We start from the raw sequence: 144,179 nt of genomic DNA, 5'->3' as shown, positions 1-144,179 counted from the left end.
GCTGAGGAAGAATTGTTTTTGTTTGTGAATGTGTCAGTGGTGGGGAGTGGGGTTATCGTCTCTGCTCGCCTTTCTGTAAAATTCATGCCACAGATAGATGGAGGGGGAGCCAGCATATGAAATTTCAGGGCTGAAATTTGTGAAAAAGTGCAAAGAAATTAATTTTGTACTTGAAGTATCACAAAGTCAAAATATTTGTTTTGTTTTCAGAAGAGATTTCCTCCTTTTACCAACTTTTAGCATCATTATTTGATAGATAGTTCATAGTCTCAGTGGCAAAAGTAAAAAAAAAAAAAACATTAAAAGTTACCAAAGATCCAGGATGCATGCCAAAGTGTCCTTGAGCAAGATACTAAAACTCAAATTCCCCCTAATGCATAGATCTAGGTATGAGTCCTTGATGGGGTAAAGACATTCAAGGATTAGAATAATGAGCTGTATTGATGTGCAAATTTGTGAATGGGTGAATTGGAGAAGTTCTTTCAGTGCTGGTATTATTTATCAAGTGTATTACTTTGAGGGTTTTTGGTCAGATTAAAGTGGAAATATGGATTTATGATATATTCTGAGTGATAACTGGGCTATAAATCAGTTTTTATTCTGTAATTGTTAGCTTTAACTTTGCTAATTAGGACCAAGCATGAAAACATCAAGTATATATGTGACTCACATTGTTTGTGCTGCTGTAACTTCACTGTATGGTTTCCATTGGTGGTATTTAACATCCAGAAGTGACGCATGTGAAAGAGCATGGAAATGTCTTTTACAAGGAATCTGTAGTTCCGAGTATGTTGTCCAGGAAAGAACTGGTTAAAATACGACGCTTCCTACTGATTTGAAATAAAGTCTGAGTATATCCTGTTCAGCAGACAATAAAAAAAAAAAAAAAGTCAACCAGTCTAATGTCCAACTTTTAAAGTCCAACTTTGGGTCTTTGTGCAATTCGATGGAGAAGTCTTCAATACAGATTTTTTTAAAAAGAGGATGGGACATGTATCTGATGAAAACAAGTCATATCATATAAGAACCAGGCTGACCCTCTCGCTGTGGGTTCTGTCTGTGTTAAAACACTTTTCTATTATCGTGATTTTAACAAGGTTTGAACTTGACAGTGCTTGTATTTTCTTTGCCAGACAACCTGCTGATTTTAGGGTTGGTGTGATTAGCTGGAGTGATGCTCAGGTGGTTGCTGGTTACTTCAATTGTCTAGATTTAAAACGTTCTGTCAACCACGCACTGCTGCTATCACCATTTTTGGCTAAAACAGAAGACATTTCATAAATGTCTGAGACAGACAAAGAGGACAGCTAAACAACCAAAGGAAAAATGAATTTTTCACATGGTACAGAAGGTTCTTTGCTATTTGCACACACAGGATATTAAAAAAGAATCAGAGAAGGGCCTCTGGAGTGTATGGGGAGATGAAATGTGTGTTTATGAGTGTGTGTGGTGTCAGGGCATGCTGTCTTACTGCTGTTGACATTAAGAACTTCCCCTTTATCTTCTCTTCCCTGGAGAAAAAGAGGCCCAGCAACAACCTGAGGCAGCATAACTACCAGTGCACAATAAAGAACAATATAGTCCCTGTTTACTCAGATATCAGCTGCTATTTCAAGCTCAACCCCTTCCCTATACAGCCCACTCCCACAAATACACATCCACCCTGTGAGACAATAGCTGCAACAAGATAATAGACAGGTATCTACTAACTACAAGAAGAAGAGAACGGCTTCGAGTAAGGTAGGGAGCAAGGTGAAGAATATATGTGCAAGTTTTTAGGCTTGGAAGGCAAAGTTCACATTAAGAAAGATAGTCTGATGCCATGTGGAGTCGAAGAGAGAAACTGAGTGATTCATCTGGGCCAGCTTTAATAGGCTGGTAGACACAGGTGAGCTTTATTGGCTGACAATCCTCCCATGTCAACCAATCAGTTGACAGTTGACAACCAAAGAGAATAGAATAGAAAGGAGGCCTGGGAATAGAAAAAGGTGGGAAATATGGAATACACTGGGTATACAATACTCATATTCAAATTAAGATTGAGAGGAGGAGGGAGGGAAAAGAGGCAAATTATAAAACTTCTTAAATCTGTTAAGTTCAGTTTTAAACAGCTTACATATTTGTACATGGGACAAGGCATAATACATACACTATATACTGTACTATACTGTACTATATACTGTATGTATAATAAGTTCAGTGTACTTGAAACTAAGGAAATAAGTTGCAAAATGTGATAGTGATGGCCCAGCCTGGGGGTGTAGCCACCAGGGCATCCCACACACTCCTCAGACATAGGGCCACGGACCATGACACTTTCAAGTAGGAATGTGGTCTGAAGATTGGGAGCCAGACATCAACTCACCCTCTGATTTTATAAATCTTAGCTCCTACTTTTCTTCTTAGTCTGAGTTTTTGAATTATGAAGTTCTCAGTACAGCAGTCCTGCAGTTGGGTCCCGCACTTCCTGCCACAAGGCCAGACCTGGCATAAATGATCATCTCCTCTTTGCCAAAGCTCCTGTGAGGCCTTGGAAACTGCCAAGCAACGACTCACAACCATGGCCAGTCGCTTGAAGAGGTACACCAGAGAGACAGAAGGCAGGAGAATAAACCAGGTAGATCCACAAGTGCGAGATCTACCAAGGAGATGCTCTGTCCCCACTGCTGTTCTACATAGGCCTGAACCCCCTCAGTGAGATCATTAACAGGACTGGCTACGGATACCGACTACGGAACGGAGCAGTTGTCAGCAACCTCCTGTACATGGATGACATCAAGCTATATGACAAGAGTGAACAAGACATCAATTCACTGATCCACACCACCAGGATATACAGCAATGACGTCGGAATGTCGTTCGGACTGGAGAAATTTATCGGATGATAACAAAACGAGGGAAGGTAGTCAGAACTGAGGGGATTGAACTACCAGAAGGCAACACTGCAGACATAGAGGACAGTTACAAGTACCTGGGGATCCCGCAAGCGAATGGGAACCATGAAGAGGCCGCTAGGAAAGCTGCAACCACCAAGTACCTGCAGAGGGTCAGGCAAGTCCTGAGGGGTCAGCTGAACGGTAAGAACAAGATCCGTGCTATCAACACCTATGCCCTGCCCATGATCAGGTACCCTGCTGGGATGATAAGCTGGCAAAAGGAGGAGATAGAAGCCACTGACATAAAGACAAGAAAGCTCCTGACCATGCATGGAGGGTTTCACCCCAAGTCCAGCACCCTGAGGCTGTACGCTAAGTGGACAGAAGGAGGCCAGGGACTGGTGAGTGTCAGCACCATGGTCCAATATGAGACAACGAACATCCACGGATACACCAAGAAGATGGCCCCAACTGACCATGTTCTCGGTGAAAACCCAAGAGTGAGGAGGAACCATCATGGAAGGACAGGCCCCCTACACGCCCCAAGATATATATATATATATATATATATATATATATATATATATATATACACAGACGAGACAAGGGAAGCAAAACTAGACACACAGACTTTCAAAGTAAAACAGGAAACATGACAGACACAGGCGTAACACTGAAATAAACCTACTCTAAACACGAGGGCACAAGAACAAAACCTAAGAACTAAACTCTTAACTAGAATTAAACTGAAACATAGGATAATAATAATCAAAACAGCACAACTAGAGAATTAGAACATAAACCATAATACAGAATAATATCAAAACACAAGAAACTGAAAATGGTGGGTCGAAATGACCGAGAACCGTGACAGGTCGGGAACGTCTTCTGTCTCCTGAACAAGAGACTGTAATCGTCAACAGAAATAATCTGAGAATGAAACGGGTCTACAGGGTGCCATTTGAACACAATTCAGAAAGAGTCAAAGAATTGCGATACAACTATGTGCAAGCAAGTCCCATACATACAATACAATTGATGCATACTCTAAACACTGTATAAACTGTATAAAAAAAAAAAAAACGAAGGCGAGGAAGGAATGCCAATGGCCAGCATGCCATTGTTGAAGTCCCTGGCCAGTGTGGTGGCCATCATATTGTGTGCAGCAATTTCCAACCATGGTGTCATCCATCACCATGCAACCCTTGGCCGCTGCTACACTGCCCATCTGATCACATTCCTGGACATCCTACATCCTACACATGGCCCAGAGCAGCTCAGGTTTGTTGTCATTTGGGACAACATAAGTTTCCACCGGGCTGCTCTGGTTCGTGACTGGCTCACTGCCCACCTTCGCTTCTATCTGTCTTATTAGATGTTCTTTTTAGGTTAATTTTACGCTCAGCAAAGCTGTTCTCCAATGTTGATGAAGGGGACTGGTCCTTATAATCCTTATGCACTCACTCCCAATCCCGTCCGTTTTGGGAGGTGTGGGGTGGGAGGTGTGTAAAAAAATTTCAGACTTGCACGTCGCCAAATGGACCTGGAGAGGTTCAAGTGAATTATTTTTCACGGTTTCTGATGTTGGGACAATAGTGGCGAGGGTCCGATTACAGATCCCTTTTTCCAGTCTATTCGTATGAGGTTGTTGTTATGGCCCTGGGCATAATGTGTTTTGGTGGCTGTTTCTTGTTCTGTGTATTTAAGTCTTTGCAGGTCCCTGATTGGATTAGCTGACGGCTGCTGATTGGTCCCCTATTCATGCGGTTGAATCCCTCACCAGCAGTTGTCCCTGGGCAGCAACTGACAGCAGCAGCAGACCTGACCCTGGCCTCAAACTCTGATATTTGTGATTCTTGTGACCTATTGAGCTTGTATATAGTGTGTAAATTAGCCTTCTCTTGTAAATAGCACCTTGTAAATAGTCACTGAAGCCAAAGGGGTGAGCTGCATTGTTGTTTTCTGTATTGTTTCCTCCTGTTTATTCAGTTAGGGAGTTAGGCGTAGCATTTGTCTATTGTTTGTTCTTTTCATCACGTAGGGTTTAGGTAGCACCTCCTTGACTGATTAAGCTGGTTTTGTTTGTTATTTTGGTCTTTGTTCGCCCCGGAGTCACGCTTCAGTTTAGACAATAAACCACTGTTCACTAAGAAATTTTTTTTCCCCTGTGTATGGTTTTGGGGACCAGGGCGGGGTCAATCTTTTCAACTCTTATGTTACGTTCCTGTACCCCTAGACTGGGGCGTAACATTGTGTTGATAATTCCTCTCCTGCAGGGGTGGATTGAGAGTCCCGCAGGGGAGGGTGCATCCCCCCATACTCCCTGGGCGATTCCTGTCCCTTCATTTAAACCCATGTTTGCTGACATCTTTGGTACACTGCAGACTTCTCCCACAACTCCACCCAGTACTTCCTGCAGAAGTTCTCTGACGACTCTGCAATAGTTGGCCTCATCACTGATGGGGACGACAAGGAGAGGACTGACCCAAGGCTTTGTGGACTGGTGCCAGCAGAACTACCTCCAGATCAACACTAGTAAAACCAAGGAGCTGGTGGTACACACACAGACTGCAGGCACAAACATCCTCCACTGCAAGGGCTGCAATAGAAAGCCACCAAGTGAATAATAAGAGAAGCACTTCAATTAAGAATCCGGAGGGTCTCATAAGAATGCGGAGGGGCACCTTTCGTGTTACTATGGCATGCCTCGTCCCTGAAAAATTGTCAGTATGCCAGTGTTGGGTATGAGAATGCTCTGTTCTTAAAGGTGGTAACCACCAGTCCCACTCTGCTGTCATGAGGTACTGCTCCTGACGCAACATTCTAGAGTGTTGTGTCAACCAGGTACCTATCAGCTGCCTCCGATGTCCCACAGGCTACCCAGGCCTGATAGGACTCCTGATGGTTCCCATCACCTCTGGTGTTCACCATTTGGTTCGGGTTTGCCACCATGACAGTCACCAACCACCTGCCGCCACAGCTCATTGTAGCAGCTTCAGTAATGGAGGTGCTGAACATGATGCATTCGGACTCCCCAGTCTCCCTCGGAATGCTGTTGAAGCTCCGCCGGAGGTGTGAGTTGAAGTGTCCCAGAGCACGCTCACTGTATGTATGAGGCCTGTCTGTCTGATCCAACTCACCACCAGGTGGTGATCAGTTGACAGTTCAGCACCTCTCTTCACCTGAGCATCCTGAATAAATGGCCGCAGGTCTGGTGATATGATTACAAAATCGATCACCAGAACTACAGCCCAGGGCGTCTTGGTGCCACGTGCACTTATGGACACCCTTATGTTCGAACATGGTGTTCGTTATGGACAAACTGTGGTTTGCACAGAAATCCAGTAACAGAACACTGATTGGGTTCAGCTCCGGGAGGCTAGTCCTCTGAATCACGCCCCTCTAGGGTGTGATTACATCTACTGAAATGCATCTACTGTGATGAAGTCTACTCCCCACTGCTGTGTAATAAATTATTGAAAAAGTAAATGTTATCAAGAAATGATCAAACAACACGTTTTCTATGCCATATGTTAGAAAAAGATAAAGAGCGGTGACTAAAGTGGTGGGTGGGTTCTTTAACACTTTGAGAGAAGCCAATTGAATCTAATACAGGATTAAATGCCATGTTGAGGCTGTCATTTTTAGCATCTACATGCATGTTTAAATCACCCACAATAATTATTTTATCTGAGCTGTGCACTAAATCAGATAAAAAGTCTAAGAAATCAGACAGAAACCAAGTGGCAAGGGACCACAGAAAACTTTGTTTTGGCAAAGCTACATACCAATTCAATATTAATTTTAGTTGCTTCCGATTGAGGTAACCGGGTGTCATTACTGCCGACATGGAATCATAATTTTACTGAATTTACGTTTACCCTTAGCCAGCAGTTTTAAATTTCCCTCAATGTCGCCTGCTCTGGCCCCTAAAAAACAAGTATGGTTGCTGGTGTCTCTAGCTTCACATGACTCAGAACAGAATCGCCAATTAAACAGAAACAGAATCCCTGGCGGGTGTGTCGCTGGGTGGGGAAAAAACGGTTAAAAACATGTTCTGGGGGTTTTAAGACTGTTTCCTCCTCATTTTCACCCAGCAATCCTGTTTTCCTGGCTGCTTGGGACAATCTGCTGGGAGACCTAATGGGGCCTACACTACCTTCGGCTACAGGGGCCTGGCTAGCTATGAATTTTTTAAGGGTGGGAAGCAGAGTATCCAATTCAGCGATAACATTTATTACAAGAATAAATATTATTGCTAAAGGTGGCCAGGTAGTAATTAAACATCCAACACAATGTGCAGGAAAGTGCAGGAGGGACTGTTGAAGAGTCCATGCTGCTAGCAAGTTGGCTATGAGGTAAGGTAAACTAGCAAATCTCTAAAGGCACAGTGAGTGAATACTATGAATTCACTAGATGGGACCACATTCTCGGTAGCAATGAGGGATGAGGAAGTATGAACTGGTGCTGTGGTTTGGGGAAGGTCTCAAAGGGCACTGGCGACGTCTCCCGGGCCAGGTGGATCCCCATGTACTAACGAGAAGTGAATGAAGGAAAAGGAAGAGAGGAGAACAGAGTGAAAATGGGGGGGCATGAAAATGAAAACAGCGGGTATTGGTGTAGGGGGCATTTATAGCCTGAGGCTGGGGGGGGTGTAAAGGAGGATTGGTCCCGCTCCTGAAATTTAGATGATATCACCACTTCACTAGCTGGGACCACAGCTAGCGGGATGAGGAAGTATGAACTAGTGCTGCTGTTTGGCGAAGGCCTCTAAGGGGACTGGCAATGGCTCCTGGGCTGGGCAGATCCCCAAAGAAGACATCCCCTACTGGAGTGAAGACTGGGCATTACGGAGGTCTTGGAGATTGTTGCAAATGTATAACTGGTAGGCTTGTGATGCGACATCGGCCCAGGAGCTTGATTAAGTGGTCGGGGATTTCTTTGTGGGAGGAAGAAGTTACGGCATTGATGCAAAAGGAATGGCCAGAGAAGAGATTGGGAGGAATCCTGGATGACAAGAGGACTTGGCAAAAGTGTGAGAGAAACCATGATCTGGTTGAGGCAGGGTCGGATTCGGTGATGAACAGCAGATCTGAAGGTAAGGCGTGCTGAGATTTTCTGAGGTGAAGGTAATGGGTTAGCGATTCGAAGGGACTTAAAGGTGAGTTTATTTTGAAGTAGTATATAGGTATGGGGCTGCCCGATTGGTTGGTTTTGCTTTGTTTGAGGGAGTCTTCAGGAACTGGGTGGATGTCACTAAAGCACGGGTGAAGATCCGGATGGAATTTCGAAGATGAAGAGGTGAATTCAGAACAGTGCAAAAAGCCGAAGAAAGCGAGCAGGAACATGGCTTCGAGTGTGTGTGCCAGGAAGCGTAAGATATGAAGCTGGAAATGGTTGCAATGTCGAATGATGGGATGGGAAGATTGAAGTTATTATGGAACAAACGGAACATGTTCCAAATGGTCCAATAGGAGGACAATGTGCTTGCTGCAAAACTATTTATAATCACTTCTTGGTAGATGCTGATGAGTTCTGTGATGCTAGGGTTTAGATCTCGAATGAAGGCTGGAATGTGTTCTGCTCTGATTAAGAACTGGTGGGTGACTGATAGCCACATGAGCTGCTGCATGAAGGGCATGATGGAAGGAGAATTGCTTCGGCCTTTGTTGATTATGTCAACTACGGTGAGGTTGTCGGAGCGAATGAGGATGGATCTTCTTGACCATTCGTGGCCCCACAGTAAGGCTGCGATGACTACTGGGTAGTCTGTGGCAAACAAGACCTTCATATTGAAGGAATCTTTTTCTTTCTCGTGTTCTGGATTTGCTCTTCGTGACTGAAACCTGGATTTCTCCCGGTGAGGTAAGCGCTTTCATTGAACTAGTACCGGCTGACTGTACCTTTTTTAATGTTCCGAGAGCTTCTGGTCGCGGAGGAGGGCTTGCTGCTGTTTTTAAGGCTCATTTGAAGCAGCTTTTCCCTTCATCTTGCTACACCAGTTTTGAACTCTGTTTGTGTGAACTGGGCCTCTCGCCTTCGTTGTTATGTGCGATTGTTTATCGGCCCCCGAAATATAACAAGGAGTTCTTATCCGAGTTCTCGGAATTCCTTGCTGATTGTGCATCACGATATGACCAGATTCTCCTGCTTGGTGATTTTAAAATACACGTTTGCTGTCCATGGAGACCCCTGGCCAAGGACTTCCTGGCCTTAGTGAACTCTTTTAATTTTGTCCAGTCTGTTAGTGGTGCCACTCAAGAGCATGGTCACACACTGGACTTAGTTTTATCTTATGGTTTATCTGTTTGCAATGTACGTGTTGAAGATGCAGTATTCTCTGATCATATGCCTATCTTATTTGATAGGCTAACACTTTTGCAAATCACGCTGTGCCTGTTCGATGTTATCGTGCCGTTGGCTCTGATACTGCCGAATGGTTTTCTATACTGTTTGACAAATTAATGTCTTATGCCCCTGAGTTGCTCACTCCTACTTTTCCTTGTGTTTTATACAATACTATAAATTCTGTACTTAACTTGGAGGGTTATGACCTTTTGCCGTCCTCTGAGGCTATGTGCAATAAGTATTACCTTTTTTGTGGACAAGATTGCTAGCCTGAGGCCTCCGATCCCATCTATTGTTGATCCGGCCATGCATGCTCCTTGCTCAAGCCTGTTCTCTGCCTTTGCACCAATTTCTCTGCTTGATTTAGAGTTGGTGCTACATGCTAAGCCCTGTGGTTCCCCAAACAATGTTGTTACTCCCCACTTCCTCCAAAAGGTATTTCCTACTATTGGACCTCATATCCTGAAAATTATCAATACTAGTCTGTTAACCGGTCAAGTTCCTGGTGGGCTTAAACATGCAGTCATACACCCCTTACTTAAGAAACCTGGCCTTGATAGTTCTGTTATGTCAAATTTTAGACCTGTCTCCAAGCTTCCCTTTTTAAGCAAGATCTTGGAGAGGATTGTACATACCCAGCTGTTGGATTGCTTGAATGACTCGCAACTGAAATTTTCGAATCTGGTTTTAAGCCCTTTCACAGTACGGAGACAGCTCTTGTTAAAGTTATGGATGACATTCTTGTTGCTACTGATCGTGGTAAATATGCTGTGCTTGTGTTATTGGACATGACAGCTGCATTTGACACAGTGGACCACAACCTGCTGATCTCCAACTTACACCACTGTGTGGGAATTTCTGATTTGTCATTGTCATGGATAAAATCATATCTTTCCGAAAGGAGTTTTTGTGTTAAGCTGGGGCTGGCCGCTTCCTCTGTGGCCCCTCTGCTTAGGTGTGTGCCCCAAGGATCTATCCTCAGGCCATTATTTTTCTCGCTGTATTTACTCCCTCTTGGTGCGATTTTTCGTAAACAGGGAGTGTCTGTCATGATCCTGGGTCTTTTGACCCAGCGTTTTAAGTTTGAGTTTATTTTGATATTCATGGTCTATTTTTAAGTTCATTAGATTATCTAAGTTCATTTGTTTATTTAGATTCCCCTTGTGTCTTCTACCCCTGTTTTTTAGTCTCCTTTTGCCCTTTATGTGTTTCATGCTGCGTGTCTTATGTCGTCAAGGTTATATTGTCTTGTCTGTGTCTCATGTTCCTGTTTTATTTTGAAGGTCTGTGTCCTATGTCAGCGTAGTCAACTTTGCTTCCTTTGTCTCATTGTGTCAGATTAGTGTCAGCTGTTTCCCCATGTGTTCCCACTTCCCCTAATCACCTCCTGTGTATTTAAGTCCTCTGTTTTCAGTGTGTCACTATCAGGTCGTCTGTGTTCACGCCACGTTCTCCACGACATGTTTCATGTCTAGGTTTTTCTTGTTGTTTATTTAGTTCTTCCAGTTTAGGTTGATGTTAATATACTTCAGTTTTCCTTGCCCTTTCTTTGTACCTTTTTTACCAGCCTTATTAAACGGCTCGCTTTTTGTTACCATTCAAGTTCTGTTCCCTGTTCCTTGGAGTCTGCATTTTGGGTCCTTTTTTCAATTCATAGTCTGCCCTCGCCAGACTGTGACAGTGTCATTTCATTTGTATGCCAATGACTGTCAGCTTTATTTACCTTTTAGTCATTTGGATACCTCCCCATGTCAATAACTGCTTGACTGTCTTAGCGTTATGCAGAGAACGTCTCTGTTTAACGAAAAAGCAAAAGCAAACTCGAGCGGAGTGAGCTCTTTTGCCCGAGAAGGGGCAGTACCACGTATGATGATGAACCGTTGTGGCAATCGATCTTCATGGGAAGAGCAGGCTGCATGAGAGGAGGAAGAATGAGATCAGCTAAATCTATGTATATTTACCAGCAATGATTTGATGGCCAAGGTTAGTGGATATGGGAGAAGGTTTTGGCTGAGGCCAACGAATACTGGGCAGTGTTAGCCTGAAAAAATGGGGCCTGGGCTAAAAGGCTTTGCCAGATGCTGCTCGAAGCTTCACCGATGAGAGGAGGAAAAACTGCTGGGTTAGAGGGATGTATGGTCAGAGGCGTGGTTGTAGGAATGCTAGCTGAAGTATTGTAGAAAGGAACAGAGGTGAAAGGAACTGGCATCCCAGTGCCGAGGTTAGCTGCAGAGTTTAGCAGAGGAGGAATAAGTAGCTGACAACCTGGCAACCCAGTGCCGAGGTTAGCTGCACACTTTGTCTGAGGAATGAGTGGCTGAGGACCTGGCTGTGCCAAGAGGGTGTGCTGAGGCACGTTGCGAAGGAGGGATCAGAGACCGCAAAAACTGGCAACCCTGGCCGAGTGCCACACCCAGTAGGAGGAGCAGCTGAGGAGGGAGCGTGTGGAGTGGTGGCGAGATGCGGCCGTTGCTGGCAGGGTGAGGCTGTAAGGAGTGAGGAAGCATTGTTAGTGGAGGCTCTGTTCAGTGAACGAGAGCGGGAGCGCTGAGATGTTAAGAAGAAATGGAATAATATAGCCTTGTTGTCAGATTGGAGAAAGCGAATGTCTCTCTCTTTCAAGACTCGTTGAAGACGAGCGACAGTCCAGTCTGAGATCTTCGATGGTAAATAGTCTTCGGGAGACCTCACTGGGGTGTGGGAATGGCGGCATGTCCTCGGAGTTGGACGCTGAGATGGCTCGGATTTCTGGGATGCTCCGCGGGGCTGGAGACGCATCTTGGAGCAGTCTGGAGTGGAGTTTAGCTGTGAACTTTTGCTGGAGACAGATCTTCCTCCGGTAGCGGTTCAGAGGTTGTAGTTTCGAGGGGGTGGGGAGTGACCGGAGCTGCTGTAATGCTGAATCAAGCGGAGAGATATGGCGGAACATTCGCAAGTCGTCTGAGGATGAGGGGTGTTTGCGTGAAAATGGGAACAACGGGTATTGGTAAAGGGGGCATTTAAAGCTTGAGGCCAGAGGGGAGGTGAAGGAGGAGTAGTCCCACTCCTGAAATTCAGATGACATCTCCACTATAATTAGTGAGTGAATCAACAGGATGAAGCGCATGAAGGTTACTCTATGAAAGTTATCTGCAAGTTTTGAATTAAATTGGCTAAACAGATAGGCTACACTAAAGCACCACTGTGTGTTGGAACAGGAAGTGATACTCTACCACAGAGAGTGAATACCAAGGGACAGCGCCACTCAAAGGAGAGGAGGAGAAGGTAAAGGAAGCTTGATAAAGGAAAGATGTGCTGGTCCATTTGCTTTGTTACAGGGCATTTGATTAAGGGCACAGAATAGTTCTTCTATCGATATTGATGCATCTAACATCCTAACTTGATGTTACATTAAATGAAGAAGGTCTGTAGAATTGAGGAACTTGTGAATATCTGCAATATTTAGGTTATGCAAGTTCATCTAAAACTTCCTATAGAATATAGAGAGGCTTCCAGACTGAGTCTTTAATGACTGCTGTTATTTATTTGTTTTCCTTAAGTAGATTTTCTGCAGATTTATCTGATTTATTATTGTACTCAAATTTGTCATGTCAGTGTAATATCTGAAATATCTACAGTATCAGTGGGTACCTGAACTGGAGTTGGAGGGGAAAGTGGAAAGTTGTCAGAAGTGGAAAAAACACTGACACATAATATCCATCCATCCATCCATCTTCATCCGCTTTATCCGAGGCCGGGTCGCGGGGGCAGCAGCCTAAGCAGAGAGGCCCAGACCTCCCTCTCCCCAGCCACCTCCTCCAGCTTATCCGGGGGAACACCAAGGTGTTCCCAGGCCAGCCGAGAGATATAATCTCTCCAGCGTGTCCTGGGTCTGCCCCGGGGCCTCCTCCCGGTGGGACATGCCTGGAACACCTCACCCAGGAGGCATCCTTGTCAGATGCCCGAACCACCTCAGCTGGCTCCTTTCAATGTGGAGCAGCAGCAGCTCTACTCTGAGCCCCTCCCGGATGGCCGAACTTCTCACCCTATCTCTAAGGGAGAGGCCAGCCACCCTTCGGAGGAAGCTCATTTCTGCCGCTTGTATCCGCGATCTCGTTCTTTCGGTCACTACCCACAGCTCGTGGCCATAGGTGAGGGTTGGGACGTAGATCGACCGGTAAATTGAGAGCTTCGCTTTTACACTCAGCTCCCTCTTCACCACGACGGACCGGTGCAGCGTCTGCATCACTGCAGCTGCAGCCCCAATCCGTCTGTCGATCTCCGGCTCCCTTCTCCCATCACTCGCGAACAAGACCCCGAGATACTTGAACTCCTCCACTTGGGGCAGGAACTCATCCGACCCGGAGTGGGCACTCCACCCTTTTCCGGCTGAGAACCATGGCCTCAGATTTGGAGGTGCTGATACTCGCAGCCGAGTGTGAAGCAGCGGGAATGAGGACACATAATATCATGTGCAAAATAACATACATGAAAATATAATAATGCTAATATACCTTTTTAATTTGCAACTGGCCACCAAATGATGAACAATCCCTTAAACAACAGAAAAAAAACATTTAATAATTTTTAGAAAATTCCACCCATGTGAACCCTTCACTGTTTTTTTGTCCTGTTCTGTTTTTAACAGATGCTTTAGCGTGAAACCACCTGTTAGTCATCTGTAGAGTGTCTTGCCGTAATGCAGGAAAATGGTGTGGTCTATTGTATGTAAAGTGTCGACATAGGCCTGTCTGCATGCCATACACAGTTACTAAGATAAGACTTTACTTATCCCATATTTGGGAAATAACTCCAGCCAGTAACAGTAATGTACATGTAAAATACAAAAACACAGGTTTTAATACACACTTTGCTCCCAACAAAGTGTTACAATGGAGGTTACATTTCCTTCTGTTTTTAGTAGCTGCTCCTTTTTGCATTTTTCTTGTGTGATCATGTGTGACTGGATAGAGACCTCATCATTAAAATGCTAAGGGACCTTTGTATTATTACTTGGAAGCAGATCAACAAGCACTGTCATACATAATTCCTGGAATGTGGAGAAAGTTATGTTTCCACACAGCAGTGTTGTTTATTAGCTCCTCAACAAGGTTAGCTGAGCGCTCCTAACAGACAAAAAGCTGTTCTGGAAGAACAGAGCCGTGAGAGAAGATGAACAGAGATGTCATCCCCAAACATTTCAAATTGTGACAGCTTAATGCTGGTGACTGCAGGCCCCGTGGCAATTTTAATAATGCCCCTCTATTCTATTTACATTTTTTTCCTGCTGCTGTTTTTTTTTTCACTTTACTTTCTTGCTCTCCCTCTATCCCTCCATCCTCTGCCTGTCAAATATGTCCATGGAGAGAGAAGCCAAGCGCCTGTCATGTTCACAGCATGACGCCTCCTTACTCATTATACACTGGTGACATCATTACAAAAGCAATCACAGGGCTGTGGTAAATAGCAAGCTAATTAAAAAAGACAGGCTCATGGACTAACAAATGTGTATGCTGAGCCCATAGCTGCATGAACATATGAATACTTAGTGGCAGCCTCAGCTGCTTCCTTCTAGTTTATGGTTTTGTAGCTAACATGAATGATTGCCTGAGTCACTTGTTAGAACTCGACTCTTCTGACCTTTCCTAGATTTATATTTATACTGTGAGCTTTAAGATACAGTATGCATTTAATATGTTTTTTTTTTTTTTGTATTTTCTTTATTGATTTACCTATTCCCAATTTAATGTTTCCTGTTCATTTGTTTGTTTGTTTGTTTGTTTGTTTGTTTTTTTCATTTTTAATGCATTTTAATTTTAATGTCTAATTTTATTTTGCTTTCCTTTATCTTCATAACTGTCATTGTTGTGATTTGGTGCTATATAAATTGAATCAAAGTAAACTTACACACACAACAGACATTTTATATTGTACAAGAGAGTAAGGCAAATCGTGAGGGGTCGGCTAAATGGCAAGAATAAGATCCTATCAACACCTACACCCTGCCGGTGTTCAGGTACCCTGCTGGGATAATAAGCTGACCAACGGAGGGGATGGAAGCCACTGACATCAAGACAAGGCTGCTCCTGACCATGCATGGAGGGTTTCACCACAAGTCCAGCACCTTGAGACTGAATGCTAAGCAGAAGGAAGGAGGCTGGGGACTGTTGTCTCATCCTGTACTGTGGTACTGACACTCACCAAACATCCATGAAAACATTAGGAAGATGGCTCCAGCTTACCAGGTGCTAAGTGAATACCTCAGGCAGCAGAAACCCAAGAAAGAGGAGGCACCGTCATAGAAGGATAGGCCCCTGCTCGGCATGTACCACTATGACCATGCCTAAAAATGTGTGTCAGAAGTGTTCTGAGCCACATGTTCGAAGTGCAGAGAAAAACAAAGAAAGAGGCAACGATTCGTTTTTTTCTACCGGGTAACTTAACGCACTTAATATTTTGTTAGATTTGAGAGACAATTATCAAAATCCATGCGAATCTTATCCCTGTTACTTTGAAGCCTGTCCTACTTGAAGGAAAAATGGACAACCAGGAGAGCAAACACAAAAATAATAGAAAAGCTCAAATTATAAAACAAAATTAAGAAAACAGTGGAAAAACAGCTCATGGTCTAGTTTCTATCCCACAGTGAATTACACAAAAACTATCATGACACAAGGACGAGCTCAGACTGTTCCCCAGGCTAATGACCTGTATTAAAAACCATTTTCAGGTTATTTAATAGACAAAAGTTACTTATTAACTTTTGTTTTATTTTGACAAATCATATATGTTGTTGGTCCAAAAACAGCTTTTAATAATGGAAATGGGACCCCCAAGATTACTGAGAAGAGTTTTGCCCTCAATAACAATCCCTACATCAGAAGGTTTAACGGACCTGTCTTGGTTTTGCAACAGGTCCTTCATCACGTCCTCAGCTAAAGCCTCTTGAACACATAGATCAATATGTTATGTCCTATAGACATAATAAAACTTGAATAACCTTACTTTTACTTTTTCACAAGACACACAAACTGTTGAAATCTAAATTTACATTTGAACACTGAAGTCTAAACTTTTTAAGTAAATGCATGTATTTCAGATTTTTAGTTTTTCTGCTGGGCAAATGGTCTCTCAGTGTGAAATATGGGAGGAGTGGTTGGTTTGGAAAAGGGGGCTTTCCGCAGTGATACGCATGATACAAAAAGTTATTTGATGTTTCCTTTATAACATGTTGAAAGAGGTGAATGAGCCTCCTTGTTGACCATTTTATATCTGTGTGATGTATTTAAATACATAACCAATAATGAAGTGCGTGTCTAAAGCAACATGGAGATCGGTAGAGCAATAACTCTTTGTCTTCTTGTCTATGGCTCAAGGTGTCTGAATTCTGGGATATTGTTTGGGGGCTCGGTGGAACTCTAATCCAATCTAATATTAATGTGTTGCACAGAAACTTGTGATCCCATTAGCCAAAATATTGAACTTTTAAAATGTCTGAAAGTGATTTACTGCACCAACCTTAAAGTGTTTGATTAAAGCATTTGCATCTTCTCCTAGATGGTCAACGAGACATCGTATGATCACCTCACTTGTATTCTCAATAGGAATTTCCCTCTCTACAACACAAAGTCTTAGCTGTTGGCAAAATATGTAACACTGCACAATCTTTTTGATTTTCTGTGCAAGCTTAAACATAATTATAGCAGTTGAATTAACAGTAGCTAAATTAAACACTTGGTAGAACGTGTATTTCTGGAGCAACAAAAAGTAAATTCCACAATCTGACACATGCCATAGAAGAATCTGTCCTTGATGTTTCTGATGCTCTTGGCTGATGACATCATGTCTTCTACGTGCCAAGGTTCTGCACATTGAATTCTTATTGGTTGGGCTGTTTTTCTTCTTACAATGATCAATAAGTTGTTGTCAGTCCAGATCTTGTTGTTCTTTACAGTCTTCTACATAACATAGTGTGGAAGAAATGGCATTTCTCCCTCTGTGTTTCCTTTATATTTGTTGCTGGTGCCCTGTCACCAGGCTGCTTGTTCTTCAGTGAGTTGTAAGTAACCTCTGAAACTCAAAGACTTCATAACTTCCCATCTTGTACTTAAGACTATACATCCATCCAATCCAGCCATTACCACTGCCTGACTTTGTCAGACATAGGTGCTTTTAGACTAAAGCCTCTGCCACTTCACCAATCTGAAGGCCTGTACATGTGCAGCTGTACATGTACTCAGCTAATTTTTCCATAATTTCTGACTTGAGATTCAAAATTCAAAGTGTTTATTGTCATATGTACAGAAGAAATAGCATTTCTCTGTGCAATGAAATTCTTCCTTTGCTGTCCATACACAAATGCCAATTTAGATAGGGTTGAAGAAACAAGAAAAATAAGGATAGAAATAAGACAAGATATTAAGATAAATAAATATAAAAGGATAAAAATAGTGAACGATAAATAAATAAGTACAAAAATAAGTAAGTGTAGACAAGTGAGGTATGCAGATGTCAATGTACAAATGAGCTGAATGTGCAAAATGAACTTAGTGTGCAAAGTGTCCTGATGTGCAAATCTCAGTTGAGGTAGGTCATCTGTTAAGGAGTCTGATAGCAGTGGGGAAGAAGGGGTTGTTGAGTCTGGATGTTCTGGATTTCACACTTCTGAACCTTCGTCCCGAGTAGTGATGGGATTTCCGGCTCTTTTTAGAGATCCGGCTCTTTCGGTTCGGCTCACTAAAAAGAGCCGGCTCTTTCGGTTCCGAACCGGCTCTTCAGGTTGTTTTGTTGCTTTAATTAATTAATTATTAACAATAATAATAAATTATGCACAAAAGGAATTACTAACGTAAAAAGAAAGTGGTTTTATTTATATATGTTTATATATAAATATATGCGGTGGCCCCTAGAGACAAAACACGTAAAAACTCCAAAACACATTTCTAGCGTTAACTGAACTTCAAAACAGAGCTACCTAGATCACTTAAATTACACAATTGAAAGCACGTGTGTATTGTTTGTGTATTATACACAGGCACTCATATATATTCAAATAATTTTTAAAAAGTTCATTTACCTGTTACTACCACACACCAAATCCGGTCGTTGGTACTTGCTGGCTTGTGTAGCCACTAGGTAACAAAAGCTCAACACTGCGCCCTAGCATCCTGGAGCACTTCTGTTGTCTTTTGTACGTGCTTCTGAGTTTTTATGTGCTTCTGAGTTTTTACGTGCTTCTGAGTTTTTACGTGTTTTTACGTGTTTTAGAGTTTGTACTTTGACGTGTTTGTCGTTCACGTCAAAGACCCGGCTCTAAGAGCCATTTCGTTCGCGAACGACCCATCACTAGTCCCGAGCGCAGAAGTTTGAATAGTCCGTGTTGAGGGTGTGTGGGGTCTTTGAGGATGGAGGCAGCTCTCCTCTGGACTCTGTGATGGTAGATGCTCTGATGATCTTCTCTGCAGTTGTTATCACTCTCTACAGGTGTTTGTGGTCCATAGCAGTAGTGCTGCCGTACCATGCAGTGATGCAGCTGGTCAATGTGCTCTCTGTAGAAGCTGCTGAGGATCTTGGCATAACAAATTTCCTCAGCTTCCTCAGGAAATACAGCCGCTGCTGAGCCCTCTTGACCAGCTGTGTGGTGTTCAGAGTCCAGGTGAGGTCCTCACTTATGTGAACGCCCAGGCACCTAAAGCTGCTCAGCCTCACCCACTAAACAGCGGCTGGTAAGGCTCTTTTTCTTTCTCATGTCCACTATCATCTCCTTTGTTTTATCAGTGTTGAGGGTGAGGTTGTTGTCCTCACACCATGCCACCTCTCTCCTATAAGCCGCCTTGTCCCCACCAGTGATAAGACCGATCACTGCAGTGTCGTCTGCGAACTTCAGTATGATGTTCTCTTTGTTGGCGTTGATACAGTCGTTGATGAACAGGGTGTAAAGGATGGGGCTGATATCATATCCTTTGTTTTATCAGTGTTATTAACCGGACAGGCTCATTCTCGAGAGGAAGAAATATGAAGAAAGTCTCAGCCCAGCCTGGCGCTCTTCCCCTTACTAAGCTTACCATAAAGAAAAACTTTGAGGGACATTGGGAAAAGAGCCTGGTGAACAGGTAAAAACCAGTGAACATTGCATCACAAACCTCCCACAGTATCCCAACTAATCATGAAAATGGCTCTGGATAAGGTGAAACAGCATCCCAAAACAAGGCTGAAGAAGCAGCCAGCACGGGGAAGGAAAAAGGTAAGTCTGCAATTTCTGGAGGACCTGCGGAGGCCTGGGGTGTTTGAGCAGAAGCAGGAGTTATGCTAGCATGAATTTCTTGGACAACTGAAACCATTTTCTCCTAGCTTCCACTGATGGAATAAAGTGCTTTGAGTGTTTGTCAATAGAAAATTGTACTTAGAATCTTTTAATAATAAGTCTGCGAATGATAGAATACTGCATGACCTTTTAACCCTTTAAGACCTACCATAGAACCAAGTCCGCCAGAGCTTATATTATATTTTTACATGCTGTGGAGCCATTTTTGGGAGCATTTCAAGTTGCTATACATCAATACAACCATTATAGCCCAAATTTTAATAATATGTCTGCATTAAGTGCATAGTAATTACATAAATTGCAAAAAAGTGCAATAAACTACAAAAAATTGAAAATCGTTTTTGTTTTTTTAACATATATTTCTAGTTAGAGAAATTTAAGAGGCTTATCCCTCAAAACTGTAAATACAAAAAAGTTGCACAAAATAGTTTCCCACCACAGGAAATTTATTTTGAGTGTCTTCATAGTTTTATTTTTGAAATACACCAATTTTTATATACTGCAGGAAAAACGAAAATAAATATTATAGTGCAAATTTGCAAAAAAGCAGCATATGCATCAAAATAAACTATTTCCAGCAGTGCAATATGAGTCCTAAGCATCCCAGAAACGACACAGAAAGTCATAAAGTCAAACATAACTTTTAAAAACACCAGTATAGCCTTACAAGGCCCTGATGGTAAAAAAATACATTTCCGCGAAAATGACGTCACTTCCGGTTTCGGGCAGGTCATGGCGGACATGCGATAGTTCACGCTGATGGACGTAGGAAGTGTTATGAACAGCTGATCGGATTGGCAAAGCGTGTTTCTGGAATATTATGTTTTTGTTGCTGCAAGCGCTTTTTATGCAGCTTTTTCAAAGCTATATGTGGAAGGAAACTGTGACCGAGGACAAGCTGATGGTATAAGATGTAAGTACAACTCCTCCGGTTTCATATGCAAAAAAATTTATTGCGCTAGCTCACATGGTTGCAAAGCTACCAGGATTTAAAAATAGTTACGCAAAATGGAGCGTGCCCGCTCCGACCGGTTTTAAAGGGTTAATGAGTCAGACTGTTGTTCACTACAAGACTTGTACTGTTCCCTCTTATCATACAAATAAGGAGCAGTTTCTTCTTCTAGCGATAATATGAGCTGAACAAGCAGTTTCACTCCCTACCAGCAACAGGAGCCGCTTCCCACAGAAACACACACACACACACGCACACACACACATGCTTACGCACCAACATTCCTCTGTCATGAACAGTGTTGGGTAAGTTACTTTAAAATAGTAACTTAGTTACATTACTAGTTACTTCTATCAAAAGTAACTCAGTTACTTCAAGTTACTCGTTACTTTCAAAGTAACTAGTTACTAGGGAAAGTAACTTTGGTTTTACTCAGAATTCTCTTGTTAATGTGTTGCTTCCATAACTTTGCCAGTCTTCTAGCTTGCTTACTTGCCACAAGTGCACTGTGCCACCTACCAATAGAAAGGAAAAGATAATACATATTTCCACGAGGGAAATCCCACGCCTGGACCGTCATTGACTGCTGCCATGATTCTAGCCTACATCACAGCGTCATGTGTGCCTTTTACATCCAACACAAAAACTGCAGTCGTGGTGCTTTGATTGCACTCAGAACTCGGAAATTCTGCCTTCTGAATAGGAAGATATAGGTAACACCAGACTGTAGATGAGCTGCATACAGGGCTGGACCGGGACAAAAAATCGGCCCGGGCATTTTGACCGGCCATTATAGGAAAAATCATAAAGCCTTTGAATGAAAACAAACGCTGTTGTGACAGTGATGTTCACTGTTTTGATGGTATATATGCATCAATCGTTTGTTGTAAGATTCAGATAATTATTTTTTAAAAGCTAGACATTTTAAATGAGAATAAGAAAGAAAAGTATTTCTTTGTGCCCCCCTCTCCCTGTTAATACCCTACCTGGCCCCCCTGGCAAAACTTTGCTAGATCCGCTCCTGCACAGTTACCAGCTGTCAGCTACCTAAAAAGGATCCTGGGGTTATCTGTCTCTCAGAAACAGTTCATAACTTCCCTTCAACTCATTTACGTCACCTAAAAGGTAAACCTGTATCTCCATCACCTGTTCAGCTCTGATGATTCAGTAAGGACATCTCCTGGTTTCATGTTTCCCTCTCACCAGATAAACAAACCGACATCATTACCAGCAGCTTTTTTGCAGCTGTGGCTCCAGCAAACATCAGCTGATACTAGGAATTAATATTAAATAAATTCTAACAACAGCTGATCAAGCTTAAACGTGCTGCTGTTGTTTAACGCGACATCGGCTGGTTTCCTCTTTCTGGCGCAAAGTGGGCGATAAACAAACAAGAGAGCCGATCAGCTGATCATTGATCAGTTTTCATGATTGAAGTAGAAACGGGAGAGGGAGGGGGGAGAATGAGAGAAGAAGAGGCAGCTGTGCAGCAAAGACACAGAATAACTCCAGCTTTGTGCCTTTTTCAATGTAGCCGAATTACGGGACAAACTGTTCCTTTTCACCTCAATAAGAAATGCGTAATATTTTCTCTGAATACCAGACGGGACGGTTGGCAACTCTAATAACTTATGAACAAAATAAAGTTTAACATCGTTAACATCATAGCACCCACCCAGCTAAAACTCCGTCATGCTAGCTAGTACGCAGTACGGAAAAAGTCAGAATAACGAAAATAAACTCCACCTAAACTTGGTTTATATCTGACCCAGATAGACTGCAGGTCATAACTTCTTACCTGAAGTTCAGTTCACACTTGGACCGGCGGCCGCCTCGGGTCTCTTTTCCTTCTCTTCCACCTGCTGGCCTCCAACACTTGCTAATGTTATTGAATCTGTGGAAGCTCCGCGATAGCCACCACACGAAGTAACGAGTAACGACCCTATCTAAATCCCAGTAACGACTAACGCGTTCCTGATTTTGGCATAATAACTAGTTACCGTGCTCGTTACCACAATAATAACGTAGTTACTGTAACGCGTTACTTAATAACGCGTTAGTCCCAACACTGGTCATGAACGAACGTACTTACTGTTGTATTACCCTTGTATATAAATAAAGACCAGAGCATCAACAGAGCGCGAGTCCCTGACCCCCCACTCTCGTGTGAGCGCTCTGTGACTGCCCTTGCTGCAAGTAAAACTGTGTGTTTCTACTCTCTGATTCTCAGCTGAAGAAGTGTCTTAGAATACATCTCTTGACAGTGTTGAAGTAGATTTTAAAAACACTACATCAGAACTTATCAAAAGATGAAATTGCTGGTGAGGCAAAATTCCTCCTGAGGTGTCCCTTCAGGTTCTGAGAGGTGATCTAGAAAGAGAAGAAACAGCCATGGTAAGTACGCTGGAAATGCTAGAGTATCAATAAGCAACCCTATAAATACAGGGTACCCCTTTGGCCCCTGTGGGAGAGGTTGGTGTCATTTCTTTCACTGTACAACACACATGTAATGTATATTTAGCCACCCTGATGTTTCTGATTGTGATTTTAGTTCAATTATTGTCATCATTGTGCTTGTTTTGTTAGATGCTAGAAACGTGTAGTATGTGTGTGCCACATATGTGTTATAGGCACAATTAATGCTAACACGAACAGATAATTCTTGCTAGCTTCGAAGTTGTGGTGGGTTGAGCTAACCCTCTTCCCTACTGTTTGCATTTGGTTGTAGGAGCTGGAGTCGACAAATTAATGACTTGGAGGTCTTTGTTTCTTTTACCTTTCATTGTCAGATCTGTTGGATTTCGTGTTGGTTTTTTTAAAATGTCATGTTATGTCAAATATGTTCCATGTAAGTCCGTACTTTATGTTTAATTTGGAAATAAATGCAGCCCTTTTGTACAATTCCCCTGGGGGAGAGGAGCTGGAGTGGGCAAGTTAATGATTTGGAGGTCTTTGTTTCTTTTACCTTTCATTGTCAGACAACGCAGGAACACACTGGTTACACTTGTAGATGCCCCCCTTTTGTTTGTTTTTTACAGCGTTGCAAACCCTTGGCCTTCTCTTAATGACCTTCTTGACGTAGTCACCTGAAATGGTTTCACTTGTGCCTTGTCAGGGTTCATTTGTGAAATGCCTTACCTTCTTAATGGGGTTGGGACCATCAGTTGTGTTGTGCAAAAGTCAGGTTCATACACAGCTGACAGCCCTATGTGACAGCTGTTAGACTGTTGAACCATCATTTCTTTTTCAGCAGGACAATGACCCCAAACACACCTATTTGACCAATATGGAAAGTGAAGGAGTGCTGCACCAGATGGCCTGGCTTCCACAATTACCTGTCCTAAGTTGACTAAGCATCTGTGGGAACATTTTCATGACTATTGGAAAACCATTTTAGGATTGTTTAGGTTCATCTTATCATGAAGTACATTGAGAGAATGCCAAAAGTGTGGAAAGCACCAGTAAAAGCAAAGGGTGGCTATTTTGAAGACTCTAAAGTATAAAAAAAATGTTTTGAGTTATGTCATACTTTTTTCTTTATTACATAATTCCATATATTCATTCATAGTTTTGAAATATAAAGAAAAAACATTATATAAGAAGGTGTGTCCAGACTTTTGACTAGTAGTGTATACATACCATTAAGACACAAGCAATCAGGAAAAAAATCTGTTTCGCTGGATGCAAAAAAGAACATTTTTTGTTGGTGTAACTTGTCCATTATGGTCCAGGGATTATGCTACTAATGCTAACTGAATTGAGAAGACCTGTCATAAAGACTGTAGTGTTCTGTTGCAGAGTGTAGCAACTCTGATTAAACACCAAGCTAAACCTCTGTCAATGAACACACGAGTCCGAGTAGAGTTGACTTTTTATTCAGAATCTTCATTTGACAAGCGGTGAAAACTGTAGTTGAAAAGAAATACAGAATAGAAAAAATTATCGTTTACATAAATATTGCATCACGAAATAACTCAAAATGTGACCTTACACCTTCATGTTAGCTTTAGCAACAGTAATGATCATCAAAACTGCCTTTTTTAACATGTACAAATTAACCTCCATGAATCACAAATAAAATGTAATTTTTTAACAAATACCGCTATTTATGCCTTTTTAACACCTTCATCATGAAATACATACACTTACGGCGTTGCCTGAACAATGTTCCCAAGTGGATGGCTGTGGATAAGCCTCAGAGCAAGACCACATGTCACTCTCCCTCTTAGAGCAACCAGGAAGAGGAATTAAACAGGAAATGAAGCAATACAGGTAACCCACCAGGAAGTGAGGTTATTAGCAAGTTCACCTTCAAAATTAAAGCTTCTTAAAAATTTTAACTCTTTTTACTGTTCTTTTTAACTTAAATACATACAAAAGAATTATTTTAAAGCAAACATTAAAGATAAATGACATAAATGCCTTTGAGGCATCACAAAGACAGAAAGATATGACTGAGGATTGTTAATAACCAGTGGGTTGAAAAAGAAGTGGTATAGATTAAATAGCATCTGTTGCTTGTAGTTCAGAGTTCATGTATAGAGTCTGTATTTTCATTAGCTGGTAGGGGAGGGATATTAAAGATTAGGAGGTTTTAGGTATCATAAGGCCTAGAGTCATTTGACCTTTTCAGTGTACATCGCTGCTGTTGTTTTTAGGTGTGAGGGAATTAAAGGCTCATTGAGGGATATCTGGGCCAATCTAATCAGTGTGAACCAGGGAGAGAAGTTCCTAAGATGCGGGAGTCTGCAATATGAGCTGTGGGATGATATATACACGCTGCTTAGGTCCCTGCAAAGAGCATTCCTTAATCAACTCACAGTAAAAATGAGGCCAGTGAAAGTGAGAACCCACCTTTAAACCTTTAAATAGTCTTATGATCAGCTTCATTCTTTGCCCATTGGTCAGTTATAGGGTTTGATAGTTCTGACTGATTGCCATTGAAGCTTTCATCTTAATCGTGTGTGTTTGTTCCAGGTTAGAAATGTAGAGAACAAACAAAATTTTAATTTGAAAGATTCTAAGTCTACAGCTGTGTAAAGAACTGATTGTTCCATCAAACAATTTTTGAGCAGCTGTTTTTCAAGTATAGGTAGTTTCAATAAATTCGATTTAATTTTTAGTGCCATGTTGTGTACAAAGGCCTTCCCAGTGCCCATGTAAATGAGGAAGGACAAGTATCTCGGTGGCAAATTTAGGGAATTTGGGTGATGTCTGTGATGTGATATACATTTTTCATCCATTTACCTATGAATATTTAAAATTTCCAAGTCCAGCATTTTGAAGAACGAGTTAACCTTCCTCCTAGTTGATTTTTGCTTAGTTTCGTTTTTTCTTTCACAGCTTAGATTTTAACATACTGATCCTTTCTGTCACCTTTCTGGATTGGAATAATAAAAATGCCAAGTCTAATTAATTGTCATTTCAGGTTTTAAACTGTTCCCCTTCTTTTAGCTACAGGTATCACTGAGATCCAAGGTACCAGTATTAGCATTATTAGCTACTAAGAAATAACAGCCATCTTTCAGCCGTGAGGTTGGAGGTCTGGCAATAAAACAGGACTTTGAGACAGTACATAGAATTTTGTGTCCCAATTTTGGACTTTTTAATTTTGTTTTTGACTTTTTATTTTCAGTGACTCTTTGGCGAGTACCATGGTCTAGGGTCTGAGACACTGTTTTAAGATTCTGTATGTTATCATATTTTCATATTATTATCATATTTTCTGTTTGATTTTCAGTTTAGTTCTTCGCATGTTTTGTTATCATCTTTATGTTTCTTAACTTTAATTGAGGCTTTAGTTGAGTTTCCTGGATGACGAGATGGACAAAGACCCAGATGGGGGTCGCCCTGGAAGTTCTCCCAACTCACCTATGAGTAGGGATGGGTACTGGTATCCGGTTCTGTCATAAACGGTAGTAACCAGACCGAAAAGCAGTGCACATTTCGGTGCTTTATTTCGGTGCTTTTTTTTCCTGAGTTGTGATACACTTTAGATTCTAGCCAATCATTTTACGTTTCTGAGGATAGTAGGCGGGTCCAGGTACGTATGTTCTTTTAGAGCAGAGCTACAGATTAAAAACGCCCAAGGCGAAGCGGTCAAAAGTCTGGCTGTACTTCACAGCAAAAGATGAAAACTCAGCAGCTCCAACAAGTGCTTTAAGGTGATACTGTGATACTGTCAAAGGAGGTAACACCTCGAATCAGATGAAACACCTGGCGATGCAGCGTTTTTTTAAAAGCCGAGAAATGCGCCGTATTTGATAGCTTACTGCGAGACCTCACACCGAGCACATCTACTGCGGGTGTGGTGCCTGTTATCGACCCGGAGTTAGCAACATCCCCCAAAAACCCGAAGAGGAGAGTCCTGGCCCCTAGCTCTGCCAGTGTAGCAGAAATGATGAGGATGATGATGCAGCAGCAGCTGTTCTTCTCTGCGTGAGTAGCTTAATGTTGTTCGTGTGTAATTTACGTTGAGTAGGCTAACCACGTTATTACATTAATGCATGTAAGGTGAACTAGCAAACACCATCATAGCTACATGCGGCTGTCTTCTTGTTTGATGGCAGATACTCCCTTCACCCTGGACAAAAAGGCTAAAATGACCAAAGAAAAAGTGGAAAACAGTTAAACATGAGAGGTTTTTGGACAAAGTTTGTGTTTTTTCCATTGTTTAAGCTGCTTCCAGCCAAGAGTGATACCATATATGCCCCATAGCTGCAGAAAAGGCTAACATTGTTATCTTTTTACCAAAACACAGCTGAACATGAGAGGTTTTTGGACAAAGTTTGTGTTCTCCATTCTTTAAGCACCGGTTTGAGCACAGTTTAAGCACCGGCACCATTTCAAAAGTACCGGTTTGGCACCGGTATTGGAGAAAACCTAAACGATACCCATCCCTACCTACGAGTTACTGCTCTCACTGTCAGTGTCCTCGATAAGATCACTAGAAGTGAGTACTTCAATTTGCACATTTACAAGACTTCCCTTGGTTAAAGATGTATAATCCTTATGTTGACTAGACTTGCTAGAAAATAACTGTCTCGCATATACATTTTTTGCAACAACTTGCTCTGTCCCTACCACCCTCCAACCATATGAGTGCATCGTAAAACTCCTACTAGGTGATTATTTGCCCAGTAAACACCAGAACAATGCTCCAGTCATGTTCCAGGCCTTAGTGAAAGATGTACACTTGATCCTAAACCTTTTTCTTTTTCTGGCTTTCTTTCAGAGTAGAATTACAACATGGGGAACCATAAGATCCTCGTTGTGAAGATGGCACTGGAAGAGTAGAGACACTGGCTTGGGGGCTGTGGGGATTATATCATTTTAATATCATGTTTATTTTTTTATATCCTCTTTATTAAGCTTTGAGTAGTGGCATTTGATTAAAACATTTATTCAATATATTACACATATAGTTTCAATCATGTTATTACACATATTGCAAAATGTGCTCATAAAAGAGTTGGCCTTCTGTCTGGTAAGAGGTTACAAGCTTTGTCTGGCGAGGTGAGAGATGAGACAGAGTGCCAAGGCACGCTCGCTTGCACACACAGACATTATATAGACACATTTCTAGGTTAGAGTTAAGACATATTTTGCTTGTAACTGCATTTTGTGCCTGAATAAGCAACAGTTTTTTTGTAGAATGTGCTTCTGGTGTTCCAGAGATAAGCGAGAATAAGAAGATCGACAGGAAGCACCTGGCATGGAGACGGAGAAAATGTCTTTTTGAGTGTGTGCCAAAGGTTGTCAACAGAAGAGCTGTGGTTACTGTAACTTATGCATGTTATGTACCTGCTTGACGTAAGAGGGGGCGTAATACCCTGACATATAAAAACATTTTAAGTATGCTTTCTTGTGGGATTTATGCTGAGGATTGTGACGGTGTATTTCCTCCACACGTGTGTTCAATAAAATCATTGTTTTGACGCACTTGGACCAGTGGTCGTTTGTCTCTCACCTCAATCACGAATCGGGACAGCGCTTTGAACAACCATTTGAAGTCTAGACAGATCGGATAATAGGAACTTTGTCTACCTCCGATTAGCCAATTGCCTCAATCATGACATACCAGGTGGGCTCTTTAACCTCTTAAACCCCAAGCCTAACTGATCTCCTGCCTTTTGCCCCTGTATCAGGGGGCGTTGGGGCTTAAGAGGTTAATTATTAACCAGGTTCCTGGAACTGCAAGCTGTATGTTGTTTCATGTCAGTTTCCCCACCAATGAGACTTTAGAGGAACCAGACCTCATCTTGACTTACCTATGTGTTCACCAAAGAAGGGAAATTGCATTTCTGGTTAGGATGTCCTAGCGGACCAAGGCCCTGCTTGGATATCAGGCATCCCAAAAGAGTGACTTGTCCATTCCCTTCATGCTGCATTACCTCTGTTTCAATGTTTAGAGGCCCACTAAAGCACCTCTGCAGAGAACAGTGGAACAAAAAAATAGACTGGGTTTCTGTGTAGGTTCTCAGTCATCCAGGTCATAGTAAATAAGAAGCTTGGAAAGAAAAGCAACTCGCCTTTTTTAAGTGTCTTGAAGACATATCACTTCTCATCCGAGAAGCTTTTTCAGTTCAAAGAAGTTTCGTGGATGAGATTCTTTGGTCTGAAGAAGCTTCTCGGATGAGAGGTGAAACATCTTCAAGAAACGTAAAAAAGACCTGTTGCTTTTGTTTCCAAGCTCCTTGAGTGACTGGACTTCTTGACACCAGACCCCAGCTCCCAACTGCACTCAAGGTCAGAAGGTTTGAACAGAATCAATAAATCTGTCTCCTAACAGCGTTTTAGTTGTAAGGTCAGTGAAGTGGCAGAGAAAGAGCCTGAAGGTTACTGATACAGTACTATGCAAGCATATTGTGCCAAACTAATTTCTTTGTTTTGGTAGGAAAGAGGGAAATAGTCATTTATTGAAACATCTGTAAGCATATATGGAAATGCTGTATATAAGCCAAAAACTGAGTTTATAAAATTCTAACAAGATTAAAAGTCAATTTTTGGTATTACCACTTTTATTTTTCATACAGACTCAATCCTCTTTGGGAAGCTTTATTTATATAGTTCCAAATCACAACAACAATTGCCTCAAGGCACTTTATAATGTAAGGTAGAACCTACAAAATTCCAGTGTTTCGTTGTGTGTTTTGTATGGCATTGTGGAGTTTGTTTGAGATCATTGTGCCAAGTTTTTGGCTGGCTCTTTTGGAATCATTTTGTTAGCACAAAATGCATTTGGATAAGTGGAATAAATGGATGGAAATAAAAACAATTGGTGCATTTTTCCAGCAGATTGTCTTAACGACATAAACTGCTGAATGTCGCTGAACTATTTCAAACTATCCATCCATCCATTCGCTTCCGCTTATCCTTTTCAGGGTCGCGGGGGGCGCTGGAGCCTATCCCAGCTGTCAAAGGGCGAGAGGCGGGGTACACCCTGGACAGGTCGCCAGTCTGTCGCAGGGCCAACACACAGGGACAGACAACCATTCGCACTCACATTCACACCTATGGGCAATTTGGATTATCCAATTAACCTATCCCCACAAGATGCATGTCTTTGGACGGTGGGAGGAAGCCAGAGTACCCGGAGGGAACCCACGCAAACACGGGGAGAACATGCAAACTCTACACAGAAAGACCCCGGCCTGATGGTGGAATTGAACTCAGGACCTTCTTGCTGTGCGGCAACAGTGCTAACCACCGTGCCACCGTGCTGCCCCTGTATTTGCCTGTATTTCAAACTAAATCACGACAAAACTATAATTTTTGGCAACCATGACTCTGTTAGTCTTGTAAGAAATGACTTGAGCCAGCTACTGTACATGCCCACATTCAAAACCTTGTGCTATGACCTGGCCTAGGGGTAACTGGGACCCCAACATGCAGGTGTGACTCCCCACTCCCACAACCACCCCCAAGAGGCCAGCAACAAACAATTAAAAGGGCTAATCTGCAGTTTATTCTCTTCGGATGTGAGCAGTGCCAAAACAACAAACAAAAAGGTTTTAATTTTCACCATTCTTCCCTGTCAGAAAGTAAAAGCAAGCAAAAGACAATTCTCTAACCTAAGCTCCTACCAACAAACATGAGAAAAAGTGTTTCAACAAAAAGGGCTTCTCACTCCTACTAAACTGATGCAGTGCTCAATATATACAGTGAATAGAATTTACAAGGCATGTTTACAAATACTCTTAACCCAACACAAAGGTATCTTAATTACAAATGCCTCACACTTTACAAAAAGACTACAGCTCAGGATTCTCACACAGAGGCTCAGAAGTACAAACAACTGGCTCTTTTTTGAATGTAGAGGAGACAAGGAGAGGGGCCAGGTGGCTGTCAGCTGGAGGGTAAAAGGCTGCTGTCCATTCAGTCATCCAATCCAGACGTCAGGAGTTTGTTTGAATCAGCCAATCACTAGTCCAGCCTGTTTTACCAGTCATTACCCAAACACATACACACACAAAGCCTGGAGGGAGGAGATAAAAATACATACCCCCAATGGGAGGAGCAGTACTTCAAAACAGGCGGCATGTGCTCACGAACCACAACATTTCACTGAATCATAACCAGTGTTGGGACTAACGCGTTATTAAGTAACGCGTTACAGTAACTACGTTATTATTGTGGTAACGAGCACGGTAACTAGTTATTATGCCAAAATCAGGAACGCGTTAGTCGTTACTGGGATTTAGATAGGGTCGTTACTCGTTACTTCATGTGGTGGCATCGCGGAGCTTCCACAGATTCTGTAACATTAGCAAGTGGTGGAGGCAGCAGATGGAAGAGGGAAAGGGGACGCAGAAGGAGGAGAGACCCGAGGCGGCCGCCGGTCCAAGTGTGAACTTCAGGTAAGAAGTTATGACCTGCAGTCTATCTGGGTCAGATATAAACCAAGTTTAGGTGGAGTTTATTTTCGTTATTCTGACTTTTTCTGTACTGCGTACTAGCTAGCATGACGGAGTTTCTATACAGCTGGGTGGGTGCTATGAAGTTAATGATGTTGAACTTTATTTTGTCCATAAGTTATTAGAGTTGCCAACTGTCCCGTCTGGTATTCAGATAAAATATTACGCGTTTCTTATTGAGGTGAAAAGGAACAGTTTGTCCCGTAATTCAGCTACAATGAAAAAGACACAAAGATGGAGTTATTCTGTGTCTTTGCTGCACAGCTGCCTCTTCTTCTTTCATTCTCCCCCCTCCCTCTCCCGTTTCTACTTCAATCATGAAAACTGATCAATGATCAGCTGATCGGCTCTCTTGTTTGTTTATCACCCACTTTGCGCCAGAAAGAGGAAACCAGCCGATGCTGCGTTAAACAACAGCAGCACGTTTAAGCTTGATCAGCTGTTGTTAGAATTTATTTAATATTAATTTCTAGTATCAGCTGATGTTTGCTGGAGCCACAGCTGTAAAAAAGCTGCTGGTCATGATGTCGGTTTGGTTATCTGGTGAGAGGGAAACATGAAGATGAAACCAGGAGATGTCCTTACTGAAACATCAGAGCTGAACAGGTGATGGAGAAACAGGTTTACCTTTTAGGTGACATGAATGAGTTGAAGGGAAGTTATGAACTGTTTCTGAGAGACAGATAACCCCAGGATCCTTTTTTAGGTAGCTGACAGCTGGTAACTGTGCAGGGGCGGATCTAGCAAAGTTTTGCCAGGGGGGCAGGTAGGGCATTAACAGGGAGAGGGGGGCACAAAGAAATACTTTTCTTTCTTATTCTCATTTAAAATGTCTCGCTTTTAAAAAATAATTATCTGAATCTTACAACAAACGATTGATAGATTGATGCATATATACCATCAAGACAGTGTACATCACTGTCACAACTAGGGATGGGTATCGTTTAGGTTTTATCCGATACAGGTGCCAAACCGGTACTTTTGAAACGGTGCCGGTGCTTAAACGGTGCCCAAACCGGTGCTTAAAGAATGGAAAACACAAAATTGGTCAAAAAACCTCTCATGTTCAGCTGTTTTTTTGTAAAAAGATAACAATGTTAGTCTTTTCTGCAGGTATAGGGCATATATGGTATCACTCTGGGCTGGAAGCAGTGCTTAAACAATGGAAAAAACACAAACTTTGTCCAAAAACCTCTCATGTTTAGCTGTTTTCCACTTTTTCTTTGGTCATTTTAGCCTTTTTGGCCAGGGTGAAAGGAGTATCTGCCATCAAACAAGAAGACAGCCGCATGTAGCTATGATGGTGTTTGCTAGTTCACCTTACATGCATTAATGTAATAACGTGGTTAGCCTACTCAACGTAAATTACACACGAACAACATTAAGCTACTCACGCAGAGAAGAACAGCTGCTGCTGCATCATCATCCTCATCATTTCTGCTACACTGGCAGAGCTAGGGGCCAGGACTCTCCTCTTCGGGTTTTTGGGGGATGTTGCTAACTCCGGGTCGATAACAGGCACCACACCCGCAGTAGATGTGCTCGGTGTGAGGTCTGGCAATACGGCGCATTTCTCGGCTTTAAAAAAAATGCATTGCTAGGTGTTTCATCGGATTTAAAGTGTGACCTCCTTTGACAGTATCAGCTTAAAGCACTTGTTGCAAGCTGCTGAGTTTGCATCTTTTGCTGTGAAGTACAGCCAGACTTTTAACCGCTTTGCCTTGGGCATTTTTAATCTGTAGCTCTGCTCTAAAAGAACGTACGTACCTGGACCCGCCTACTATCCTCGAAATGTAAAATCATTGGCTAGAATCTAAAGTGTATCATTCCATACCAGTTGGTGGCGGTAATGCACCTTTCGGTTGTTTGCCAACCGCCAATACAAATGTAAGGAAGAAGAAAGTGTATCACAGCTCAGGAAAAAAAAGCACCGAAATAAAGCACCGAAATAAAGCACCGAAATGTGCGCTGCTTTTCGGTCTGGTTACTACCGTTTATGTCAGAACCGGTGCCATCATGGCACTGGATACCGGTACCCATCCCTAGTCACAACAGTGTTTGTTTTCATTCAAAGCCTTTATGATCTTTCCTATAATGGCGGGCCAGTCTCTAGTCAAAATGCCCGGGCCGATTTTTTGTCCCAGTCCAGCCCTGTATGCAGCTCATCTGCAGTCTGGTGTTACTTACATCTTCCTATTCAGAAGGCAGAATTTCCGAGTTCTGAGTACAATCGAAAGCACCACGACTGCAGTTTTTGTGTTGGATGTAAAAGGCGCACATGACGCTGTGATGTAGGCTAGAATCATGGCAGCGGTCAATGATGGTCCAGGCGTGGGATTTCCCTCGTGGAAATATGCACATTATCTTTTCCTTTCTATTGGTAGGTGGCACAGTGCACTTGTGGCAAGTAAGCAAGCTAGAAGACTGGCAAAGTTGTGGAAGCAACACATTAACAAGAGAATTCTGAGTAAAACCAAAGTTACTTTCCCTAGTAACTAGTTACTTTGAAAGTAACGAGTAACTTGAAGTAACTGAGTTACTTTTGATAGAAGTAACTAGTAATGTAACTAAGTTACTATTTTAAAGTAACTTACCCAACACTGATCATAACATTTACTCCCCACCCAAAAAATCAAACATTTCGCCCCTAAATAAATGCTTCATTCATGACCTAGATAGAGCATCAGCCAAGACGTTTTCTAAGCCTTTCTTGTAACAGATTTCAATGTTGAAGTCCTGGAGGAGTGAAGACCGTCGCATAAGGCGTTGGTCTTCCGGCGCATAAGACATTGGTTGGTATTCTGCATCCAAGTTAAGAACACGAGAGAACACAATGGACTGGACAGAAAAGGACTGGGGCCAAGCTACACTTGAAAATGCTGCAAGGCTAGCCGAGTTGGAAGATCTAGGTAACTCCAGACTGCAGATGGGCTGCATATGTGTTTAGTAGTAATTTGTTTTTCGTAGAGGGCTAGCAAAACAACCGTTTTCAAGGGCGTCGCCATATTGGAATCCCAACTTCTCTGTCGAGTCTAAACAGAATGTCATTTATTTGAGTGTGACATCATTCCCAGGTCTGTGTTCCGATTTCCGAGGTAAGTCGAATGCGACACACAAAGTAACGAATAATGACCCTATCTAAATCCCAGTAACAATAAATGTGTTCCTGATTTTGGCATAATAACTAGTTACCATGCTCGTTACCACAATAATAATGTAATTACTATAACACGTTACTTAAAAACGCATTAGTCCCTACACCATACATGCCAACCCTACAGATTTTTCCCGAATTTCAGTACCCCTCCCGAAAATCTCCTGGAGCCACCATTCTCACGAATTTTTCCTGATTTTCCACCAGGACAACAATAATGAAAAACCATATCCCAGAATTCATAGCATGGCCCAGCCAATTCCAGTTTCCAACAATGGCAGCAGCAGCTTAGTTTTAATATTTCTGTAATTACTCTTTCTGGGTTGCAAAATAAACTTAGCATATTTTCAGCCAAGAATGTAACTGTGTAAACTTCAAATATCTGAGCCAGCGAGAACAGCAAACTCCATCATTTTCAAACCCCCGCGTTCTTTCGCTATTCAGGTTAAACATGATATATAAGTCACTTAGATAACCTAAAAATGTTATTGTTTGACTTTTTTCAGTGTTTCATTTGTTCCTGAGTAAATTGGTTTGGCTGAGATTAAAGTAATTAGATTAGATTAGATTAGATTAAATAAAACTTTATAATCCCTCAGGAGGGTTCCTCTGGGGTTTTCACACAGCTAAATAAACGATTAACAGAAAACTGATTAAACAAAAGATGATTGAGATGGTTGAGAATTTACGCCAGCGTCCGGTTATATTTTAGATAGCAAGAAGCAGACGGCAGAGTTTCATTCCACCGAGACAAAGGTGACGTAATTCTGAAGGCTAGACCGTCACAGTCGCTCACTTCCGGGCTACCCGACTGTCGGAGGACCCGGCCAACTCAGAACACGAAGGCCGGATCCTCAGGTGGATGCAGCCTCTGAATCTGGACAGCCCCAGCTGGGGGACAGTAATAATGGTGACATTTAACTTACTTTAAATAAATAATGTTATAACTTTAAATAAATAAACACTGAATTCAAGAATTCAAGTTTTTTGTATATCTGCATGTACATGTATATGTATACCTACGACCCCCACCCCCCCCCTCCTTTTGAATGTCTCCCTAATTCTGAGGTCTCAAGGTTGGCAAGTATGCCCTACACTGGTAACGGCGACTTCCGGTCGAACTGACACACGCAGGCACAAACTGCTTCTCGAACTAGTTTTGAACTAGTTTTTTCATAGTTTTTGGTGCTTTTGATTGCTGTTGATTGATTGACCAGAACCAGTGGAATATGAGTACAAACCTCGGTGAACACTGCTTAATTTAAATCATCGCTCCCTGGAATGTTTTAGATGAAGGACGGTAGTGTCAAACTAGCTAGCGGGTCGTCAGGGTAATGCTACAAGACCGTCTCTCAGCATGGGCCCTAAAAAAGTTCTGTCAGCCGAGGAAGGCGACAATATTAAAAAATCGCTGGAGTATATGACAGAGGACATTTCTGCTGTCAAACTGCAGCAGAAAGCCATCCTGGACCTGGTCGAGGAAGTTAAGGCTCTCCGCATCCAGAACGCCGAGAAGGATCGGCGGCTGGCGTACCTGGAGAACAGAGTGGCGGATTTGGAGCAGTACACCCGGTTGAACGATGTCATCATCACGGGGCTTCGCATCAAACCCCAGTCATACGCCCGGGCGGTCGCCGCTGACAATGTAGGAGGGCCAGGAGAGGAAGATGTCAACTCCACAGAGCTTCAAGTGGTTACCTTTCTACGGTCCAAAGGTGTGGAAGTGGATTACAACAACATTGAGGCTTGCCACCCTCTACCCTGAAAAAAAGACAGTGACAAACCAGCCATCATTGTGAGATTTGCTAACAGAAAAAACAAAACCGCACTGTTAAAACAAGGAAAGAAACTGAAAGGATCCGATGTCTTCATGAATGAACATCTGACAAAACAAAATGTGGACAACGCCAGGAAAGCACGCTTGAAGAAACAGGGAAAAATTCCAAATACATGGACCACTAACTGTAAAGTATTCCTTAAACTCAATGGAACAAGCCAAAGTGTTGGTCATCAGAAATATGGAGGAGCTGGACAAATACTGAGGTTCAACTTACACTGGAGGTATGAATACACATGTGACGTGACACACAACACAACACATGGCACAGTCTAAAAGAACTTTATGTGCATCCGGCAACAATATCAATATAACTCATTGCAGATAGGATAGGATAGGATCATGGCCAAGCTTGAAACCTGGACCCCCCGTAGCCGGTTACCAAGATTACGTGAAGTGCCCTCAGAAGGTCTGCTAGAGGATGTTAATGCAGCACTACGGACGATACCTACAGCCACGTTTACCGACACTAACAAGCTGATCTACAATACGGCAGCAGTGATCAGTGAGATGCTTGGCTACAAGTTGAACAGCCACAAGGGGCAGTACCCTCCATGGAGAAGGAGGCTAGAGGCTAAGATCAAGGTAGCATGGAGGGACCTTAGCCAACTAACAGAGTTGCAGAAAGGCGCGATGAAGAAGGTGCCTAAGATGTACAGGAAGCTGTCCATACATGAGGCCTTGGAAACTGCCAAGCAACGACTCACAGCCTTGGCCAGCCGCTTGAGGAGGTACACCAGAGAGATAGAAGGCAGGAGAATAAACCAGCTGTTCTCCACAGAACCAGCAAAGGTGTACTCTCAGTGGCAGGGGAACAATAAGAGAACAGCACCACCAAGGCTGGAGACGGAGTAATACTGGAAGAGCATATGGGAGAAGGACGCAACCCATAACGGCAATGCTCAGTGGCTAGTGGATCTGAGGGCAGACCACAGCGACCTCCCCGAACAGGGTCCAGTAACCATCACAGTGGCAGACATCCAAGAAAGGGTCTCCAGTATGAAGAGTTGGACAGCACCAGGCCCTGACATGGTTCACGCCTACTGGCTGAAGAAGCTGACTGCACTCCATGAGCGTCTGGCAGCACAAATAAATCAGCTGCTAGTTGATGAGAGACACCCGGAATGGCTAACCGAAGGCCGGACAGTCCTGATCCTCAAAGACCCCCAGAAGGGACCGGTCCCCTCCAACTACCGACCAATAACCTGCCTCAGCACCACGTGGAAGCTCCTGTCAGGCATCATAGCGGCTAAGATGAACAGGCACATGGGTCAATACATGACCCATGTGCAGTTATTGGCAGAGGCGCAAAACACCAGCTACTGGTAGACAGAACAGTCAGACTGCAAGACCAGACTGACCAACCTGTGCACTGCCTGGATTGATTACAAGAAGGCCTATGACTCAATGCCCCACAGCTGGATCCTGGAATGCCTAGAATTGTACAAGATCAATGGGACCCTAAGAGCCTTCATCAGGAACTCAATGGGGATGTGGTGTACAACACTAGAGGCCAACTCCAAGCCCATAGCACAAGTCACCATCAAGTGCGGGATCAACCAAGGAGATGCTCTGTCCCCACTGCTGTTCTGCATAGGCCTGAGCCCCCTCAGTGAGATCATTAACAAGACTGGCTACGGATACCGACTACGCAATGGAGCAGTTGTCAGACACCTCCTGTACATGGATGACATCAAGCTGTATGCCAAGAGTGAACGAGACATCGATTCACTGATCCACACCACCAGGATATACAGCAATGACATTGGAATGTCGTTCGGACTGGAGAAGTGTAGTTGGATGGTAACAAAGAGAGGGAAGGTAGTCAGAACTGAGGGGATTGAACTACCAGAAGGCAACATTGCAGACATATAGGACAGTTACAAGTACCTGGGAATCCCGCAGGCGAATGGTAACGGAATGGGAATGAAGAGGCCGCTAGGAATGCTGCAACCACGAAGTACCTGCAGAGGGTCAGGCAAGTCGTGAGGAGTCAGCTGAACGGTAAGAACAAGATCCGTGCTATCATCACCTACACCCTGCCCGTAATCCAGTACCCAGCTGGTATGATAAGTTGGCCAAAGGAGGAGATAGAAGCTAAGCGAGTGGCTCCAGCAGATCCCGGGAACAACATCGGAGATCTCTGTCCAGAAGAGCGCAGTCCTGAGAACAGCTAAGATACTGCGCAGGACCCTCAAGCTCCCAGGCCTCTGGTAGAGTACCCGAGCTTGAAGGATAAACCGCCCACAGGGGCGTGCTGGTTGTTATAAATAAAAACAAAAAAAGAAAAGCAGGTATTTCTGTAGTCTATTGATTACTAGACAGTGGAAAGGGGGTGGGATTAAATAAGCTTATGCTTCTTCCTGCTCCTTTTTGAACATGAAAGTTATTTGTAGTTGTGGTTGCTAGTTTTCCTTTGGTTTTGCTTTGTTTGTTTGTCTCTGTTTAATTCTGTGTTGTTGTACTTTTTCAACAGGTTCAAAATAAAGATTCAATCAATCAATCAAACACTAATTTTAACTCCCTACGCTAACACATGTGCCACAGTAGGACTGAGCTGTAAGGAGTAAGATACCTCTCACAACTGAGCAACTATTTCACACCAGTGTCATGCAAAACACTGACAGGAACTCTCTTTTCTTCTCCCAATAAAGAAACAAAACCTTTGGACACAAAAGGCTTTAATTCTTCGTCTATTTTGTCACAGCTGCATCTTCTAATTTGTGAGGTTTAGTTTATAGAAGAGTTACTGGGGAAGGAGTATTAACCTTCCTGAACTGTTCTTTTCCTTTAAGAATGGGACAGGCAGCGATGAAGTGTCCGTGATCACGGCAGCAGTAACACTCTGTTTTCAGTGGCTGCAGTGGTTTACGACAGGGGTTTGTGGGAGACCTGGTGTTTGGGCGACATGAGCTTGGTGTGTTGCAAATAGGAGATGAAAACACACCTTTGTGTGTCAACATAGCCTGTACAGAAGCAGCAAGAGTTGTAACCTTTTGTTCATTTAAGTAGGTTACCACTTTTTCTGGGAGTTGATTTTTGAACTCCGCCAACAACTCCAGCTCAGGCAAATCATCTAAGGTAGCCTTGGTAACCTGACACCATTTATTAAACAGAATCTTTTTCTCGCAAACTCCACATAAGTTTGGGTGGCAGTTATTTTCAGATTCCTAAACTTTTGCCTATATGTTTCTGGCACAAGCTTGTATGCACGCAGGACAGCAGCTTTCACAATGTCATAATCTAAACTGTCCTCAAATGAAAGAGCTATGCATACCTCTTGACCTTTCCTCTCTAATTTGCACTGGAGCAAGAGAGAGCATACGCTCTTTGGCCAGTGTAGTGCACCTGCAATGCGCTCAAACACTTTTCAGATCTACTTAGCCGGCACTTGTCCACTCAAACTCAGATGCTTTAACTGGTCCCACACTCCCACTTAAAATATAAAGGCTTTCTAGGTTGCCATCCCAAGACTCAGGAGCAGTTTTCCCTCTTTTGTAAAGTTCTCATCTTCTTTGGAAATCTTAAAATCACACTTGACGACCTAACTATTTTTAAAGGCTTTCACATCACTTTGAAACCAGGTCTATTCTGTCCTTGCTATCTTGTTTTTTTATCTTGTTGGATGATATATGCATGTGTATATGTATACATGTATTCATGTCCATGTGACCTTCCATCTTTTTATCTAATTTATTTTAATTCTTTCCTTTATTTACTTTGCCAACTTTGATGCCTTTTAAACGTGCTATATAAATAAAGCTGACTTGAGATGATAACTTCTCATTTCATAGTCTTTACATGCTTCATCCTAAGCACACTCTCTGTTGATTCACTCGCTAACTATATTCACAGTATTCACTCACTGTCTTTAAGGAATCACTAGCTTAGCTTGGATCGTAGCAGCATGGCCGGACACTAGCGCCACCGGGCCCTCTGACCACCACCAGTAGGCAGCGGGTGAAGTGTCTTGCCCAAGGACACAACAACCGAGACTGTCGGAGCCGGGGCTCGAACGCCCAACTCTTGAGTAGTCTGGTTCTCCTCTCAAGTCTTATTCTTTTCCTTGAAGACATTTTTCAAATTAAGCTTGTTAACATAGTGCTAAAGCCTTGCAAGCAGGCTATATTCAATTCAATTCAATTCAATTTTATTTATATAGCGCCAAATCACAACAAAAGTCGCCTCAAGGCGCTTCATAGATACAGAGAAAGATATTGGTTAGCACGGTTAAATGCTGGATATTTCTGCTGCATTAAAATGTAGAAGAACTTAAATCAAGAATAAGAAAATGGTTTCATCTGATAAAACATAAATTAGAAGATTTATGTTCTAGACTAGGTCTGTGATATATTTAGTTTAATCACTGTCCCTATGTGGCAGGTGCAGGTGAATGCATGCCTGTCATGCTTTGTTAAATCATCAGATATACCTAGGCCATGTGAATATAAAGAATTAAACTCTTTCTTTGTTTGAATTTGTTTGTCCTGGAATGGTCATTATAAAAGAAATGTGTGTATTTCTACACACGTATAAGCCTATCTTGCTGCCTACACATCTGTGCGGATGCTTCGGGTTTGCAGAATGCTTGAACACTCTTTTACTTCATCCTAATTAATTGGCACTTCAGATCACTGCTGAACACAAAGCCTCTTCGTCTTAACTTGCACACTAACACACTGACAGCTACTGTGGTCTCTGAGACAACACAACAAGAAGCAAGAATGCCTTTGAGTGTGTGTTGGTGTGAAGTTTGTTTCTCCAGATTTGGTTTTTTAAAAAGCTTTTTAAAAGCTGTGGCTTTTAGGATTGCAGGCTTGCAGAATTTTGATTTGGAATTACAGATTTACAGATATAATCTGCACTTCTACACTGTTGTCTATGTGTCTGTGTTCCCAGCAACAGAGTATTCAACCTTCAACCAGCCTCTGAGATTTTTTTTTCAAATTGACATATCTATTGCTATTATTGCTATTATGCGCTGTGTCGTCTCACAGCATCACTATTACGTAATTTCTTCTTAATTTTCTTCTGTTTTACTGGCAGCTGGCAACCCATTTAATCAGAGCAGGTAGTTGTACTGCCCTCTAGTGGAAGAGAATGTAATTATTCAGCCCGTTACTCACGCCGATCACTTAGAGTACTAATCAGGGGGAACCAGATAATCTTCCACGGCACACTTGATCTTTTCTCATGGAACAGCTTTGTGGCGCAGCGCAGTAGTTTGGAAACACTGTGCTAGGAGACGAGGGGCTAACAATATTAAAAGAAGAAGAAAAGAAAAAGGCAACCAGAGTAAATTGTGAAAAAAAGTTTTTTCTTTATAAAGAACTCAAGTCAAAGAGATAGCTACACTGCTACATCAGCCAAACAAAAGGATGTCCACAAAATACCCTGAAAAGATAAACATGTGATTAAACAAATCAAAGGCAAAGACCGCTGCTGGAGGACCATGTCTGCAAAAATGAATGTAATTAATTACATAATTAAATAATCAATTAAATGCTTCATTAACTAATGGCAATTTTAAAACTATTTATTAAATATTTTAAATATAAATAAAAAAATGTAATAAATAAATAAAAACATATAAAACTGTGACAGAACACACACAATACTTAAAAGCAACAATAATTAACCCTTTAAAGCCGGTCAGAGCTGGCACGCTCCGTTTTGCGTAACTATTTTTAAATCCCGGTAGCTCTGCAACCACGTGAGCTAGCGCAAAAATTTTTTTTTGCATATGAAACCGGAGGAGTTGTACTTACATCTTATGCCATCAGCTTGTCCTCGGTCACAGTTTCCTTCCACATATAACTTTGCAAAAACTGCATAAAAAGCACTTGCAGTAACAAAAACAGAATATTCCAGAAACACGCTTTGCCGATCCGATCAGCTGTTCATAACACTTCCTAGTTGGAATAGATGTCAGCGCGAACTTTCGCATGTCCGCCATTACCTGCCCGAAACCGGAAGTGACGTCATTTTTGCAGAAATGTAGTTTTTTTTTTACCACCAAGGCCTCATGAGCCTATACTGGTGTTTTTAAAAGTTATGTTTGACTTTATGACTTTCTGTGTCATTTCTGGGATGCTTAGGACTCATATTGCACTGCTGGAAATAGTTTATTTTGATGCATATGCTGCTTTTTTTGCAAATTTGCACTATAATATTTATTTTTGTTTTTCCTGCAGTGTATAAAAATTGGTGTATTTCAAAAATAAAACTATGAAGACACTTAAAATAAATTTCCTGTGGTGGGAAACTAGTTTGTGCAACTTTTTTGTATTTACAGTTTTGAGGGATAAGCCTCTTAAATTTCTCTAACTAGAAATATATGTTAAAAAAACAAAAACCATTTTCAATTTTTTTGTAGCTTATTGCACTTTTTGGCAATTTATGTAATTTCTATGTACTTAATGCAGACATATTATTACAATTTAGGCTGTAATGGTTGTATTGATGTATATCAACTTGAAATGCTCCCAAAAATGGCTCCACAGCATGTAAAAATATAATATAAGCTCTGGCGGACTTGGTTCTATGGTAGGTCTTAAAGGGTTAATAAGCCTTGGAAAGCCACGGGTGGAACTAACCCTTGAGATAAAACAGGAAGTAAACACCATGAATGAACTGACAAAGAGTAAGATACAATAAGAAAAAATAAATTCAAAAACACAGCGGTGATAAAATGAAACATTATAAAAAAACTGTGGAAAATAACAAAGACCAGAACAGGCTATGCTTATTTTATATTTCTGATATTTTCATTTTTGTTTATTAATTTCTAGAAAACAGTAAGAAGGGTTTCCTGAGAATTTTTGTCCAAACTTTAAGCATGAAGCTGCTTTGTTATTCTTTTTGCACACTGAAAATCTGAGCGCATCATATTGACAATATGCAATTACTAATCCAGGTAAAGAGGATGAGGGAGTTGGCCACTGCTTCCTCACACATTCCCATCTTCTGTATATTATGATGTATTGATTTTCTTGACTATGGCCATAGCTTGTTTGACTCATTGTTAGCCTCATCGATTTCATTGATTATCTGTAGTTGCTCCCACTGAAGTCACAGGAAATGGGATTTCATGTGATGCTATTTGTTCCCTGTCTTTATACGAACTCCACATCATTCCATCTGTGGATCTTGTTTCAACATTCAGTTTTCCATTATGTGATTAAGTTTTCATAATCAAGCATGTAATGAGAATTAACAAGGCAAGCAATTAATCCTATTTAGAGATGTTTCTGAGATTTCTGTCTGTGGCCACACTGTGAGCTCAGCTTATGCATTAAGTCCCAGAGGTCTTGTGACGTGATGGACCATATGTTTATGATTAGCAGTCAGTATATAAGGTTAATGAAAACATGCTTGGGGTAAATGAAATATGGAAAAATCCATCTTTGACACGTGCGGGCTGATACAGTAAAGTGCAAATGGCTACAGTCAACCCTTGTTTCTTTATATTTTGCTTCATTGGGCCATACTTTCTAATCCCATGAACCTGAGTATTTTCAGAGGATATTTTTAAAAAATTGTTGTTTAAGGCACTTAACACTGACATATTAATTATTCGAGCATAAACAAGACACCTAAACCAAGCGATGAATCAGATTTGTATCTACACATCATAGACAATTTGGCAATGAGCTACATTTAAAATGTATCTTTACACTGAGGGTTTTCGGGAGGAGCCGTGCTGCTCTCTGGCAGGAAGCACCATGCCCTCTTGTGTTTTCAATGCACTTTAGAACAGCATGCAGCAATTCTACATATGAGCGGGTGGAGGGAGGTTTGGGGTCTTCACTCAGCCCCGTTCTGTTAACCGTTGGGGCTGGGGGGCTGGGAGGAGGTGCTGGCCGTCAGATTGGGTCTGGGATGCGGGGCCTCCCTGCCTTAAAGCACATTGTGCGCCGTCAATCTTGCGTGCTGCACAATAACATGTAATATTTAGTATCTACTGTTATCTACTGTTAGCTAGTTTATTGTGATGGTGTTGTGTTTATTATGTTGCTCTTTTTTGTTTGTTTTCTCGTCTGTTTTTTTTTTTTAAATCTCAATACAGGTGATCCAGGTGTTTTGTTTGTTTTTCTTTTTTTCTCTTCTCCCCTCTATTTTTCTTTCCCTCCCTCTCTTTCTTTCATTCTTTCTCCCTGTCCTATCCCCCAGTCACGTCTGTCCCATCTGTAACAACCGAAAATAAAATAAAATAAATACATAGTTATAATAAAGGACCAATATGGCAAGGCCATGATGATCCACTTGGTAAAGTAAATCCACTTGGCATCTTTCTCGGCCTTCAGACAACAATTCTGATGGCTAAAGATCCAAAGGGACAGGCAAAAAAATAAATAAATAAATAAATAAATAAAATGTATCTTTACATTTAATTAGTAGAATTTAGAAAAAATGAAAACAACAACACAGTCACCAATTCCCGGTTTTGGTAGGAAAATTGATACATACAATGATTTATCACCAAAATATGAAAAGAGTTTGCACTGAGCTTGTCAGTCAATATCCAGTATTTAAATCAACATTGAGGTCTTATTTGAGGTTTATCATTTTTCGTTCTGTTTGCTGTCAGAATGATCACACACGACTTCAATAATGTTGAGTACCAAGTTCTGAGGAGGTCTGATGCCGTTTAAATGTGTCACCCCAACCAATCACAGCAGATGGCCCCGCCCCTCCCTGAGCCTGGTTCTGCTGGAGGTTTCTTCCTGTTAAAAGGGAGTTTTTCCTTCCCACTGTCGCCAAAGTGCTGCTCGTAGGGGGTCATATGATTGTTGGGTTTTTCTCTGTATCTATGAAGCGCCTTGAGGCGACTTTTGTTGTGATTTGGCGCTATATAAATAAAATTGAATTGAATTGAATTGAATGTGTGTGTCTCTTTTTTTAAATCCTGGTATGCTTTTACTGGATTGGCACTGTGTTTCAGAATGTTGTCATGCTGAAAAAGTTATTGTCCATCAGATGCATTCCAAACTCACCGACAGCATCTTCCACGCCCCCACCGATTCTCTCGGGGGCCTCTGACTCATCGATGGTGGCTGGGATGGCGGCACCACAAAAAAGGGCCTCTGTTTTTACTGTCAGCGTGACAGCGCCGCGCCACCTTTGCAGGGAAACGAGCCCGCCAGCATTCCGTAGCGGTTGCGACTGCTGGTGATAAGGAAAGGCTACTCTTTATAGAGGACTCATACTCGGAGAGATGATTTCTGGTTGACTCCGGCTCCCAGAAGAGCCTCGGGAACTCTTGTGTCGTCTTTGCATACCTCCACAATGGTATATACTTTAATCTTAAAAAAAATTGGAGATTTCCCGCATACCACCAGAGAGAACCCTGTGTACCACTAGTGGTACGTGTACCACACTTTGAGAAAGACTGGCATAGTGGATCAAAATTGTGGTTCTCTTTTTCCTTCTGATCTCAGTAAATACTGAAAATGATTTGAACTACAAATTTCGACTTTGGTTTCCTAAGATCAGTTGCCACTGATTTTACAGACTAGTTCTTGTGTTATTTGGAAACCTAATGCTTTTCTTCCTGTTTCCTTTACTTAAAAATATCTTCTTTTCAGCCATGCATCTACTGAGACTGTCATGCCGGCTCGAATAGGCTTCAGGTATTTGTTATTGTTTTTTCTCCCCCTCGCTCTCTCCTGTCTTCTCCTCACCACCACCTCACTGTGGGCTCTCGCTCTTGGCCAACACACCTGCAGCTCATTATCCTGCCACTCCCATCCACCATTTAAGACAGTGGTTCAGTGCTTCTAATTGCTGGACCGTTAAACTACTCTCGTTAGTGTTGCCCGGCTCTAAAACCTTCTCTCATGTTTTCCTTGTGATATTCCAGGTCCTGATCTCTCATCTCTCTTGGTATATAGATTTCCTCGTCCTGTCCTTGATTCCTGTCCTTGGACTTCCGGAACATGAGTGTGAATCTCAAAAGTGGGGTGGTGTGAAGAGGAGCGTGTTGTGTGACAGGATTGTGTGTGGCGTGGCTGAGAGGAGCGTGGGAGCGTGCGTCGACTTCCCCTCACCCGACCCCGTGGAGCCCTGGACCCCCTGTCCTTCCCTCACATTCTGTTTATATCCTCTTGATGTTTTGTAAATAAACCTTTTGCACTTTTTCCCCAAGTCTGCGTTTAAGTCCGTTCAGTCCACCGTGACAGAGATTTGGCTTTGACAAACATTAGATGGATCAACTGAAGGACTACAGGCATCTCTCAGGGCAGGTCATTGCTGGATTTTTTTTCAGTTTCTCAAAGATATGACTTTTAGATACTGTTTATCTAGTTTTTCTCAGCACACACTGAGAAAAACATTCTCAGTGTGTGCTGAGTGAAGTCTCGCCCCCACCTCGGACACTCAGTCCACTTGTCTGTTATGCTAATTCCAGCATACAGACCGCTCGTCAAATGCTGCAAAGCGGTTCTGAGACAGGTGAGAACTTGGCCTGCAGGAGCTCTCTCTGCTCTTCAGGACTGTTTTGAGCTCACTGACATGTTCAGGGAGGCTGTAACAAATGGTGACTGCGCCAACTCGGAGTAGTAAGCAGCATCTGTGCCAGAGACATCAGCAAGTGCATCAATGATGTCACTGACTCCAAGACTATAATAACATGCAACACGCATCGAAGGCAACACCTGCCTGCGATTGTGACGCCTCCCTACCAGATGTGCTGAACAACTTCTATGCACGGTTTGATGCTCAGAATGATGTGTTGATGGGGAAGTACAACACAATCGTGCCTCTACACCTGATTGGAAACCTGAGCCTGCTGGGCCTGAACACCTCCATCTGCAACTGGATCCTGGACTTTCTGACGGAGAGGCCTCAGACAGTCCGGATCAGCATCAGCATCTCCAACACCAGCACACTGAGCACTGGAGCCCCTCAGGGCTGTGTGCTTAGCCCACTGCTGTTCACTCTGCTGACTCACGACTGTGCAGCAATGCACAGTTTGAACCACATCATCAAGTTCACCGATGACACGACTGTGGTGGGTCTCATCAGCAAGATTGACGAGTCAGCATACAGAGAGGAGGTGCAACAGCTGTCGGACTGGTGTAGAGTCAATAACCTGTCTGTGAATGTGGAAAAAACAAATGAGATGACTGTTGAGGAGAGCACGGTCCACTTAACAATGATGGATACTCTGTGGAGGTCGTCAAGAGCACCAAATTCCTTGGTGTCCACCTGGCAGAGAACCTCCCCTTGTCCCTCAACACCAGCTCCATGACTAAGAAGGCCCAACAATGTCTCTAATTCCTGCAGAAGCTGAGAAAAGCCCATCTCCCAAAATCCATTCTCACTATGTTCTGCAGAGGGACTATCGAGAGCGTCCTGAGCAGCTGCATCACTGTCTGGTATGGTAACTGCACCGTATTGGATCGTAATACCCTACAATGGACAGTGAGAGCATCTGAGAAGATCATTGGAGCCTCTCTTCCCTCCATCACAGGCACTTATAGCGCACAAAGCATCCACAAAGCCACCAGCATTGTGGAGGACCCCACACACCCCTCACACACGCTCTTCACCCTGCTGCCTTCTAGAAAGAGGTACCGGAGCGTCCGAGTCCTGACTGCAGAACAGTTTCTTCCACCAAACCATTAGACTCCTGAACACTCAGTGACTGGAATGACGCCACACACGCACACCTTCAGATACGTCACTACCAAGCAGTTATCTGCAGTATCACACACATGCACACCTCCAGACACCAAGTTACTTTTTGCACAACACTCAGTATTTTGCACATTTCTATTGCACAGTTTGAGTCTCCTGATAATAATCATCAGGAGTTGGTGGGGAGAGTTCTACAACACACACACAAACATACAAACTTGCAGCACAGACATCAGAAGTAGTTCATCATCTTCTAATCAGTGAGACTCATTTACAACTCAGCCTAAGAACATAGCTTCCTTCAGTGCTGAGCTGTATCTAATGCAGAAATGATGGGAGGGCAACAGCGGGTCTCTAAGTGGTCTAAATGAAGATGAGTGAGGAAGTCTTGTGATTGTGGTACTAATGGGAATGCTGCTGTCTTCCCAATCCATGATGGGAGGCCTCTGGAAACGTTTAGGTGCAGGTGTGGTTTAGCACTGTGACTCCAGCTCTCTGCTCTCTTGAACATTAAAGGATTAAATATCTATAACATTTGATGAGAGGTTTCTGGTTTGCAAGCTTGTAAATATTTGGAGCATAGTTATTAAATCACAAAAACTGAATATTAAAACTCTAAATCTGTCTTTTTGATGTATGCCTCAAAGTGCAGACATGTGTAAATAGGCTCCCACATGCTAAAAGGCTAGTCACAGAAGTAATTTATATTTTATACTGTCTGTATGATGACTGTATTGTTTTCAGATTGTTATAGACAAAAAAAGGTAAAAAAGTTGTTAATGCTTAAATCGTTTAGCTTAAATCATGAGTTTTTGGCCAATTTGGCAAATCTACTAAACATCTTTGTGTGACTTTTAATCAGCTGAACTATCTACAACACATGGTGAAAACCTGAAATTAAGACAAAGAAGACTAGAGGTGAGACATGATCATTACTGATGACAGATTTAGATATATTTTCATAAACCATTCATTTACCACATCGATAAACAGCATGGCAGGGCAAAATATGTTTTCTAACATGGCAACCTTTAAAAAGTGAAAGGAGACAGAAAGACAGGTGAGAAAGAATAAAACTTAATTGATTTTTTGATGGCATTTTACAGACAGTACTGGTGCAGTATCTAGAAAATGTGGGAAAATACTGGCATCATATACAGCAGCGGTCCCCAACCTTTTTTGCGCCACGGACCGGTTTATGCCCGACAATATTTTCACGGACCGGCCTTTAAGGTGTCGCGGATAAATACAACAAAATAAAACTAGTACTGGTACAGAAAAAAAGAAGATTTATTCATAACACACGTGAAAAGACCCAGGAAAACCGAGTTAACGATAAAAACGATAACAAAATAACGCTGAAAACCGATAAAAACCCAGAAAACCAAACATTTCACACCTGAGCCTCAACTCTCGCGGCCCGGTACCAAACGACTCACGGACCGGTACCGGTCCAAGGCCCGGGGGTTGGGGACCGCTGCTATACAGTACTTAGCTACTTCTGAAGAAATTATGATGGGACCCTAAAAAAAATACTATATACAATAATGGATTTCTATACATTTTACATCAGATGAAAACGTTTGTTGTAAGATTCAGATAATTGTTTGTTAAAAGTGAGACATTTTAAATGAGAATAAGAAAGTATTTCTTTGTGCCCCCCTCTCCCTGTTAATGCCCTACCTGCCCCCTGGCAACACTTTGCTAGACCCGCCCCTGCACAGTTACCAGCTGTCAGCTACTTAGAAAAGGATCCTGGTGTTATTTGTCTCTCAGAAACAGTTCATAACTTCAACTCATCCATGTCACCTAAAAGGTAAACCTGTTTCTCCATCACCTGTTCAGCTCTGATGATTCAGTAAGGACATCTCCTGGTTTCATCTTCATGTTTCCCTCTCACCACATATCCAAACCATCATGACCAGCAGCTTTACAGCTGTGGCTCCAGCAAACATCAGCTGATACTAGAAAGTAATATGAAATAAATTCTAACAACAGCTGATCAAGCTTAAAGTGCTGCTGTTGTTTAGCGCGACATCTGCTGGTTTCTTCTTTCTGGCGCAAAGTGGGCGATAAACAAACAAGAGAGCCGATCAGCTGATCGTTGATCAGTTTCATGATTGAAGTAGAAACAGGAGAGAGAGAGGGGAATGAGAGAAGAAGAGGCAGCTGTGCAGGAAAGACACAGAATAACTCCAGCTTTGTGTCTTTTTCATTGTAGCTGAAGTCCGGGATGAACTGCATTTCTTTTCACCTATATACAAAACGCGCAATATTTTCTCTGAATACGAGACCATTCCGTTTTTTACACGACGGTTGGAAACTCTAATAACTAACCTTATAAATAAAATAAGATGAAACAAGTTCAACATCAATAATATCATAGCACCTGCCCAGCAGTATATAAACTCCGTCATGCTAGCTAGTACGCAGAACGAGTTATTGTAACTGACTGTAAAAAGTCAGCATAATGAAAATAAACTCCACCTAAACTTGGTTTATATCTGACCCAGATAGACTGCAGGTCATAACTTCTTACCTGAAGTTCAGTTCACCGCCTCGCGTCTCTGCTCCTCCTGCCTTTCCCTCATCCACCTGCCAGCGTGTTGCATCTGCTGCCTCCACCACTTGCTAATGTTACTGAATCTGTGGAAGCTCCGCAATAGCCACCACCAAACAATTGAGTTATTTTTACACATCTCTCAGCATCTGGCCAATTCACCACCTTTCAGTGTTTATAAAAAAAATGAACAAAAAGACCCCATCGGCCTATGAAAATGAAAAATCCCCATCGGCCCACTGGGCAAATGCCCGGTAAGCCCGATGGCCATTCCAGCTATGCTAAAGCCCCAGTATTTATTGTCAAGGTGGTTCCTTTTAACCTTGCTAGGTCACTATGGGAACCAGTGATGTGAGTTTTACAAATTCATTACAACACGTTACGTAACTTAATCTGTATGTTAGTAATGCAACTGATAAAAGCTGTGGACTAAAGTTACAACTTTGCCAAAGCACTTTAGACCAGTGGTCCCCAACCCCGGTTTGGTACTGGGCCGCATAAGTTGAGGCTTGGATGTGACATTTATGGTTTTCAGGGTTTTTATCGTTTTTTATTGTTATTTTTCATCCTTTTTTATCATTAAATCAGTTGCCTTGGGTCTTTTTCTGTGTGTATGAATAGATCTTCTCTTTTTTGGTACCGTTTGTGGTTTTATTTTGTTGCATTTATCCGCGACACCTTAAAGGCAGGTCCATGAAAATATTGTCGGACATAAACCAGTCCGCGGCGCAAAAAATGGTTGGGGACCGCCTTTACTCCTGGGGTCTCGAACATGTTGTTCGCTGCCAGTAGCTACCATTTTTAGTAGTTTGCCAAACAACTAATGAAGACTACATAAATTTGAAAACTTGAGTAGTGAGATTTAATTAGTCTCTAATGAAACTCATATGTACAACCAATAAAATTCAAAGATATCTAATCCTCTTCGACATCGAATGATTATTAGACAATTAGGTGTCAATCACACAGTTGCTCTGCTGGCAAACTTGATGAGTCATTGGTGATGTACAATATAAAGCACATTGAGGCGACTGCTGTTGTGATTTGGCGCTATATAAATAAAATTGAATTGAAAATTGAATTGAATTGATGTGAGAAGAGCAGCAATTGTGACAGTGGCAAGTACTAATAAGAGGTTAAAAATGTACTAGTTTCATGAAGAGGTGGAAACAGAGTTTTGTTTCATAAATGTAAATGGTAAGTGTGTGTGCTTGATCTCCAGTCAGTCAGTAAAAGATGTAAGATTGAGCGCCATTTCATCAAGATCAACAGCAACACGAGAATGTTCCCTCAGGTACCGGTCTAGGAAAAGAGAAGATAGAGGAGCTGAAAACAATGCTTCGAAGACAACAGTTTCTGTTCACCAGACCTTTTGGAAGAAAAATACGAATCATTTGGGATAAATACAGAAACTGGATATTACAGTCGTTTTTACTGCGTTTATCCATCCTGCTAAGCTCAGTGGCAATTTTGACAACCTATCCAGGTCATTTTAGGTTCCTTCTAAGATAGACTTGTAATTGTATCGATACACAGACTGAACCAGCTAAGGTAAATATAATTTCAAATTTGAAGGGCAAATATTCATACTTGATTTGTCTTGCTAAATTATTCAATCGAAATAACAAGGATTTTATGTTGGTTACAGTGCTCCAGTACAAACATTAACAAACACAGACACTACAAGAAGTAAGAATAGTAGAATATAAACAATATATACATAAATATAAGTCAATTATTGATAAATATCTAAATAAGAAAGAAGAGCATGTGCAAAAAACATGTAGCTATTGCGGTATACAGTGTGTTAGACGGATGAGATGTACAGGGAGATGGCCACAGGCAGGAATGATTTCCTGTGTCGTGGTGCTTTTTGGTAATCTCAGTCTCTCACTGAACGTGCTCCTGTGGCTAGCCAGCATGTCATGGAGTGGGTGGCAGGGATTATCCAACATTGTCTTTATCTTGGACAGCATTCGCCTTTCCGACACCACCTCAAGAGAGTCCACCGCAACATTGCTGGCCTTGCAGATCAGTTTATTGAGTCTGTTAGCATCAGCAAGCCTCAGTCTGCTCCCCCAGTATGCAACAGCATAGAGGATTGCACTGGGCACAACAGACTAGTAGAAAATCCTGAGCATTGTCCGTTGAAGGACATCAGTCGCCTCAAAAAATAGAGACGACTCTGGCTCTTCATGTAAAGTGCTGTGGTGTTTTTAGCCCAGTCAAGTGTATTGTCAATGTATACTCCAAGGTATTTATAGTCATTCACAATGTCAACATTGACATTAACTTTGTAAACTGACATATTACTAAATGGTTGAAACAGATAAAAAGAGAGCAATTGGATTTTCAAATGTGAAGGATATATTGCACGAACATGAAAAGTATATTGTTAGAACAATAAACTTTTCACGTTATAACGTGATATAGCTCTATTTTTCTTTTGCCTGGATGGCAGCTCTACGCTTACGTACTCGGATGAGCTTGCCTCCATCTCTTGTGTCCAGATCACACGCTGCACTGCCGTGCTGCTCCACCTTTTCTCTTTCATTTCTGTGTTTGTGCGTGCGCAGTGTGAGAGGCTGCGTTGAGGGGCGACAGGATTTTCAAACAGGTTTGATTATCTTGCACACCCATACACCCAATTTTTTGCACTGTTTATATATTTATATTATTTACTGTAGTTATTGGTGAAAAAAGCTTTATGTTGTGAAAAACTGAAATCTGGAAATTAGAATTATTGTGCCTTATTTTGTTGATGTTTTTACATATATTCCTTTTGAAAATAGTAAAATTTGTATATTTATTTATTTTGGTCTGTCTTATAGCATTTATTTAAAAAATAAATCGGACATTTCAAACAGTTACTCGCTATTTGTGTAGTCTTTTCTCCAAGTACTTTTTTACTTTACTTTACTAGAAAGAGTAATATTTAAGTTTTTAGCCCCACTCGTCCGCCATTGCTACGTTTGAGTTTTGGACGAAATGCATTCTGGGATATTTAGCTGTACCAAGTACACACAAGTCACCACCGATGCATGCTCGATAAAACAGGTGGAGCGAGAACATATCTGGGAATTTTTCGCGTTCTTGGCTTGATGTGTACTTTGAATTGGAACAGTACTTGGTCTCCAACTGATGGTGTATCACGAGTACACGAGAACGTAAGTACGCACAAGTGCGCATATTGAGGCCCCATGTGTGTCTGTTGTTGACCACACGGAGACTTTCAGAGTAGCAGAAACTTTTTTTTTTTTACTCGAACAGTTGGTCACATTGTTGAAAAATCTGGTCGCATTCTAGAGCCCTCAGTGTATGAAGAGGACTCTCCATTTACATGAAGAAATTGGAGTCTATTAGATAGATATGATACAAACCACTGCAGCGGAGTACCTGTAATACCTACAATGTGCTCTAATTGCTCTTATAGGATTTTATGGTCAACAGTATCGAACGCTGCGGTGTGGTGACGCTGCGCTGAGGTCTAGCAGGACAAGCACAGAGACGAGATGTCAGATCGACATCGGGGAACCTTCATTTAAAACTTTATTTCATATTTCTTTTTTTTAATATATATGTAGCAAGTGAACTAATACTACACATAAAAAAGGTTTAAGAAGAGGTGATTGTGTTTTTAACTGTCTACCAGAGGTCTGTTTGTAGGGTTGTCATAGTTTTGGGGTATACTGTCCCTTTAAGAGCCGCCCTAAGCCAGAGCACGCATGCACTCAGGTTTGCGTCACACACTGCGCACTGTGAGCAGGAGCACTGGAGAGTTAGAGGCTGCAAAAGTTTGCGTGGCTAGCTACACATGAGGTAAATGTGCTAGAAAAGTGCAACGTACTGCAAAATATTGTTGGCAGTGTTGTAGGAGACTGTAATTAGCCTAGGAAGCCAAGTTTATTTAGCAATGACTCCATGTTTGTGACAATTTTTGTAGAGTTCTGAACGTGTGACAGGTGTATGTTTAATGGTCATGTGCTGTGAGCAGAACTGAAGAGTGGGTTGGTGTGAGTAATGACAGTGCGCGTGTACTTGTCCTAGCACAGCAGCTGTGTAGAGAAACCAAACTGAGTTCATGATGTTCTCATGTGTATCTCAAAGGAGAAGATACCCCTAGGGTCTGCGAGAGCAGGGGCGGAAGAAGACCCTTTCTGGACGGATTTAATGGCAACGAACCACGGAACGGTACCAACGATGAATACATCAACCAGCATTGCTAATAAGGGACCATTAATGATGGTAGGAAAGAAGCTGCAGAACTGCATTTGTGGCTGGTCAAAACTAACAACTGACAGTCCCCACAGTCCTCAGGGCATCAGCACCCCTTCCAAAGTTCATTGTCGTACAGACTTCACCCTTAGTCTCCAGATCGGAACTCAGTCAAATCCAGCCAGTAGCAGTTCCCAGTCTAGAGCTTAGCCAGCCACAACCAACATTAGATTCTAGCTCAGGGCCCGGCCATTTATTTTCAGCCCCTAGCTTTGAGTTTAGCCACCAACAGCTAGCAACACACTTGGGTATAGATGAAGAAGGAAGCTGGAGAAACTGGGAACCATCATCTACAGCTATGGGGCCAAGCTATTTGGGTTAAAGAACAAAACTCAGAGACAGCAGAAAGGCCATTTAAACCAGTTAAAGTCCAGGAGACAGTGGGATATTGATAGATTAGTGAAAGAGAGAAGACAACTGAGAAAACAGTGGAGGAGGGCCTATGAGACAGAAAGGGAGGGACTCACTGCACTGCAGGAGGAAATAAAGCAACAACTTACTAAGCTGCGAAGAACAGAACACCTCAGACGACAATGTAAGAAGAAAGAACGGACAAGGACCCTTTTCTACAGCAACCCATACAACTTTTTTAAGGGCCTTTTTGTTGAAGAGAAGAGCAGGTGCCTCAAAATGCCCATAAAAGACCTGGAAGATCATCTGAGGAAAACTTACTCTGATGATCAGAGGCATGAGCTAGTTACCATTCCAACTGATATGCCACCTATCCAGGTACCTAAACACCAAATGGACATAAGACCACCAACATGGAGTGAGGTAGAGAAGGTAGTGAGGCAGGCAAGAGCAGCATTGGCCCTAGGACCTAATGGCATCTCATATAGGCTCTATAAAAACACCCCAGGAGTCCTCAAATACCCGTAGAAGCTGATGAAGGTAGCGTGGCAGAAAGGAGTGATTCCAAAGGCTTGGCGAAGAGCAGGAGGTATTCTGATCCCTAAGGAGAAGAACTCCTCATCCATCATCCAGTTTCACCAGATCAGCCTGCTGAACATAGAAGGGAAGATCTTCTTCAGTGTCTTGGCCCTACTTTCTTGCAAAGAAACAACTATATTGACACATCAGTGCAGAAGGCCGGCATTCTTGGGATGTCTGGAGCATGCAAGCGTCATTTGGCACCAGATTCAAACTGCCAAGAAATAACAAAGAGACCTTTATGTGGTCCTTTTGGACCTTGCAAAAGCCTTTGGGTCAGTTCCGCAGTTCTTGTGGATGGCCTTCAACTATTTCAGTGCACCAAACCATATCACAGGACTGGTCAAGACCTTCAGGATTAACAGTTTTGTGTGATAGCTGAGAACACCACCAAAGCCTGGCAGCACCTGGAAATTGGAGTTATGGCAGGCTGCACAATTTCCCCTCTGGCATTAATCATTACAATGGAGTTGGTCATGCGGGCATCCCAGTGGGTAGTAGCAGGTGAGAGACTCAAGAGTGGCCTTCGTCTTCCTCCCATTAGGGCCTACATGGATGACATGACCATCATTACAAGAACAAAACCATGCACTAGGCGTTTGCTACAGAAGCTCCAGAAAAACATAGCATGGGCAAGAATGGAGTTTAAGCCAAATAAATCTCGCAGCATCTCCATCATAAATGGAAAGCTGAGAGCCAAGCAATTCTATATCAGTGGAGAACCAATTCCAACAGTCTTAGAGAAGCCCATAAAGAGCCTGCGACGGTGGTATAATGCAGACCTCAGTAATACGTGGCAACTAGAACAACTAAGGCAGAACTTGGCTGATGACCTCAAGCAGATTAACAACACTGCACTCCCAGGGAAACTGAAGCTCTGGCGCTTCCAGTTTGGGTTATCATCCAGACTACTGTGGCCGTTGACAATGTACGAGGTCTCACTCAATCATGCCAATCGACTAGAGAGGCTAGTGAGCTCCTACGTTAAGAAGTGTCTCGGACTTCCCAAATGCCTCAGCAGTGTTGGACTCTACAGTGATGGGATATTGTCATTGCCTATCCCTAGCCTGGTTGAGAAGTTTAAATGTGCAAAAGTGAGACTTGAGATGTCACTCACGGACTCCCGGGACCCTATAGTGAGAGGCACTGCTTCCACCCTAGCAACGGGGAGGAAGTGGACCACAGCCACATCTGTGCTACAGGTGAAATCCGCTCTTCGGCATCGTGACGTGGTGGGTCACGTCCAACAGGGCAGAGGAGGATTTGGTCTTGGCGCAGTAACACCTCGGTGGCGACAGGCATTTGTAACCGAACGTTGAAAAATGGTGGTGGAGGAGGTGCGTCGACAGGAGGAAACAGCCAGACATGCCAGAGCTGTAGCACTGGCCAAACAGGGTCGCTGGGTGAATTGGGAAAGTGTGGAAAAGAGGAAACTCTCATGGAGTGAAATCTGGGGCATGGAGTCTAATAGACTAAGTTTTCATCATCCAAGTGACATATGATGTGCTACCCATCCTGCCCCCTGTGTACAGTCCCAGCAACACTCAAGCACATCTTGGTTGGTTGTAGGACTAGCCTTACAGATACACATGGAGACACAACCAGTTTCTTAGGTGTCTAGCCGAGAAAGTTGAGTGCAAAAGAAAATCCATAAACGCTCAACCTTTCACAAACCAAGAGGAGCGTCAGTTTTCATCAACATTTCACCGGGAAGGAGACAAGCCGAGGACAAGCCCCTCAACCCCAGACCTGGGCCCGCTGAAGGTTGCCAGGGATTGGCAGATGCAAGCGGACTTGGATCAGAGGCTAATTTTTCCCACAGAGATTGTAACAACAACTTTGCAACCAGACCTCGTCCTTTGGTCTAACTCCCAAAAACTTGCGTACGTCATTGAGCTGACGGTACCATGGGAGGCAGCAATTGAGGAAGCTTTTGAGCGTAAGAAGCTGCAGTATGTGAGAAGGTAGACGGAGGAAGAGGTAAGTGACAGAAGTGACGGACAAGGTAGGCGACTCGTGTTGTAAGTGACGTGAGACGCCGGAGAGTTTGGCGGAAAATTAAAGCAAATGGTAATTTAGAATTGAACAAAGTTTCTTTAAGCTTCAGTATTACCAAATATACTAATCAATTGTCATATAACTAACAACATCTGTCCTATCATCTCTAACACCCGGGAGGACAAGGGGGAGAGTTTAGACGTCGATGCATCTTCCCCGGCCAAAATTGAGACACCGTCATCGAAGAGATATCACCCGGCAGACTCCCCCGGCACAACATCGCCTGCCGGCAAAGACATTGCAGACACCCTGGAGTCAATTGACAAGTGATTGTCCAGTTTCGATGTGAGGCTGTCCCTGGTGGAGATTTTACACCGGGAATTTAAATCTCTGCGAGAATCCCTGGAGTTCAGCCAGCAGCAGGTGGAAACGCTTGCCGCTGAAAATGCCACGCTACAGGAGTCGGTCAAATCTCTCACCGATAACGTGACCCAGTTAAACATAGAAAATAAAAAAATAAAAGAATCCGTTATTGATCTACAAGCCCGTAGCATGCGAGACAACCTTGTTTTTTCTGGTATTCCAGAATCTGCCGGAGAGGACGCGGAGGCAACGGTGAAAAATTTCATTAAAATCCACCTGAAGCTGCCGGAGGACACTGTAAAGAACATCGCCTTCGATAGAGTGCATCGCTTGGGGACGGTGGGTCGCCGGCCGGGAGACCACGTCCTATTGTGGCCAAATTCGGCCACTTCAAACAAAAAGAACATGTGAAAAGCCGCGGCAGGGAATTAAAAGGAACGGACTTCAGCGTGAACGACCAGTTCCCCAAAGAGATCCTGGAACGACGCAGGGTCCTCTTCCCAATCCAACGCGGCTGCATCCAGAAGGGCTCACGCGCTGTCATCGCTGTGGACCGGCTGTACGTGGACGGACAGCTTTACCGCGACCCCGGCATCACTCTGTGGCTGTATTAACTTCACACCAGATAAGAATCAGCTACACCCTGTTCATATCCACTCAAACTAACTTGCATTAACTTAACATTAACATCTGTTTAACTTACCAATATCAAATCGCATCTTAAGTGTGATATCATAGCAGAATTAACACTATCACTCTCCGTCAACGGTTTGATTGGAATGTTTCCGGATTTGTTTTTTTTTTTCCTTCTTGTTTTTTTTCTCTCTCTTTTTTCCCCTCTTGTTTTTATGCTGCTCACCCTCGTCCTTGGTTTCTTTCTTTATTTCTTTCACTGCTTCGATCACCTGCTTCCACACTCATCCACAAACAACATCCTTTATTTTGACACATACGTACAGCACGATCACGCACAATCATGCGCTCAGCGGCAGCACATTTACATCAGTCAGACAGACCCATGGGATACACACACTTAAGCCAAGCCTACTCATATTAGTAAATATGCACACAAATAGTCAGACTCAGGGAGCATCTCGCCACACATTTTTTTCTCTCTCTCCTTCTCTTTATTTACGAACAAGTGATGTATTCTCTCCACCTGTCTAAGCGACACACACAGCGCACACCCCTAGTTATACACAGACATCTATGTGGGCACTGAGGTTTGTTACATGGAATGTAAATGGAGCTGGCTCCAGAGAAAAGAGGTTAAAAATATTTAACCAACTCAAAAAACTACAGGCAGATGTTGTCCTTTTACAAGAGACCCACAGACCCACAGACAAATGAACTTAAAACACCTGAGTTTCCTCATGTGTTCTCAGCTTGTTATAATTCTAGACAAAGGGGAGTAGCAATTTTAATACATTAAAATATTAATTTCACAGTACTCAATACAGTTATAGATCCAGAGGGCAGATTCTTAATCATTAAACTATCTATACGTGATAAAAAGCTATGTATTGTAAGTGTATATGGTCCAAATGTTGATGATCCCTCATTCTTTCACGTTTTTTCAGTGCACTCTCTGAACACATAGATGGCACACTTGTTCTTGGAGGCGACCTCAACCTTGGACTAAATGAAGAAATGGATAGGCTCAACACAACAGGAACTCAGCATAATTGGCAGTCCACAAATATAATCAAACAGTATATGAGCGACTTTGGTCTTTGCGATGCATGGCGCTCCCTTCACCCCACCAGTAAGGAATATTCTTTTTTCTCACATGTTCATCACTCCTACTCTCGTCTGGATTATTTTTTGGTCAGCAGCTCACTGCTGAGTGACATTTCAGACACTGAGATTCACCCTATAGCTGTCAGCGATCATGCTCCTGTATCTTTAACACTAATGCACAAGAATAATAACCCCCAAGATCCAATATGTATGTGTTATGAGAGTGTGAGTAATGTGAATGTCTAAGTTGTGAGATAAAATTGAGGCACAGGCAGCCAGAAGGGGACAGAGGGGGGGATGCCTCCCCTGCACCCTGGTGACACACCTTTACCCCAAAGCCCTGCATGTGTGGGTGATTGTGGTGGAGCAGGAAGAGGGAGGCAGCTGAAGATGGGGAGGGAAGGAAGGGAGGGGCAAGTGACCCCTCCCTGGGGCCAGCTCCCCCGCTGACCCCAGTAGGCACCCCCATACTCTGCAACCTGCCAGGGAAAAGGGGCCCAGGCCCATCTGGACCGGGGCCCATCATAGCAGCGCCGCCCGGCCCCACAGAGCCTGGGACAGCCCACCCGACCCCACCACAGAGAAAACTGCACCCACACCGTCATCCACTCATTTTCCAGACTACACAAGACAATAGACACCCAGACTGAGATCTTCCTCCACCTCTCCTGTATCTCCCCTGCAGAGTGAAGTCCTGAAGAGAGGAGAGCTCCTGCAAGATGTAACCCCCCCCCCACCACCACCACCAGTTGAAGAGCCCCCCAGGTGGCTCGATGCACTGGCGGCACCCATGTGTCCCAAATTTTAAAATGATATGCTAGATCAGATCTCTAATCCCTAAACCCAACCAAGGAAGGAAAATGGCAGATTAGCCTGGGTAAAAGACTGAAAGTTGAGACAACGATGTGTGCTGCTGGCAAAGTTTCTGGGCTGCCCTTCCCAGCCATCCCTCAAGAGTCTCTCCATCTAAAGCAATGCATTATCAGGGACTATAACATCTAGTCCTTCTTACTGAATGTATCAGTTCACAAAAGAGAGTTTTCAGTGCACTTTTTTGTCAGTGGAACTGTGAATTGTGGGAAGTAATAATGTTTTTATTTGTTTTCTTTTTGTGTATTTGTTTCTTGACAGGTAACTACTGTTGTCTATACTGTTTGAATTGAATGTGTAAATATGATAGTTACTGTTGTCTCAGACCCTGAAAGACAGTTTTAGGCTAAGCCAGTGGAATAGTTAAACTTTACTGTTTTCACTCAAAACTGTAGAATTAAAACTGTGCTTCTCGGAGTACTGTGTCCTGTCTCATTCCCCATGACCGGGCCACATATATATTTGGCACATTTATATATTAGAGCTAATTGTAAATTGTTATATTGAATATGGCATTAATGTCTTTATTGTCTGTGATCAACTGTGATCACATGATTTTTTCTGGGATTCTACTGTGATGGAGTGCAGAAAGGTGAAGTTCACAAGGCAGTTAAAAGAATCAAAAACAGGGAGTACAAAATAATGAAAGTATATCTTTTAATCTGGTCCAGTTGGTTATGTTAGTGTGTTAAAGAGTAGAGGAGGATATGTTTCCTTTTCTTTTGAGGTTTGTCAATATCGTTGTCACCTCTGCTTACCTTTGTTGAAAACTTACCACATGCTGCTGCCTTGATGACTTTCTACTATTTATATATCTTTTAGTCTAATGATTAACAGAAAATTGGTGAATTTGAGCCATGGGAGTAGCAAGTACCTTTCACTTTTTAAACAGATATAGATGTCAAATTAATTGAAGGGGCCAAAAACCTACAACCAAAAAACAAAAAACGTATCCACTGAGGGCAGGTGTGTGGTGGGTTTAAAAAAAGTATAAGAAGAAAAGCAGGAGAAAAATCAAACAAAGAAAAGTTTATCTTTCTTCATTGCAAGTTTTCCACTTTTATTATGTGGATGTATTTATATGAATTAGAATTAATTATGAACAGCAACTCTTTTCAAACAGTGATTCCATGAGACAATGCTGTAGGTGTCATCGGTGGGTGTATATGTGCTTAAATAGCTCACAGTTCCCCCACTGTGTGCAGAGATCATCTCATTCTACAGCAGCATTCATGCTTCACACAATAGTGAGCAGGATGCCTCTGTCTCCTTCTCTCTTCTGTACTTTGTGAAGGTTACTTACGCCCACATACTGCCTAAACTTAATATCCCTTATAAACAAACTTAATTAGTGGGAAGCGATGTTGACAGGGCTTAACTGCGAGCTGTACTGGGGGCAGGGTGTTCAGCTGTTGATAATCACCTTACGACTCATTAACAAAGGGGGAGGGGCTAAGTTATTTTTAGTGTTGTCATGGTGGGCAGGTTGCAAGGAAATGACATTGGATGTGACAAAAGCTTGAGATGTGAATGTGGAGGAAGATGTGCTTTCAGTTCATCGCAGCAACTTAACTGCTGCAGCGGAGATGCTATGCCATGGTAACTGATTCTATTAATATGCTGTGCCCAGTCACTTTAAACTGCTATTACAAAATGTGTAAAACAAGATCAGTGGACAGAGCTTGTTCAGTCTGTTCATGCTCTTAAGTGTTCAAAATTGGGAGTCTACTATGGAAATGATAGGCAGAGCAAGGGTGCATCTGATTTTTAAGATGTTATTTATTTTATATCTTGCACTTAACAGCCCATCAGCAGTAGTGAGAAGATCCATCCACTTCTCTCTCCACTTCTGAGAGGGAAGCGGATGGATCTTTGTTTCTTCAGTGGAATATATATTCACATATCACAGGTGCGTGTGATTTGTCAACTGAAGTTCCGCCACACTGTTAAGTAGCACCCCGAGAGTGAGATCATCACTGTAGGGGTGTGTAGGTCCGAGCGGGAACTCTAGCTGGTCCGCACCGGTTTTAGCTGGGACACATCTAAACAGCTTAAACAGGTAAGTTGAATCAAACTGAAACCATGTTGCTCATGTACTGGATATGAAATGGGCCAATCAAATAAGGAATGAGGGAGGACGCGACACAGAACTGAAGGAGACACAGAAGGATAATGAGGGATATGGGAGCACACAAATGACACTGATAATCTTAGCGAGACAGGGCAGGAGCAAACACAACGTGACATAAACTGACAGGAGACTATCAAAGTAAAACAGGAAGTATGCAGAGACGCAGACCGTAGGGAAGGAGAGAACACGGGGAGAGCACAGACATAGCGGGCTGGGGAAAATATGGAATAAAACACAAGGAGGAGAAACAAAGCGTGGGAACTCACTGATACACGGAGGGGGGACACAGGGGACAAGGACATGAGGGGAAATCTAATAAGCAACATCTAAACAGAATAACCTAGGGGCCCTTAGAATAAACTGTGGACCTAAAACATAATAACATCAAATGACAACAATACAGGAAAGCCTAAAACACCGAGTAGAAGTCCCGGGACCATGATAGAATGGGGATAATCCCACTGCAGCTTAGTTCATGGAGGCATACTCCACCCAGGCTAGTTTTAAACTCTGGGTTTAACAGGGAGTGACACGGCTCTGACTCCTGAATCAGAAGCATCCATCTCCACAATGAAAGGTTCTTTGGGGCAGTGTGTGGGGATGCATTCACAACCTTCAGCGGTGCGTAGTGTCTGCGGTGTGCTCAGCGGTGATGTGGAGTTGTCTGATGATGACTCTGAGGAATTTTTTTTAGAATCATTCATCTTAGCAGTAGGATTTACATGAAAAGAGAAACAAATTAAGTTTGAGTGAAAATGTAAAATTTTTGCACTCTCTGGTCAACTGACTCAGTGAATCAAATGACTCAAAAAACCCTATTCACTTTGGTGAGTGACTCATTAAAACTCGATTCAGTAAAAAGAATCAAATTTACCATCACTACTTAGAACATAGAAGGCCGCGTACACGCTTATAACACATATAGTACATATAATCTAGAAAAAAGCTTGAGTGAAGGCCTGAATGTATCCAGCTTCTTGTTGCAACCTGTGGCATTTGAGTTATCTTAGTAACAGGTGACAGAAGATGGGTCAACAGGAAGATAAGTATCTTCTTATCTCCAGGGCCTGAAATCATCGCCATATTTGGTAAAAGATGTTAGAAAGAGGAACTTCTGTGTCTAGCTCTAAAAATTGTCTCATTGTCTGTGAAAGATGCAAATGATGTTCTTAGAAATACAAAACTATGTTATAGAACGCAAGAGGGGGCGTCAAACCCTGATGATATATAAACCATTCTCTGTGTATTTTTGGCAGAAGAAGTCCGCAGATGTGATGCTGTGTACGTCTTCCCGCATGTGTGTTCTTAATAAACTCTTCATCTGATTGCACTCTACTGGGCCTCCATTGGTTTGTTTTTGTGCCACTTGTTGAATTCGGGACACTCCTAAATTTGATAACAATATCGCTCTGTCTGCATATTTCGACCTATGTAATATTAATCAGCTACACCCACCCTGTATAGCTCATAATACTGCTGTCCTTGTACATGCTCTGGTTGGGTCCTATACTGATTATTGTAATTATATCCTTTTTGGCTTACCACAGAAATTTCTCCAAGACTTCCAAAATGCAGTTGTGGTGTCATTGTGTCACTGGCTTCCTGTAAAATACCACATTGATTTCAAGATTCTACTTCTTACTTTTAAGTCTTTCCATAATTGTACACCTCATTCTCTCTCAGATCTTCTACATATTGCCACTCCATCTTGTACTCTAAGATGCTCATCCTCTTTTACTCTTATTGTACCACCTGCTCGCCTGACCAGCAGGGGCTTTAGAGTTTTCAGCCAAGTGGCCACTCATCTTTGGAACTCCCTCTCACACCACATTTGCAGCACTGAGTTTTTCACTTCAACTTTAAAGTCAGTCTTAAAACATAGCGTTTTACCATTGTCTATTCTGTTTGATTTTCTTTTTATGATGTATTGATTTTTAATTTTATGGTGTAAGAAAAATATTGTCAAACACTACTGGAGTCATGCTGTTTAACTTGCACATAAACCAAAGATTTAAGACAACCTTATCTACACAAAATTAAGAACATCATAAAATGTCCCAAAGAAAATGAGCAAAAGTGCATCCATGGGAGAGTTCTGAGGTGAAAACCACTGCTGAACAAACAGAAGACTTAAAAAACCATCCTGATGATCCCCAAAACTTTTGTGACAATATTATATGAACGATGAGACAGCTGAACGTTTTGGGAGGTTTGTATCCCATTACATCTGGCATAAACTAACACAGCATTTCACAAAAAGAACATCATGCAAACAATATGGTTGTAGTGTGATGACTTGCTGACCTGAGTGATGTGCTGTGATTGATGGAACTATCAGTTCTGCTCTCTCAAACAATCCTGAAGGAGATGTCTGACCATTAGTTTGTGCCATCAAGCTCAAGCAAACTTGGAGGCAAGAAAAAGGTCCAAAACATACCAGCAAGTTCATATCTAAATAGCTCAAAAAAAGAAAAATTCCAAATTCCTCCACAGCTCCACACACAGTAAAAGACTCATTGCCAGTTATCACATGTTCTTAATGGCAGTTGTTGCATCCCCAACGGTTGGCACAGCCATTTATTACGTTTGGGGAGCAGTTACTTTTTCACACAGGGCAGATAGGATTGGATACATTTTTTCTCTTAATAAATGAAATTATTTATTATAAAATCATAAAATCTGAAACACTTAAAACACACACACGCACACACCTACACACACACAATTAAAAAGGAGGAAACTACATTTTCATGGCACCATAGCTCACATAGCACACTCAGTATCACTCCTTTTTTTACTGCCAAGAAAATGTACGCTCTTTCACACACACACATATCCACTAACAATCCACAAAATTATGACTTTGGGAGTAGGATGCTGGAAAGTCTTTGTAATAAACAAAGAATTGGAGAGTAAAGATATGCCAGAGAGACATGCAAGCAAATATCATTGCAAAACCCTCAGCTCCCTCTGCTCGCCCTTTTGACCAACTCCCTTTCTCTATTCCACTAAATCACCTCAAACATACTGCTTCATCTCTCCTTTCTGTATTTAGGTGCTTTTGAATTAGATCTTTGACTCTCTGACTCTACACTTCCACTTGTGTCCTTCAGCCCCACCATTCCCTCCCCCTTCCCTTCAAGCCTCAAGCCGATCTTTCACATCTGATATTGTCTTAATTTTTTTTTCTTCATCTTATCTTTCTCTTTTGTTTGTGTGTTTTCCCCCCACAAAAGATATTGCTGCATATATTGCAACAATGGCAGTGTTGCAATAGATTGAAGTACATTTAAAGCAGCAGCATGCATTTTTATTTTATTATATGTTTTCTTCTTCTTTTTTACTTTAACACTATTAACAATAATTGGGTCATTATAACCTAAGCTTTACAGTTCTCTTTGCCACCAGGTACAAAATCCCGGGAAAAGAAAGGCAACCAAAAACATCAGGGTGCCCTTTTTGTCTCTAGCAGCTTTCCCCCAGCCTGGTACTTTTCAAACAAGTGTTTGAAAAGACTTCCAATTAAGCTTTGAAAGATCAGTCATGAGGGAACAATCATAAACACTACTGTCAGTCAAGCTTGTCAGAAAACCAGAATCACATTGCACCTTCATTTAAAACAAAATCAACAAAACCAAATTAAACATAAAAAAAAAAATCACAAAGACAGATCCACATGGTATCCACAACTGCACCTGAAGGTAAAAGAGGGAAATGTGAATTATTAAACATTAGGTCTCTCTCTTCAAAATCCCTGTTAGCACATGGATTAATAATTGATCAACATATTAATTTACTCTGCCTTTCAGAAAACTGGTTACAGCAGGATGATTATATGTTTGTTTAAATTAAACAACAACCCCGAGTCATACTAACTGTCAGAATCCTTGAAGCAGAGGCCAAAGAGGGTATGTCCATTTCAGCTTATTAATCAACCGAAGACTCAGTTTGCATTCATTTGAAAGCCTCATTCAGTTATTTAAAATGTGCATTTTGGATAATTGTTATGTTGTGTTACATATTATTGCTGTAGATGTTTATATATTTAAGGTAAGTTCATCTACAGAGTTACATCATATTTTATAAGGATATTATGGGTTTTTAACATCTCTGCCCAGTTTGACCAATTTAGCAAAATATCAGCCTGTTTAAGGCTCTCATGCCTATTCTGTCTGACTTAAATTAGTTATGGCATGATTTTCTTACCCAATAAAGGAATACATAATATATCAGTCTACTCTTTATTTTATCAGAAAGATCCAATTGATCACAGCTTGTGAATTTTCTTTTTAACCATATAAGTAAGCTTTCAGATAAATGTAGAGGTGCTAAAAAAAGCCTCTTGGATAAGGGGTAAAATGTCTTCACAAAATGCTTTTCAAACTCCTTAAATATGTATCTTTGTTGGTTCGCAGTCATCCAGGTCATGGTAGTCTAAGTGAATTTTCTTAGCTTGATTCTCCAAGTACTCTCCAAACTACGCCTTAGCTTGGGCAAAGTAACTCTAAGTGTGCTGAAAAAGTAAACTAGTTTCAGAGGCATACAAAAATCACAATAATACAACAACACTTGTACTCATACACACAACATCCTTTCCAAGTCATAAACCTGTGAATTTCATAAACGCTCCAATCGGGAAGAATTTGGCTGGTGCTGTGCTGTTTCTCGTTAACAGTAAATAGCATCACTGGGTCCTGGTGGTGAAATTACACTATATCATGGCTGAGAGCTCATTAAAAATGGATATGAATGGTTGACTAACAGTAGCTCCCAGGCTGGAAAGTGTCAACAGGCCTGCCGCTTTTCTTCCATGTTGTAAAAAATTCAAACTGATGTGACACAGTGGGCACGTTGGTGCCAGACATGCACAGTGATTTATGCCTCTCATTTTCAGTAGGGGACATTTTAAGTGAAAGCACAGGGAATTTGCCAATTTTACAGTGAGGCACTGCAGAGGAAACAGTTGTATATACTTGGTACATTGTTGAGAGAAAAAGCAAAGACGCCAGAAAACAGCATCTGTCAAGAGCAAGCTCACAAATTACCTGTTGGCACTCTCTGACGAACATTCAAGGCCAACTGCCACACAAACAAAGCAGCAAGTACAAAAGACAATTTATGTTATCGCTGTCTGAACAGGCTGTGCCTTAATATACAAAGCAATAAAGGATGTGGAGCTGAAGGGAACTGGCAGTCGTCAGGGACGTTAGTAGGATACAAGAAACTATTATCTCCCACCATACAGCAAAGTCGATTTGCTGTTGAAAGCTCTCTGACAACTGAGTTTGACAAGGAAAAGTAAGGCCCTACACTTCTGATGACATTGTTGGCTTGGCAGGAGGTCTGTAGCAGAAGTCAAGTCCCTCAAATTAGGAGGTCAGCGATAAAGGAGACCCACTAAACAGGCCAAACAGGTGCCCGCAGCAGAGACCAAGACCATTTTCAGGATTATCAGACCACTGATCAAAAAGGAGACAGAGAACTGTTGGAGGCTGACCTACTGCTTCACACTTAGGTAGCACAGACCCCCTAAAGACTCTGGAGGCCGGGGTTGCTCAGCGCAGCATGTGGTCTCCTCAAGGTGAAGAGGTTACTGGCTTTTAACCCCAGTTCCACTGCTGAGAACCATACTTCTGTGTGTGGGAAGCTGGAAGCAGCAACAAGGCTCCATTACTGGGTTGCTGGCTGGTGAAAAGCTTAGCCAACCAACCCCCATCACTAGGGAAAATGTAGGGGAATAAAGCAGTTGAGCATGTTTCTTAATAATTTACCTCATAACACTAAGTCCCACAGACAAAATGAATGTCATAAATCTATGTGGAAAGAAAGAGAATATGTAAAACTCTTCCTTCAGCTCATCAAAAACAACAGCAATGTCTGCTGGGTCCATTCTCTGATCATGTCATTTTGTCATGTAATATGTGAATGATGACCCCAGTGAAGTTAATAAACTATAAACAAACCTTTATTCAAGTGGCAGCCAATTAAGAAGACATGTGGGGGAACTTTAAATAGACTGGTTCTTATATAGGACTTTTCTACTCTACCTCAGCACTCAAAGCGCTTTGTACAACATGGTTCATTCACTTTTTCACACCCATTTATACAAGTACTATGCTTAAGTGCTCAAATAGATAAATTGAAGAGCAAAGTGGAGTTAGATCTTACCCAGGGATATTTGACATCTAAAGTGAGGCAGCTAGGGATTGAACCACCAATCTTCCAATTAGTAGAGGACCTGCTCTAGCTCCAGAGCGCTGAATTTAAAGACACTACGAAAATCAAAGTGCATACTCTTGCCACATGAGGCCAGAGCCCAGGACCCACTGCACCAGCATCAGATGTCATTGCCGAGCCTGTAGATGTGAGTGTGTCTCTCTCCATGTGATATACCAGCCATGCCTGTCACTGACCCACTACCAAAGTGGTCATGCTGAAAACTGTTACAGGCAACATAACTTTCACAGCTTCTCCAGACCTTTTCATTTCTATCATGTGTTCTCAGGATGAACCTGCTTTTACCTGTGAAAACTACAGAGCGCCAGTGTTAGACCTGCCAATTCTGGTATATTCAACACTTCTTGGAAGTAGTTTTCCTGTAATGTGACACAGAGATTATAGTTACTGACACTTATTTTCAATTCTGTCGATCAACATCATTGTCATGCACTCAATTGCTTTGTTCATTTATAGTACTGAATTCCATTTCTCAAAAAAAAGAAAGAAAAGAAAACAAAGCTCAATTCTTATCAGGGTGTCCCGGTTCAACACCTGACGCAGGCGACATCCGAGCTGGCATGGCTTCATATTTATGCCGCTTGCTCATGTCTGTGGTAGGCTTGGTCTAGCATGGGGGCCTAGCCTAGGAACCCAGGCAGGAACTTGAACTTACAACTCCCGTTTCAAAGGCGTGTAGTCTTACCACTATAATGCAATGACTGTGCTGTCTACCAGTAGCTGGTGTTTCTCCCCCCTGGTGTTCCTACCAATCTCTTTGTGTGCTCCACTCATGTATTGAGCCTGTTTCTCTTAGCCACTATGATGTCTGACAGAAGCGTCCAAGTGGTACTGAGGTAGGTTATTGGCCAGTAGTTGGATGGGACTGGTCTCTCCTGGGCATCCTTGGGGATCAGGAGTGTCCGGCCTTCAGTTAGCCATTCTAGGTGTGTTTCATTGACTAGCAGCTGGTTCATTTGTGGTGGCAAACACTCATGGAGTGCAGTCAGCTTCTTCAGCCAGTAGGTCCTTCTCTCATATGCTCTTCCAGTATTGCAGGGGTGGTGGTGGTGTTCTCATATGGTGGTGTTGTTGCCCTGCCACTGCGAGAGGCGGCTGTAGCTCAGGGTACAGCAGGTCATCTACTGATTGGAAGATTTATGGTTGGATCCCTGGCTGCCCAGCCTGCATATCAAATGTGCTTGGGCAAGACCCTAACCCCAAGTTGTTCTCTGATGCAGCTAAAAAGCATAGAACAAATTAAATGTGGCATGTATGTAACAAAGCCTTTGAGTGCTCTGGGAAGAAGTAGAAAAGCACTATATAAGAATCAGTCCATTTATCATACCTTTGATGGTTCTGCGGAGAACAGCTGGTTTATTCTCCTGCCTTCTATTTCTCGTTTATATCTCTTCAAGCGGCTGCCAAGGCTGCCAGTCTTTGCTTGCCAGATTACAAAGTATGGACAGCTTGGTGCACTTCTTCTTCGCATGTTGTGCAGTTAGCTAACTTCCCTCTGTGCTACCTGATTCTTGGCCTCTAGTCTCCTTCTCTAGTGGAGGATACTGCTCCATATGGTTGCTGAACTTGTAGCCAAGCATTTCATTGATCACTTCTGCCATAGAGTAGATAAGATGGTTAGTCTCGGTAATGGTCACAGTAGGCATTAATCATAGTGCTGCGTTCACATTATCTACTAGAACCTCTGAGGGTACTTCACGTAATCTTGGTAACTGGCTATGGAGGGTCCAGGTTTCAAGCTTCACCATGTTGCTATCTGTCAGTTCCTCTAAGGAACCAATGATCATTCTTCCATCACACTTGGGGCTTGATACCCAATCTTGGGTGGTGGTGATGGTGGTGATGATGGTGGTGGTGATCTCCCCCACTCAACTGTTTGTCCTATAATATAAAGAATCACTTACAACAATGATGACAATTACAAAAATGATATTTAAGTGACAATATCAATGTTTCTGTATTCTATATTATCTGTCTAGTTTTCTGTTAAATGGCAAACAAAACACACACAAAGCCTTTAATTCATCATCATAACGAATGAAATGAGATGTCTACAAATTACATGCTGTGTAACATTAAATTGCAATGAAGTTTTTGACTGTTTTCTTCTATACCATCAGATGGTATATCTGTTCCTCAAGCTTGAATCCTCAGCGAGAGGATGTGGGCCCAAAGCTGTCTGTGCTTCTTGAGCCAGTGAACCCCGAATGCAAGGATTCTACCATCCTCCATTTGGCCCCCTGAGTCTCCTCTGCCAGCTTCAGTCTCCAATCATTCCACCAGAGGGCCTCTGTCGCTATTGTTGGCCTCAAGCAACGCACCTGAGATACTCCATTTCTGCTGCTGGCCTCCCTGTCAGATTCCTGAACTGGTTTGTCCCTGCCAAGGACCACTTGGCCCAGAATTGTCCCACATTGCCTCATGGCTAGGCCAACCAAGACAATTTTTTGTCCTTTTTTTCTTTTTTAACTCAGTCGCTCCCTGTTTTTGATTTTTTTTAGGGTGTTTCCCCTTTTATTTTGATAGCCTTTGTCTCGTATGTTTAGTATTCAGTTTTACTTTCCCCAGCCTTGTTTCCCCAATTGTTTCTACCTGTGTGTTCCAACTACTCTTAACGTTTCTACTGTTTGTTTTCTGCATGTCAGCCTGTGAGTTTTTCCTGCTGCTTTATGGACATTATTTACTGCCTTTTGTTGAACTTCATCTTTACTAAATTCATCTTCACTTGTTTATTTACTCCATCATTTAATAGAATCTGATTTTTGGGGGGTCTGAACTTTCCAATATATATGTGGCAAATCAAGATCATTTTTAAACAGTGTTGTTGTATTATCTTAGTGAGCACTCGTAAATAACTACATATAACACATCTTAGAGAATTTTATTATGTTTCATGTGTCTGAAAAAAATATTGGCCGATATATCCAATTTTTAAATCTCCAAATATCAGCATCGGCTTTAAAAGTCCTATATCGATCAGGCTTTTATCAGTAACTGGTATTAAATTTAGACACACAGCCACTAGGACAACTGTAGACTACTATTCTTGTTACACCTCCACCTAATTGGACACCTCTTCTGTAGACACCATTTATCAAATGTTGCATCTCACTGAATCAGCTTTGCAGGTATCCCCTGTGCTGTCCCTCTTTTTTTTTCCTGTCCCGCTTGGTTCTTTTGCCATTAGAATTATTGTCTAAAGGCGAAGTTGTTTATTGAGTCCAATAGCCAGGGGTAACCGGAAATGAGTTGCTGTAGCCTGGCTTCCACAACACAGAGAAATCCCTCTCCCTCCTGCTCCAGCCATAGGTTGACTAATTTTGAAGCAGAGTCCGTTATGAGCTCTCGAAGCTCCGTGGGTGGGGTGAATGCCGCTGGATCCATATCTGGCTGGTCCGTACTATCACGGCGAGTGAGATGAGCCGTGTGGAAATAATAAAGGAGGATCCAATCGCAGGCAGTAGTGAAGGTGTGAAGGTGGTTTATTGAACACCAAAAATAAAAATGGACAAACGACAAACGGAGAAAGAACTAAACTACACTGGGAACAACTAACTACTTGAACATGAACCAAAACACGAACCTGAACATGAAGGAAGATAGACGATGGTATATGATGGTGACAGCAGGGAGAACACATGAAAGGAACATGGTAGATACACAGACGGACCAACTACAATCTTCTTCTTCTTCTTCTTTGTGTTTAACGGCGGTTGGCAACCAACGTAAAGGAGCATTACCGCCTCCTACTGTTCTGGAGTATGGGTCAGACAGTGAGTTTACAATTTGTATTAAAAAAAAAAAACCCAAAAAAACTACACTCGTTCATAAACACCTATATCCTTCAGAAACCCCACCAGTTCCCTCACATGTGCTCTACTACCCTCCAACACACTCTTCAGATTAAATTCCCCAATTCCCCGCTCCTTCAATCTAGTCTGCAGAACTGTCCTCTCCACATCATAACCCTTGCACCGCAGTATTACATGCTCTACAGTCTCCTCCTGGCACACTCCACAAAGCCCCGTCTCATGTTCTCCTATCATCTGCAGTGTTTTATTTAATGCACAATGTCCCAGTCTAAACCTGGTAATGACCACCTCTTCTCTCCTATTACCCCTATACAACCTACTCTTTGCCACCTCCTTCTTAAGATGATACAATTGCCTGCCCTTACTCCCTGAATCCCACCGCTTCTGCCACTCCTGAACAACCTTCCTCCAAACAATACCTTTTGCTTCAGATCCACTGCTTGTAATTTCCATCTCAGTCCTATTTTTAGTCAACGCTCTTTTTGCCAACCTATCCACCTTTTCATTTCCACTGATCACTACATGAGCTGGCACCCAAAGAAAGTGAATATTGCCACCACAACACCTTATTCTGCTTATAGTCTCCAGAATAGCATACAGCATGCCCTGCCTTGTCTTCGAACAAAATGATTGTAGACTTGAAAGAACAGCTGCCGAGTCAGAACACACTACCACCTGCCTGATTTTTGAACACTCTACCCATTTTAATGCCACCAAAATTGCTACCATTTCAACCGTGTACACTGCCAGTCCATCCGAAGTGCGTCTGTTTATTCTAATATTTTTTGACGGAACTGCTATTCCAAACCCTGTACTTCCAGTAATTGGACTTTTAGCACCATTTGTGAACACATGAATACACTCAGGGTATTCAGTCAAGTTGTGAAAATTAAATGCTGAAACAAGATCGACTCTGCCTTTCAATTTTCTCAAGTACCAGTCCACAGGAGGGGTCTCAAATAACCATGGGGGAACCACAGAGAACACTACTGCAGGAAATATTTTAAGTTCATACACCTGACACTCCTTAGCCCACTGATTCCCCACCTTTCCAAAATGATCCTTCTGACTTCTTCCATACTCCCAGCATTCCAAAAGTACCTCCTTTGTGGGATGTGCGTCACCATGACCACCAAGATGAACCCAGTAATTCACCGACACTTGCTTCCTCCTAAGATCTAGGGGCATTTCTCCCATCTCCACCTGTAGGGCACTGACTGGAGACGTTTTAAAAGCTCCACAGCACACTCTAAGGGCTTCCGATTGCAGAACATCCAAACGTCTCAACACAGAAGAAGCTGCTGAACCATATGCCACACACCCATAATCAAAGACCGATCTAATTAATGCCTGGTAAAGTCTTTTCAAAGCAGAAGAGCTCGCTCCCCAACCCCTCCCAGCTACACACCTCATAACATTAATAACTCTTTTGCATTTGGTTTCAATCCGGTCAATATGCTCCCTCCATGTCAGTCTCGAATCAAACACAACACCTAAGTACTTAAAAGAGCTCACTTCCCCAATTACCTTGTCATACAGTTTCAATGTCAAAGTCTCACCCACTTTTCTTTTGGTAAAGAACATCATTTTTGTTTTTTCCACCGAAAACCTGAATCCCCAGTCAAATCCCCACTCAACCACCATATTTACAGCCTCCTGAACCATCCCCACTAGGTGCTCAATATTTCTTCCTTTTTTCCATAACACACCATCATCAGTGAACAAAGACCTCCCAATTCCCTCAGGAACATCAGAAAAAACATCATTGATCATTATAACAAAAAGCAGTGGACTAGTCACACTGCCCTGTGGCGGTCCATTCTCAACCATGCACTGACTAGAAATTGTAGACCCAATTCGCACTTGGATCTTCCTACCAGACAAAAAGTCTTGGACCCAATTGAATGTCCTGCCACCAATACCCAACTTATGCAACTTGATTAAAAGCCCATCCCTCCACAACATATCATATGCCTTTTCTATGTCAAAAAACACTGCCAAAACAGACCCTTTAGTGGCCTGCGCTTTCCTAACAACATTCTCAAGTCTAATAATAGCATCAGTTGTGTTCCGAGCTGTCCTGAAACCACCTTGGTAATCGGCTAAAGCCCCTTTTCTTTCCAGCTCAAAAGACAGTCTTGCCATTATCATACGTTCCATTAACTTGCACAAATTTGATGTAAGAGCAATTGGTCTGTAGCTATCTGGTTTAGAGGGATCCTTCTCGGGTTTTCTTATTGGCACAATAACAGCCTCCTTCCAAGTACTTGGGAGCTCACCCTTAATCCAAACTGTGTTAACCAAACACGGCAGTTTATTAAGCGCTTTCGTACCAAGGTTCTTCAACATTAAATAACAAATTTGATCCTTTCCCGGGGCTGTGGGCTTTGTTTTTTGAAGTGTTCTCACCATTTCCTCCCGAGAAAACACCACATCCAAACTACTACCTATGTGCGCCTTTCTTACTAGAGCCTCCGAATACCGTGTTTTAGTTTGACACATTCTGTCTTTTCCCAACACTGATATGGTATCAGAGCTATGAATCTTAGCAAAAGTTTTCACCATAACCTCCACTTTTTCCTGAGCTGTTACAAAGTTCTGTTGGCCTGAAGATAGAACTGGGTAATCCCATTCCCGCCGGTCACCTCCCATTCTTCTGACCATGCCCCAGACCTCCCCCACTGGAGTGGTTTTTCCTATTTTAGAACAGAACAACCTCCAACTGCTCCGCTTTGCTTGTCTCACTGTTCTCCTGACCACTGCCACTGCTTTTCTGTATGCAATCAGAGCTTGTACATTAAGGGTTCTTTGGAGAAATTTAAACGCCTTGTTTCTTTCCTTTACAGCAATTCAACCTCCCTCTGTCCACCATGGCACCAAAGTCCTACTTACATTGCCTTTACTGGTCGGGATTGAGGCCTTGGCGGCTACCATAAGTACTTCAACAAACTGATTATTCATTTGATCAACCAGACTCATCAACCTTGTCAATCATTTCCTCACATAATTTTTGGAATTTTGTCCAGTCAGCCCTATGAAAACTCCATTTCTTATGCACCTCTCTTAGAGATACCCATATCTTCCCTCCAACATCACAGAAAACAGGATAATGGTCACTGCCTATAGTAGTGGCTGTTCTGATGGTCCACTGACTTATGCCTGCAAGGACAGTTGAGACTAGAGTTAAATCCAAAACTGACTCTGTTCCATTTAGTGATGTGACGTTCTGTATCGAGGCTTCGAAGCTTGTGTCGAGTAATTTAGGGGGCCTTTCCGCGATGCGCGTATCGAGGCTTGCTTCATTTATGGGAGGAGCTGAAAATGATGACGTCCGAAGCCTCGCGGCCCGGCTGTACCACGTGACTGGTTCAGGAAGTGGTTCGAACTTTGCCGCGAGCTATGACAGCGATATAAACCCCTTGAACTTCCTTCAAGATGTGGGTGTTTGATGGAGAGTTGTGGTTAGTGAGAGTTTGGAGGTTTATGAGAGTGAGGAGAGAAAGTCAGGAGAGAATGGAGCCAGCTAAGAAGAGGAGGATGTCCTCCCCTGTGTGGGAACATTTTGATCTTATTCCTCCCAACAAGGTATGTAAATTTCTACAGAAGATGTATTTTCATAATACTGATGGTGCAATACAATTTATGTTAAGCTGTCTTTACTTTTGTACAAGGTGAAGTGTTTGCTATGTGCCAGGGAGCTGGGATATAACTACAACACCTCATCCATGCTTAGGCACTATAGCTTTGCATGAGAATAAGGGGAACACCGCTTGTGGAGCAAGACCAGGTGAGCCATCAAATGCCATGATAATATAGCATGCAGTAATGTTACTAAATGATATAACAATATTATACAACTGTAATAAGTTACGTGTGTGATATTTATATTTGTGCTTTATTTTTGTTGTCTTTCCTCAGGAGAACAATCTCAAATACATAAAACCTGGTTAGCATGGTGATCGAGGACTCCCAGCCATTTAGCATTGTGGAGGACAAAGGATTTAAAAGATTTGTTAAATCATTAAATCCTAGCTATGTTCTCCCCACTAAAAAGGTCATAAAAGCAGTGAAAATTTAGTTTTTACTGAATAAAATGTGAACAGGCAGGACTGAGGCCTCAGTGTGTAGCTGTCCATACCTCAACGTTACAAAAGCACAACCACTGTCCACACCCCAACCACACCTCACCTCACAGTAAATGATCATTTCCATTTTAAGCATTTCCAAATAATAATTTTCCATACTGCCAGTATAAATATACACAGTATACTGTCATCACTACAATATACATGTTTTACACACTCCTTTTGTTGTTGACATTTACAGGCTGTGTGCAAAAGGCCACACTCTTCAAATTCATGCCAACTAATATTTTTACGTCCAGTAGGTGTCCTACTAGAGCAAATGAAGCTTCAAGACGCTTTGCACTGGGGTGAACCAATTGGATGAAAAGCTTCAGTGCTTCATGAAGCTTCATCTGCCCATCACTAGTTCCATTAACAACATTACATCTGGTCCTCCTACCATCATTCAGGCACACCAAATTGCATGTATCCATCAATTCCTCAATTACCTTACCGTTTTTATCTGTGTGTGTGCCTCCCCACGCTCTGCTATGGGCATTAAAATCCCCACACCAAATAACTCTACGACAGTCACTGCCTTCAATCGAACAAACAGCAACTACAATGACAGAAGACGCGACTTAAATACACACAGAGAAACACAGGGAGATTACACACAGGTGGTGGACACAGCTGGGAGTAATTAACGAGACAAGACAAGGGAGGTAAAACAGAACACACTCACATGAGACGCAGACCTTCACAATAAAACAGGAAACAACAACACACTACACAAAGACGCAGACTCGACAATGAGAGACAGACAGAATATAACACATGGAACCTGAACTAAACTAAACGTGAGACACAACCGAAGAACAAATCCTTAAACATGAATAAACAGAAACATAGAATTCTAATAACAATAATAATAATAGCACCCGAAAACACAACAATCATTCAAGAATAAACCAAAACATCAGAACTCAAACTACTGGGTCGAACCGACCCAGAACCGTGACAATTGTGCAGCACGTAAGATCGACAGCACACAGTGTGCTTTGAGATAGGAGCAAAAAAGGGTGTAGTTTGTGTGTGTGAGCACCTGTGTGTACACCTGTGAGCGTGAGCGCGCTTGTATTAAAAGGTTTCTTCATGTAATGATCTGCTAGAGAGTGTGGGGGTAGAACTGGGTAATCCCATTCCCGCCGGTCACCTCCCATTCTTCTGACCATGCCCCAGACCTCCCCCACTGGAGTGGTTCTTCCTATTTTAGAACAGAACAACCTCCAACTGCTCCGCTTTGCTTGGCTCACTGTTCTCCTGACCACTGCCCCGTCCACCAGGGCATGGAGCAGGTATGGAGGAGATCGAGACTCCAGACATCCAGAGGCCCTCAGAACACAAGAGACCAAGGAAGACCAACAGAGGGGCAGCTGCACCACTGTCCCAGAAAGAGCTGAGGAGAGCCCCAGATGAGGGGTCACTCAGCAGCCGCAGAGCAGAAGCCAGGGGGGGTTGCAGTGACGAACCCGTGAGCTCCGCCGGCAGCCAGCTGTGCTAGAGTGACCGAGCCCCAGGCCCCAGGCCCCGACAAGCAGCCACCAAGGAGTGAGCCGGTGTGTACCTGGACGCCCATCCCCGGACACAAAGAACCACCAACGCACTGATGTCTGAGGGCGTCTACCACTGGTAGGGGAAGTGGTGGGGGGAGATAGGCCTCCAAACTGTGTAGGGCCTGAGATGTCCCTAGAAAGGTGGCGTCTGATACCCAACCTGACATATAGTCACAGACATACAGGCACACACAGATACAAACATCCATTCCCACCCTCATGCTCTCATATGCACTTACTCAGCACTCAACCAACGTGGAGACAGACATAGAGAGACGCTGTACACACAATCACACTCCCCAAGCGTACTCTATACCCCAGGTCTAGGTACCCTTGCCCCTGGAGGGGGAAACTGCACCCAGACCCGACTCCGCAGCAGCAGGGAGGCCCCACACTCCAGACCCCAGTCGGACGGCCAACTCCTCCTCCTGGCCCCACTGCTCCAGCAGGCTGCAGAGAACGGGGGTGAGAGAAGACTCCAAACCTCCCTTCACCCGCTCATATGTAGTGTTGATGCATGTGTGTTCTAAGGTGCATTTAAAACCCAGGAGGGCATGGAGCTACCTGCCAGAGAGCAGCAGGTAAGCGCATAGCCCCTCCTGCTAGCCCTCAATGTCTACGTGTATTTAAAATTGAGAGGTGGGCAACGACGCCAGGGGTGAGGTGTACACCCTGAAGGTCTTTTAGAGTCCGTGTAGCGTGCCCACCCCCGAGATCCTATATGCATGTGTTATGAGAGTGTGAGTAATGTGAATGTCTAAGTTGTGGGATAAAATTGAGGCACAGGCAGCCAGAAGGGGACAGAGGGGGGGATGCCTCCCCTGCACCCTGGTGACACACCTTTACCCCAAGGCCCTGCATGTGTGGGTGATTGTGGAGGAACGGGAAGAGGGAGGCAGCTGAAGATGGAGAGGGAAGGAAGGGAGGGGCAAGTGATCCCTGTGCTCTCCCTCTAACAAGTACATACACTCACACATCCATATATACAAAGGTAGCTGGATGAAAAAACACAAAAGAATAAATCAGTGAGAGATGTGCTAACACTTTGAGAGGATCCTGCTCTCATTAATCACACCTTATCAGTCACAATCTGAATGTAGAGGGACAGAAAATGGAGTAAGATGGAGGCGAAGTGCTCCTCTGTGTTCACTGTGTGACTCAGAGGTTCAGCACAGTCCCTGACCTCCTGCCACCTAACTGAATTGAATAAAAAATCAGCAGCAACCCAAGGGCACAGTGTTAAATAATACCCAGGCACACGGAGTACATTAAGATGTAGTATAAATAAGGAAAAGTAGAGCATCAGATGGCCTCCGTGTTGCCACCTCATTAACCCTGTCAGAGAAAGAGAAAAACAAGTCTAAAGGGATATGTCAAAGAAAAAATGAAAGCCCACATGAGGTGGTGGCTGGAGGCAACTGAGGAAAAAAACTTGGGATGCAGGTCACATTTCAAAAGTTTTTAAAGCAGGCATTATAAAGTAACAGTTGAATATGGGCATCCATTACCTTTGTGCTGAGATTAAGAGCCTAATGCTTTCCCCCGGGATGATGTCCAGCTGCTGGATGCATACTAGTAGCAAACACACTCAGCAAAACTGAGAAGAAAGGTGTTTTTCATTAATCAGATTAGTTATTGATAAATACAAGCACCAGCTTAGACCCCATTGTAGTCAACAGTCATATAACTAGGTCACAATACATGCTACTGATTAATTAAGAAGTGAGTTTTTTTGTTCAGCAAAACAAAAACAACTTCAATTGCAAATGCAAGCATTAGTTTGAGAGCTTTCTTTTTTAAACCCACCAAAATACAGTTGGTTGTTAATTAATAACAGTGGAGACCAACTGAGGACCTTCTTGCTGTAGGGCAACAGTGCTAACCACTGCACCACCTGTCTGATCAAGTCTGGCCGACTATGTCCAGATGTAACTTAACAGAACACTGAACTGTCACAAAGGACATCATGGACATGATGTTCAAAAACTCTAACCTAACTGGGTATTATCACCATCTCTGCTGTATATACAACAATGATTTGCAACCATTTCTGTGACGATCACTGAAACCAGCAGGGAGATGATTGGCATAAGATGAATGAGACTTCTGATTGAGACTTCTCTTTCCATGGTCCAGTCCAGCATACATGTTAAATGACTAAAAAAAAACAAACAAGAATTGGATGCATAAGTTTGAATTTATACATTGCTTAAATACGTGGTAGCCTACTAAAGGTTCTCCAATGTCTTTTGACTTGAGAAAGCCAAGGACAATTCATTTTTATTAGTAGGGATGTTCTCACATAAACGGTAGTAACCAGACCGAAAAGCAGCGCACATTTCGGTGCTTTTTTTCGGTGCTTTTTTTCCTGAGATGTCATACACTTTAGATTCTAGCCAATCGTTTTACGTTTCCGAGGATAGTAGGCAGGCCCAGGTACGTACGTTCTTTTAGAGCAGAGCTACAGATTAAAAACGCCCTGCCAGTGTAGCAGAAATGATGAGGATGATGATGCAGCAGCAGCCGTTCTTCTCTGTGTGAGTAGCTTGATATTGTTCATGTGTAATTTATGTTGAGTAGGCTAACCACGTTATTACATTAATGCATGTAAGGTGAACTAGCAAACATCATCATAGCTACATGCAACTGTCTTCTTGTTTGATGGCAGATACTTCCTTCACCCTGGCCAAAAAGGCTAAAATGACCAAAGAAAAAGTGGAAAACAGTTAAACACGAGAGGTTTTTTGGACAAAGTTTGTGTTTTTTCCATTGTTTAAGCACTGCTTCCAGCCAAGAGTGATACCATATATGCCCCATAGCTGCAGAAAAGGCTAACATTGTTATCTTTTTACAAAAAAACAGCTGAACATGAGAGGTTTTTGTGTTCTCCATTCTTTAAGCACCGGTTTGAGCACCGTTTAAGCACCGGCACCGTTTCAAAAGTACCGGTTTGGCACCGGTATCGGATAAAACATAAACGATACCCATCCCTATTTATTAGTGATCTTGATCGGCATTAACTAGTAGTTTCTCTTTGCTATTGTGAAAAGGATATGCTTGACAGCACTTGTTGGTTTGACCAATACTCAGAAATATAGGAAAGTCCAAAAACTGAGTAAAAAAAGGACTAAACAGGACCTTGAAATCAATCATAGCATGTGGTTGAACCAAATATTGGTGGGGCGAATCTATACATGTGTATACATTTGTATATATTTGAAACTGTACATGTACTTTACTTTGAAATAAATTCAAACTTGTTGTTACGGCCCCGGCCATAATCTGAATCCTGTTGGCTGTTTTTTTGTTCTGTGTTCTGTATCTTTAAGAGTCTACAGGTCCTTTCTGATTGGAGAGCTGGCGACTGGTTGGTCTCCTGATTAAGTGGCTGTCTTGAAAAACCCTCTAGACCAGTTGTCTCTCTGGCAGCAACTAACAGCAGCAGCAGACCCGTTGTTGGCCACCAAACCCTCAGGGACTTTTGTGCGTGTTTTCCCGAGGATTGTTGAGCTTCGTAAACAGATTACTTTTTATGTGTAAATAGGTGCTGAAGCTGACGGGGTGAAATGCCTTAATATTTTCTGCACTTTCTCTTGTTTATTGAGATAGGGAGTTAAGGATAGCACCTCCCTTTTCGAATAAGCTTGTTTTGTTTGTTAGTTTGGCCTTTGTTCACCCCGGAGCTGAGCTTTCAGTTTAGACAAGATAAAACCACCTTTCACTTGTAAACCAGGGTATGGTTTTGGGGACTAGGGTGCGGTCACTTTCCTTTAAACCTGATGGGTCTGTCTAGCACAGACCCACCTCTGGAACGAGACAATTCTACTACAACAGCAAAAAGCATTGGACACCAAGCAGAGCTCTTTGTTTGATCTCGTGCACGAGGGAGAGAACTGAGACGAGCGCCGTTCCTTCCGCTCGAACCCCAGTCGCTCTCAGCCAGCTTCCCCCTAACACTGCTCTTTATTGTGGTTACATGACTATGCATAAGTTCATTAACATATGACGTCTTACATGTGAACAAAGAGTACCTTGTCTGTGTGTACGTATAGGCATGCATGTGTGTGTCTTTGCAGACTGCTAAGAATCAGACCTCTATCATTATGCAATCGATTATAAAACTCTGAGGATATATGAGTATATATTTCCAAGCATAAATGACAATCCACAATATAAACCTTACAAAACCCTTATTTTGCATTCTGGTACCCCTAGATCAGGATGTAACACTTGTGTTTTTTTGGAATTTTGTTGGGCAGTTACCAGCTATTATATCAGTAAAGTTTAACTGTGATAACTGTGGTATGTACTGCATTTTGAAAACTGTTACAAGTTGTCATGTCTCTGTCTCTACATATCACAAACTAATTCTAAAGTGAAGACAATCCAGCACATACACTAAATTGCTGCCATTCGTTAGCTAAATAGAATTATCTTCATCCAACTTCTCCTGGCTGAAAATTGGTTGGTGATCTCTCCCTACAAAGCTGCCATAGAAGTAATAATAATGTATAACTTATTGAGCGCCGTGGGGAAATTCCTCTCTGCATTCACCCAGTGAAGCAGTAGGCAGCCATTGGGCACCCGGGGAGCAGTGTATAGGGATGGTACCTTGCTCAGGGGTACCTCAGGGTAGCCGTTCAGTGGCTTCGAACCCCAGACCTTCCGATCATAGGGGCCACCACTCTACCTACTGAGCTATCCCTGCCCTCAGTATATATTATATAGTATATATTGTTTGTTTTTCTTTTTTAATGATTCACCAATATGGATTCTCTCAGGCTAAAAATTAGTGAGTATCAGTAAATATATTATTAGATTATTTGTGGACTAAGCCTTCAAGCATTAGCTGATAACTTACCCCCGCAGTCTAAATCAGGATGATGACACATGTACCATCTCTGCTCTTTTATCTATTCTTTAAATCTGACATCAACATATTTTTCCTTCCTTTCAAGATGCAGCAGCCAGATCAATGAAAAGACTCTTAGCCGAGCCACACTTTGAACTTGTGCTATCGAAAGAGCACTTTGAGGTCCTACTAAAAGTGCATGACATGTTTCTCTATTGTTGGTCTCTGTATACGAATCCTTTGAATTGCTGTGTGTGTGTGTGTCTATGTGTGTGTGTGTGTGTATGTGACAGAGATGGAGTGAGTAGGTATTTACATTTTTGGTAGACTTCCATGATATGTAAATCTGAAATGAAACTGACATGTTATACTAAGGAAAAGGCAGTATTTGACCATCAGTCAGGTCATGAATATAAAGAACAAACAAAAAACGTTTTACCTCGGTCAAACTAACCACTAAGTGGGTGCTAGACATATGACTACACTCAGTAGATACATTTGCTAGATCTTTCCTGCTTTTCCCCTACATTTCTGTGTATCTTGGCAAAAAATAAATCAGTAACTTTAAAATTAAGTTCTGTTTTCTAATCCCTCCCAATTCAAATGCACAACCCTCGGTTTGGTGCCTCCAAACAGCTCACTACAGGCGAACGTTTACTGCCATTCATTTGTAGTTAGTGTACCCGGTTAGTTTGGTGTCTATTCACTCTGTCCTTAACAGAATTTGTTTCCCTTGCATCTGGAGCGCACACTGGGGAGGGAGAGCGGATCAAGTTGACTCCACGTCCATTCCAACCAAATAGACCTGGAAGTAGTGATGTTTTACTTTTCTGAAAACATGAAAGATGAGAGTTGTTACATTACCATTCAGTTTTGGGGTTACAATAGAAAAAGATACATTTATTGTGGTATCAGTTTTGATTATTTCAACAAACAGAGGACATTTTGCCAAATAAGAGGATAATTGGAGATTAAGTATTGGAATCTCAGGAGCAGGACCACGCCTCCAAACATGCTCCTTCCGGTTCTCATCTACATAGGTTCCCCCAGTTCTACAAGCTGTTCATTCTCGTTTACGTACCCCACCCTCCCTCCCTTTTCAGTTCTTTAACCTCTTCATTTCTATTTAGCACATGGGGATCTGCCAGGCCCAGGAGCCATCACCAGTCCACTTTGAGGTCTTCCCCAAACTGCAGCTCAATTCATGTCCAAGCCATTCGCCTTTACCTACTAAAACGCTGTCAAACCTAAAATGAGGACGTAGGCCCAGCTAGTGAATCATGTATGTGTAAACTCCATTCATATAAACTTTAATGTTCAATATATCACATTCTCAACAAGTAAATCGCTCCAAGTTTGTTTTCAGACGTCCTAAAAAAATACAATTTTTTCTTATTGTTGCATGTTGCCAAAAGTTATGTCTGCTGAAGTCTATTTTATTCTTGTAAAACACAATTCTGTAGTTGAAAGACAATAATGTGGGATACTGTTTGTTCATAATTTGGACAGAGGGAAAAAATTGCAGCAGGGCCAGCATGATCGATTCAAGACAGGACTCTGAAATGTTAATATTGGTAAAACATTACTTTAAACCTAAATATGGCAGGGGGATGACTCATTTGGCACTTAACTTTGTGTTTATGTTGCACATTTACACCTTAACCCTTTAAGACCTACCATAGAACCAAGTTCGCCAGAGCTTATATTATATGTTTACATGCTGTGGAGCCATTTTTGGGAGCATTTCAAGTTGCTATACATCAATACAACCATTACAGCCTACATTTTAATAATATATATGCATTAAGTGCATAGTAATTACATAAATTGCAAAAAAGTGCAATAAACTACAAAAAAAATTGAAAATTGTTTTTGTTTTTTAACATATATTTCTAGTTAGAGAAATTTAAGAGGCTTATCCCTCAAAACTGTAAATACAAAAAAGTTGCACAAAATAGTTTCCCACCACAGGAAATTTATTTTGAGTGTCTTCATAGTTTTATTTTTGAAATACACCAATTTTTATACACTGCAGGAAAAGCGAAAATAAATATTATAGTGCAAATTTGCAAAAAAAGCAGCATCTGCATCAAAATAAACTATTTCCAGCAGTGCAATATGAGTCCTAAGCATCCCAGAAACCACACAGAAAGTCATAAAGTCAAACATAACTTTTAAAAACACCAGTATAGGCTCATGAGGCCCTGATGGTAAAAAACTACATTTCCGCAAAATGACGTCACTTCTGGTTTCAGGCAGGTCATGGCGGACATGCGATAGTTCGCCCTGATGGACGTAGGAAGTGTTACAAACAGCTGATCGATCGGCAAAGCGTGTTTCTGGAATATTATGTTTTTGTTGCTGCAAGTGCTTTTATGCAGTTTTTGCAAAGCTACATGTGGAAGGAAACTGTGACCGAGGACAAGCTGATGGCATAAGATGTAAGTACAACTCCTCAGGTTTCATATGCAAAAAAAAATTATTGCGCTAGCTCACGTGGTTGCAGAGCTACCGGGATTTAACAATAGTTACGCAAAACAGAGCGTGCCTGCTCTGACCTGCTTTAAAGGGTTAAAAATAATAGTGAGGAAGAGCCACAACATTTGTAGACTTGCCTTATATAGCAATAAGGTTTAAATCAGTGAAGGTTTCTCTGCAGGTTCAACTGAATGCAAGCCATTAATTTGTTGACTGAAACTGGGAGGAACTCTGACCAGACACTGAGCAATTAAATTAAATGCCAACACTCAATGTGATGTGTCCAGCCTCTATGTATTGTCAGTGGCACAGCAGGAGTTAAACCTAGTGAACCCATGCTCTGCCTCTCTAAGCCTATAGCTGAGAAACAATGCCCTTATCTGGTTCACTCAACCTGCTTTCCCATTTAGCCCCTCTGCCAGCCACAAATTTGCATGTCAATCATAGCAGCGGATGACATTTAAAAAGCCTGTAAAAAGACTGGTAGAAAATCACAGAAATTAATTGCAAAGCGTATGTGCATGTTTGTGTGAAATGCACACATACATACACTCTCTCTCACATGTACATACACAGTCCTGCTATCTTCCCACGCACACACTGCTCACCAGGAATTGTAATTACTTTACATTTCTTTGTGGAAGGAGGAAATAACCAAAACGGTTGAAGTAAGCGTCTCTGCACATAATTAACACTGCAGCATCACAACTCTTTCAAAACAAAGAGTTCTCTCTCCTTTCTTTTGAAATTTTCTTTCTCTTTCTTTTCTACTAAATAAACCTACCAGCAGACTTCTGTCTTTAAGATCAATAGATCATCTAAATACTGGGCAATCGCAATCATCGCTTTTAGTGTTTTCATTCAGTCTTTATTCACTTTCTCTCTCTCTCTCTCTGAGTGGGTGTGGTGAGTGAGTCGAGGAGTGTGGTGCAGCATGAGTGCATTGTGTCAAACTTTCTCTTTGTTGTGTGGTTTTAGTTTTTTTCTGTTGTGTGGAGGGTTACTGGGTGGTGTTGGCAGGGTGGGCTGAGGCTTTCTTTGTTTAACTGTTACCTTTGCTGGTCAGCATGGTGGTGGTACAGAATTCTGTTTCGGAGCATTTGACTGGCCGGCATGCTGTTAAGCTGGTGGTGGCTGTCAGCTGCTCGGTGGAGAAATGCAGTTTGTGTGTGAGTTAGTTGGGTATAGCAGTGTAAAATCAGCCTCCTGAATGAATAATGCAGTGCTCATCTTTTTAGACAGTGTAGACAGTAGAAGTGTATGAGGTTGTTGAGAATGGTGTAGCGATTAAGAATACACTCATTTCTCTTCTCTCGCTATTAAATCCTGTAAGGAAAGTCACGATCTCCAATGTTCCACCGTTCATCAGAAACAACCTTTTGGAGAAGTTGTCAACTCCTATCTTCCATAAAAATGTTCCCTTTAGGTTGCAAATTTCCACACTTAAAACATGTAGTATTGTTTAGAAGGCAACTTCTAATGATTCTCAAGGAGAATATGGAGATCTTGAATCTAGCTTTCAAATTTAGGATTGATTAGACTTTGATTACACCATTAATGTCACATCCAAAAACATGAAATGTGTCAGCTGTGGGATAGATGGGGAATCTGATTAGTGCATGTCCAGACAGAGTCAGGGAGGGCTGGGCACCTGGTATAGATGGTACGGTGCGGGTGCTGCCGTATGTGAAGGCAGATTCACTGTTTTTTCCAAAAATAGAAAAATGACACAAGCAGTGAGGACAGAGATATAATGTCTCCAGTGTATCCTGGGTCTTCCCCCAGCCTCCCCCGAGAGGGACGTGCCCTCACCCAGGAGTCATCCTTGTCAGGTGGCTCCTTTCGATGTAGAGGAGCAGTGGCTCTACTCTGAGCAGCTGCGCAGAGTAGAGCCAGTTTCTAGCTGGTTTCTAGCTTGGCAGATAACTAACAGGTCCACAATAAACATCCAGGAGTCAGCGGATACGTTTTAGATGTTTACTGTTGAAGCACTGTAAAACTGGTACAGAAACAAAAATAAAATATTACATTTCTGCTGTAATTGCATTTTCTTTACAACATCAAACATTAAGCCATGCACTACAATGTATATAACACATAAACACATATCCAAACCCTTTCACTGGTTATTAGGCCCACGCGTTTAGCGATTAGCTTAATGCTAACATTACATGGGAAATCCCATAGATGGGCTAACGTGTTAGCATCGCAGCCGTTTTTCACACAAAACTCTAAACTGCTACACAAAACTAACGCTGGAAAGCTTACAAAACAAATAGCAACTACTTACAGGCATGTGCTCTCTCAGGCTCAGCAAGAAAAAGTGAACAAAAAGTGGAACAGACGACAGTTTGGCTAGAGGACTGTTTTTCACTGGTGAGGTACTACAGCAAGTCTGCTGGTACAAAAAACACACACCCAAATTATCATGCCCGCCTTAAAGGGGGAGCACACTCCCCGCCTGGTATAGAGTACTATACCACTATGTCCCTCTGAGTAACAACACAACTTCAGTGGCGGGTCTCGAATACACCCTGGGGGTGCCTGCTTGAACAGCTCTCACCTCCACTTTCCGGAGCCTGCTGTCTTGACCCGGAAAGATATTTACCACAAGTCCTGTGGGCCATTGATTTCGTTTAGCCTCCTTGTCCTTTAGGAGCACAACATCTCCAACTTGCAGGCTGGCTTGTTCTGCTTGCCATTTCCTTCTTGGCTGGAGTGTCGTCAGGTACTCTTGATGCCATCTTTTCCAGAATGAATCCGCAAGGCTTTGAACTTTCTTCCACTGACTTCGGTAGAGATCCTTGAGGTCGATGTCTATCAAGGGAGCAGACACGGAGTCCACCTTTTGTGTTAAAAGCATAGCAGGGGTGAGTATGGTCGGCATGTCTGGATCTGACGACACAGGGACTATTGGCCGGGCATTCATGATGCACTTCGTGTGAAAGACTAGGGGAATGCATCTTGAGTAACATGCTATCCAAAATGTGGCGAGCCATCCCTATCATTCTTTCCCATGCTCCCCCCATGTGGGAGGAGTGTGGAAGATTGAAGTCCCATGTGCAGCCTTGGTCTTTGAGGTAAGAATGAAGTGTTGCATCTTCTGGGGTTATACCAAGTTCTTTACATGCACTGACAAAGTTTGTGCCTCGGTCTGAACGTAAGAGCTTTGCTGGACCTCTGATGGCAGTGAATTGCCTAAGCGCTTAGCGCTTAGCTTAATGCTAACATTACATGGGAAATCCCATAGATGGGCTAACGTGTTAGCATCGCAGCCGTTTTTCCTCACAAAAGAAAGTTTCTCACACAAAACTCTAATCATATGATTTTAAATTGGACAACCAAATCAGAGCAGTGGTGAAGACCAGTTTTTATCATTTAAGGCAACTGGCAGAGTAAAACCTTTTCTTTCGAGGCAGCACCTTGAAACAGTGATCCATGCTTTTGTTTCTTCCCGCCTGGACTACTGTAACGCACTTTATGTGGGGGTCAGTCAGTCGTTGCTCTCACATCTGCAGCTGGTTCAAAATGCTGCTGCATGACTCCTAACAGGAACTTGTAAAACAGAGCATGTAACTCCTGTGCTAGCCTCTCTGCACTGGCTGCCTGTGTCTTTTAGAGTTCATTTTAAAATTCTCATGTTTGTTTTTAAATGCCTTCACAGTTTTGCCCGCCTTACCTCTATGAGCTTCTTCATCTCCACACACCCTGTCGGTCTCTCAGGTCAGCTGACCAGCTGCTCCTGGAGGTACCGAGATCCAGGAGGAAGCTCAGAGGGGGCGGGGCCTTCTCTATTGTGGCTCCAAAATTATGGAATAATTTGCCCTTGCACGTTAGAGAGGCCCCTTCACTGTCCACTTTTAAATCGCGTCTTAAAACCCACTTTTATTCTTTGGCTTTTAACCTCAGTGAAACTTAGTTTTTCATTGAAATTAAATTAGTTATTTAATTAATTATTTTAGTTTTTCTTTCTTTTATTTGGCTTTTATTTATAGCTTATGTAATTTTATTTTATGGTTCCAATGTACAGCACTTTGTGTTAGCTGTGGTTGTTTTAAACTGCTTTATAAATAAAGGTGATTGATTGATTGATTGATTGATTGATTGACCTCTTTACATTGCTTTCAAGCCCCGCTGCAGGTACATCCACCATGGGCTCTGGCAAAACTTCAATACCAATGACACTAACTCAACAGTGTCCATCTGGTCCAAAACTCATTGCAAAACTGACCGGGCTGTTGACCACAATCTGCTGGCCCACCTTGTTAGGGCGGCTAAGCCTACTGTCAGACATGGTAATTCCAGCATCAACTTTGGTCTATTAAATATCCGCTCTTGTAATTGGCATCTCGTCCAAGATCTCCTCTCGGACCGTAAGTTGGATTTTCTTTGCTTGACTGAAATGTGGCAACAACGTAATGGTTTTGTTTCACTTAATAACTCTACTCCATCTGAGTTTGTTTACATCTGTCAACCTTGCAACTCTGGGAGGGACGGTGGCCTCGCAATAATTCACCGCAAGCACTGGAAAGTTCTCCCTGACTCTGCCCCACCCTTCCACTCATGTGAATACATTGCAATAGAGCTCCTTGGATCTACTATCTAAGCATTTTTTAAATCACTTTGCTGCTCTTCTTACTTCTCAGTACTTTATAATTATTTATATTTATATTTACTTTGATAAATGTTGGTGACTTCAATATCCATATGGACAATGATAAAATCCCTCTTTCCAGAGATTTTACTTCTTGTCTGGAAAGCTTTGGGCTTCTACAATACATAAACATTTTCTACTCATTCTAAAGGTCATATCTTGGATTTGGTCTGCAGTTCTGGCATTACCCATACTCACTGTAAAGCCCATTTGTTTCCCCAATCTGATCACATGTTTACATCTTTTACTGTAAATACAACAGCCTCCAAAACTTGTACTCCCCGTGACATGACATTTAGGAAAATTAGTAATATTAACCCTGCTGATCTTCCATCTGCCATTTATGACCTTCCATTTATGCACAGCTCCTTGTCCCCTGATGAACTTGTTTCGCACTATGATGTCAACCTCCATAATCTTCTTAACATATTTGCTCCACTTAAACACTGAACTGTCTCATTTTCCCCTTCAGCACCATGGTTTACTCTTAACCTGTGCCAGCTCAAAGATAAAGGACGCCAACTGGAACATCTGTTCAAGAAAACCGGACTTACCATACACAAAGAAATGTATAACGATCATATCTTGTTGTATGTTGTTGGACTGCATTGCTTCAGCCAAATCCGCATACTATTCTGGTTTAATCAGTTCTAGTGAAGGCAACTCCAGGTCTTTCTTTTCATTGTTTAATGAAATTACAAAACCTCATTCCCCTCTCATATGGACTCTGCTGACTTTTGCAACTCTCTTATATCTTTTTTCACTCATAAAATCGCTGATATCCACCAAAAACTTAACTCTGTAGGAGCTTCTAACTGTGAAGTAGACTTTCTGTTTTCCTAACTGTCTTCCTCCCAGTCATTTTCAAGTTTTACTCTTCCCTCCATAGCTGATGTATCAAATCTTATTCAAAAATCTAAATCATCCACTTGCCAGCTCGACCCTCTCCCCACCGTGTTAGTTAAAGCTAGTCTTCCCTCAATGGCTCCTCTCACAACTAGTATTATCCACTCTTCGCTTAACACTGGAATTATTCCTCCATCCCTGAAAACTGCTTTTGTCATTCCAATTCTCAAAAAGCCCGGTGCAGATTCCAATAATTCTGATAATCACTGCCCAATATCAAACCTCCCCTTTATTTTTGAAAATCCTTGAGAAAGTTGTTGCCTTCCAGCTTCACTCATACCTCAATGACCAGATTAGCATCCATTGGCATTAGTCACACACCCCTTGGCTAAGACCGCACTCAGTTTATCCAATTTAAATCCCACTCTTCAAGTTTCTTTCCTGTTTCTGCTGGTGTGCCCCACGGTTCAGTATTAGGGTCTCTTTTATTCATTATCTACATGCTCCCTCTTGGATATATATTCTGATGATATAATATCAATTGTCATTGTTATGCTGATGACACCCAGCTCTACATTTCCTCCAAACCTAATTCATCCCTTCCACCTAACTCCCTCTGTCTTATGGAGATGAGATCATGGTTCTCCTCCAATTTTCTCAAGCTTAACAGTAATAAACCAGAAGTCTTACTTGTTGGCACAGCCGCTACCTTAACCAAATCTCACAGTCCATTAATATTGAAAATTCCCCCATACTTTCTTCCCTGCAGGTAAAGAGTTTGGGTGTCATACTTGACAGTACTCTCTCATTTCGGTCTCACATTAATTACTTAACCCAGTCTGCATACTTTCACTTACGTAACATTAACTAACTTCGTCCCTTCCTTACTCCTCATGCTGCTGCCATCCTTATCCATAGTCTTATTACTTCCCAGATCGATTATTGCAATTCCTTCCTATTTGGTCTCCCCAATAAGTCCCTCCATAAATTTTAACTTCTTCAGAACTCTGCAGCTCAGGTCATAACTCGTACTCCCTTAAGAGACCATATTACCCCAATTCTTCAACAGCTTCACTGGTTGCCCATAGAAGCCAGGATAAACTTTAAAATCTTAGTTCTCACGTTTAAGTGTATTCATAACCTTGCCCCTCCTTATCTCTGTCATCTGCTTCATATCACCACTTGTTACGCCTCCTCGAGGGCAGGAAGGGGTAACACAACAACTCCAGAAACTCAGTACAAGTGTTATAAACAGAAACAAATTTAATGGTAGCTTTCTCACAAAAACAATAACCCAAATTCATACAACAAATGTGGAGGAGAAGGAAACAGTCAGGTTGTGCCAAAAAAAACCACCAAAAAAGACAAAACCAAAACTTAGCTGAGCTCTTATCCTAGAAAAACAAAAAAGGGGAAAAAACCCTTATCTTCAACTCAAAACAAGCTCAAAATAGATTTTTTTTATTCAAGCAACCAGATCATGTTAATAATCACCATATCACACAATATCCATAGAAGCTTAAAAAGGATTTGATCATGAATCACACATTTGAGTTAGTAGGCAGAGAATTTTACTTTTCCTACCACTGTATGTTTGTCTCATCTACAACTTTATGACATTAGTGCTTTTCACAGTACTCACACGATCTTGCAAATTTCTAAGACTCTGTTCAACACTGAAATATTCTGTTAACTAAAACACATAGGCTTCTTCTGCGCCTCTAACACATCCCAAATCTGTGCTGTAGGTACAAAATGCCCATTCCACAGTCTTTTTGTCAGCTCCTCGAAATATCAGAAAAAGTAATATTTTTCATTGGGGAAAGGCATGAATGTTTCATTTTATTAGGGGCCAAAATTTTACACCCTGTGCAAATATCTAGCCTTTGTGTAATTCCATTTAGAACTGTGCTTAGGGTGACTTTTATGAGCTCCAAAACTGCTATTTGCAACTTACCATATGTCCTATAGCGGTGCAGAAAAGTGAGTTCCTGAGGCTGCTTCTCAGCAGTCTCTGGGGATTCATGGGTCCATTGGCTTTTCGTGTGATTGGTCCAGGTTTTTGTCTATTGGCTCTCAAATTGGTACAGAAGACATGACTTTTTTCTCCGGAGAGTCTTACACTTAACCCTGATGTTTTTTGTTTTTTTTTAAATGTTGACCTATTCTTTTTGTCATCGTGTATTATACCACTGAATGAATGAGGAATATATAGTTTCAATGGATTCTTTGAATTGTATGTTATGATGAAGTTTAACTCAGGAATAATATAAATGATTTGTATGAGTATGCAGAATAAACTGTCTTATAGATACTTAGCTCGACCAGACATCAAACATTATAACTTCCAAAAAACAGTCATGAACTTATTCAAAATATGAGTAGTAGCATGCTTTTTGGCTGTTTTTTTGAACATTTGAGTGCATAATTCATCTGAGACATCCATGAGATGACATGAAATAATCACTTACTGGATGTTGTAGTGAACCTTTCGAAGGTTGTGGCATTTTGCTAAACCAAAGTGTGTGAAAACAGAAAAGCTTTATTCTTTGAATAAAGCAGTTTTCAAGCCTATAGAGAGTAGTGTAAAAAAATCAGCAGACATCCAGCCTGAAACTGGTATAAAAAAGCAATACTTATGGTTACCTGTTATAGTGTTCCTGAGCAACTTATAAAAAAGTGTTATTTGTATTTGTGCGATGATGGGTACCGTAGGAAACGTCACACACACACATACAGTAGGGGACGAGAGAGAGAGAGAGAGGTATACATAGGGAGAGAGAGAGAGAGTGTGTTAGGAGGTGGTGGGTAGGTGTATTGTTGTTCTTGGGTTTTGTTTCCCTTCTTGGCACAGGTAGGCAGGGCGGGGCTTGATGGCATTCCGGCACACCTGCGGCGCATCGGACGTCATCAGTGAGCGCTTTTATGGAGCTGAATCTCGGACGTCTGGTGTCGGAGTATTGTCGTTTTCATAAGCGGTAACGTGTTGGTGCAAGCTGAATCTGTTGATTCCACGCGATTGCATGTTTTAGGATCCATCACCTGCCTGCTTCTCCTTTGTTTTAGCCTGTCCCGCTGCCTGCTCGCCTGCCTTGTTTTCTGTGTGTGGGCTTCTTTGGATCCGTGACGGAGAATTACTTCGTACCAGTCTGTGACCACTGCTACATCTGTATTTCTGTGTTGCAAGTAAGCTCTCCAACTCTCCCCGTCCACTTTTAGTTTAACTCTCGGCTATCGACGTACTCTGTAACTTTGTTTGTCCCTCGTTTTCAGGTAATTCCGGTGCGTCATCGGTCGGCTCCATCTCATCCTTTCAGCACTGCTCTCCGTGCACATTTTACCTGTCACTGTATATAGCCCCTTCCCTTGTAAATATTCCCCCATCGTTGTATATAAATCTGCATCACTACTATCCTGTGCTCGTGTGTGTTTCTGCCACTAAATCCATCTGGGTAAAGTTCCCCTAACAGAGAGAGAGAGAGAAGCAATGACAACTTGTTAAATAAATAAATAGAATTGTAGTAGCTTTTGTGTGGATATTATCTTCTTTCCTGGCGTCTTCCCAGCGCGGGGTCCACTGCATGGCTCTGTCTTCTCCAATTGGATCGGTCTTGGGTGTCTCTGGGGCGAGATCCACTGCGCACATTGCTTCGGTCTTCCTTGCAGTCGGAGCCCTCCAGGGTCGAGTCGGAGGGCTGTTCTTGACACCGAATTCTCCTCACTGCACATTATGTGTCCATACCACCGTAGACGCACTTCCCTCATCTTCTTTTTGATCTTCGTTCGTCACTCAATCCAGGCAGGTTAAGCCCAACATCCACCTGAGCATCGTTTTTACCTCCACAGTATTGAGGATCTGCTCTCTTCTTTTGGTGGCTGGCCAGCATTCTGCTGCTATAGGGCCATCAGCCGTTTCACTGTCTTGTAGATCTTAGCTTTGAGGTGTTCGGGCATCCTCTTATCGCACAGGATGCTGGTGGATTCATGCCATTACAGCCATGCTGCGTTGATTCATGAGCAGCATGAGTATTTGAATCGGGTGGTCTTCTTTAACTCCTGACCGTCGATCTGGATCGATCCCGGAGTCCGAGGGCCACATTCTAGATGCTCTGTCTTCTTGTTGTTCAGGTGCATTCCACTTTCTTCCCGCCGGTCCTTCCATTCCCGCGACTGCTCTTGGAGGGGTGGGTGGTCTGGGTCTCCAAGTGCCACATTATCTGTGTAAAGGAGGGTCCAGAGTATTGGTGATGGTAGGTCGGCTGTCGCTGTGTCCATGCAGAGGATGAACAGCAGGGGTGACATTGCTGAGCCTTGTGGATTTTATATTTACGGTCAAATGAAAGTAATCTCTATTGAGAGGTGTATTTAAATGCCATGTTACATTCTTGATCAGGAGTTTATTTACTTTTTATAGAGGTAGCTCTAAAACAGTTTTAAACTGTGATTTAACTTGGTGTAATATGCATACTATGTGTTTTCTCTAATTATGTGTTTTAGGTTGAGAGGTATCGGGTAACATCTTTTGACTAAATTAAATGTGATAGCACTGGTAGCCCACTGTTGTATATGTCTGTGATTCATCTTTAGGAAAAATGTCTTTGTTGCACAGACAAAACTACAGGCCTTCCAGCAGGTAATGTCCATCAAGGTAAGTTGCCTTCTAGGAAAATGAACAATAAGACACAGTCACCTTCTTTGATTTGGCCTCAGAGCCATAGCTTAATTATAGTGTTAAAGTGTATGGTGGCATTGGCAAAGTAATGCACTTATTTGACACAACTGATGACAGGAAAAGTGATTTAACTTTTTCTATTTTGGTGGGTGTGGCGGGTGTTTTTGGTTTGTTGCATATGCCGAAGACAAGATTGAATACCCGCCACCCTCACTAGGCCATGGCTTACATCCTGATCCCTTACTACCCGTTTTCAGTGATCCTTGTACAGAGGATCATGCACACCCATGCATGAGTTAAAATGTTGGGGAATATTGCTTACTGCTGATCACAGTGGGGGCAAAAGGTGATAGAACATGGCATGGTTGTTGATGCCAGATGGTCTGAGTATTTCAAAAACTGTTGATCTACTGGCAAATTTCCCACACATCCATCTGCTGGGTTTATAGAGCACGGTCTAAAAAAAATAAAATATTGGACTGTAAACAAACGGACTGTAGTCATTGGGTTAGCATGTTCTAAGTTCCCTGTACATCTTTTTAATATTCGGAAGAATCATAGTCCATTCCTGATTAGTAAAGCTTTACTAAGGTCAGTTTCCCAGGTTGATCGTAGCGTGGGAAGCCTTTATCTGTGTCCTTTTAAAGCACTGAATAATATTTAGATACCTCACAACCTCCCCCAAAGACTTTCCTAACATAAGCCTATTGTTAAAGGAGGTGTGGAGGGAGATCCAAAGAGCTGGAGATGTCGAAGTTGCAAATATTTCAAAAACTGACTCGGTGAAGAAGATGAATTCCTCTACGGATTCAGTCTCCAGAGAAATGGACACTTATCAATGCATTTGTTGAACAGCCTTTTAAATTGATGAAAGTACTTTGTTGGGATCTTCAGCTTGTATTAAGGAACTGAATTATAAAGTACAGTTCATTTTAATTATTTAACTATGCCCCAAAGAGAAAGAAATAGGGTGGGACCATCGAGCTATATTTGATCCAAATGTTTGAAAGGTATCTGTAGCTGTTTCAATTCTTTCAATTAAAATAAATTATAAAATTTTGGAGAGAAAAGTTGAATATTTTAAAAAATGAGAAAAATTAGAAATTTAGAAAAGTTAGAAATGAGAAAAGAAATAGCGCACATGTCATGTACAGCAAAATAAGGAAATTTGATTTGCATTTGCTGAAGCTGCTCTCAAAAAGGAAAATAAAGTATAATTTTGTATTTTAGGGCATCAAAATCAAAATACCTATTGACCATAACTGTTGTTGCTGCATAGAGTTGAGGTTTGCCTCAAGAAAAGGTGAATAAACTCAACCATCATGTGATGAAAAATATTTTACTTGAAATGTGAAAAAAACATGACAATTCTAAAAACGTCAACTGAAAGAACAAAATGTAGAAAAGTATGAGCTTGAAACTATGTCTGTGAAGGTTCTCAGTCATCCAGGTCATCGTAGTCAAAGGAGCTTGCAAAGAAAAGCGTCTGGACTTCTTTAAGTTACTTGAAGACGTTTCACCTTCATCCGAGAAGCTTCTTCAGTTCTAAGGTCAAATGGTGGAGAGTCCCAGATATAAACCTAGTGGGAGTGTCCCCCCACAGAGGGACAAAAGGACCCCTGATGATCCTCTAATCGCCTGAGCCAAGGTGTGAAACTGGGCTTGGGTCCCAATCAGCCAGAGTTTCGGGTGAGCTCATTGTGAAACCTGGCCCCACCTTATCATGCTCGCATGATAAGGTGGGGCCTAGGGGATTAGAGGATCATCAGGGGGTCCTTTTGTCCCTCTGTGGGGGGAAACTCCCACTAGGTTTATATCTGGGACTCTCCACCATTTGACCTTAGAACTGAAGAAGCTTCTCGGATGAAGGTGAAACGTCTTCAAGTAACTTAAAGAAGTCCAGACGCTTTTCTTTGCAAGCTCCTTTGACAGCTTGAAACTATCTAAATATTATTTACAAAGATACACTGAAAACATCTTAGGAGCTCAATTATTTTTGTTAATTTAAGCAGAAAGATTAATTTAATCACACGGATGAGACAAAATGTCTTTGATGCAAGTGAAACAGATTATTATGAAAAGGCTACTTTTTTAGCCACACTGTGCGATTTTTGGCCCATTTTGAGCCGATTTTTCAGTCGTGCGACCGTTTTTGTCAGGATCCTGGGTCGACCAGGATCCCTGGGCAGTCATGGACTTTTATATTATATGTATTTTTGGTGTCACAGCCCCTCTTCTCCATGTTTGTAGATATGAGTGTGTGTGTGTGTATGGGTTTACAGGCGCCTTCAGACCTGGTGGGTGTGGCCCTGCTAGGGGACTGAGTCTTGGAGCTCCCACCAACGCGGGCTCATTGAGTTAGACTCCCAAGTCAGTGTTAGTCAAGGCAGAACTTATCGTGTTTGCCTGCAGGGGTCAGTGTCTAACGGCTGCTTCCATTATTTTCTCTGCAGGAGGAGCGTGGAGAGGAAGGACAGCACGCACAGGGTGTGCACAGTCACGACAGCGGGGAGCACGGGGATTAATTGTGCATCAGTATTTACTACACTGTGAATAAACGCAATGTCTACACACAGAGCTCCGCGCTTGGGTCCTCATTTCGGTGTGCCAGCCAGACCGTGACAGTTTTCGTGACCGGCCCGAGTTTTGCCTTCATCATTTGTCGTGCATCGTCTAGTATACATGGTAACGAGAAGCGATTAACACCTCACGACCATATGTATAATATAATAGTGTATCAGATGTGGGTGTGAGCGTTTGCTGGTTGTCTCGTTGTCCTGTCCTGAGTTATATTAGCTATCTGCTGAAATTCAATATAGCAGAAACTGTAAAAAAAAGAAAAAAAAGAGGTGTTGTATTTTCTCCATCTCCCACTCTTTCCCTCACTCATGAAGAAGACCCCAAGATACTTAAATTCCTCTGCTTGGGGCAGTGACTCATCCCTGACTTGGAGTAGGCATGGTGGTAAGCATCGGCAGATCTGAAGAGCCGTCCTTGGATCTGTTACATTTATAATTTCAGCATTCCTCATCTAGCCCCCACTCCTCCTGTTATTCTGGTACTTCATTTTTCATGTCATACACAGTTTCGATCAAAACAACTTCTTCACCTCTGCCCTTACTTTATGTGTGTGTGTTGCTGGTAGAGTGATTACGTGTGCTACCCTCTGCCTCTGCAGCTCTGCACAAGACTTCCTGTTCTGCACAGTTCCAGTCCGGCTGAGCAGTTTGTTTGCGAGTCAAAGCTGGCCTTCCTCTATACAGGCCTTTATTATTAAAATACATAAAACAAAATACACAGAAAATAAGCACTAGAAAATATATTTTTCCTTAACACCACCCTTTTCCAGCTGAGGATCATGACCTCAGATTTAGCGGTGATTATTCTCATTCACGCCACTTCACACGCACCTGCAAACCTCGGCAGTGCAAGCTACAGGGCACCACCTGATCAAACCAACACAACAATATTATCCACAAAAGGCTAAGATGACATTCTGAGGCCACCAAAGTAATTCAATTCAATTTTATTTATATAAATCACAACAAAAGTCACCTCAAGGTGCTTTATATAAGTAGAAATCGTCCTCTACCTGGCTAAGCTTAGAGATTCTGTCCATAAAAACAGAACTGGTTACCAAGAGTCCAACATGCACTGGGACCGTTGTTGGCATTGTTGGCTCCTCCAACAGTTATACAGGGATTGAATGACCCATACTGTGATGGACCGAGCAGCAAATGAAACTTGGGCACAGGTTGAAGTCCAAAAAAGTTTTTTTTTTATTTAACTCAAAAACATAATTGGTTAAATCAAGCAAAAAGAATCAAAATTGTCAAGTGTTCTCTGTCTGTGAGGCGACCACACTTGAAAAAGACCAGACTTTGAATTTCACTCAATTTATTTTGACCAGTTTCAAGTTCATTCAGTCAACCAGGTAGTTAGCTAGTTAGATAGCTGATAGGTAGGTGAAAAACTGATAGCCCGTCTAGCTCAGAGTCTTCCTCACAGTGGAAAGTGGATTGTGCTTTGTTTGCTGTCCTCTCAATATGTCGCACCCGGGTCAAATGACTGCTGCATGCATTTTAAGGTCTACTAGGCACGCCAGCCCTTGATTGCTCTAATTCAGCTCACCTGGCGGAGCGGCGTGCACCAGGCCGCGCATAGTTGTAGATTGCACACAAGTGCTGTGTCCCAATTCGGGGTATGCACGCTTGAAGTACGCATTTTAAGTGCGGTTACGTCACCGCCACGCGACGACGGCTGTCCCAATTCGAAGTGTACTTCAAATGCATACTCCAAATGCGCCGTCGATTTCCCCAAATATCAAGCGTGGTCCGGTGCATGCTTCGTGGTCCCATATATCCCACAATTCATAGCGCGGCGGTGGGTGTGGATAATTTTGCCGCAAAATACGGCAGAAGGGAGCGGCCGAAGAGTGAACTGTCAAAAGTAAGTACTGAATATGACGTCACTTATTTATGTGCGAATGTTTAATAATGAAGAACATTAAAACATTGCTGTTGGCCACATGTCGGCAAAGTTATGTGACACTAGTGATGTTTGTACTTACAGTGTTAACTTGGTTTTAAAGCCTCTACTTCTAAATATACATATAGTCGACCTTAATCTTACAGAGAATCTGATGATTTTATGGATAATTAAAGTCAGTCATATATCCACAAACACAACAAGCTGAAAGTCAGTGATATAGATTATATATATATATATATATATATATATATATATATATAATCTGACAATACTATAATATTGGCCATATTATATTTACATTACCATAGTGAGATGACTTTAGTCTCATGAACAACATTAACTAATTATTATTTACTAGCTAATCTTAAATGACTGTTCAGTACAGAAATGAAGCCCTTGAATCATGTTTTACAGTCCTGTGGTCTCAGCCTCAGATACTCAACTAATCAAAGTGATGTCAAAAATGAATGACCAACAAAACATTTTTCTCCTTCATTTCTGTCAAACAAAGCTGTATGTAACGTGTCTCGCGGTTAGTATCATGGTTGCTAGGCAACCTGAACAGCGCGACGAAGCATATACCGTCCCATTTCACAAGCCTCTCACTTCCGCACTTCCCGTACTTATAGTACGCACCGTCCGTAGTACGCGTAGTGTGCGTAGTGTGCGTACTTCAAGCGTGCATACCCCGAATTGGGACACAGCAAAGGTCTAATCAGCGGCCACGCGCAAGCAGCAGCACAGAGCAGGTAGTGGGCAGGAGGAGGAAGAGAAGAGTAACAGCCACACCTACTAGGTCAGCGCGACAAAAATTGTGGGCCCATAAAAGAGGTCAAAATAAGATAACTCTACTCAAAGTTAACAAATCATACCGGTAACTCAAAAAAACTGACGTCACTTAACGAGACAAAGGGGAAACTCGGATTTTGAATTTTTTGTCTGAATTTAGATCAATTGTGCTAGTAGTCAAAAACGGCCAATTATACCCTGGACTCCAGAGGGTTAAATAGTGGCTGATCAGCCCACAAAAATGGGGAAAAACACACAAAACCTAACTGAAACTAACATAATGAACTCCAATTTCCCCCCATGGTCCCGAGTTATTTTGCAGTCTTCCATCAAAGCTCGCTCCGCCCCTTTTCCACCTCTTGGCTCCTCAATCAAGGGACTGGAGCAACTGCAACAAAAGTAACAAAGATTAAATCATACATAACAGTGTAAACTAAAATGTTCACACTTATTTTAGAATGCAGTGTTATGTGGGTATGTGAATTAATTCTAAACAAAAACCAGTTATTTATTGTCCTGTAAATTAATTCCTATATTTAAAGAAAGACAAATTTGAATGCAATGTTATGTATAAGCCTGTAAGTGCAGCCATCACACATACCAATGGGCCAAACACCCCATGCACCTTGAATAGTTCCCACAAAAAAGTCAAGTGCCTTCCCTAAGCCCACCAAAGAGATGTGGACTTGTTGGGTAAACTCTCACTCACCCTTGACCAGGGGTGTCCAAACTCCGGCCCGCGGGCCAACTGCGGCCCGCGATCCATTTTTAATTGGCCCGCAAGTAATTTTATAAATAGAATCGAATATGGCCCGCACTTCAACTTTTGCTTGAGTGTATTGCACTTCTTAGTTTTAACACCAGGGGGAGCTACTGTCGATCGAGGCAGTTGCTCCACCAAAAAGGACAATCACAGAAGAAATTTAGCCCAAGTTAGTTACTAAACATGGCAGAACCAAAGAAGCGAAAGGTAGAAAGTGAATGCAGACATGGTGGGAGAGTGAATATTTCTTCAAAGAATTCAAGGGGAAGTGTGTCTGTTTGATCTGCACTGAAATTATGGCAGTTATGAAAGAGTATAATATACGACGTCATTATGAAACCAAACATCAGGCCTATGCATCCTACACTGGTGCTGATCGAGAGCAGAAATTAAAGCAAAGGGTATCTCTCCTGCGGGGTCAGCAACAGTAATTTTTTCGTGCTCAAAAGGTCCAGGAAAAGGCTACAATAGCCAGCTATGAGGTCGCCCAACTCATCGCAAGACATGGCAAGCCTTTTTCAGATGGAGACCTCATAAAACACGGCCTCGTTAAAGTCACCGAAATAATGCGCCCGTCAACAACGTCAGCATGTCCAGAAATCCAGTTGTTGAAGACTTGTCAGCCAACATGAAACTGCAACTGTCTGATAAAGCTGTGCTTTTGATCTTTACTCCATCGCATGCGATGAGAGCACTGATGCCACAGACACCGCACAGCTGCTATTTTTTTGCGGGGAGTGGACGAGCACTTTAGGTGAGTAAAAAATATATTCCACAGTACCCGTGTGTTAATGTGCAGGTACACATGCTTCAAATATCAATAATGCGCATCAATTCTGTCACTACCCTGCTTTTGCACACCACTTTCTTATATGCGCTTTTCTTGTTAACACACAGAGTACACACCGCTGTGCACTGCCCACGTACACGCAAAGTCAGCTGATCTCATCTGATGCAGATTTGCTCCTTGATCAAGTGACATTTGTCTAGATTTTTGGCACGAGTGGCGATCAGCACCGCGGCTGGATGTCCCGATTTACACCCAGCGCAGCTGATACTCACCAGAATAATTTACTAAAATGATGCACTCCTGTTATTAAGTCCAGTTCAGTCTGTTAATGTTGATAACGGTTTCAAACGAACGTTAATAGGTGTGTTGCTAAGCCTAATAACTTAAATAACAAACTTGAAATGTGCCCGTCCCATTTTCCCCTTTATTGTTTTTTCTCTGTGCTGTAAATCTTCTGTCTAAGAAGAAATCTGAGGCTGCTGTTCTGAGAATGAGCTACCAAAGCTTTTTCTGAATAAATCAATAAAGATCCATTTATGGAAAGCTGTGATGAAGGCAGTTTTGTCTTTAATTATATTCAACAATATAATATATTCGACCACATGTAAGTGATTTTTCTAATTTTAATACACTAAAGTTAAGGTTATATACCTAATTTCTAGTAAGTGGCCCAGCCCCTCCTATATTTTTATGTATGTGGCCCTCAGTGAAAAAAGTTTGGACACCCCTGCCCTTGACTATTCGTCATTTCAATTCAATTGAATTTAGTTTTATGTATAAAGCACCAAATTACCACAAGGCACTTTATATTGTAAGGTAAAGACCCTGTCTTTAATCCCAATAATCAGAAGACCTTCTCTGGATCAGTGCTTTCCTTTCCAGTGGAAAGGAAAAACTCCCATTTGACAGGACGAAACCTCCAGCAGAACCAGCCTCAGAGAGGGACAGCCATCAGCCATGGCTGGTTGGGGGAGAGAGGAGGAAGAGAAGACAAAGCCTCAATTAGAAGGACTTGACTCCCTGGCATAACTCTCAAATACACATCTGAAAGCACAGAAATTGTAAGTTGCAGAGGAAATGTTGTCGCAATAATGTAGAAGACAATCATTTACCCTTGAAAAATAGTTTCTGATTCTCTTAAAAAAACCTCAGTAAGTTCAGAACATCTTGCACTCATCACTGAAAAAAGAAAATATGAACAACCCTAGGTTTCTTTTCAGCATTGTAGTCAGGCTGACATAAAGTCAGAGCTTTGTTAAGCCAAGCATTCCTCTGACACCATTCCTTCAACACTGCTCAAAGAAGTTCTAAAATTTATTAATGCTTCAATCTTAAATGTTATCAACCTATGTCTAGTAATCGCCTACACACCACAGGCCTTTAAGCTAGCATTACATAAACTGTTACTTAAAAAGCCATCACTTGACCCAGCTGTCTAAGCTAATCATAAGCAAATCTTCAACCTTCCTTTCATCATTGAAAGAGTGGTTTTAAAACAGCTACCTTATCATCTGTAGACAAATGGCTTATTTTAGGAGATTCAGTCAGGTTTCAGGACTCATTACATCACAGAAACAGCTTTAGTGAAGGTTACAAATGATCTTCTGACCATGGAGTCACGTAAATGGGGAGTCCTCTTCACAAACAAAGGTTAATGATGGAATTCCACAGGGATCCATGCTAGGACCAATATTGTTTATTAGGGATGCACCGATACCGATACTGGTATCGGGTATCTGGGCCGATACTGTAAAATGTGTGTGTACTCATACTCGTAAAAGTTAACCGATACCATGAACCGATACCAACTTATTTCATTAATCAGAGGGTGGCTTGTCATTTTTGTTGTAGTTTTTTAGATTGGCCACTAGGGGGACATCCCGCGCTAAACAGGCACAGGGTTAGGCAAGTGAGACTGGCGGCTCCAGATAAAAAAGAGAAACTGGAGGCTGCTGTAGCTAGGCTAAACAAAATGTCAGCAGTGTGGAACAGCCAACTTTAACTCGGGTTTTGGAAAAGCGAAGAATTTTTTTTTTTTTTTTTTGTGGTCATTTTATTAAGATTTTATTTTTTATCGACAGAATAAAATAAAACTTGTCTGCATTTGTGTGTGTGTGTGTGTGTGTGTGGTAGAAGTATCGGTTTTTGTACTCAGTATCGGCAAGTACTCAGATCCAAGTATCGGTATCGTATCGGTTTGAAAAAATTGGTATCGTTGCATCCCTATTGTTTATATTATACATGCTTTGCTTTGCGAATTTTATTTAAAGGTATAGCATAGATTGGCACTGCTATGCAGATGATACTCAGCTCTATCTGTCCTCTATCTATTCCTGCATCTGATAAAATGTAGGAATATCTAAAAGACCTAAAGACCTGGATGTCTTCTAATTTCCTGCTTCTAAATCCAGGTAACACTAAGATTATTGTATTTGGCCCATGAGGACTTGGAAACTATCCACACTGCTAATACTATTGAATTGTTTGATGACAGCCCGTTCTCACTCCCGATGCGTAACATGCCGACGTTTTGTCACATCCCGCGGCGTTCCTGAGGAACGCGAAATGAGACCTTCAGCGTTCTTATGGTACGCGGTGGGTTATGGCTGAAATCCAGTGCAATGACGCTCCCGCGGTAATAGACGTTCCAGCCCTGTATTCCAGCCCTAAACCTAACCTTATCCCTAGCCCTAACCATAACCTTTTTCCTGACCGTAACCAGGGCTTTAATGATGTTAAATAGTGTGTTTCTAAGCGATTTGAAGAAAAAGAGCGAACATGTGTAGATTGAGTCCATACGGTTCTCATATTTCCTCATTTTTCCGAGGTCGTCATTCAGGAACGTGGTGGGTAGCCGAAAACGTAATATGTTGACGATTTGTCACCTAGCGTAAAATGTTACGCTTTGGGAGTGAGAACGTGTTGTTGATGACCATCTTATTACAGAGGTTCAATGGCCTATCCAAAAATCTATGGATTTTCATCAAAAAGAAGATGTGAAACATATGACCCAAAAATAAAGATGAACTGAAGGCCACTATCAAAGCCTATTAGGGAGTTTATAAATGAATATTTGTTTTTCAGAAGTTGGAAATATTTGGACATATTTAAATAGTTTCAGATAGCGGTTTTTATTTTCCTGAGCTACAATTTTCCATTTTTGAGATGCACTATAAGTGTGTGGGTGCCACATGTCTATGTACATGTTTAATTGATAACCTGATCCCTGAGGTAAGCACTCATAAGATGAATATTCGCTATTAGGGTATTCTCATTAGTGTGTGACCTTCAAGTGAGCTCTCTCTGTATTGATTGCTTCAGCCACGGTTGACACTGGCCTTTTAATGAAGATTGCTCCCCATCACTGGAACAACAACACCACCACCACAGACGTTCGGTTGGAACATTATCGTTTAAAGAGCAGAGCCAGGACAATAATCTGTTCTTGTAGAGGCCAGGTGATGATCAATCAGAATGAGTGGATAGGATGCTGAGAAAAGAGCAGCACCCTAAAGTCAAAAGATATAAGAAATATTACATTAACTAACTTTATCACGTGTATCAAAAAAACAAGCAAAAAAACAAGCAAAGTTTGGGAAAGATTTAACTGGAAAACGTTGCCAAATACACTGGAAAAAGGAGATTGGCATTAAATTCACAAGTCATTTTGAAAGAGGAACGGCCATATAAGAGGAAAAAGCAGAAGAAACTCGTTCCATAGCTTAAAGTGGACATGTATAGAGACTAATTTACACTATGGAGCCCTGGTCTCAAAAAACGATGTAAATTTAACACTGTCTGTGAAGCTGGATTTAAGAAATAAGTATTTGAAGTTTTCACAAAATGTTTAGTGCCACGGAAAAGAGGGATCCAGGCGCGGTTCTCCTCAACAGCAAAACAGTGTGTTTATTTACAGTGAAACAAAACAGGTAAGTCCAACAATTCACTCCAAAAGTGCAATTTTCAAACAGTGCTCGTCCTTTGCTCCCTGTGTTCTCCGTGCTGAGGCTCCGTGAGTGTATGTGCTCCCCAACTTGCTTCTCCATCCAACTCCCCTGGAGGAAGAAAGAAATCCACAATTAGCAACTCGCTAGCCGAATACCAAAAGCACACTTCTCGCACACACTCTACCAGTTAGCAGTAATACTCCCATGTCGACTGTTGCCGCGAGCCCAGCCCACCATAATCACTTAAGGTGGGGATGAGACACTACAAGTATAAAGGCTAATTTACTCTATGGAGCCCTACTCTAAAAAGGCATGATCGATTTAACACTGTCTATAAAGCTGGTTGAATTCAACTGTCTCTAGACTCAGTACTTATTTTCTTCTTAGGAAATATTCTCTGAAATCGTAAAAACTATTCAAGACATACTGTATAAAACAGTGAGTGAAAAAAAAAGTATGTACACATGAAACATTCAATGCATCATGGGAGTGTAGGCCTATTGCAGTGTCACTAAGGGAGGATTCAGGGTCACCTGGTCCAGCCCTAACTATATGCTTTAGCAAAAAGGAAAGTTTGAAGCCTAATCTTAAAAGTAGAGATAGTGTCTGTCTCCTGAATCCAAACTGGAAGCTGGTTCCACAGAAGAGGGGCCTGAAAACTGAAGGCTCTGCCTCCCATTCTACTTTTAAATACTCTAGGAACAACAAGTAGGCCTGCAGAGCGAGAGCGAAGTGCTCTAATAGGGTGATATGGTACTACAAGGTCATTAAGATAAGATGGGGCCTGATTATTTAAGACCTTGTATGTGAGGAGCAGGATTTTGAATTCTGGATTTAACAGGAAGCCAAAACAGGAGAAATCTGCTCTCTCTTTCTAGTCCCTGTCAGGACTCTTGCTGCAGCGTTTTGGATTAACTGAAGGCTTTTCAGAGAGTTTTTAGGACTTCCTGATAATAAGCAGAAAGTTAGAGGTCATCCACTTCTTTAAACCTTTAAGATATTCCTGCAGTAACTAATTAACTAATTGAGCTAATTTTAGCAAACTCTGGTGTTTGCCAAAGGTATGTGCCTTTTACTGATGAGTGACTTCCCTCTGGCACCTCTGTCACAGAGTTTATTGGTGGAATGATGCAGAAGTGGTAGTCTTTCTGAAAGGTCGTAGTCTTTCCAGCATTGCACTCTCTCCACAGAGCAGTGGTGGAGCTCTGTCAGAGATCTCTGGGTTTTTGGACGCTCACTGAGTAGTCTAGACTAGATTAAGGCAAGATAGTAAACCCATGTTGCTCTCTGATCCATCTGATCATCCATCTGAGTATGAATGTGTGTGAATATTAGATAGAAAGCACTTGTGTAGAAAGAGCATAGTTGAAAGAGGGAAGTGTAAAGGGCTTTAAGTGCTCAGAGTAGAAAAACACTATAAGAACGCCATAACCAAGTGGCCGGCACAGAATACAGGTATATCTGTGCAGAGTATGGCCTGGCAACACGTTCTCACTCCCAAACCGTAACATTTTACGCTAGGTGACAAATCGTCAACATATTACGTTTTCGGCTACCCACCACGTTCCTAAATGACAACCTCGGAAAAATGAGGAAATATGAGAACCGTATGGACTCAATCTACACATGTTCGCTCTTTTTCTTCAAATCACTTAGAAACACACTATTTAACATAATTAAAGTCCTGGTTAAGCTAAGGAAAAAGGTTATGGTTAGGGCTAGGGATAAGGTTAGGTTTAGGGCTGGAATACAGGGCTGGAACGTCTATTACCGCGGGAGCGTCATTGCACTGGATTTCAGCCATAACCCGCCGCGTACCATAAGAACGCTGAAGGTCTCCTTTTGTGTTCCTCAGGAACGCCGCGGGACGTGACAAAACGTCGGCATGTTACGCCTCGGGAGTGAGAACGGGTTGGGCCTGGAAGTCATATGGGACCCACTCCTTAGGGTGGTCGAGAATGACCGAGATAAGATCCTGTGGAAGAAGAAACGTGAAGGTGAAGACAACAGTGGTTTCAGTGGTAATCAGAGCACTCAGTGCAGTTACCCCCAAGTTTGGCAAGTGGTTCCAGCAGAGTCCAGGAACAACATCTGAGATCCCTGATCAGAAGGCCACAGTCCTAGGGGTGAGAGGGGGATTGTTTTTAATTTATATATTTGTTTTTGTTTCTTTGTTTTTGGCTGGTGCTGAAAAATTAATCCATGGAAAAATCAAACATACATTCTGGCTTAAGCTGCCATATGTCCATAGTTGGTTTCAGCAGGTTATTGGTGTTTTAATCCTTTTTCTTTTCTTTTGTGGACATCAGCTCTGTTAGTTACAAACAGAAATATCGGCTAAAAACTGCAACTGATTTTACAGGCAGTCAGTGAGTGAAAAATACTGTGAGGGCATTTTCAGTGCTCTGTAATTCATCTTCAGTTAAAACTGTGTTTAATCCACCATTATTGAATGGTTATTGAAGTGCAAGCTTCTTCAATTTGGTGTTGCTGCCCTTACAGATGTGGAGAGAGACACAAGACATGCTGCTGTTTGTACATATTTAATAATCAGCTCTAGACAACAGTTGAAGGAGAGTCTAGTCTGTTGCTCTTACAGTTTAATAGTCATCCAACTTAAAGATTACATTTTCAGCTAAATAGTCATCTTAACATTAGAACAGCCAAAGTCAGTTTGTTGTATTCGATTGTTTTATTAAAGCGTGAAAATGTACAAACATTAAAAAACTATTCTCACCTCTTATCTCCCAGGGGTCTCTTAGCTTCTGTATTAAAGTTTCCAGACACTAATAGGCTTAGAAGCCAATAGCTGTGGATTAAGGCATAAAGAGAGGTGAGCCACCACACTGTGTTCTCTTCTTGTTTCCCTTTTAGATGAAAAGAGGCACAGACTTAATCTGTCGCTTCGTAGGAAGGAGACATGGCTGGCTGTTCATTTGAAGAGGGTGACATGCAGTGATCTAGTTTCTCTTTCCAGCTCTGTCTAATTACTGGCTTGATCACTGGCCTGACCTTTCACATTCACGCTGGATGGAAGAAAGTGCCAACACCTTGATGGAGCTGGATAATAAGAACAGGAGGATCAGAAGGGTGGCGGAGACACACAGCATGAGGACAAAAGACAGAAAAAGAGCAGGTCTGCAAAACAATTTGGTAATTGTACCTTTTTATCCCTCAATAAAGTAATGAAACGACCCATATCTCCGACCTTCCTTTTTTTCTATTGTTCTTTAATATCCTTCAATTAATTTTTATCCCCCGATGGGCCTACAGCTTTATTTTATACTTTATTGGAGCATTACAAAAATTGCCCAGAAATATTATTGTCACCATCAGTTTCATGCTGATTATTGATATCAGAGTTCTCTGGAAAGGTCAGATTTGCAGGTTCTGATTTTAGAATTATGCAGAGCAACTTTCTGAAACAACCTGCAGTTAAAAAGAGCCTTGGAGTTAATGTTATGCATAAATGCATGGTTAGTTAGATTCATAATTCACAGTGCAGCCCTAAAATGAAATGAATGATAGTCAGCCCTAACCTGATTGTTATTCATTGCATCAATCACAAGTTAGAACATGTAGTTCATGATGCTGTTGAATCTGTTAGAGACCATTCTTGCAGGGAGCACCTTGTAGTTTCCGTTTTATGGTGAAATTACGTTTTTTCCATTTCTGGATTATGGCCGCGCTAGTGCTCACTGGAACCTTCAGTAGTTGAGGAATTTTTCTAACCCTACCCATCATGAGATGTTTCTTGCATGACACCTTGTGTGACACATCACTTTATAGGCAGTCAGCTAGGACTGAACCAACTAATAGTAATTTGGATTACTTCCTAATTACTGATAGATATCATGATGTGTCTGCAAAGGTTCAAAAATGCACTCCAGTGTGACAGATTAGTTTCAGTTTTAAAATACCTTTATTAATAGTAATTTAACAAGGAGAAGTTAATAATGTGGTAATTACTAAATTATTACCATGAAATTACCAAAATAATAACCACTTAATATCCAAGTAATATCATGGTGGCAAAAGTGGTTGTTGGGGAATATTACCCTGATATTTATGAAATAGGATAATAAGATCCCCAAAACGGGGGGTAATAATATGAAAATACAGCTTGTAAGAGAAAGAAAGAAAATTTATAGAAAGAAAAAAGAATGTAATAATCCGGTGATTTCTAAGTTATTACTACTCAATTACCTCTGGAGGTTTCTGTGTAATAAGCAGGAAATACAGCTGCAAAATGCAGAACTGTCTGTTTATATTTAATAACCTATTAAAGCAAACTTAGAAAGTGTGTGATTATTACCTGGAAATACCTGTGGTAGTTTCTGTGTAAAAAGAATAGAAACAGTGTGCAAATAAGCTGGCTGTCAGTAAGTGGCAGACTGCTGCCTACTGGGAGTCTGCACATTCAATTTTATCCCTGGATCAAGACAAAGAAGAAGTGGGGCACCAACTGCTAACTTTGGCCACCATTTGTCTCCTTTTTGGCTTGCCTCGTAGAGCCATGCTTGCATAAACCGATGTATCATACACAGTATATTTGGAACAACAGTGGAGACCAATTTCAAGCCAATAGCACAAGTCCCCATCAAGTGTGGGATCTTCCAAGGAGATGCTCTGTCCCCACTGCTGTTCTGCATAGAGCTGAACCCCCTCAGTGAGATCATCAACAAGACTGGCTTCAGAAACTGACTGACAGAATGGACCAATCATCAGCCACCTCCTGTACATGGATGACATCAAGCTGTATGCCGTTAATGAACGAGACATCAAATCACTGATCCACACCACCAGGATATACAGCAATGACACCGGAATGTCGTTCGGACTGGAGAAGTGTAGTTGGATGATAACCAAGAAAGGGAAGGTAGTCAGAACTGAGGGGATCGAACTACCAGAAGGTAACATTGCAGATATGTCTTATATAGTAGTTGCAACTACCTGGGTATCCCACAGGCAAATGGGAACCATGAGGAGTCCACTGGGAAAGCTGCAACCACCAAGTACCTGCAGAGGGTCCGGCAAGTCCCGAGGAGTCAGCTGAATGGTAAGAACAAGATCTGGGCTATCAACACGTACGCCCTGCCCATGATCAGGTACCCTGCTGGGATAATAAGCTGGCCAAAGGAGGAGCTAGAAGTCACTGACATCAAGACAAGGAAGCTCCTGACCATGCATGGAGGCTTTCACCCCAAGTCCAGCACCCTGAGGCTGTACGCTAAACGGAAGGAAGGAGGCCGGGGACTGGTGAGAGTCAGCACCATGGTCCAGGACGAGACAACGAACATCCACGAATACATCACGAAGATGGCCCCAACCGACTGCATGTTCAATGAATAGCTCAGGCAGCAGAAACCCAAGAAAGTGGTGGAAGAGGAGGAACCATCATGGAAGGACAGGTCCCTGCACGGTATGTACCACCGGCAGATAGAGGAGGTGGCTGATATCCAGAAATCCTACCAGTGGCTGGACTGAAAGACAGCACAGAGGCACTAATCATGGCAGCACAAGAACAAGCTCTGAGCACAAGATCCATAGAGGCTGGGGTCTATCCCCTGAGGCCCCTGAGACAATCCAGCACACAACAGCAGGGTGTGTTATTATGTTATTATATGTGATATTAAACCTAATTACTAACATTTTGCATGAGTGTTAACGGCATGTTGGTGTGCTGGTGATCCTCCTCAACTGGCTGGTACTTTTTGAAGGCCTTGACAAAACCTGAGTCATTGTCCATGACAGTTGATGGTATTTTGCAGAATATGTCGTACCATGAGTGAATGTTGTCCAACTCAACAGCAATATTGTCACGAGTATAACAACCTCTGCATGCCAGTGCTGCTTTCCCATGTTTCATGGTGTGTGGATTTATCCAGTGTACCATTACACAAGATGGCTTTTATTACATTCAGTCCAGATGTCTGCTGTCGTAGAGACATAGTCTAACTCCTCAAATGTCTTTCTGAGCTCGAATTTAATTTTAGCACAATTACTGTCTATGCATTTGGAAATAGTCGTTCTACATTGCAGGCCTACCCCTCCTCTTGCTGGTATCTTGGCAATAAGAGACTTGAAAGAATCTGACTCGTGTGTTGATAATGGCGGCATGTTCCAGTAACTGAAAATTTTTAATGCCATTATTCTCATCACAGCCGATATCACTCTCAGGGACCTTCCTTTCTTAATGTGTTCAATGCTTTTTCCCCCCCGTGCCATATCTCATTATTACACATAATTTATGGACATCTATAGTTTAATTTCTTTGTGGATTGGATGGGTTGTTACCGACACCTGGTGGGAATTCCATGTCAGAAGCATCTGTTTTAGAAACTGCATTAAGTGTGGTGAGATTTCAGCTTCAAGAATTGTACCAAAGCAATTGACAAAAACTGTTAAGTCTATGAATGACATTGAATGGCAAAATCACTTTCAGAAATATATTGACTCTCAAAGTCCACATGCCTTCTGTTGACTTCCAAATATAAACCAGGGTTTGCCTCCTTTCCTGTCCGAAAGTTACAGACATTGGTAAAAGAAGAGCAACATACTGTAGATGATTGCATAGGAAAGCTAAAGAACTCATCAAAGCAGACTATTTCCTCAGGGATCTACTATAACAGAATTGTTCTTTTTATATAGACATCTTTATATCTGTTTAGTTACCCTGTTAGTGTTTGTCAAGCCTTCCGTCGTGATGATGAAAAGACTTTGTCTCTGTGGGTCAAAGACTTAAAATGCACACACGCCCATTACATGCAGCCACACATAACATGTGCGCTGCATTTGACATTTTCATTTAATTAGCAGTTACCATGCAACTAAACACGGCTCCCAACCACTCTGGCAGGAAACAGTAGCCTGATTATAAGCTTCAGGGTGAGTCACACATAAAACACATTATTTTCATTCAACGTAGTGATCACAAATAAAAGTCATCAGATGATAAAACAAATAGAGCACGGTGTGTATTATGGCATCCAAAGAGTTATGGTCTCATCTGACCACACCGCATTCTCCCAGTAAATCATGAGCCTGTTTAAACGTTGTTCAGTAAACTTTAAATGTGCTGTCTTTGCCTATTTCTGGTTTTATTAGATTGATGCAGTGAAAAGGGAAAAGCAGGGTTAAAAAAACGTTGTCCCCGCCCCGGTCCCCAAAGCCTGACCCAATAGCTAATATGCCGTTAAAGGTACGTGAAAGCATTAACTCCAAAATAATAGCTGGTCAAAATAATAAACAAAAAAAGCTGTTCCAAAAAAGTGCTACCTGCATGAAACAAAACCAAAGACAAGCACTACTTCCAACTCCCAACTTTAATAAACAAGAGAAACTGTATGAAAAATGATCACCCTTTCTGCTTCAGTGCTTATTTACACGTGGACAAGAGTATTTACAACACTGTATACAAAACCTAATGGTTCTCAGAAGATGCACACAAAACTGAGTGTTTGGATGCTGAGGACAGGTCTGCTCCTGCTGCCAGGAGAACAACTGCTAGAGACAGGGTTTTTAAAATTGCCAGTTGGTAGTGGGCACCAATCAGCAGCTGCCAGGTCAACGCCAGCCCAAGACAGCTCCCCAATCAGAAGGAGGCCCTGCAGAGACACTTAAAGACACAATCCAGACACATTGATCCAAAATGTGGCCAGGGACTTAACATGTGCGTATACAGGCCATGGCGGTCGAGTTCATTACTTATTCTTTTCTTTGAAACAGTTGTAGGACTGCTTTCTAATTACAGAAAGCAGATTTGTCAGCTGCTTATCATTTTCCTTTCAAGCACATTCCAAAGATGCTCTGCTTGACTCAGATCAGGTGACTGTGGGTGCAATTGGAGTACAGCATTTTTCCAATCATCTTTTGTCCAATTTTGGTCCAAAATGTAGCCTCAGTTTCCTGTTCTTAGCTGACAGTGTAGTTTTATGTTGCTCTAGCCCGCCTCTGCTATGTTATATGTTTTGTTTGTTCATTGATGATTTTCTAAATAACTTTTTTAGTTGATTGAGTTTCTTTTTCCTTCTTATCAGCTAAACATAATACTTCTGACTAATGACTATGTTTGTTGAAAAAAAGCGAAATAGCTGTGTGAGAAAATCCCAGTAGATCAGCATTTTCTGGAATGCTCAAAACTTGAAGAGATGCTCTGTTATAGTAGGAGAAATTGCACTTGGTACTACTAGTGCATATCAGGGATACAGGGCGAGAGTTAAAATTGTGTATGTGATGTGTGTGTGTCTGTCTGCACATTTGTGGTCCTCTGCAGAGACCATGTTGTGGAGTCTGACAGCAGTGGGGAGGAAAGACCTGTGAAATCTCTCCGTCCCACACCATGGGTGCCGCAGCCACTGAAGAAGCTGCTCAGTGCTGTCAGAGTCTCTTGCATGGGGTGGGAGATGTTGTCCAACATCTCCCACCCCATGCAAGTGGCTAAACTGTCAACAGGGATGACAGTTTAGCCACCATTCTCCTGTCACTCAACACCTAGTGTTGATCTGGAGGTAGTTCTGCTGGCACTAGTCCACAAAGTCTTGGGTCAGTTTTCATCAGTGATGAGGCCGACTACTGCAGCGTCATCAGAGAACTTCTGCAGGAAGCACTGGGTGGAGTTGCAGTGTAGATGGTGAAGAAGAACAGCCAGAACCGTTCCCTGTGGGGCCCCCGTACTGCAGATGACCCTGTCACAGCCCTGAGTTCTCACGTACCATGGTCGGCCGGTGAAGTAGTCCAGTATCCACGTTGTGAGGTGATGGTCCAGTCCTGTGTTCTCCAGCTTGTCCTTCAGGACCTTGGGAGTAATGGTGTTGAAGGAACTGGAGAAATTAAAGAACATGATCTCACAGTGCTCCCAGTGGTCTCCAGGTGAGAGAGGGACCAATGTAGGAGGTGAATGACAGCATCATCCACTCTAATGCCAGGCTGGTAGGCAAACTGAAGTGGGTCCAGTAATGAGCTTCCCAGGGGCCGAAGCTGAGCCAGGACCAGCCGCTCCAGGGTCTTCATCAGGTGCGATGTCAGAGCCTTTGGTCTGTAGCTGTTGATGTCCTTGGGACGTCTTTGGCACTGGTACCACACAGGAGGTTTTCAGAGCTGTGGGACTCTCCAAGCCTTAGGCTCAGGTTGAAGATGTGCGCCATCACCCCACACAGTTGACAGGACAACCCTTGAGCTGATGCCATCTGGACCTGCTGCCTTCCTGGTTCTGATCCTCCTCGGTTCCCTCCAAACCTGGATGGTTGAGAGAGACAGTCTGGAGTCGTGTGTTGGTTGTGTGCTGGATGCTGTGGTTGGGTGTGAGGAGTAGTGAGCAGAGGTGGTGTGTAGTGGCTGAGGTGTCAGAGGTGGAACAGCAGCAGTGGGGGTGGATGAGTCTGCAGCCGATGTTGAAGACTGCCTTCTTGCTTAAAAACCTTTCATCTAATCAGAAATCCCAGTCTTCAATTAATTCAATACAAAATACTACATAGAGTGCACTATACAGGTCATCGGATGTTCAAGATGGGCTTTACGTCTACCAACAACTGCTCACACTGCCAAACCAATTCACCGGACAATTATATCCACGCTCTTTGGTTCTGTCCACCAGTTCAGAAGTTTTGGCGCGAGATATGTGAAGACTTATCAAAGTGTCTGAAATGTAACATTCCAACTTCCCCTTTAGTGTGTTTGTTGGGCAGCTTAGATAATGTCACTACAGATAAGAATATAGCCCATATAGTTTTCACTGGCCTATGCATAGCCAAGAAAACAGTCCTCATGAACTGGAAAAATAAAAATAACCTTAATTCTAACCAATATAGAAATTATCTATTAGATTACATTAGTCTTGATACAGCCTCTGCCACCACATTAGATCAATTGCTCTGGCCTGCTTTGATCAGCTCCATCACCTAGTGGGGGTGGGGGGTCATCGTTTGGTCCCACCTTCGCTGTTGTGATTGGTGTGGGGGTAGGGACAGGCTTAGGGCGTCGGGGGGTTCCCCAGGAGAATCTTCCTTGGGGGGCTCAACCCGGGGTAGCGGTCATGGCCTATTAAGGGCTCTGTTGGCTCTTAGGTGACGGTTTCCTTGTGGCTGCGTGCAGCGGGGCTAGGGGAGGGTCTGTGCTGACGGATGTGGGTTACTGACCTGGTAGCCTGGCTGCCCCTGGGTGGGTCCGGGACAGGCGTGGGGTTCTGGGGCTGCTCCGTCTCTGGGCTGGGGCCCTGGCTGGGCCTCGGGGGCTTGGGTCCTGGTTGGTATGTTGCTGGGGTTGTGGGCGGGTGGGTGTATGGGGGCTGGCCCCAGGGAGGGGTCACTTGCCCCTCCCTTCCTTCCCTCCCCATCTCCAGCTGCCTCCCTCTTCCCGCTCCACCACAATCACCCACACACAGGGCCTTGGGGTAAAGGTGTGTCACCAGGGTGCAGGGGAGGCATCCCCCCCCCCCCCCTCTGTCCCCTTCTGGCTGCCTGTGCCTCAATTTTATCTCACCACTTAGACATTCACATTACTCACACTCTCATAACACATACATATAGGATCTTGGGGGTGGGCACGCTACACGGACTCCAAAAGATCATCAGGGTGTACACCTCACCCCTGGCGTCATTGCCCACCTCTCAATTTTAAATACACGTAGACACTGAGCTCAGGCCCTCTAAGGTATGGAGGCCTATCTCCCCCCATCACTTCCCCTGGCAGTGGCAGACGCCCTCAGACATCGGTGCGTTGGTGGTTATTTGTGTCCGGGAATGGGCGCCCAGGTACACACCGGCTCAGTCCTTGGTGGCTGCTTATCGGGGGCCTGGAGCCTGGGGCTCGCTCGGGCCACTTCGGGGGCGGGCTGCCCTCGGCCTCTCGGCGTGGGGCTCGGTCACTCTGGCGCAGCTGGCTGCCGGCGGAGCTCACGGGCACGTCACTGCAACCCCCCCTGGCTTCTGCTCCGCGGCTGCTGAGTGACCCCTCATCTGGGACTCTCCTCAGCTCTTTCTGGGACAGTGGCACGGCTGCCCCTCTGTTGGTCTTCCTTGGTCTCTTGTGTTCTGGGGGCCTCTGGATGTCTGGAGTCTTGATCTCCTCCATATCTGCTTCATGCCCTGGAGGACGGGGCTGTGGCCCCCCCACACCCTCTAGCAGATCATTACATGAAGGAACCTTTTAAAAACAAGCGTCCATGCTCACAGGTGTACACACGGGTGCTCACACACACAAACTACACCCTTTTTGGCTCCTACCTCAAAGCACACTGTGCGCTGTCGATCTTACGTGCTGCACAATAATGTTTAATATTTAGTATTTACTGTGATATTCCCATAGATCATTGTGATGTTGTTTATTGTATTGCTCTCGTTTTCTTCTGCTTGTTTTCTTTTTTCTTTATCAACAGGTGATCCAGGTGATTGATAGATGTATACTTTTGTCTGCTTATTCTGTTGGTTTTTGTTTTTTTGCCCTTTATCCCCATCCCTCTTCTCCACTGTTTTTCTTTCCCTCTTCCTTTCTCCCTTTTCTTTTCCTCATTCAAGTCTGTCCCGTATCTAGCAAATGAAAATAAAAAAAGAATAAAATAAACAATAAAAGGTGAATCAAATAGACCGTTACGGCAAGGCTGTGATGGTCAATTTGGTAAAGTAAATCCGTTGGGCATCTTTCTTCGCCTTTAGACAATAATTCTGATGGCAAAGAGCCAAACGGGACAGGCAAAAAAAAAAGAAAAAAAGAAAAAAAAGAAAAAGAAGACTGTCTTCTGGATGAATCAACCTGTTGAAGAAGTGAAAAGATAGGAAGTCCATAAAAATACTGTGATTATGCCAAGATTCTATTTCAATTCAATTCAAGTCAATTTTATTTACATAGCACCGAATCACAACAACAGTCACCTCAAGGTGCTTTATATTGTACAGTAGATTGTACAATAATAGATTGAAAAACCCAACAATCATATGACCCCCTATGAGCAGCACTTTGGTGACAGTGGGAAGGAAAAACTCCCTTTTAACAGGAAGAAACCTCCAGCAGAACCAGGCTCAGGGAGGGGCGGGGCCATCTGCTGCGACCGGTTGGGGTGAGAGAAGGAAGACAGAATAAAGACATGCTGTGGAAGAGAGACAGAGGTTAATAACAGATATGATTCAACACAGAGAGGTCTGTTAATACATAGTGAGTGAGAAAGGTGACTGGAAAGGAAAAACTCAATGCATCATGGGAATCCCCGGCAGCCTATGTCTATTGCAGCATAACTAAGGGAGGATTCAGGGTCACCTGGTCCAGCCCTAACTATATGCTTTAGCAAAAAGGAAAGTTTGAAGCATAATCTTAAAAGTAGAGATAGTGTCTGTCTCCTGAATCCAAACTGGAAGCTGGTTCCACAGAAGAGGGGCCTGAAAACTGAAGGCTCTGCCTCCCATTCTACTTTTAAATACTCTAGGAACAACAAGTAGGCCTGCAGAGCGAGAGCGAAGTGCTAATAGGGTGATATGGTACTACAAGGTCATTAAGATAAGATGGGGCCTGATTATTTAAGACCTTGTATGTGAGGAGCAGGATTTTGAATTCTGGATTTAACAGGAAGCCAAAACAGGAGAAATCTGCTCTCTCTTTCTAGTCCCTGTCAGGACTCTTGCTGCAGCATTTTGGATTAGCTGAAGGCTTTTCAGGGAGTTTTTTAGGACTTCCTGATAATAATGAATTACAGTCGTCCAGCCTGGAAGTAATAAATGCATGAACTAGTTTTTCAGCGTCACTCTGAGACAGGATATTTCTAATTTCAGTGTTAGTGCTGCTTGTAAAGTAGCTTCAAATTGTTATAATTATGTAAGTTTCTTTCTGAAAAACATAATAGGGACATCAAAGTCATATTTGCAGTTTCAGCCTCAGTCAGGCCAAGGGCGTTTTGGCATGGACGGAAGGGACATGTCCCCACCAATATCCAGCGATTATTGAATTGTCCCCACCAATAATTTGATCTCTTTGAGTAAAGAAAAACAAACCCGATAGAAAGAAAAAGAAAAGATCTGTCAACGTCTCATTACCTAGCGGTGCAGAAAGAGTTAAATTACGTTCTCTACCGGAGTCCAACCTCATGTGACAAATATGGCCAATGTGATTGGCTGTGACTTTCAGGGAGCTCTGTCTAGTTTTAGCAGCGGCTACCCTGTGCTGCAAGGACCTGCAAGGAGGAGAGGAGGATGGCTGCAAAAAGGAACAACCTGGATATAAGAAAGTATTTTTCAAAGAGACCTGTAAGTTACTTAAAGTCAACTTCACTCATAAAATGTGTCTGTCATAATAACGTTGCAGGCTATGCTAGGCTTTGGCCCACGTCAGTCTAAAATTAACGTTAACCATGAATAACGTGTTTTGGAAACTAACTGCACAACAGGCAGCACTATTTGTTATCTTCGGCAGCCTCGAGCAGGCCAGGATATTAGTTTACAGAGGCTGTTAGAATTATATGTCTAACATTAAAATGTTGGTGACACAATAATTTCATCCTAATGGCACTGACACATTCATAGGGTTAATTTTTGAGACAAAATATCATGAGGTAGTCATGATTTTGCAAATATCCACCTTGTAGTGCAGTTTGCACAAATTGTTTTAAAAATGCACTCAGCCTACAAACATTACTGATGAGTCAGGATCTGCACAATTTGACAGAAACACTGAAGCAGCTCCACATTTTATTCTTATTGTCATGTATGTCCTATTTGTCAGGTGACAGAAGAACCAACACAGAGCTCAGAGAGCAATGGTGACACAAGATTACAGGTGAAGACTGCATGTGTGACTGCATGTATGTGAATGTCTCACTGTTATTCATCAGCTGACAGAGGCAGCTCTGCCATGTTGTAGCTCAGAGGTGAAGAGGTGAGGTCACAGGTGACTGACTGATGATTTGGTGCTATAGATTAACTAGTATTTATTATCATGACAGTTGTCAGGCTGCTGATGTAAATTGATTCATTAGTGTATATTTGACAAAGAATCTGAATTGACACGTCTCACTTTTTATATGGCACGAATCAATGTGTTATTTTATCAGGTGGCAATATGTCCTAGTGCAGTCAGAGGGGAAGAGCCAGGGCCAAAGGTGAGGCACATCAAGCACAGAATAATAATTTTGTAGTAATCTTAGATGAGTAGATTTTTGGACAAAAACCACCAGGTCAGTCAGTGTTCCCTTAGTGCTAATGTATAAGAGATGTTGGTGTACCATAACTGAAGTAATGATGTTAAGTCCTTAAAGTTATATTCTTTTATTGTCATGACTGTATTTGAAGCTATTTTTATTTTTGTATGATACCTGATTTATGTGGAATATTGCTGAAGTAAACTAAAGTCTAAAATACTTAGTCAGTCATTTGTTTAATAATGATTTAATATTATATAATTCACATATAAAACTATGAATTGTAATTTTAAATGTTTTAAAAGCATGTAGAATAGCATATGTAGAGAAGTATATTTCTCCTTTTATCAAGAAGCAAAGACAAAAAGGAAAAAAAAAGAAACGGGGCAGGGTTCGGTGGTTGAACCATCCGTCCCCACCAATGCCAAAACCAAATCTACACCCTTGAGTCAGGGTGTAACCAAGCATAAATACCAAAAGGTAAATAGCTCACCTCACTATGCCAATAGTAACTCTAAATATATCCAGACTCCAGTTCTGCTCCAATAGCCAGATAAGTGATTGGTTCTCTTTTCTGTACTGGACAGTTAACGCAATAATGAAAGTATGAGTCATTTTTCCTAAAAGATGTTATACTTTACATTGTGAATGCACTGGAAATCTATGTCTCTTCCATCCATTTAGGCAATAAACAGAACTACAGAATAAAGAGAGGTCAAAGAAATTCTGCTTGCACTATAGCAATGAAGCTTTACTGACCACACTGATTTCTTTGCTTTAAGGATACAGAATATAGAAACATTTTCAGCAGGGAAATAAAAGACGAACAAATCCACAACTCTTACTAAATTGAAATGAAGTTAATGCCCCAATGCTGCAAAGAATTATCTTTGCCTGAGAATCTGATTCAACATTTCCCTCTAATATGGTAGTTATATCGAATATCACATGAAGCACTCTCAATTGAAATCTTCCTTATGTGGACAATAATGACTTTCCTCCTTAAATCCAATTTAAGAGCCTCTAATGGCTCCATAATGTTTCCCACATGGCAAATTAACAGCTTTGCATGAGGCTGTGGCACAGAAAAGAGACACTTTTACTCACTTTTTAAACTCAGCGATTTGCCTTTTCTCCACAGGAAAAAAAGAAAAACACATGAGGGAGGCTAACATATCTAAGAAAAAAACGTGCAATTATTATTAATATCACTCCACACTCTAGGGTTTATGACACATTGCTTAAATATTAGCTTTTACAGGCAATATTGTGTGCTATAGTGCATTATGGAGGCAAAAAAGTCTTGATCGGAAAGATCCTATGTGTTTCTGATGTGTTTTTTATTCTCTTTTCAACAGTACGTAATATTACAATCATATGTGACTCTTCTCTGGAGCACTTTCATCTTTATGGCAAGTGAAATGACTGATCATATCAGTTCATACTGATTTCTATCACACTCAATAACAGAGGGAAGCAGTAAGTCCAGCATTACTGTGTTATCAGGTTTCACACCCATTCTGTGCTTTCATTTCTGCAAGGCATCACTCCGTACTGCTCGGGAGGGACTTTTAATGCTAAAAACACCAGAGAAGGTGAAAGGTTGCCTTGTAGCAACAGTTTTGCTAAACATTGCAATATCTACAGTGTTGGGAAGGTTATTTTTAAAATGTATTCCACTACAGATTTCAGATTACATGCCCCAAGATGTATTCTGTAATGTATTCCATTACGTTACTCAATCAGAGTAATGTATTCTGAATACTTTGGATTACTTAATATATTATCATGCTGTTTACAACTACATGAATGTACTATTGCTATGCGATTTATTACTATTACTTAAGGATACTCGTCATACCAACACCAACTAGATGTTTAAATCTTAATATAAATGTAATAAACAGTAGGTGGACATTAGGTAAGGCTGCACTTTTTGCAGCGATCTCGTGTAGAAAACTATTCCTCGCGTATATAAAACAGGTACGCCGCCCCGAACCGTAGTAAAGGGACCTCTGGCTAATACGGTGGGTTCTGTGTCGGCTCGTAGCTGAAAACTAGCTTTACTTTGTTGTCTGGGTCAACTTTGCTAGCAGAGACAGAGAGAGGCGTTGAAAGGCTGCTCCAACAGAACTTATTGTTTCAGAGGAAAACACGAACACGGTGTACAGTCGAGTCTTAATAGCTTACTTACAACTGGGCTCGTCAGGCTCTCTTCTTGGCTGCAGTGGTTATTATTATATTTACATGCTTCCAGCTCCCGTTTCTGCTCAATGACAGCTCGTACTTTTCCTTTTTCTCCCTCCCTCGCTCACAGACACATAACGGGTATGGCAGTCCATTCTCCCTGCAGCACGGACTACAGTGTGTCCATCCTGTCCCGGGGCCTCCTCCCAGTGGGTGTTGGAACACCTCACCCAGGAGGCGCTCAGGAGGCATCCTTGTCAGATCGCTGAACCACCTCAACTGGCTCCGTTCGATGTGAGGAAGCAGCGGCTCTACTCTGAGCCCCTCTCAGATGACTGAACTACTCACCCGATCTCTTGTTCGCAGCCAAATGTGAAGCAGTGGGAATAAGAATCAGCACCTCCAAATCTGAGGCGGTGGTCTTTGGCCATAAAAGGGTGGAGTGCCCACTTCAGGATGGGAACGAGTTCCTGCCCCAAGTGGAGGATTTTAAGTATATCGGGGTCTTTTTCATGGTCTATTGTTGTGAAGAGGGAGCTGAGTGTAAAAGCAAAGCCCTCAATTTACTGGTCGATCTACGTTCCTACCCTCACCTATGGTCACGAGCTGTGGGTAGTGACCGAAAGAACAAGGACGCGGATACAAGCGGCGGAAATGGGCTTCCTCCAAAAGGTGGCCATGTGTGTGTGGACTCAAGTGCAGACGCAAAACTGACGTGGATACAGTGTTTTATTTACAGTGACTTATTTGATAACAACAAACAGTAATTTTGCAAGAAATTCAGAAAGCTATGAACTATGAACTGTGAGCTAGAAAATTATGAACTATGAGACAAAACTTTGTAACATGAAACCTAAACTGTGAGCTATGGCTAGTGTCATAATCGGACTGTCCTCCCCGGACAACCTGCCTGTTATATGCGTGTGTGTTTCTCTCCCTTTTCCGACCTGCTCATCTGTGCATTTGTTTATGGAAGTTCGTGCTTTCCAGAAAAGGATCGGCCAGGCGGCCTCCAACCCAGAAGCAACCCTGCGTTGAAGCTGGATCACCCGCACTTAATTTTTCTGCCAGCTACCTCTAAGCTTCTTTCAGCTTGGGTAGAAGTATTTAACGGTGTGGTCCGGCGATAGTCAGCGCTGGATTATTACTCCGGTAGTGTCAATGAGCTCTGTGTTGCAGTAAGGTTGTCGGCTAGGAAGCCTACTCACCTGTCGTGTGTTGTTTTCCCCTTTTCTAGGAGTCTGGGACGAAGTGGACAGTTGGGGAGCACAAACACAGTCTCTGGATATCACGGATGGAGTCGCAGCAGGAATTGGGAGAAAAGCACTGTTTGGACTTTACACTTTGCTTATTCTGTGGATTATTGGGCACTGTAAATAAACGCACTGTTTTGCAATGAGAAGAGTTCTGCATTCTGTGTCCTCTCTTTCAGCAAACCATGACAGAATAATCCAGCCAGCCATGGACTGACTCTACCCCGGTTTAGCGTGAGCTCTCGCTCCAAGCAGAGCGACTGGGGCGCCACAAGAAGATGCTGAGGCATGTTGCAAAGGAACAGGCTACTCGGATACAGGTTGTTTCGGACCTTAACCTGTTAAGCCCCCACGCCCCCGCTTCTGGGGTTAAAAGAAAGGAGATCACATTTAATTGGTTATAACACAGGGTCAGAAATATAAGTCCCAACATGTGTGGTATCCACAGAAACCTCTGAATCTCAGCTAAAATCTCATATAAACTATTTCTACGACCACCAAACACAACGAAAACAAGCCATGATTAAAATAACAGTTACGTAAATGTGCACAAGTTCACTAAACAAACAAAACCAAACCAAAAATTCTTCAGAGTTCATGTAACCGACTAAAGAAAGGCTAGTTATGTTCCAGAGCTATCACTGATTCCAAACACCAAGTTTTACCACAGTCTGACTAAAATTCACTGAAAGAGCCGCAAAAGAAGACCACAAAAACACATACCGGCGCAAATGCGCAAAGACAGAAATTGGCTTACTGTCCCGATTTCCTCTTTTATTTTCACTGGTAGAAAGTAGCCTCATGCATCAGAGCCATCAACAACCTCCAATTTAGACACATGACTGGACAGATGCCACATGCAGTAAATTTGGTCCCACCTGGGGTTTGGCCTTGTAACATCTGATTGGTTGAATTAACGTGAATGTGTCTGTGAAGGTTCTCAGTCATCCAGGTCATCGTAGTCTAAGGAGCTTGGAAAGAAAAGCGTCTGGACTTCTTTAAGTTACTTGAAGACGTTTCACTTCTCACTTTGAGTTCCCTCCCCAGACACCTTAACGCTAACTCACATCCTGGGCCATCTGACCTCAGGAAATCACATGATAGGGTGGGGCCAGGTTTCACAATGAGTTCACGCGAAACCTTGGCTGATTGTAACCTACACCCTTTTTCACACCTTGGCTCATGTGATTACGTAGAGCAGAGCTTCCCAAACAGCCACTGCAGGGGGGGGTGCGGTATGAAAAGGGGAAAAACAAACAAACGCTTGGACACTGCTAGCATGGGGCGGCCACACAAACGCAAAGCAGGAGATGAAGCATCGCTGAATATGTTTCCAAACCTACTTCATTCTAAGCCAATGACTAGAAAATATGGTGAAGCATATCTTCCCTTTGGTTTCACCTGCACAAGTGCCGAGGTAGGACTCCCCTGCATAATTGGTTTTCCCTTCGTCGGGAGCACGCGCTGGGCTGTCCAAATCACGGAGAAACAGTATCCCACATTCTTGATTTTTAGTTCACAAACACTTCTTGTAATGACTAACTACTCCTGACATTTTCAAGTTCAAATCCCGGACAAACAGGATCCCACAGATGTTTCCAAACGGCAGATCTGAATGAGGGTGGGGGAGGTTCAATTTCGGGTAGCGTTGAGGTAGTTGCCATGTTGCAACGAGCTTAGCTTCTGTCTTGCTAGCTTGCGCTGCGCTCAGTGGATCTGCACTCGACAGTGCAGCTTAGGCGGAGTAGTCGAACGCAGATCCACTGAGCGCTCAACACAGACAGCACCGTCAGAAGGAAAGTTGATAAAATAAATAAAAAATTTTGTATTGTTTGATACATATGCGTACCGAACCGAAAGCACTGTATCGAACGGTTCAATATCGATACGAGTATTGTTGCACCCCTAATATAAATACATAGAAAAGTATGTTTAGGCCTGTTAATAAATTAAATCCTTTCTGCTCTTTAATACCTAAAAAATTCAACTGACATGGTGTTCCACGTGTGCCAAAATTGGACATTTTTTTCTAGATACTCAAGTATTGACAGTGCTGTAATTTTTCACTGTTTCACTTTAGAAACATAAATCTTTCCACAAATTATATTTATCTGTTGGTTACTGAATTTCTGGAATGAAATGTGTAAAAGGGGGGTCCAGGTCAGCCTGTCTCAGTAACTTTGACACAGTAATATCTGCTGCAATATTTACACCTCTGAGTCTAAAGTGTTAGCTTTAAGATGCCAAGATTGTATACACAGAGTTTGTAATCGCAGAGAAATACTCAATTAATTTTGGGCATTTCATTTTTGAACAGGAAGCTCAAAAATCCTTTGGGGCTTAACAGGTATGTTGGTTTCTACACAAGGAGCTACTGTGGGGCCACAGCAGTCCTCTCCCTCTTTAGACTCGGCTGCAGCCTGTCCACTTCCTCCCTCCCCTGGTCCACCACTTTCCACCATTCAAGTCTAATTGGTTGGAGTCCTCATCGTCTGTCAAAACCTCCTGTTATGGCGTTTCATAAAGAACAAGAATCTAATAAAGCTTTTGTACAGTATTCTGTATAATGACCTTCATCATCTTCCCCAACAATATTCATGCTTTCTTTGCATTCATTTTAAATGTGTGAATTTGTGAAATCTGCATATCATGCCTTATTTGGCTGAAGCTATAGATCACTGCTATTATTTTATGTCTAATAATAATAATAATAATAATAATAATAACAACATTCATAGTTGATCAATTTAGCTTTTACCTGGCACACCAAAGCTGTCTTCACGATAATTAACCATTCCAGTGATGCTGCATGACAACTCAGGCTGAGGCATTAATGGATATGGAGGTTGATGAACACCAGCATATTGGATACCACTAACAGCCCAATATAACATGATGAATTGGGTGAATTGTGAAGGCAAGCCAATTAGATACTCATGCTCAGACAAAATGGATGTTCTGCCTTGTAATGAAAATGAGGGGAAAAAACAGGTCTGTGTGTAAACAGCTGTTTCAGAGGTGGGGGATGCCCGGAGTGTACAGAGTGAGACAGGATGAAGAGGAGCGGGATGAAAAAACAGGGTGCCAGCTGTTAGATGTTAGTGTGAAAGTACTGAGTGAATAAGATATTAAGTGAAAGAAAAAAAGACCTCTGTCCATTGAGTGAATGACAAAAAATGGAACGAAGTAAAACAGTAAATTGGGAAAGAAGGGAAAGTGTGAATAAAAGATAAGACAATGAAAATAAGTAAAAAGATGAAGTGCGCTTGGTTGCTGTGCTAAGTCTAATTAGCTCTCGAACTCTAAAATCTAACTAATTACTCTAATAATGTTGTCCCATTACAACCATTTGTTTCCTGTTCTCATGCTGTCCTCCCATAGGTGCCCAGCATGAGTAGAGGTCTCTTTTTATTTCCTCTTGTACTTTCCCATTGTTGTGTACTTTTTCAGTGTTTTTCTGTAACACTGCCGATCTCCGACTGTATTCCCATGTGATGTCTTTGTTGTGTGTGTAAGTCGGGGGGGGGGGGGGGGGGGTCCTATTCCTCTGCGGGGCAACCTGCATATGGCCAATAAAGCATTCATTCATTCATTCATTCATTCTTTTATTAGGCTAACATGACATTGAGCTGGGATACAGGTGCTTTTTTACCTCACCCTACACGTTTCGATTTTACAACATGTCAATGTGTAAATGCAATGGAGGACAGTGACAGTGAGGCAGACGGAAGTGACGGGTAAGGTAAGCGACGGGTAAGGTAAGCGACCCATGTTGTAGGTGACGTCAGACGCCGGAGATTTGGCGGAAAAAACAAAGCGAATGGTAGCGTAGAGTTTAACAAAGTTTCCTTAAGCTTCAGTACTGCCAAATAAACTACCCAACTGTCATATAACTAACAACATCTGTCTTATCATCTCTAACACCCTGGAGGACAACGGGGAGAGTTTAGACGCTCTCCAAGAATACATCGAACGCTGCTTCCAAGATTTAGTAATGAAGAAGGCCCAGAGTGCATCTTCCCCGGCCAAAACCGAGACGCCGTCATCGAAGAGATGTCGTCCGGCAGACTCCCCCGGCACAACATCGCCTGCCGGCAAAGACATCGCAGATATCCTGGAGTCAATCGACAAGCGATTGTCCAGTTTCGATGCGAGGCTGTCCCTGGTGGAGATTCTACACCGGGAATTTAAATCTCTGAGAGAATCCCTGGAATTCAGCCAGCAGCAGGTGGAAACGCTTGCCGCTGAAAATGCCACGCTACGGGAGTCGGTCAAATCTCTCGCCGATAACGTGACCCAGCTAAACACTGAAAATAAAAAAATAAAAGAGTCCGTTATCGATCTACAAGCCCGTAGCATGAGAGACAATCTTGTTTTTTCTGGTATTCCAGAATCTACCGGAGAGGACGCGGAGGCAACGGTGAAAAGCTTCATTAAAATCCACCTGAAGCTGCCGGAGGACACCGTAAAGAACATCGCCTTCGACAGAGTGCATCGCTTGGGGGGCGTGAGGTCGCGGACCGGGAGACCACGTCCTATTGTGGCCAAATTTGGTCAATTTAAACAGAAGGAACAGGTGAAGAGTCGCGGCAGGGAACTGAAAGGAACGGACTTCAGCGTGAACGACCAGTTCCCCAAAGAGATCCTGGAACGACGCAAGGTCCTGTTCCCAGTCCGACGTAGCTTCATGCAGAAAGGCTCCCGCGCTGTCATCGCCGTGGACCGGCTCTACGTGGACGGACAGCTCTACCGCGACCCCGGCACCACACCGTGGTTATATTGACTGCACTCCAGATAAGAACCCGCTACACTCTTTTCTTATTCATTCACACTTTCTCCTTTAACATGGGTTGAACCTAGTAATATCAGTATGATGTCATAGCAGATATAACACCGTCACCCTCCATCATTACTTTAATTGGAATGTTTCCGTTTCTTTTCTTTTTTTTTGTTGTCGCTCACACTTTATGTGGTTTCTTTCTTTCTCTTGTCTTTCACTGCTGTGATCACCTACTTCCCCACTCACCTACAAACAACACCCTCTATTTCTCCATATATTCGCACCACGATCACGCAAACACACACGCTCAACGGCAGCACATTTACAACAGCCTCACAGCAAGCACAGACTTACAGGACACATACGCAAGCCACGCTTGTTCATATTAGTGAATAGTCACACACATAGTCAGACTTATGGAGCCTATCACCACACTTTTTTCTCTTTCTATTTACAAACAAGTGATGTTTCCACATTTTCTCCACCCGTCTAAACGGAACACCCAGCTTACATCATTAGACATACACACACAATTATGGGCATGCTGAGGTTTGTCACATGGAACGTAAATGGGGCTGGCACCAGAGGAAAGAGGTTAAAGATATTTAACCAGCTTAAAAAACTACAGGCAGATGTTGTTTTATTACAAGAAACTCACAGACCTGTTACAGGTTTAAACGAACTTAAAACACCTGAGTTTCCTAATGTGTTTGCAGCTTGTTATAATTCTAGACAAAGAGGAGTAGCAATTTTAATACATAAAAATGTTAATTTTACAGTACTTGATACAGTTATGGATCCAGAGGGTAGATTTCTAATTATTAAACTATCAATATTGAACAAAAAACTATGTATTGTAAGTATATATGGTCCAAATGTTGATGAACCCTCATTCTTCCACGGATTTTTTAGTGCACTCTCTGAACATCTTGATTGCACACTCATTCTTGGAGGCGACCTCAACCTTGGACTAAATGAAGAAATGGATAGGCTCAACACAACAGGAACTCAGCGCAATTGGCAATCCACAAATATAATCAAACAGTATATGAGCGACTATGGCCTTTGCGATGCATGGCGCTCCCTTCACCCCAACAGTAAGGAATATACTTTCTTCTCACATGTTCATCACTCCTACTCTCGTCTGGATTATTTTTTGGTCAGCAGCTCACTGCTGAGTGACATTTCAGACACTGAGATTCACCCTATAGCTGTCAGCGATCATGCTCCTGTATCTTTAACACTAATACACAAGAATAATACTACGCCAAGTAAAAACTGGAGATTTAACACATCACTACTTAAAGATGAAGACTTTATTAAATATTTTAAAAAGGAATGGACTTCATATTTAGACTTTAATGACACTCCCGGAACATCTGCTTCTGTTCTATGGGAAGCAGGAAAAGCTGTGATGAGAGGTAAAATAATTTCTTTCTCATCACACAAAAAGAAAGAAGAAAACAAAAATATTCAGGAATTAGAAAATACCATCAAATCCTTAGAAGAAGCCTACGCGTTCCACCAAGATCAAGAAATAATGAACAAAATATGCAAAACAAAACTAGAATTAAATGAAATTATTAATAGAAAAACACAATTCCTTGTACAAAGACTTCGCTTGCAGAATTTTGAACACAGTAACAAACCAGGTCGATTTCTAGCAAACCAGTTAAAAATAAATAAAGAAAAAACAACTATATGTGCCACTAAAGATTTATCAGGGAACACAATATATGACCCTGGAAGAATAAACAAGATTTTTAGGGATTTCTATGAAACTTTATATTCATCACAAATAAACCCGTCTAAAAATGAAATTGATTTGTTTCTTGACAACGTAACTCTTCCAAAATTACTAGACAGTCAAGCAATGGCACTGGATTCGCCACTGACGCCAGGTGAACTCCAGGAAGCCCTGATAAGTATGCCCATTAATAAAGCTCCAGGTCCAGACGGCTTTCCTGCAGAATTCTACAAAGAATTCTGGACAATTTTGGCACCAGTATTCCATGGAATGTTGCAGGAAATCAAGAAAAATGGCAGACTACCACCAAATATGAATTCTGCTAACATTAGTCTCCTGCTAAAACCAGGAAAAGACCCTTTATTTCGCTCAAGTTATCGTCCAATATCCCTTATAAATGTAGACCTTAAAATAATCTGCAAAGCTCTCTCAAAGAGATTAGAGAAAATAACCCCCCTCTTAATTCATCCTGACCAAACTGGTTTCATAAAAGGTCGGCACTCCTCAACAAATACTCGTAGATTTCTTAATTTAATAGACTACTCATACAATAAAAACATTGAAACCATAATATTATCTCTAGATGCAGAAAAAGCATTTGACAGAGTTAACTGGAAATTTTTATTTGCAACTTTACACAAATTTGGTTTTGGAAACTCTTTCATAAATTGGATAAGAATATTATACAATTCCCCAACAGCTCGTATCAGAACAAATGACCAGACATCCTCCAGCTTTTGTCTCCTGAGGGGCACCAGACAGGGATGCCCACTCTCCCCTTCACTTTTTGCAATTTTTATCGAACCTCTAGCAGCAGCACTTAGACAGGCTACAACAATTAAGGGCATAAAATGTAATAACGTAGAACATAAAATCAGTCTCTATGCAGATGATGTGTTGCTTTTTCTGCAAAACTCACAAATCAACCTCTCTGAGGTAATTACTCTAATAAACTGGTTTTCAAGAGTTTCAGACTATTCAATTAACTGGCCAAAATCTACAGTTCTTCCCATTAACTGCTCCTTCCACAATTCATCTTCTGCCCCACTACAATCTGGAAATATTAAATATTTAGGTATTATTGTTTCTCCTAAGCTTTCAGACTTAATTAAATTAAACCACATCCCACTTCTAAAGAAAGTAGAAGGCGATCTGACTAGATGGAAATCTCTACCCATATGACTCATGGGAAGGGTCGCCACTATAAAAATGATGATCTTGCCAAAAATAAATTACTTATTTTTAATGATCCCTAACAAACCATCACAAGATTGGTTCAGATCTCTGGATTCACATATTTCTAAATTCCTTTGGAAAGATAAACCCCCGCGCATCAGCTTAAAAACGCTACAAAGAACCAAGGATAGAGGAGGACTAGATCTGCCTAATTTTCACCAATACTTCTTAGCCAACAGGCTTCAGTTCATCTCAGAATGGTTAAAATGTACCCTCTTAGATAAGCCCTGGCTAGATGTTGAACAGGCACTATGCAATGATCTAGAGATTTCAGACCTACCATTTATTAGCTCAAACATCAAAAGACATGAATGCTTTAAAAGCATCAACATCAGCTTTTCTCTGTCAGCATGGTGGGAGTTTCTAAAAATAACGGAGTCTTCATTAATCCCATGCAAACGTACACCTATCTGGAATAACCCTGACATATTACAAAACAAAAATATGATTAATTTCCCAGAATGGAGTTGTAAAGGAATTAAATACTTAGAACATATATTAGAGGGAACAGAATTTATTCCATTTGACAGACTAGTTACACAATATGGGATCAACAAGAAAAGATTTTTAGAATATCAACAAATTAAATCCATAGTAAAAAAGAAATTTAACCTCAGTCAAGTTGAATTACAAACACCACCAAGTGTGGTTCAATTTCTTACTCTTAAATCCCCCAAACTATTATCTAAAATATACAGAACACTTTCTAAAATAGATGAATCAATATCCCTTCCTATTGCAAAGTGGGAAGCAGATTTATCAGTCAGCTTAGACCAAAACGTCTGGTCTCAGATTTGCTTAAAAACCTTTAAATTTATTAAAAATCCCAATCTGCAATTAATACAATACAAAATACTGCATAGAGTGCACTATACAGGTCATCGAATGTTTAAGATGGGCTTTACATCCGCCAACAACTGCTCACACTGTCAAGGCAATACACCAGACAGTTACATCCACGCTCTTTGGTTCTGTCCACCAGTGCAGAAGTTTTGGCACGAGATATGTGAGGACTTATCAAAGTGTCTGAAATGTAAAATTCCAACCTCCCCTTTAGTATGCTTGTTGGGAAATTTGGATGATGTCACTACAGAAATTAATACAGTCCACATGGTTTTTATTGCCCTATGCATCGCCAAGAAAACGGTCCTCATGAACTGGAAAAATAAAAATAATCTTAATTCTAGCCAATACAGAAACTATCTAATAGATCACATTAGTCTCGATATAGCCTCTGCCACCACATTAGATCAATCCCTCTGGGCTCCTTTGATCGGCTCCATCACCTAGCGGGGGTGGGGGGTCGTGGTTTGGTCCCGCCTTGGCTATTGTGGTTGATGTGGAGGTTGGGATGGGCTTAGGGCACCTGGAGGACCCCTAGAGACGTTATCCCTGGAGGGCTTAACCCGGGGGTTGTGTTCATAACCTGGTTAGTGGCTCTGGTCGCTCTCAGAGGTTGTTCTCCTCGTGGCCGCGTGCAGCGGGGCTGGAGGATGGTCTGTGCTGGCGGACGTAGGTTACTGGCCTGGTGGCCTGGCTGCCCCTGAGTGGATCCGGGGCGGGCGTGGGGGTTTGGGGTTCGGGGGTGCTTCGCCTCCGTGCTGGGGCTCTGGCTGGGCCTTGGGGGCTTCGGTCCTCGTCGGTGTGTCGCCGAGGTTGTGGGCGGGTGGGTGCACGGGGGCTCAGCCCTGGCGCAGGGGGCCTCTTGTGCATCGGCCTAACCGGGGGGCTCTTGAACTGGCAGGGAAGTTGTTCCATCTTTGCAGGAGTCCACTCTGCAGGTGGGGGAGAGACATAGGAGAGGTGGAGAATAAACTTAACCTGGGTGTCTGTGTCTTGTGTAGTCTGGGAGATGATTGAATGTTGGGGTGGGTACAGTTTCCTCTGCGGTGGGGTAGAGTGGGCTGCCCCGGGTCCTGTGGGGCTTGGCGGTGTTGCTGCCGTAGGCCCCGGTCTGGATGGGCCTGGGCTCCCTTGCCTTGGTGGATACCAGAGGACGGGGGTGCATATTGGGGTCAGCGGGGGAGCTGGCCCTAGGGAGGGACACCCTCCCCTCCCTTCTTTTCCTCCCCATCCCCGGCTGCCTCCCTCTTCACGCTCCACCACACCCACCCACACAGGTAGGGCTTTGGGGTGCGGGTGTGTCACCAGGGTGCAGGGGAGACATTCCCCCCCCCCTCTGTCCTCTTCTGGCCACCTGTGCCTCAATTTTATCTCACAACTTAGACATCCACATTACTTACACTCTCATAACACACACATATATATATATATAGGGCCTTGAGGGTGGGCACGTTAACGGCGTCCAGTAGACGGTCTGTGTATTCAAACCTGCCTCTGGCGCCGGTGCCCACCTCTCAATTTTAAATCCATGTAGACATTGAGGGTTCTCGGGAGGGGCCGTGCTAACACCTGCTGCTCTCTGGCAGCAGCACCATGCTCTCCCTTGTTTTAAATACACTTTAGAGCAACACGCAGCAACACTACACTTGAGCGGGAGGAGGGAGGTATGGGGTCTTAACACACCCCTGTTCTCTGCTAGCCATCGGGGCGGGGGGGCTGGGAAGAGATGCTGGCTGTCCGATTGGCCTCCCTGCTGCTGCGGAGCCTGGGGCGGTCTGCTTGCCTCCACCCCGGAGGGAAGGGTAACATCTCTTGGGTTTGGGTGCCGTTTCCATCTCTGGGGGTGAGGATACCTGGACCCGGGGTATAGAGTATGTTTGGGGAGTGTGATTGTGTGTACATGTCCATTTACGTTTATTCCTGCGTTGGGTGAGTGCTGAGTGTTTGTATATGTGTGCATGAGGGTGGGAATGCATGTCTGTGTCTTTGTGTGCCTGTTTGTCTGTGTCTATATGTCAGGTCGGGTCTTAGACTTCACCTCTCTGGGAACTCCAAGGCCCTCCAAAGTGTGGAGGCCTATCTCCCCTCACCACACTCCCTGCCGGTGACTGATGCCCTCAGGGGTCGGTGCGTTGGTGGTTCTTGGTGTCCGGGGCTGGGCGCTCAGGTATGTACCAGCTCACTCCCGGTGACTACTTGGCGGGGCCTGGCGCCTGCTGCTCGGTCAGGCCTCTTCCGGGGCGCGGGGGGCCCTCGGGCCTCCGGCCTCTGTGCCTGCGGCTCGGTTCACTCTGGCACAGCTGGCTGCCGGCAGAGCCGGCGGGCACGCCGGTGCAGCCCCCTCTAGCTTCTGCCCGGTGGCTACTGGGTGACCCCTCATCTGGGGATCCTCAGCCCTTCCCATGAAGGTGGCACGGATGCCCCTCCGGTGGTCCTCCTTGGGCTCTTGCACTCTGGGGCCTCTGGATGTCTGGGGCCTGGATCTCCTCCATGCCTGCTTCATGCCCTGGGGGACGGGGCTATGGCTCTCTACATCCTCTAGCAGACCATTACATGGGGAAACCATTTGAATACAAGCGCGCCGATCCACACAGGTGTGCACATGGGTGTTCACTATTCGTAGACTTAAATCACACCTTTCTTGGCTGCTACTTCAAAGCACATTGTGCGCTGTCTGTCCTGCGTGCTGCACAACAACATTCAATATTTAGTATTTACTGCTGTTTACACTTAGCTAGATTAATGCGATGGTGTTGTGTATAGTATGTTGCATTGTTTTGTTTTTTTTTTTTGCTTGTTTTCTATTCTTTTTCTCTCAACAGGTGATCCCGGAGATATTTTTTCTTCCCCCCTTTCTCACTGTCCCTCTCCCCTTCTGTTTTTCTTTTCCTTCCTCTTTCTTTCTCCCTTTCCTATCCCTCACTCATGTCTGTCCCGTCTGTAACAACTGAAAATAAAATAAATAATAAAAACAAAGGTCGATCAAATGGACCAATACGGCAATGCCATGATGATCCATTTGGCAAAATAAATCCATTGGGTATCCTTGTTGGTCTTCAGACAACAATTCTGATGGCTAAAGAACCAAATGGGACAGGCGGAAAAAAAAAAAAAAAAAAAAAAAAAAAAAAAGTAAATGCATCTTCAAATAATTTCGATACACGTTCAACTGTAAAGCTCAACACTACAGAAAATTACTTATATATATCTTATATAAATACATTTTCTTAAACACTTCTCCATCCAGGTTAAACCTCAGGCACTTTTTCGCGAGAGGTCATTTGGGACTCGGTCAGATCCATGAAATACATAATGAACTTTTGGGATTGACTGATACCCCGGGTACTGCACACTTCATTGGGCTGAGCAGCCCATCCTGACTCTGAGACTATAGCACCATTGCCACCTGCTGCATATGCTCCACCTAGGTGTTACTGTGAATCATGATGACATCGATGGGTGCACAGAAAGGGGCCACAGTGCTCTGTCCATGAGGCACTGGAAGGTGGCTGGGGCACCAAACAAGGCAAGTGTGACAAATGAGTACAGCTCATATAGAGTGGAGAAAATTGTTTTTCAGAATAGTATAGAACAGCCACTTTATTGTCACTCAGAACATATTTCAAGTATTGGGGAATGTCAGCAAATTGCTGTTTGGGGGGTTTGCTGGTCTTAACTCTTTAGGTGTTTGTTAACATGTTCTTAGTCTTTCCAGCGGTGGACATCCTAAATCATTCACCCCAAGGTCAGGCCGTGCAATAACCATGGATGGATGGATTAGCCTTCAGTTAATCCAAAATGCTGCAGCAAGAGTCCTGACAGGGACTAGAAAGAGAGAGCAGATTTCTCCTGTTTTGGCTTCCTGTTAAATCCAGAATTCAAAATCCTGCTCCTCACATACAAGGTCTTAAATAATCCTGAATCCTCCCTTAGTTATGCTGCAATAGACGTAGGCTCCCGGGGATTCCCATGATGCATTGAGTTTTTCCTTTCCAGTCACCTTTCTCACTCACTATGTATTAACAGACCTCTCTGCATTGAATCATATCTGTTATTAACCCCTGTCTCTCTTCCACAGCATGTCTTTATCCTGTCTTCCTTCTCTCACCCCAACCAATCACAGCAGATGGCCCCGCCCCTCCCTGAGCCTGGTTCTGCTGGAGGTTTCTTCCTGTTAGAAAGGGAGTTTTTCCTTCCCACTGTCACCAAAGTGCTTGCTCATAGGGGGTCATATGATTGTTGGGTTTTTCTCTGTATCTATTATTGTAGGGTCTACTGTACAATATAAAGCGCCTTGAGGTGACTGTTGTTGTGATTTGGCGCCATATAAATAAAATTGAATGGAATTGAACTGAAGAAGTCACTTGGATGAGTGATGAAACATTTCTCCCACTGAAAATGCTGCGTAGAGATGAACAGAATCAACTTTATGTGATTTCTGAAGTAGTAAAATCCTACAGAAAGCATAGAGGTAGGTGCTTCTGCCAGATGTTTCTTCCTGTTAAAATGGAGTTCCCAGTTTCACCAAAATGCTTACTCATAGGGTATTTACCTTACAATATACAGCGCCTTGAGGCAATCATTGTTGTGATTTGGCGCTATATGAATAAAATTGAATTGCATTGAATTAAACAAACATCTGAGAGAGCAAGAATCAAAATGTTTCAGTGTCTCACCAATGCATAGCCCACAGCTTCCAATATCAGTATGATGGAGAGAGGAGAGGAAAGCACTCACGTAACGTAGTAAGAACAACAACATCATCATCATTATTCTGGCAGATCAGAAGAGGTGCACAGTGTTTCTAAAACTGAGCCTCTGAAACAAGATCCAGGTAGAAGTTAGGAAGAGGGTGATAGATTGTCTGAAACAATTATAAAACGCTATTGACAGACAATTGGCCTCATAGTTTCTGCTTTGGTCCTCAACCTGTTGGTGAGCAGCTCTAAACACCATATTCACAACACTTTAGAGTTTGGTGAGAAGGTGAGAAATGTCTTTATGGAGGCAGATGAAACAATGTTCACCTAAGATGTTACATCTCTCTTTACTTGTGTTCCACTTACTGAAGCGGAGGATGACCCCATCCTTCACAAATGAACCTCTCGCAGTGCTCACCAAGTGTGTTTGCTCTCAGAACTGTGTCTTCCTTCCATGTTTCACATACAAGAGCTGGTATGACAGGAAACATGGGTGTACCATTGGTTCCCCAGTTTCACCCATTTTGGACAATTCATACAGAGGGACCAATATATAATGTTCATTTCCAGTTTATATCTTTATTCTTGACTCTGCTGGTCTAGGTTTATATCATTCACCTTTCAAAATAATCATTATTTATCATATCCTCAGTTTATCCTCAGTTTGTCTGAGGCAAACTGTTTTAACTCCTCTCACTTTAAAGTGGGACACTTATGTGTTCCTGTGGTGGCAGATTTCTTTTCTCATGTATTAATCACATATTTAATCATATCACATTAGTTATAGTAATATCACTTTCTCACTTTACTATAGTAAGAGCACTCCTGTCACCAGTTTGCATGCATGTGGAAAGTTAACACAGTGAGGCCGTGGGAGGTAATGGGTGACGTTGAACAGATAGTGGGACTCCTTCTGTCATGGTCCTGGGTCGGTGACCCAGCACTTTCAGTTGATGATTATCACTTTCTAGTTTATTTCTGATCTTGTATTGGTTGTTGGTGTTTGGTTGTGTTTATCTTCCCTACCTGCGTCTCCCTCGGTGCTCTGTTCATGTCCTCGTGTTGTTGTGTAAAACAGTCTGTGTGTTTCCTGTTTTACTCTGTAGGGTGGTGTCTCGTTATGTCCATTAGTTCCAGCTGTGTCCCCTCCTGTGTGCCATTTCCTGATTACCTGGTGTGTGTATTTATAGTGGGTGTCGGTCTGTGTTCGTGGTCGGCTCGTCTGTGTTTCATGGTGTCCTGTTCCTCGTCTGCGTCTCTCTGCCTCCCACCCCATTCGTATGATCTCAGGTTTGTTATTTAGCTCACCCAGTTTAGGTTTATGTTCTGTCCTGCCCTCAGTTCTGTTATTTGTGTACTGTAAATTCTCTCCCCTCACTGCCTGTTTTGCCACTCCACCACTTGTAAATAAACCTCACTCGAATCACCAGTCGCTGTCCGCATTTTGGGTCCTCCTTTCCTCCACACCACACGGCTCACCCCGCCAGCCGTGACAGTACGAGCCGACCAAACATGGACCCAGCAGCATCCGCACCTTCCCAGGAGTTTCGGGAGGGAGTGATTGACTCCGTTTCAAGGTTAGTTAACCCCTGGCTGGAACATGAGGGGGAGGAATTTCACCGCGCTGTAGAAGCCAGGCTACAGCAGCTTATTTCTGCTCACCACTGGCTACTGGACTCTCTTCACCCGCTCGCACAGAATTTCATACTCCACGAACTTCACCTTCACCCTCCAGCTGCTACCGCTTCCCGACCCAGCCCGGCGGTGAATGTTTTGCACTGCCCGCCGGGCGATCTGCGGCCCGGCCCGCCGGATGTGGAATTACCCGGCCGGTCGGAGCTATCCTCGAGAAAGAAGCGACGTTCACGCCGCCGACGCCCATCGCCACAGCCGGGCCCCGAGAGTTCTGAGTTGCCGGCTGTGGTGAGTGGAAAAGGCACTCTTTCTGTTTCGCCTGAACCTGTGACTGTTTATACCGGGGCTGTGTTTTTTGAGCCAGCTGCCCAGCCGGTAGCTCGGTTAGCTGCCCAGCAGCCACTAGCTAAGTTAGCCGCTCAGTCGTCACCTCCGTCACATTCAGCCTCACGACCCATAGCCCAGTCATTACCTCAGCCAGACCGACTACAAACTACGTTGCAGTCCATAGCCCGGTCAATAGCTCAGTTGGTAGAAGACTCATCAGCTCAGCCACCAATTCAGCCATCATCTTCACCATCTCCTCTGGTACAGCAAGCCATAACAGTTCAACCCATAAAGGACAGTTTAACAACTTCTTGTCCCAAGCAGAGAGACAAACCTAATGACTACAACAACGTCCCTCAAGAGCTGGCCAGTTCTGAGACTGAGACGCACTCCAGGGCCTCCCCAGAGGCTGGGTTTCAGCCCCCAGCAGACTCTGGACCCCTGGAGGTAAAGACGCCAGCTGAGGACTGCACCCGGCTGTCGCTGCCTGAGCTGAGTCAATGCTCTGTGCAGCTGCAGTCAGCCTTGTGTTTGCCAGAGGCCCGTGCGCCTGCTGGTTCTGATCTGTTCCTGCCAGAGGCCCGTGCGCCTGCTGGTTCTGATTTGTTCCCGCCAGAGGCCCGTGCGCCTGCTGGTTCTGATCTGTTCCCGCCAGAGGCCCGTGCGCCTGCTGGTTCTGATTTGTTCCCGCCAGAGGCCCGTGCGCCTGCTGGTTCTGATCTGTTCCTGCCAGAGGCCCGTGCGCCTGCTGGTTCTGATTTGTTCCTGCCAGAGGCCCGTGCACCTGCTGGTTCTGATCTGTGCCCGCCAGAGGCCCGTGCGCCTGCTGGTTCTGTTCTGCACCCGCCAGAGGTCCCCGCGCCTGCTGGTTCTGTTCTGCGCCCGCCAGAGGTCCCCGCGCCTGCTGGTTCTGTTCTGCGCCCGCCAGAGGTCTCCGCGCCTGCTGGTTCTGTTCTGCGCCCGCCAGAGGTCTCCGCGCCTGCTGGTTCTGTTCTGCGCCTGCCAGGGGCCCCTGTGCCCGCTGGTCCCGAGACTCTTCTCGCTGGAGGGCCCGAGGAGCCCGTCCAGCCTCCTGTCCCGTCCGCTGGAGGGCCCGAGGAGCCCGTCCAGCCTCCTGTCCCGTCCGCTGGAGGGCCCGAGGAGCCCGTCCAGCCGCCTGTCTCGTCCGCTGGGGGGCCCGAGGAGCCCGTCCAGCCCCAAGACTCGTCCGCTGGGGGGCCCGAGGAGCCCATCCAGCCCCAAGACTCGTCCGCTGGAGGGCCCGAGGAGCCCGTCCAGCCCCAAGACTCGTCCGCTGGAGGGCCCGAGGAGCCCGTCCAGCCCCAAGACTCGTCCGCTGGAGGGCCCGAGGAGCCCGTCCAGCCCCAAGACTCGTCAGCTGGAGGGCCCGAGGAGCCCGTCCCGTCTTCTGCCTCGTCAGCTGGAGGGCCCGAGGAGCCCGTCCGGCCGCCAGCTGCAGCCTCATCATCCTCGCCGGCTGCCGCTTCATCCACACCGCCGGCAGCAGCCGTGTCTTCATCCTCGCCAGCTGCAGCCTCCGTGTCTTCATCCTCGCCAGCTGCAGCCTCCGTGTCTTCATCCTCGCCAGCTGCAGCCTCAGCTTCACCCACGCCGTCGCCTGGTCCAGCTCCGGCTTCATCGTCGCCTGGTCCAGCTCCGGCTTCATCGTCGCCTGGTCCAGCTCCGGCTTCATCGTCGCCTGGTCCAGCTCCGGCTTCATCGTCGCCTGGTCCAGCCTCTGCATCAGCTTCGCCTGGTCCAGCCTCTGCATCAGCTTCGCCTGGTCCAGCCTCTGCATCAGCTTCGCCTGGTCCAGCCTCAGCTTCCGCCTCGCCTGGTCCAGCCTCAGCTTCCGCCTCGCCTGGTCCAGCCTCAGCTTCCGCCTCGTCTGGTCCAGCCTCAGCTTCCGCCTCGTCTGGTCCAGCCTCAGCTTCCACCTCGTCTGGTGCTGCAGACGAGGTGGCGTGGCCCACGCCACCTTCAGGTCCCAAACTGCCGCCTCGACATCGGCGGTCATCTGCCAGGCCGCTTGTTGGGCGTCATCGTCGATATGGACGACCTCCCACAGGCCGCCGCTACCTTCCGCGCGGCCGGCCTCCGGACTTGTGTCGTCGCCGCCGTTGCCGTCCGCACGGTCGGCCGCCTGACCTGTTTCCCGTTCGCCGCCGTTGCCGTCCGCACGGTCGGCCGCCTGACCTGTTTCCCCGTCGCCGCCGTTGCCGTCCGCACGGTCGGCCGCCTGACCTGTTTCCCCGTCGCCGCCGTTGCCGTCCGCACGGTCGGCCGCCTGACCTGTTTCCCCGTCGCCGCCGTTGCCGTCCGCACGGTCGGCCGCCTGAACTGTTTCCACTTCGCCACCGCTGCCTCCCGCGCGGTCGGCTTTTGGACCGGAGTTGTCAGCCTCCGGGCCGGCCTCCTGAACTATGTTTTGGGACCCTGTTCGGGAACTCCAGTGTTTGATGTGTTTTGGACAATCCGTTTGGCCCACTGGAGCTTGTTTTTTGTTTGGTTGTGGTCCCTCCGTCCTGGACCCCCCGCCGCCCGCCCTGGGTTGGTCGTCTGTTTTTGTTTTGGGCTGTCTGGAGCCAGCCCTTGGAGGGGGGGTACTGTCATGGTCCTGGGTCGGTGACCCAGCGCTTTCAGTTGATGATTATCACTTTCTAGTTTATTTCTGATCTTGTATTGGTTGTTGGTGTTTGGTTGTGTTTATCTTCCCTACCTGCGTCTCCCTCGGTGCTCTGTTCATGTCCTCGTGTTGTTGTGTAAAACAGTCTGTGTGTTTCCTGTTTTACTCTGTAGGGTGGTGTCTCGTTATGTCCATTAGTTCCAGCTGTGTCCCCTCCTGTGTGCCATTTCCTGATTACCTGGTGTGTGTATTTATAGTGGGTGTCGGTCTGTGTTCGTGGTCGGCTCGTCTGTGTTTCATGGTGTCCTGTTCCTCGTCTGCGTCTCTCTGCCTCCCACCCCATTCGTATGATCTCAGGTTTGTTATTTAGCTCACCCAGTTTAGGTTTATGTTCTGTCCTGCCCTCAGTTCTGTTATTTGTGTACTGTAAATTCTCTTCCCTCACTGCCTGTTTTGCCACTCCACCACTTGTAAATAAACCTCACTCGAATCACCAGTCGCTGTCCGCATTTTGGGTCCTCCTTTCCTCCACACCACACGGCTCACCCCGCCAGCCGTGACACCTTCTGCTTATCAGGGATGTAAATCTTTAGGTGACGGCCAAGCAGAAAACAAGGTCATAACTCTCTCTGTGAGGGAGGAGGTATAGCCCTCCTATGAGAGGGGCCAACATGTAAGAGTTTGTGGATGTTCTTTGTCTGTGTCTCTGTATATAAGATGTGAGGACGGTGCCACAGAAATGATCCTGGTGTTTCACTGGGATGCTCTCTCCACATTGCAATGCATTTACTAAACCCACTTCAAATCAAGCTCACTGGGTGTGTTGCAGGTTATTGTTAAATTTTCCACAACAGAGCCTTGCTCTCAAAAACTCTGTGAAGCTGGATTTAAGAAATAAGTGTTTAAGATCAAAGTTTTTAAAACAAGGGGACTTATTACTAAAAAATATTTTAAGGGGAACACTTTTGCACTGCCTTTACCTGTAACAATGAGTATTATATTAAGAACAGAGGATATACTGTCCATTTTCACTCCAAGTGATTCCTTGTTGTTTGGCTAGCTGCACTCAAATGGGAAAATCCACCTGTTAGCAGTTCAGTTTTGTGAAGCACTTTATGAATGAGGACAATGTGAAGGCGAGCCTGCTTGAGTCAAGTGACAGGTGGTTCACCTGACCGACAAGCTGGAGTCAGAAATGGATTTTTCCTCATGTGGCCGGTTGCAGCACAATATACAATTTTACAATAAAAGGCCTGGACAATTAAAAAACACCTTGTGTACGATAACTTTGGCAACCCAGGTTTAATTTTTTTAACACTTTATATTAGTAACTTAAAACAATCATACAGGCTAGCAGCTAGGCTGTATGTAGGTGTCAGCCCCCTAGTGGCCTCAGAGATGTTACTGCAGGTATGACAGTTGCTGTACTTTTGTTTCAACTCATGCATTTGTATTTAGGTTAGTAATATTCAGGCCCCTCTTCTGTGGAACCAGCTTCCAGTTTGGATTCAGGAGACAGACACTATCTCTACTTTCAAGATTAGGCTTCAAACTTTCCTTTTTGCTAAAGCATATAGTTAGGGCTGGACCAGGTGACCCTGAATCCTCCCTTAGTTATGCTGCAATAGACGTAGGCTGCCGGGGATTCCCATGATGCATTGAGTTTTTCCTTTCCAGTCACCTTTCTCACTCACTATGTGTTAACAGACCTCTCTGCACTGAATCGTATCTGTTATTAATCTCTGTCTCTCTTCCACAGCATGTCTTTATCCTGTCTTCCTTCTCTCACCCCAACCAATCACAGCAGATGGCCCCGCCCCTC

This window comes from Neolamprologus multifasciatus, chromosome 9 (genome assembly GCF_963576455.1).
Source record: "Neolamprologus multifasciatus chromosome 9, fNeoMul1.2, whole genome shotgun sequence".
Classification (NCBI taxonomy): Eukaryota; Metazoa; Chordata; class Actinopteri; order Cichliformes; family Cichlidae; genus Neolamprologus; species Neolamprologus multifasciatus.
The sequence above is the reverse complement of the archived record's forward strand: the minus strand, read 5'-3'. Positions refer to the sequence as shown.